The following is a 144,179-nucleotide window of genomic DNA, read 5'->3' as shown; positions in this document are numbered from 1 at the left end:
TCTGTCTCTATCTTCTGGGAGCAGCATTATTGAAATACACATGGCAACCATTGGCCACAGTGGTTGGACTGAGATGGAAACCCAGACTGGGTGCCAATGACTTGGGCAGACAGACCTCTAGGTGAGTGAATAAAGCTGCCCATATCTTCCGTTGCAGGGAACTCCAGAACCTGGAAGTTCTCCTAGGGTCTGAGAGAAGAGAAGGTGCAAGTGTTCCCAGTTTGACAAACTTTTTGAGCAAGCGCCCAGGTTGCATGAGGAAATCATTAGGAAATGTAGTATTCAGGAATCAGGGAGATAAATCGATGAGCGGTATTGTGCAGTGATACAGGCAGGGCAACTACCCTGTCTGAAGTCCTTGCAAGAGGAAGAAGTTAAGCTAGTTTCCAAACCTGAGGAGACAGACCGCAAAACCTGAAGACATAGGAGAATGGGTCCTAGTCTCTGCTTCAAGAAGGATGAGTCTCCCTCTTGCCCCCTAAGTGCCTTTAAAGTCCCTTTCAACCCAAGCTATTCTATTCTATGATTCTATGGTTCTATGATTCCATGATAACAATGCATTTTTTACCTTACTATAGTAACTTCGGGAACCTTTTGCCCAATTTGTGTAGTAAACTGGACTTCCATCTGTCCATAAGTATGTATGCTCATGATTTATGTCATTCAGTCCAATCCAGGCATCAGTTGCAGTATTTTTTAAAAGAGACATGAGGAAAGCTGAAGAAAAGATAAATATTGTACATGGAAGGAAAACGTTATAATCTGCTTCTCCATGATCATTTGATGTCTCATTTAGTATCAAAAGATTAGTACTTTATACCTTGATTTTCCTTTTTTGAGATAGTAGCCAGGTTTCCTCCAACAGTAATACAATTATTCCGTGCAGCGTGCCATGTCAGTGTATAATTTTCATCAAGGCCAAATGCTTTGAAACACTGAAAAGTAAGAAGTGTGCCAAAGCTGTAGTTGGATGGTGTTTTAGAGTTTCCAGTGAAAGCATCTCTGTGTGTAACAAGTGAGATAAGCTAAATATTTTAAACCAAAAGGAGATTTAATTGTCCTTTCTAGCTTGCTTTTAGGTTTTTCTGAAAGAGAAGATGCATACTGGAAAACCTCCATATTTTAGCACCCATTTAGAAGAAGAAATATATCAGTCTAAAAATTTCAGTGGAAATTAAGTTCAAGCAATGGTTCCACAGCATTTTGGAGGCTTGACTTTGAGTAAGGAATGCCTAAGACCTCAGAAAAGAATTCACACAGGTCAAAAAAGTATCCCAGAAGTGACAGCCAGATAAGCTTAGCAAAGTAAATAAGAATATACAGTTGTTCTGAAGTTGTTTCTCCCACAGTTGCCCACTATCATTGGAAATACTAAATAATAGCAAAAATACATAATGAAGTATTCTCCTTATATGGCACATGATTTCTTTCATAACAGTTGTGGCCCCACTACAGACTATAATTTCTATTTTAGGACTCTTATTTTTAGGGTCATTAAATACACGTGGTCAGAATACATTTTGTGATAAACAAATCACTGCTTCAACTTAAATACTGAACCAAGGAATTTTTCTATTCTTTTTAAAAAGCAGTATACTGACTTTTCATACTGCACCTTATTATCAAAGAGGAGCCAGTCTTCTGGACACCCACCATTGGGTGGTGGTACCGTGGGAGCAGTACTTGGACGAACAGTACTGTTAAGCCTTTCACAGATGAAAAGCTCAACACTGCCACAGTTGAGGTCATTCCATGTACCTTAAAGTAAATCAGAATAAAAGACAAAACTGAGACTGAAATATAGAATAACCTTTCCTTTAGTAAATCTATAATAGGAAGTAGAACTGATTACAGTATTTCCCTCCCCATGGAAATAATGATTAATTTTATGTACATTCTACTTAGAAATATTCAGGTTTACAGCAAAATTCATGACTGCCAAAGGGTCATTTTTAATTAACCTCTCTAAAATCTAATGCAGATCTCTAAGCCACAGACTTGCACATTCAGCCCTTTCAAGTCTGTACCACACCATGAAGGACTGGATATTGTTACAGCACTCACCTGTTTGGGTATACATGACCACACAATTTTCATCATTATTTGCAAAGTTGGGTTCATTTGGGGCCCAGGCAACATAGTTTACAGTAGTTCCATCCACCCACCTGAAATAAGTGATTTGGGAGAATAATAATTTGTAGGGTAGCATTTCTTTGCTAGGGACTTACTAGAGCTTGGTGGTAGTTTTGTTTGTTTTTTTTTTCTATATCCTAGTCTACAAACATGTGTTCCTCTCTGGTAAAAGGAAAACTTTTCACTTGAAATCATTAAAAAATATCTTCATGTCTAATACTGTTGACTTGAACCAGGTCTCAGATAGTATTTTCAAAGTCATGGCTTTCCTCTGTCTCTGAGCATTAATAACTCAAACAAAATACACCAGTGCAACACTTGGCCTGGCCTTACCTGGAGCACAGATGCAGAAACATGAGGCTAACTTAGTAATTTCCTGGGGCCAAAGCAGTGATATAATGTCTTAAAGGGTAGGAGAGATTCTCAAATTATATACTAAGAACCATTTTGTTAACAAATAAATCTATAATACATATTGCTACTGCTTTCAGTTATGCAAAAAAAAAAAAAAAAAAAAAAAAAAAAAACTTCCTAGTTCAGTGATTCACAAATTTATTCTCACAAATGCCCTATGAAAAAAAAAGTAAAAAGCCTCAGAGTGCTGGAGGGAGCACAGTCAAGTGGGGAATGTGCTTTCAGACAACATGAGCTCCAGGGCCACTCAGTGTTTTTCCAGTTTGTGAAGCTAATCAACAGTATGCGTGTTCCTGCCAGTGGACTACAAATAAGGAATGCAAAAGGATGCCTAACTGCTTTCACTTGCAAATCTTCCTCAGTCAAACAGGAAAAAAAAAAATAACAGAGTAAACTGGGAGGAATGTCTTAAAGACATGAGACAAAATGAGTCAGCAATGTGCATGTACAGCCCAAAAAGCCAAGTGTATCCTGGGCTGCATCAAAAGGAGCATGGCCAGCGGGTCAAGAGAGATGATTGTCTTCAACCACTCTTCTCTTGTGAGGCCCCATGTGGAGTACAGCATCCAGACCTAGCTCCCCAGAACAAGGACACAGACCTGTTGGAATGAGTCCAGAGAAGGGCCATGAGGATGCTCAGAGGGCTGGAGCAGATATCTTATGAAGACACACAGAGGGAGCTGGTGTCGTTCAGCCTGGAGGAGGCTCCTGCAAGACCTCATTGTGGCCTTTCAGTACTTAAAAGAGGCCTACAGGAAAGCTGGAGAGGGGCTATCAGAGACTATAGTGATAGGAAAAGGGTAGATGGCTTTAAAGTAGATTTAGATTAGACATTAAGAAGAAATTCCTTACTGTGAGAGTGGTGGAACAGGAACAGGTTGGTCAGAGAAACTGTTGATACTCCAAGCTTGGAAAAGTTCATGGTCAGGTTGGATAGGGCTTTGGGCAAACTGATGTAGTGGAAGTTGTCTCTTCCCATAGCAGGGGGTTGGAACTAGACAGTCTTTAAAGTCCCTTCCAATCCAAACTATGGGTTGGAAACTATATTTCTATTATTCTGAGGCATTTTATGATTCTATGATTTTATGATTCTGTGATTTCTGATAAAGTTGGACTATTATCCAGAAAAAAGAAGGATTAAATTAGAGGGGCAGTAAAGATAAACAATAAAGTTTTTTTTCTTTGGCAGGGGAGGAGGGGGCAGAAGCTCCAAGAAATCAGACTGTCTTAGCTCCACAGAGATGAGTGTCTGTGGTTTGTGAACAAGAAAGACATCCTGAGAATTCAGAAGAAAAGTTGGAATGAGGCAGAGATTCATCTGAGCAACTTTGAAATCCCCGAAGAAGGCACTAGAAAAGGGCAGAAGAGAAAGGCAGAGCAAGGTTTTGATCATTTGAATATTTAATACTTTCTTAAAGTACCACCTGGAATATCTCTAGAGACCTCAATCTTATCTATCTTATCTTCTCTTGCATTTAACGAGGAAAGTGAGTGCATGGTTAACTCAGAGTACACTGACTGTGAGCAAACATGACCTCACAAAACAAAAAACGGGGCCGAGAACGAGAAGAAGAGAAAATAGATAATGAAAATGTCATAGGAGAAATGCTACCCTGAAAATGAGAATCATATTTTAAGATTTTATGTCAAAATATGGCTGTAGGCAAACTCTGTTCACCTTTAAGCCTCAGTAGCCTCCTAGAAACAGCCTTGGCAAATATTCGCACATCACATATGAGTCTTAAATACTTAATGTTTTCACTTACCGGAATGTCTTGTCAAGGCTCACAGTTAAGCCAATAAAAAAATTATTTCCTTGATCTTTATAAAAAGTCTAAAACATACAAAAAAAGAAGTATCAATGAGATGTAATCAAATAGATTTCAAATAAAATGAGCAAGCACTTAGAAACACCTTATTTACATTTATGCAGTTCGATGACAAGCAGTGTACAGGGAGTTGCTAGGATTATGTGCCCAAACTTCAAAATGCAAAATTATCATTCAATTATTTAAAAAAAGAAAAAAAAAAGAAAAAAAAAAAAAAAAAGCATAATGGGATGAAAAAGAAATTGGGCAAAATGCTGTGTTAAGATTAAAAACAAAACAAAATTAAAAATGTCTTAAGAGGATATAATATAAAATAAAACCATATTTTTAGGAAAACCATAGTGGAAAATTGCCGAAAGGCTCCAAGTAAATAACGGAGTTTACTGTTTAATCACATGGAAGAAAGGGAGGAATCATACTTAGTATATATAATATATAATAATAGTATAGAAACTATTTATAGAAAACTAGAATCACCAAGTTATTCACTTCCTATTGGAAAGCAGCCTGGCTCAAACTATTTCTTGAAAATTTAATCTATTTTGACAAAGAGAAGGATTTCTTTTCCCCTTGTTTCTAAATTCTGTGAAGAGAACGAGGTGGAAAACAAAATACACACTCAGTAACTAACTTGTAACTGAACAGAAAAAAAAATGTTGAAAGTTGCACTCTGGCAATGGTCTTGTAAAGAAACGGAAGACTTTTCTACACATAGCAATTATTTATTAGAATAATGATTATGTCAAAGTTTCTGGGTGGTTAAATTCATGAAAGGTGACATTAATTTTTTATTATGCAGACTACTTTCTAATATGTCTGAAGCCAGCTGAAAAAGAGGCCTCAGTAGAGGATAAAACTTGATTTTTTGAAGTGATTTTCTTACATATTTCCAAAGAAACGTTCTTTCACTTTCACTCTCGATAACGGCAAGATCACCACCATTTTTCTTGCAGTAGTCTCTTGCTTTTTCCATAGGCATCGCTTCCTTGCTAAAGTAATATTCCTTATGATTATATATTATCCAGTCATCTTCACTAACAATATATTCATAATCTGCAATTTGAAACATTGAGTGTTCATAATAGACATTAACACCATTGCATGAAAATTTCTTCACATACTGAAAGTACAAGACTTACCAAATGTGGATGTAGGTTCTGGTTTCAGTGATGCTCCTGCAAGGTAAATCAGTATCTGAGTATATCAGAAATATCTCAATCAAATATGTTTATGCCATTGTTTTTTAATCATTTACCATTGCATTTTAATTTCCAGAGATAAAATGAAACCTAGAAGTTACTCGTAAGATTTTTTTTGTCACAAAATTGCTAAGAATATCTGAAAGAAGGTGTTACACTCAGCAAACTACTAGTTTATGTAAGCTCTAACATATGGACTATGGATTTATGCTACTTGATTTCATTTCCTCAGCATGCTGCATGTACATGCTAAACTCACACATGTATCTCATCGATGAATTCATAGTTTTCAACTACTTTTATTTAAATTGAAATTCATGTAGTCTTTCACGGAACAGCTGGCTCTAATACATGTGATGCGATCTACCTAGAGAGGAGAATTCTAAACTGTTTCTAAATACCATTTTTAGAAAAAAAAAAAGGTCTTCAACTTACCTTTTTTTATTTGACAAACATAGTCTTGCATATGTTCACAAAATATATCATTCCATTTCATATCATTATAGCCATAAAACACTCCACATTTTTCATTTCCATCATAATTGTTCGGTTCTCCATTTGCCCATTTTTGAAAATTTACCTATAGTGAAAACACAGCGTTTTCAGGGTTTTCTACTGAAGCAAAACATTCTTTTAACTTGTTAAAGAAGAAAAGATTTCATTTGAATTCATGGTCCACATTATCTGTTTGTTCCAAACTCCGGAAGTAGGACACGACCACAAGACCATTGTATAGCATAGTGATTCTTCTCTGTACCTATTGGCCAACACTAGGAAGCCAAAAAACTGTTCTCCATTATATGTGTAGAGATTAAACTGTCCTGTTAAGCTCTAGAAAGTAGAATCTAAGAACTTTCCTCAGATCCTCTCCTCCTGCCCTGATGTTGCAGAGACATCCGAAGCTGCCATCATATGGCCTTGGGCCTTGCAGACATTGAGCAACTTAAGAGGGTGAAGACGAAAAAGCTTATCTTGACCAAACAAACACAATTATTTCCACAGTAAATGACAAATGGAAATACAGAGATTGGTACAATCAGAATGGCTTAAACCAAGAGAGAAAATAGAGATTCCATTATCTTTGGTGTTATTTCATTGCTATAACTGTCATACTACTCTGTATGATTGTGAACTACTAAAAGATAAAAACTAATTCCTAAATCAGACTTGGGAAATCGACTTAAAGTCATTTGTGTTTTGTACATGCTTGACAAGCCATACGTGTAGTATAAGAAGAGGAGTAGGAACAAGAAATTTTTACTCACTGGTGAACCATCACACCACGTAAATCCTCCATCAGAGTCCAAGGCATTTAAGCCCATCCAGTAAGATAAGTGACGATAGTCTTTATTTCTAAATGATTATGTGCAAATATAGACAATAAGAGTGTGAAATAGAGATGGAGAATATATATCGTATGAAAGTTTTGTCACTTGAATTATCACTTGAGGAATTCACGTGAAGTTATCCCCCCATTTTCATGTGGAGAAAAACATTTGACAGGAATCAGGGAAACAGAACTGCACAGGAATGATCACAGATATCACATTATCAAAATTACTGAATTAAATGAAAATTTTAAGGTTTTGGTCCCACAAAGAAACTTATGCATTCAAACCCAGACTAGCCAATACTCATTTGCTTCAGTTAAACATTTATTTAAACACATCAGTAGGTCAGTCTTTCTTAGTCTCCAATTTTTCCCCTTAACTAAAGAAGGAAAATTACATTTCACAGCATAAAATATTCCTTCAATTTTTTTATTATTTCATCTGCTGGTCAACTACAACAGGCTTCTCTTTTTCAACTAAACTGAGCTGAAACCAATTTTTATGACGCTTCTTTCATTTTTACATGTATTCAAGCTATTCTCACACATAGATGAATCTACCCAAAGGCTTGCCAAAAAGCACATTTGCTCACTTCTTTCCACCTCTTTACCTCAGTTTCTACCTGTTTACATTTTGCAGAGATGCACATTGTCTTTCCAAAAAAGAAATTGACCACTGGAAATTCCTCATGTCGTGCAAAATGTTCATTTTTAAAATGCTTTCTTTCCTATATTTACACAATGTATTTTGCAGATACTTACAAACTAGATATTAGTTTTTGCTCTTCTTCACTGTGGACACATGCCAGATCTCCTCCAATAGCTCTGCAAAAATCTCTTGCACCAAACCATGTTTGCATTTTCTCCCTTCCTCTCTGAAAAATCTGTGAAAAGTGGACAGTTAAATACAGTCTCAGATATTAGAGTAATTTAGAGTCAGCATTCTGAGCCTCTGTTTTTTTGCCTCTAGTTTAATCATTGGGCATTTAGTTGTGTCACCTTGCTTGTGTGGTCACCTAGCAAACTTGATTATTTCAGCCTTGCTTTTGGCATCATCTCAGAATCCTGGTAGCTCCAACCTTCAAATCCAGCAGCACACAGCACTTTCCAACACCTCAGGATGCTCCACCCAGGATATGGTTAGAGATGTGTAAACACAAATGACCCATTATGTAAGCAGGATAAAATCCATCCTCCATGCATACATGAAGCATATTCTTACTTGAAATGACAAGTGTTTGTTTTCACTTGTTAAACACCTACTTTGAAACAGAAGCTGCTCTGAGGAATGGATTGCCATTCGTCTGGGCAGGACGGGAGCGGAGGAGTCGTCAGAGGGGGTGGTGGGGTCGCTCCCTCCACCAGCTGCTTGCACAGAAACAGGTTTTTTTCTTCACAATTGAGAATATCCCATAATCCAGCTGAAGTTCCCGTTCTCATGGCCACGCAGCCTGGCTCCCTTCCTTCATGAAAGACAAAATTTTAACACCTTATTGATATGTACCTACATCTTCTCAAAACATATATCCTCTACTAAAAGCTACCTGTCCCCACTGTGTTTGAATATTCAAGTAGTTAAAATAAGTTATAAAAAACCTCATTTTATATTATACTAATGATATATTATATCACCAAAATATAAAAGCCAGCAGAGAACCAAGAATGAATGACAGCAGCAGCCACATGCAGACCCAGGTGGCCACCTGGAAAGAGCTACTACAGCTTCAGTACAAACAGAAGTTGCATGGTTGTTCCTGCACATTTATGTCAGAACTGTTTTAAAACCACCCTGTAGTTTCTAAACAATGACTTCCTGGTTCCCCAGAGCAGAAACTCTGAACTCCTGGTTCCTACCTGGCATTCCCATGTTCCAGTGAGTAAAGATGACCGGGTCCCCACCAGTCCACTTGAACGTCCCCTGCTCCTCCACGTCTGAGAGTCCAATCCAGAAATATTCCACTGGCTTGAATCCAATTATAGAAGTTAAAAAAGCCTGTTCATATCTGTGAAGAATAAGTACTAAAGTAATATATCAAGCTTTATTGCAATCTGCCTATTTCTTTAAATAGTTCACTGTAAAACTTAACCAGTAAACCTGGTAAATTTAAGATGATTTGTTAATTACGTGGGGAAAAATAAGCATAGATTGAAACAAGGATCATGGTCTTAAGATCTCATCGTAATACAAGTTATTTACTTTACAATTAGGTAATGTAAATCATGCTTATAATTTAAAGTGATTCTATTCTCCCTTTGTGCTATACAATGAGCAATATAAGCCAATACTTGAATTAATGCATTTATTTAAATCAGTGATACAGTGATTTACTATGCTTTAAAATAAGGTTTAGATCTTTAAATACTTTTAGTCTAGGATAAAATAATTATTCTAAAAAGGAATACATTTCCAGATCTTCCTATTATGAGGAAAAGGCTAAAAACTCAAATCCAGAAGAAATAAATAGTTTTGTATTTATCTGTTTAGTTCATTTCAGTGAGTTTTAAAACAGTCTGATGATTTGGGACTGCTGGGGGGGCTGAATCAAATCTTACTACCAGGGACAACAAGAGTGCTGGTGAGTAGCAGCCATAGCTTGAATGTTAATACTGATGACATAGAACTGCCTGTTTTACTTTGTTATACTTAGTTTTAACATGTATCTTACACCAAAGAAGTAGTATCACATTACACACTATTAATAACTACAGAGTAGGAAGAGTTGAATTTTTTGCTTGGTTGCACATCTGAAAGGACAAGATTACACTGCCATACCTGTCTGTCACAGTAGCCAGGTAAGCTTTATTTTCTTCACAGATAAGTTTTGCTTCTGAAAATGTTGCTGGTAGCTGCCCTATGGAGTAGCAGTAAAAACCATGCTTCATCCAGCCCTGCAAATGCAAACAACAGATACACAAGGGGAACTGCCAGATTGCCCAGCATAGAGCTCTTCTAAAAGCCACATTAACACCACATCCCACACCAAAATCAACCTCAGAAGCCACGAAAAGGAATTTAGTATAATCAAACATAGCTTTGCAGCCACAACACTGCTTCTCGCCCCTTGACAGGTGCCTTTGTCAGTAATGAACCATGGCTCTGACTTGGAACTGGAAAGCAAGCTGACAGCCATAGCTCAACAAATCGGGTAATGCCAGCTCTGCTTTTGTGTTATTAATATATAACATTATGCTCATACACTCAGATGACATTAGCAAAGAAGTGCTGGAGAAATTAAAAATAAAATATGGAAAACATTTTTTTGTTTGTTTGTTTCTCCATAGTATTATGTTATGTCATTTTAAATAGAGCATAAAACAGCATATAATTTTTATGTGCAGCGGTTGCAAGAGGCTGTGCTGCAGTTGCACTGTAAAACGGCAGGCTCAGATATTTCTGCCTCCTGTGATGGGTGGATTGAACCTAGATGGGTCTGTGCAATCTGTGGGTTCCAGCTCAAAAGCAATGAGATTCTCTGCAGGGAGAGGCTGTTGGGGCAAAGGGAATAGCTCTGCACCAAGAGGCAGCACTGTGAAGTGCATATGTAAGTGAGGAAAAGAGAAGACATTTTGAGTTTATTAGTCTAAGAAGTATCTGCACAGACAAAGAAACAGTTTTCTAGGAGTCCACAAATTGCAATAATTGACTTCTATGCCACTTACCGTCATGGAAGTGAAAGTGGGATGCAGTGACCTTTCACTGCTTTTGTTTCACACTTACTTTCTGGCAACCCGGGTAAGTAACTTCAGCTTCCCCTGATTCCTCTGCCAAGGGTTTTCTTTTACAGATGTAACCAAGTTTTGTTTCACAAGCACTGTCAGTCCAGAACCCAGCCTGAGCAAGGCAAGAAGAAACCACAAAGAGAAGTGAAATCTAGAGAAAATCCAGGTTCTATAGGAATATTTACTATTCTCAGAGAGACCACTTCTCTCTTCATATGGTGTGAGTTGTTTCAGCATTTCCATGCCTGGATTCTTTCTCCAAACCTCCCAGACAGGGAACACAACAAACTGAGAGCCATATTTCCTCAGAAGTGTGAGAATTAGGGAGGCGTGTATTAAAGTTTCAGTGGCTGATGAGACAAGTAACAAAACATCTTCTCTTTCATCTTATTCTCAGCACTGCAGTATTTATTCATGCTCATATATACAATAGTATGCTCATACACCCAGATGACATCAGCAAGGAAGTGCTGGAGAAAAAAAATAACATATGGAAACCATACTGTTTCCCTAGTATAATAATTCATCATTTTAAACTGAGTGTAAAACAGAACAAAGTTGTTTTTTGTTTTTTTTTTTTGTATCTAATTCTTCGTGCTTCCAGTAATATGAGCTCCCAGAGCAACTGTAATAAAGGTATGTTTACATACTTTTCTGATGTTTTACAGGAAGGATAAAGAAAGTCCCTGTTCCAATAACTAGACTATGCAGCTATGATTGGCTAGGTCAAAGGCAGGTGAAGGGTCACTTCAGCCAATTTCAGATGGGAGATTTGTTGCAACTGTTATGAAGTAGATCAACTCTCAGCAGAGTGCGTTGCTTCTGATGCTCCATCTTACATCTCCCTAAACCTGGTCTCCAGCCTCTCACCATACTAAGATATTCTGAAGCAAACCAAGTTCCTAAAACTCTTTAAAAGCCTTTTTTTTCCTTTTTTTTTTTTCTTTTTTTTTTTTTTTTTTTTTTTGATCACAGAATTTTCACAGATTTTTTTCCCTGTATAGGGGAGGTATAAAGGGCAAAAGAAAGTCAGGGAGGGATTTTTACCTCTCCATTCATAACAATGCAGTCTGCCTTATTAGGTGTGTGGGTCGGCTGTCTTTGATGCCACTTGGTGTATGTCACAGGTGTCCCATCACTCCATTCAAAATACATCTGAAACCTGAAGTCACTTAAACCAATCCACAGCTCATCATCTGGCTCTGGAAAAACAAAGTTAATGATAAGCATTGTCTTAAAATTGAGATACAATGTCTAATATCCACAATTACTGAACAAGGAGTTTCAAAAAGTAAACAAATTAACAGGTAAGCTTATGGTTATAATGATTACATGAGTAACAGCAAGAGAGTATAGCTCCAGACAAAGAAATTTCTTGTGGGAATACTCACTATACCCAAGTTGAGACACTATAAAACTGTACTCCTCAACATTATGAATACTTGTCAGGTCTCCATCTTCTTTTCTACATGATGATTGGGCTTGTTTCCATATTTTGGGTGTTCTGTAAATTCTATAGCAATGCCCTGCATAGGCTACCCATTCCCTGGGGCATTTAACAGGCTTCATGTCTCCTAAAAAAAAATATTTCAAACAATTAGTGAGCAGTTCTGCTGAGTGTTCTCTGCTAATCACAAAGAAAATTACCTGTACTGCAAACTCTGAGATACTGGAGTACAGACTGGTAGAAAAGACAAAAAAGGGTGGGAGTATCATAAAGAATGCAAAACAGATATCTGCATCAGAACAATATTGTTCCGGAAGCTACCCAAGTAGCTCTTTTAGAGGATGAAATAAATACTCATCAATTTGGTATGAAAGCTTGAAGGGCAATACTTTATATCAAATCCCCATCCGTGAGGCTTTGGGTACAGCCACAGGGCCTCTTGTCCTACACAGGAACTCTGTCTTGGTGAATTTTGGAGATTTTCTGGGTTTTTTTTTAGGAAACACCAGGTGATTGCCAGTAACTTTGAGCTCCTGCACTGCTCATATGCACTGGAAGGCCCAGACACATTCATTTACAAGCTTGCATTCCCCTGGTCAACATCCAAGCATGGGTCTGGAGGTAAGCATGGGTCAGAAACCATCCCCAGTAGGCTACCTGGATGCAGCCTTAGTATTTAAGGCGTGCCATTAAACCCTCAATCCAGTGAACAATGTTATAGACTATCATATGTGTTGCTGGGGGAGTTACAGCAGAGCTAGAGGCATGCTGAGAACTCCCAAGCACTAAACATTTTCTTCCTATAGAAAAGACTACATTGCCTCCAGTGAAAAGAGAACTCCAGTGGGAAAAAGTGCCAACCCCAAGTTCTAGTATTTTCTTTTCAGAACAGGGTAGAAAATGTCAGAGAGAGTGGGGGGAACATGAGCTCTAGCTCATATCTTTTTTCAGGACTCATCATACCTGAGGGAACAATGAAGGAGTCATCCACAATGGAAGAGTTTCTCTTTTGGCAGATATATCCCAGCTTTTGATTACATGCCACATTTTCCCATTTGCCATTCCTGCCTTGGAAGATTCCACACATTTTTATAAGCTCCACAGAGGGATTTCCTTTAGGAAAGAAGCACAACATACAGAGAGTCACTCTGTTAACACTGAATATTTTCATCTCACCGCAGGAGGGAATGCGTAGCCACATGGCCTTAGTTCCTGATTCTTCAGAATGAGAATTTCCAGGAGCAGTGATGAAGAGACACCAGTGAGCCCACTGGGAGGGCCCGCATTTCAAATATGAGGATTTCCCCCCTCCCATGCACAATTCAAGGAGAAAATGATGGTGTTTGAAATACTGCAGCACACAGAAAACACTTCATAAAAATTCAGCTCCCTGTGGAGCTGAAAAGGCACAACTCCCTGTGGGTTGGTATTATTGCAGAACACTCAATATCTTTTGCTGTCAAAAAATGGATGTGAAATTTGTATTGAATTCCACATAAGCGCTCACCCCTTGGATTTTCTTGTCATCAGAACTGTTATTATGAAATTATATTGACTTCAGCAACATACACTATGGTGAATTAAATCTTGAAAAATATAGTGGAAACTTATTAAGAGTTTATCACATAGACATCATAAGCAATACATAAGGAGAGCAACAGAACAAAAAATTGTACAGTGTTTCTCTTTTGGTGTTTTTTTTCCTCTTTCATAGTTCTCTATATACCACTTTTCATGAGGTTTTCGTTTGGTTTGAATAATATGCCTGATGAGAAAACTGTAGATGGAAATCAAACACTGAGTGAGGTGCAAATGCATGTTTTTAATGGTTTTCTTAGATGAGCTATCTGCTTTTCCTGGGAAATTCAGAAATAACAATGAGCCATCTATAATGCAATCCCACTATCGCAATACCCTAACTTTATCATAAGCACTTGTAACCAGTGAAAATTCTGTGAAACAAAAGGAATCAGGTAACAGGACTTCGGGGAAGAGAACAGAATTTTAGTCCAAATATTGATCATCATTTCTGAAAAATGCTCTCACCTGGAGCCCAATTCAGATATCTGAGGGGACTACCCTCAGTCCATTCCCAGCTGCTATCAAGTCGTCTGACAAGACCAGTCCAGAGCTTGGCATTGAATCCCAGATCACTAGTGAGTCCTACATGTGCAAAATAATAATAATAAATAAATAAATAAAATAATTAAATGCATCTGGTAAGTTGTTAAAGGAAACTTGAAATAAATTTTTTAAAACTAGACAATGAATAAAAAAAGTCATAGATATCTTTTTATCTTTTCTATATGGGTTACATATTTTTTTCACAGTATTTTAAGAATTTTTTTTGTCAGAAAGTGATGGGCTTTTTTTTTAAAAATGGCACTGGGACTTATTTTCAAACTGTGAATGTAAGTATCCATTTTAAAGCTCATTTTATGTACATTCATTTACTTGTTTGTATGTAATTTTTTTGCTTTACCTAACAAAAACATTTCTTCATGAGGGTTTGTGACACTTAACAATTCTGCATTCTGCTGCTGGCAGCTTCTTCTTGCTTGATGCCATGTCAAAAGTGAGTTTGCGTTTATCTGATAATGGGTTTCAGTCAAAGGATTTGTTTTCCAAAAGTCTTTGTGGAGAGTGTCTATAAAATATGAAAAGCACAACTTGATAAGATAATCACAACTGTTAATGTCAAAAGTAAAGTATTCGGTGAAGACTAAAACCAGTGTAGTGTATGGTTTGGTAGTTTTGCCTTCAATATATGCTTTGTGTTTTCAATACAAATAACACATTTATAATGTAAAGAGTTACTTCTTACAAGTCTCATTTTTTTCTACATTCACTTTTCTTCTTTTCTTTTCCCTTTATATCTGATCTACTTCTCTCACAGTTCAGTCCACATTAACCTCCTTTTCCCCATGCAGAAAATCTTGGTCTCTCCATCCATTCTATTTACTTTGGAACCCTTGTTACTCTATTCATTACCTGTCTCAAAATGCCTCAAAAGTACTTCGTTCTGACTTTTTCCATCAGTTCCACACAACATCCTCACCATACATTTCATAGATACCAGTCTCCTTATCTCCAATGGAGAAACTGAATGAAGAGCAGAGGCCCCGTATCAAGTTGCATAGCTTACCAGTGAATTAGGTTACCCAGAATCCAGTTTGCTGTCCAGTACTACTTTCACATCCTGAGGAGACTTTAACTGTGAGAGGAGGTGACATTTAACTTAACGCCTTTCCTGAAATAATTATAAATAAATTACCTTTTGATGGACAATTTCCAAAACGTTGGTCTTTATCAAAATCTGAAGTAGTTGCACACCAGAGAGAGCTTGCATCAGTCTGACGGATGCAGTCAGCAAACCATTTACCATTGAACTTGAAAGGGAACACACAAGGTGCACCAAAATTATTTCCTCCTATTGTATACATATCTATGGAGAGAAACAGTTTAATAGCAGTCACTTGGTATCCAATACTAATCACAGGGTTTGTTTACAGGCATCTCTCTGTGGATGTTTCTAATTAACACTCGTAAACAGCCTTGATTTGGTCCTCAGAAAAAAAAAAGTCTGTCAGATTTATTACTTGTCATGTGTGGACTATTATTTCATGACTCAGCTTCTCCCATTGCACAAATTTGTCTCCTCAGATGATGTTTAGGATCTTTTTTTCTTTTCTCTGTATGGTTGGAGAAGCTTGGAAAGGAACTGTCAGAGTATTTTTATTAGTCCACATGAGAGAATGTTATATCTTAAATTCTTAACTGTTGGAAAGCAACTATCCAATGTCTACACAGTCTAGTTTGTCTGTATCTGAACAAAATAATGATAAAATTCCTTCCAGGTAGAACTGTTTCTTGCTATTTAACTTCTCACCTTACTAGTGTTACAGTAGAAAGGACATTGAACACTTGGGACTGAATGCTAGGTCTGTGTAACCCAAGCAGGATAATAAAGCAGGAAAAGGAGATCCAGCTCTCCAGTGTTGAAATCTCCAGCATTCCTATCTAAGTGCAAGATGTTACTGCATTCTAAAGCATTAAAGTCCTGTCTTTTATTTTTGCCTTCTTATGCTTTTTCTTCTTTCTGGACCTGAGAAACACTGGATAAACACTTTTAGCAGTGAATCAAAACAACGTTATATAGAAATTAACTTATAAATACAGCACCTGGTCAAATCAAGTAAGAACAACATTTTAATATAATGGAATTCACCACTTCTCCCAGAAATGGTTCAAGTTGATTTTGAAACAGTCACAGATTCCACCCACGCCATCTCCCTCCATTGTTGCTGTAGAAAGAGAATTCCCATTCTCTTTTTTTAGTTCATCATGAGCCTTTTATTCTTTCATTTGAGAGAATCACACTTTTTGAGATGGGCAGAAAAGTATGCAGTCATGTTAGAGTAGGTCCAGAGGAGGGCCACAAAGATGCTGAGAGGGCTGGAGCACCGCCCCTGTGAGGAAAGGTTGAGGAAGCTGGGCTTGTTCAGACTGGATAAGAGAAAGCTCTGAGGGGACTTTCCAATATTTAAATGGGGCTTATAAAAAAAGACAAAGACTTTCAACATGATCTAAGAGCGACATAGGAAAAGAACATTTAAACTAAAAGAGATCAGATTAGATATTAGGAGGAAATCCCTGGCTCGGAGGGTGGTGAGGCAATGGATCAGGTTGCCCAGAGAAGTTGTGGATCCCTGAATGTGCAAGAACAGGCTTTGAGAAATCTGGCCTAGTGGGTGGCAGGCAGTAGGAACAGAATGGTCCTTAATGTCACTTTCAACCTATGCTAGTCCGTGATTCTATGATACTATGCTATTTGTGTTGCATTGCTAAGCCACTTTCAGTGAACTGTATTACTGATGTCACTATTACAAGGACTGCTACTTGACAAGCAGGCAGTTGAATCCATTTAAATAGGGGCAGTTAATTTACCAATAAATATAGAAATTAATGTTCAGTACTTACCCTCATAGGGCCTGGAGCATATGCTGCCTGCAGTTCCATGGATTCTCCATCGGCTCCCTTTGCCTGATTCTTTGGACAATCTGATTTTCTTTCCCTTCCCTTTTCCATAGTTGAGAAACAAATCCTTGCCTTGGATTGAAAGTGCTTCACCTTTACATTCCCACCTCTGAAGCTCATTTGTCCTGTTGCAGGTTTCCAATGTGATGGCAGCCTCATCATCCTTGGTGAGCACTCCTAAGCACAGCTTCATTCCCATGCTCAGCAGCTGTGTGGCCGAGATCCATCTGAACCTCTGCAACTCATTTTTCACATTGCACATGGCAGTTATGACTGAGCTGCTGTTTTGAGCTTGGGCACAGAGCTTGCTATCTTCATTATAAATTAAAAATATTCCACTATCTATAAAGCAAAATCAGAATGCAAATTTTTGAGGAGAGCTGCCATAGGAGATAAATCAGTTTCTTGCTATACGACAGTTTGCTACAACAAAAAAATAGACATTCAGAGTTGATCAAGAAAGAAATCCAGAGAGTTTCATCAACAGTATGAAAAGCATTCATCACAATATTTTTAAGATACATACAGAATAGAACTTTCTTCTTAAAGCACGCTGTTCTCAAAGTGCCATTCAAGATTAGATTTAATGACTTAAATGATTAATATGATGACTTAATGATTTAATACGAGATTTAATGACTTACGCAAACTTTCACCACCACAGAGCATTTTAAACAGGTTTTAATTTTGTGAGTAAAAGGCCTGTTGCATTAGAGGCATGAAAAAAGGTTTCCATACTCAACATTCAACCATTTTTACATCTGGCCCAGAATAACATTGTGTTTTGCAACTCAGTAAACAAGTGCAGCACTTTACAATTTTAGCTAATAATATCTAGAATTTTTGGCAACCATACAAAAAGTCATTTCTTCACTGAGTCAGAGTTCAGGTTGTGCTTTTCTCAGGAGGAAAACCACAAATTGCAACATCATCACTTCAGCTGTGAGCACTGGATAACTGTCCTCAGTGCCATTAATAGCTACACTTGTAAATAGAAATGTGAAACATTGCACGACACTCCTAAGAGCTTTGTTTCTGACGACCAATTGCAAAAAATAAGTGGGCAGAATTTCAGCCTGCTCCAAATCTGGAATATTTTTGCTGCTGGCTTTGTATCCCTCAACTCTCCTCAACTGACAGCAATACGACTCAGCTTGCTCTGCTGTGCCATTGAGTTTTCCTGCCACCCCAGCTTTCTTACTAGGAGAGAAATAGATGTGGTTCATAACCCCACATCCCAGCACACTGGGAAGCAGTCAACTGCAGTGTTGACATTCCTGTAAAAAGCTAAAGATCTGAACAAGCAGATGGCATTCACCCTGGGACAGCTCTGTGGCTGCAGAGGTGCTTCATGCTAGCCAGCTAAGCCTTGCCCAAAAACTTGCAGAGAAGAAACTTACACGTGGTGGATTAGACCAAGGCCACAGGCAGCAGCTTTTAAGGCCCTTTCTAAAGCTGCCAGCCAGGAAATAGGATTCCAGTAAACAACAGTCTATGTGCAACAGCCACATGAGCTGAATAGGAAACTCAGCACAGACATCAGCCAGTGGTTCCAAGCATGCTGAGAGAATATTGCCCTGTGCACCTGAGCTGATTTGCCACCCAGTGGAGTACTTTCAGGTCAGCTACATCCACACTCAGCTGGCTGCTTTTCAGGAATCAGCACTGCCTCATTCACACCTGTTGTTTTTTGTTTGTTTGTTTGTTTTACTCATTCACATCCTTGAATACTGGGTTACGAAAACAATGTCTAACATCACCAGATTTAAGAGTTGGAAGAAACTATTCCAAATTACATGCTGGGCTGCAAATAGACTTAAACTTAATCTTGATGAGGAAGGATAACAGAAAAGCAGGAGAAAGGTCACTTTCAAAACTCAGCGGAGGACAAAGACTTACCAGACGCTTGAAGACGCGTACAAAAGGAAAAGAGAAAAATCACAAGAAAGTAAACAGCCATTGCCAGATGTTTTGCTCCTTTCTCCTCTGCAGCTCTAACTCCTGCTGAAGAACAAATTGTGTCTTGCAAGAAAACCCTTCTGCATTGATCCAGGTTAACAAGTCCTTCTAGGTTTTAAGACTCAACTGATACAGGGAAGTTCTGGTCTGCAAATGAGGAACCAAATCACGTCACATATGTAATTTTGAAATAATACCTCAATGAAAAAGCTTTACTTTTTAAGCTATTTTCAGTACTGAACGCAAGAGTTTTCTGTGGATATGTTAGTTCTAAGAGGCCACATTTTAGTGAAGATGTTTGGACACGTGCCTTACAACTCAGGATCATTATTTCTAGGGTGAAGTTGACACAAATATCTCTCTAATGGAAATAAAGAAAGTAAAAAAGAATAAGATTGGTCTGATCCAATAAACAGAATGTAATATGGTACCATGAAAAACGGCTGGGAAAACCAGGCAAATCAGGTAACCATGATCCTAGAATTAGAGGGAAAAAAAACTGCATTTCAGCTTTTCCATAAGAAGAGAAAAGCTGCAGAAGAAGAATCTGTTTTCTTCAGGAGGCACCTATCCCCTTCTTTTGTTCTCTATTAGAACATACAGAAGCAGTGCACCCAAACCAACAAAAAAACAACTGATGAAATTCTGAAAAGAAATGACACAAGTAAGGGAAAAATATAACCTGCCACCAGAAAATGATAGATTTTCAATTATCAGAAAAGAGGGAAACTAAACTGATAAGGAATACTGCCACATTTTTCATCCATCTGGTCTGTGAAAGTTTCCACATCCTAAAGTACACTCTGTTCAGACGTTCTGACAAAATTCTGCTGTCTACTTTGAGAAAAACCCTCTGCTTTATAGTAGGCAAAATCATTAGAAATACATAGAGGTTGAGGAAGCAGTAACACTCACACCTGTGGTAGGTTTAGAACACTTTTTGAATTCTCAAACTCTTGAATATGGCCTTTGAAAAATCTCCATCCCCGTATCTTCAGGAAAGGCTGGTTTGGGATGAGTTCCCTGATGCTCTATTTACAGAAAGTACCCCTTAAGGTCCACCAGTGCTACGGAAGCTAAAATAAGACTTATCCTGAAAAATTGCTGCTATCGTAGGCAAAGGAAACCCTGGATACCTACATGAAGAGCTGGGACCCTGTTTCTATTGCTCTGACTCAGATGCAAATGAATAACACTGGGAGATCAAGAATTACAATGCTGAGAAAACAATGGGACTAGTGGGCAAGAAAAAGGGACCAAAAAGCAAGAACCAACAGGAGAATGAAGGATTGTTATCAATTATCTGCTGAGAGAAGCTGAAAAAAGATACTAAGGTCAGTTACACCACCACGGTTGTCTGAAAAGAGCCTGTCACAACCAAAAAATTGAGAAAGAAGATCAGAAGACAGCAGAGAGGCACTACACTCAGAAAAGCAGCACTGAGTTTTGTGTGGAGTCAGCGTTGTTCCTTTGGCAATCTCTGCTCCCAAGCAGGAAGTTACACTGTGCAGATTCACCATCTTCTCTCTGAAGTCAGAACTCTTCTGCAAAAAAGAGGAAACAGAAACAAAGCGCAAGAAATGTAGCAGGATGCAAAGAGGCAAGGCAAACTTTTACACGCTATCAACAATTACCATCAAGTCATTCTTCAGTTACTACCACAGAAATGAATGGGTGAGTCCATGCAGGTTCTACAGGATGTGTCCCTAAAGTTAAACAATTCATTTTCGAAAAGCATCGTTATAAGTATCTAGAAAAATAATTTTTAAAAAGTAAAATAAAATAAAATGTGATCATTTATCCTGCTTGATGTAAAATTTCTACTCAGAATCCTCATATATAGAGCAAAATCACAAAGCTTCCAATTCGGACAAAGGGTTTTTTTAATGCCAAAACCAAAAATCTTTGTAGAAATGTTCTATGCTAACAAACAAACAGAGGGAACAAGCTTTACATTTCTGTAGATAGGTTCAGAGTGTACTGAAAGAGCAACAAAAAGCACCTGGCATTTTCATGCTATATTTTCAAGATACATCGTCTTTATTTTTCATTCATCTCCCTGAAGCACCAGGACAAAATGTAAGAAAGCTCAGCAGAATCAGAGGGTTATGGAAATGAGCTAGTAAGGATCACCTAAAAAGTCTCTTTTGCTTCTCTATCCATCCTTTCTCTTTAACCTTTTTAATCAAGATTTTTTTTTTTGGGGGGGGGGGGGGGGGTTGGGTTTGTTTTTTTTTTTTTTTTTAGCTTTTTTTAGTAGCTGGATCTACTCAGGACACAAAATAGGAGAACAAAAAAGCAACAAGGGTGCTTAGAAGAGAAGACTGCTTCCATAAGAAATAACAGCCTGGAGCAAAGAATGACTGAAAGAAATGGTGATATGACAATCAGTAAGATGCACTGATTTTATTCATGTATATAGAGCAACATGAACAGTTTACCAAGCCCAGTCTTGGAAACTTTTCTAAGCATTTAGTCACTTGTCAGGAATACGATAGCTTAGCAGCAGGAAAGGAGGACATGTTGCCAGATCACCAAATAATGTTCAATTAAATTACTGCAATCCAGCTCAGTCCTGGTTAGACTGAAATAACAAGGTATTTCTCTTTCCACAGTCTCTTAAGAACTACTCTCCCCAATGTTTCTTGAAGATTTATATGACCAAAGAAATTATGATTTTAAAAACTTTGTGCTCCTGTATTCAGTCTAACAGAAACTACGTGAAAGGTGGAAAAAAAAAAAAAAAAGGAAATTGAAATGATCACAAGTCCATTTCATCTTACATTAATTAGATATTGTTTAAAGTAATCAAGTTGTTTTCTCTGCTTTCCATTCAAAAATTGAAAAATTGTCAAATTGTCATTACTATATACATCATATATAGAGTACATATGCTCATCTTAAGCTAACTAAATGGAACTTAAATGATGTTCTGTGCTATAAATGCCACTGCTTTCATGTTTGCTCTTTCTCATAGGAGATTTGCTCCAATCCCATTGAAGTGTAATTGGAAAGACAGTAAAACATGCAGCTTAAATATCATATTTCTCCGAAAATCTTACATGTCTTAGAGTAGAACAGAAACAGCATTACACAGAAGTAGCTACACCTAATGCTGGCTATTTAGTGGCATTTAGCTGAGAATGAGTAAATGAATTCAGAATAAGCAAGGCTCCAGAAGCTGCGTTCTCTCCTTGTCAGTTTTTAGCTGTAGAGATGTACCTACAAAGTATGACAGAGAATGAGGAAATGAGACATCTCTTCAATCTTTGTTTTCTTTCCACTAATACATCGGCACACATACACATGACAAAATGTTGTCCAGAAGAATCATTGGCTGTGAGCTGAGGTCTTTAGGACTGTGAAGGGCCTCAGAACAGGACTAAACTTCTTTTGGATAGAGAATGCACCAATTTGCTTTTGTACAACAGCCAGTGCAATAAGGCTGGGATTCCAATCACAGCCTCTTGGCATTTCACTACCGCTTTCACATATGTTTCCTTCTGTTTCAATAATATTGTTGAAATATCATGATCTTTAGCATCATTAATCCAAGTTGAACAGGAAGTTTCTAGTTGGTAAACCACACCAGCTGGGATGAAGAACCATTAGAAGTAATAATCTTCAAACAGACAAGTTTGAACAAATGTGTGTTAAAAAAAGAGAATAGCAGAAGAAATATCTGCTATTATTATTTAAAAAGGACACGGGCAGAAAGAGAAAAGGGACTCCAGGAGAGATTTCCCCATCTTCACTACATGAATATAAAATCCAGATCATTGAGCTGGCATTTTGGACTCAGCTTTAAGTATATAATCCATGCATAGATACAGGAAAATACAGTTGTTATTTAATCACAGTTCAGATTAGAATGTCTCCAGGATTGTGTCTTCTATTTAAGTTTATCCTATCTTACATAGGATAAACTTACATAGTCTTACATAGGCAAGACTATACAATGCAAAACCATTTAAAAATCAAAGCTAGCTACTGTTTATTTCACAGAACAAACGTGAAACCACAAAATCAAATATCATACACCTTTATATGTGAATGAGGAATCGCATATGATTTGTGTTTTATAAGATTTGAAAAAATTAGAAATATAAACCCCGCATTTGGAAATTTAAGAATTATGTAAATGGTAACTGATCTAGGCATTTCTGAAAGGAAACAAAGTCAGTACTAATGGATACATTGGTTAAGGCAAAATTTTTCCTGACTTCCAGCAAACACCTCACAAATCTATGCCATTGATTGTGAGAGTATAAAGAAGTAACATGTGATTATCAAAACACAATGCTCCTACAAGCCTTCAGAATGCATACTGGTAATGTTCCCCCTCCCCCTCATTAACTGCCCTGATAAGAAGGAAATTTTACTGTTAACTTTGTTGCCTATCCCAGAAAAGTCCCCTTGCAGCCAGCAAGAACTCCAACCAACCAAGCTTTTTCCATTTCAAAGGCCTGTCTCCCATTTTTACCTGATCAAATCATAGAAGAGATAAGCAACGAGAACTAAATACTTGTTCTCCACATTGTGTGAAATCACAGGAATTGGAATTTTGCTATGAAAGGATTTTTTCAGACTCTTGGTTTCAAAGAGGATGTCTAAACACAGGTTTGTTACTTAGCAACTATCACTGTAGTTATGCCACTGGGAATACTCGAGTCCTGGCAGAATTAGAGATGTTTTTTGAATAGCTTGAAGATTCTGTGTATCACTACATGGTCTGAACTGATTTTGGTGCAGAAATTTCAAATCTTAACAGCTTTCTTAAGAGAATCTACCTAAATTCCACTTTCTTTACTGCATCCATTTCTATTGTTCCATTCAATAATTAGCATTATCTTTTTCCTAAGATCATGAGATCTGAAACCTTACACAAGTTATGAAATAAACATATTAGCTGTACGTAATATTATGCACACACTGAAACTGGCTAATACAGTATTTGCACTGAGAAAATATGCAACTGTAGTTGCATAATTTTATTAAAACAAGGCACATTACATTACGTATTACATTACATATTACATCAATTTTGTTATACTATAGTGTCGCATGTTCATTCCGTTCTATGTTGGTCACAAGATCCTTTGTGTCTCCAGTTCCATCACTATTAAAATACAAATTGTTCTCAAAGCTGTCATTTGTTGACAAGCGATTCTTTCTTCTTTTGTAGAAGAGATAGCCTGCAAGGCTGCTTCCAGCAAGGATGATGACGACAACAATAACTACAATTCCTGTTTTACCATGGCTTAGAGTAGGGGCCTCCTCATCCTTCGTCATTGCTGAAAACAAATATAAATAATAAGTTGATTTTAAAAAGCTAGCTGCATTTCATATCACAAATTTTTATTTTAAAGTGTTGTTCAGATACTCATTGGAGTATATCATTGTCTACTAGGAAATGATGTGCTCCTAGAAAACACCCAACTACTTGGAAAAGGTAGGAATATGTAGAAGATCCTACAGAAAATGTAGGATGCATGATATAAAATATGATTTTTTTTTTTTTAAATGATCTTCCACTTGATACTTTTTTGTCTACCTAAAAGAAAATAAGCAAGTATCCTTACCCTCTGTAGGCATTTCAGCTGGTGGCATTTCAGCTGATGGCAGTATTTCCGTTGCTGGCATTTTGAAACATTGAAGAAGAATTATGTTATTATTACTTTTTTATTTATTTATTTTATATTTAAATTATGCAATTTGAAGAATCATAGTGAAAATCATATTCAGAAAAATATACAGTAATACAAATCTCACACAAAGCTCTACACATATACCAAAAGTCAAAGCACAGTGGTCTATAGTACTATGGTCTCTCATGTATGAATTTACATAAACTAGCAGGATAAATATACCAAATTGAACATCAAAGAATATCAATGAACACTATGGGGGCAGATTCCCACACCAGTGTAAAACCACAAGAAAAACTATACTGCTTCTTTAGGACAGACATGCTCAAACACGATCCTCACTGCAATCATAAATCCTTGTAGTACTCATCATTCTACATATTAATAGCAAATATATTTATTTTGCTAAGAGATGACTTGCCTAAACAGACAGTTAAGTCTATTCCTGAACTCCAAAGTGTCTTAGCATGTACTGTGTTCAGTTCTGAGCTCTACAGTTCAAGAAAGATAGGAAACTTCTAGAGAGAGAGCACTGAAGAGCTTCTAAGATGATGAGGGTACTGGAGCATCTCCCTTATGAGGAAAGGCTGAGAGACTTCAGCCTGGAGAAGTCTATGAGGGTATCTAATCAATGCTCGTAAATTTGAAGGACAAGTATCAAGAGGATGGGGCCAGGCTCTTTCCAGTGATAGGGCAAGGGGCAATGGGTACAAACTGGAACACAGCAAGTTCCATGAGGAAAAAGTTCTTTACTTGAGAGTGACAGAGCACTGGAGCAGACTACCTGGAGAGTTTGTGGAGTTGCCTTCTCTGGAGATATTCAAGACCTGCCTGGACACTTTCCTGTGCAACCACCTGTAAGAACCTGCCTTAGGCAGGAAGTTGTACTAGACAATCTCCAGAGACCCTCCCAGTCCCTACAATTCTGTGATTCTCTGACATCTTATAGTGAAATGCCATGAACATAATATTTCTAACCAAGTCCAATCCACTAGCACCTGTAGAACTGATGAACTGTTGTTTAAACTACCTACTTATTTACAAAACTATAAGTTAGATTATTCATGCAATAGATCAGCTCCAAAATTTCAAGTTACTGAGATAATTTCTACCTTAGCAAGTGGAACAGGAAATAGCATCTATTTTACAGGAAAATTTCAGTCAGTTTTGCATTTGCAGCCTTTTCAGAAAGCAGCAAACATTGCAAGGCACTGTGAAAGAAACTAAGTAAAATGATGCTTCTAACACTCCATTTAGCACTACCAGAGTTTTGCAAAATTCTGCTGACCTAAGCTACATTACTACAGCAGCATAAGACTCAAACAAGACCTGTCCCTCAGTGAGCAACTATGTAATCCTTGCGTTGATACTGGCATTGCACTGACTCAATAACATTCCAGCTCAGGAAGCTAGATTGGTTGAAGCTAATCAAAACTATTTTTCACCTGTTTCACCTCTCAGAATTGGTTTAGTATCAGAACAGGTGAATAACAGTGTCAGTAAAAAGAAGAGACATGAATGGTTGAAAAGAAAGGGGAGGCCATTAATTGCAACATTTGTTATCTGCCTCTACGACTATTTTAGTAAAAGAATAAAAATAAATTGTCCTTTCATTTTCCAGTCACAATGTAAAAAGACAGATAGTAAACTCTGAATGGATGACTAAGCCCAACAGTTCTACAGTATTTCCTGTGAAAGATACAGTCACCATTACAAGTATCTGAGTAAGTCACGAAAATGCAGCATGAAAGCAAATTCTTAGGAAGGACAGCAGAATTTCTCTCATTTTTAGGGAACTGAACATCTCAGCCCCTAAATGTATTTTGTTCTCCTCAGTAAATATTAGTAAGAGATTGTAGATATCGCAATACAAACTGGAAGAAATGAGCGGTATGAGTTTTAGGAAAACATATGCCCTAAATGTGCCAGATTTGCACATTCTGTTATTTCAGGAACATTATAGTTCATTACATACAAACTATGCTATTTGCCTTAATTTTCATTTGCCTTCTCAAAACAGCAAAACATAGAGATAAAATATCAAAATTGATTGTTAATTCACAATTTAAAAATAATCAATTAACAGAAGAACTGCTTTACACTGGGAAATAACACACATATGAGCCTGCCAGATGGAAACGAGTAAAGGTTATCCCCCCGTACTAAAAAGAGGGGATTTCCTGAGGAATATATTTTCAAATAAACTAATCTGTGTGTGCAAAGAACATTAACAACATGATAACTGAACAACTGTCAACACAAAACAGGCAGACTCGTAAAGGGCATACACTAGGAACAGTTGAGATAGAAACAGAATATTTTCAAAACAATTCAAAGGGATCTAAATGCTAATCAGCCCTTCTACTTTCCTGCAAGAGTTATTCTTTCTTTCTGTTGGCATGCAAATGTCGTTCTCTTCTTATTTATAAAAACCCAAAATGCTCAGCTAAAATGCACTGTGTGTAAAAGTCATCTACTAATACTAGCACACGATAAGAATACTCCTTACATTAAAAAAATATAAACATAGCACTTACTTTTTAGCTTTTTACAAACATAGCCTTTGTAGGAAGTGCAATAGATATTATTCCAGTATCCAGAGTTTGCATACATTTCAACACAGTGCTCATTTTGTTGAGGGGAAGGCTCTCCCGTATTCCAGTTGACAAAATTCACCGCAGTGTTGTCTAGCCACAGCCATTCCCCTAAGTGGGAAAATATTGAACACACTCAAAAACAAGATAGCATTCATTTTCTGCTCTGCGTTTATTGCCTTCTTGAGAAATCTACTTGATTACTAGCTTTCTCTATTACCTTTTCTAATTTCTCTTGAAATGCAATAGAGAAGCGTAATATAAATTTTTCTAACACCTATATCAAACAGTTTATGGCAATTATTCATTAAAAAAAAAAAAAAGTCAAAATTAAAGATATTACCATCTACATTTCTGTACATTCCAGTCCAAAATGTTGATGTCTTCCCTTCCAGTGGTTCAATTATGTATGTCAGAAAGCTGGCTTCAGCTGAGTCTTCAACTGATACCAAAGAGGCACCTGCAATATCCAAAGAGAACAAAGATCTCAAAGTCTTACAGTGCAATGCACTCTTGTTGTCAATCTTATTTTTACCACTGATTATCTGTGCCAAGTTCCAGGTAGGTTTTGAAATTCAGAATAAAACCTAATTTTTGATAATATCAAATGAAGAACTCATGTATTTTTGCTGATGTATTTCTTACCATTTCTAAGGCATTGCACTAGCACTATTTTCTCATCACTGGGAAATAGCAACAAAACTGAACAACAGCTTAGGGAAAAATACAAGCCAATATGTTACACAGTAATAATTTCTACTGATGTTTTAATATTAAAAAGTCTCGACACAAAAATCACAAGATTAAAGTAAAAAGTAGCTGTCTCTTCAGTCTGTGCACAATTTAACTTCACATATAGATGATTAAGTATTTTCCAAGCCTTTGTATAGATCATGTATAGCACATTTGCTGGCTTTCTGAAGCACAATCATCTCTGAAACTCTTCAACTAGGTCTTGTTTATTTCCCTATATTCTGACTGCAGTCATTATAGAAAGAAAAATCATGCTGGTCATCTGTTGCCCAGTTAGCATGGTAGATATCCCATTAGTCATTCACATACAATACTAGGCATTCCGCCATAATGATTCATTCTGTTTGATGCTGTGGCAAAGTCAAGACATCACAGCATGAAGCTTGCAGTGTGCCAGCAGAGAGAATGAACTATGTAACCTTGTTTGGAATGTCATTAAACACTAAATGAAGACCATCGTCAGCTCTATTCTGTGTGAGTCTACAATCCAGTCAATACTACAACGGTTGCTTTGATTGGGCTACTGAATATTTGAAGGTATTTTTCTCAGGTAAGGAAGGTAGAGTTAAAAAGAATGAAAATATGAAAGAAATGGGGAGTACAGTTGAGCTAGAGATAAATTCTAAAAATTCTATTGTGGATGAGATATAATTGGAAAATGCCCAACTGCAAACAAAAAACAGAGTGCAAGTAGGGACAGCAAAATATAGGAGAACATGAACGTTCCTCTTTTTTCACTGTAGTCTTCATGTTTTTCTACTTGTTCCTCTTTTGCAGAATGATTCAGATATTTTGTTACTGTTACGTTTGTCATGAAAAAACTTCTCTACACATCCTGAACACAGAGAGACATTAGCAGAGGTGGTACCCAAGAAGTACCATTCGTTGGCTACTCCTGATTAATCAAAGAAGCCATCAGCCCACCAAAGACCACTTTTCCCAAGCCCAGAGAAGCAAGAGGGAGAACTCAAATTATGGACTAGAGAAAGGTACACCATCCTGTACAGTTCTGTTCTAGGGCCACTATACAACAGCCTCAGCACCAGTGTCCAAGCGTTAAAGACATCAAGGCAAATAAATGGCGAGTTGAATATGAGTCAACTGCATGCCCTGACAGCCAAAAGGGCCAACCACATCATAGAGCATATCATGCAGAGAATAGCGAGCTAATCAAGGAAGTGACTGCCCCACTCTGCTCTTCAGTGGTGCAGCCTTAACTTGGGCATTGGGCGCAGGCCTAGGCACCACAATATAAGAAGGAAATTAAACTATCAGGATTCAAAACAGGAATAATCAAAGTGCAAATCATATCAGGTATGCAAATGATAAACAATTCCACTAAACCAAGATTTAGCGATTGCTATTTTGTGATGAAATTGACTATCTCCTCGCAGGGCCAAAGGACAAAGTTTCCTCTTTTTGATCTCCATTCCAGGCCACATAGCTCTTCTAATGCCTGGTACACATAAAAGGCAGCATCTACCAGTGGTAGACAGCTATTTTTCATCTCTCCAAAGGTAATAATTAGATTTAACTGTCCAACACTTGGACCATTCTTGAAATTACAAAATGTATATTGCATGTTCAGCTTTCCACAGAGAGAAAAAAGTCCAAAAGATGAGCTCTTTAATTGATGATACTTACCCAGTCGAAGACATTCTAATGATGCCTGAGCCCAGTTCCTTGTTGATGAAGATTCTATATAGTAACAATGACCTCGGAAAGGAATCCAAGAACGGTGTCCTTCTGATTCAGGACACTTCCCTGGAAGCTGAGGGGGCTCAGTAGGAGCTTGAACTGTTAAAAAGAAAAAGAAGCAAAGGGAAAGGAAAAAGTTTACAAACACATTGTCCTATACATTCTTTTATCACAGACTATTCTAACAGAAAATTAGAAAACTTATTCAAGTGTTTAACAAAAGTTAACTTGACAGATTGTACTGCTTACTGCAACACAACAGTAAAATGTCCTTAATCTATGAAAAAAAGTATTTCAATTGCAGCCTTGAGAAATCCAATTTATCAAAGAACCCTAGCACACTTATGCTTTAACACATTTTTGTCTCTACTCTTTAGTCACTGTAATAGCTAATTTGGGGGGGGGGAGGGGGGAAGAAGAAAAGATTTGAAGGAGCATTTGTAAACGTTTCAGTAATTTCAATGTAATTTATTGTTCAGCTATAAAGGAAAAACCTGGAAAGCTGCTAAGAGAAAACACCTCGTGTAACTCTTCATGGCTTAGTCACTCAGCCATTCTCCTTTAACACCATACCAGTGTGGCCACTATTCATTACCTTTTGATTCAAGTTCCTTCATTTTTTTTACATGATGATATCAGAATAAAATTTATATATAACTATTAATGTAAAGCAATGGCTACTCAGTCACACTAGCTTTGTTTTTTTTGTGTTGGCCCTCACTTTAAGGCAGATTCTTTAATTTCAATTGAATTTAAATAATTTCATTTGTTTTGTTCTTGAAATAAAACACAGCATCTTAATACATATCAACATACCACCCAGCACGATTAACTAGACAATCAATACAATTGCAATAGTTAGATTCCAGTTCTTACCATCAGGCTTTTTGCAAACAGAGAAGTAACTTTCATTGCAGGATCCCGTCTTCCAGGATCCAGAAATGTCTAGATAAACACAGCCTATTTTTTGCTTTGGCTCTCCTTCAGCCCACTTAGTATACTTCATTCTCCAGTTATCAATCCACTCATAACGCCCATTCGTCTGAAAATGAAAGCCCAGGAATTCAGTATTAACCATTTCTTTGTCAGTCAAATATCTGTTATGAAGATGCCTGTGCAAGAAGTTTTCATTTAGGGCAAAAAATGATTTTTAGCAAAAAGAAGTGCAGATTAAGTGACACTGAATGAATTCTAAAATTAACAAAACTCTTAACTTGAATGTACTAATAATTTAATTTAAAATAGTTTTTAGGAGTAAAGTGGGAAGAGTAATTTTTTTCCCCTTGGGCTTCAAGAAATATAGAATATTTTATGTTAAAGTACATTTAAAAAACAATTTATCTCCTACCTATGCTTGTGAAAGCAACTGAATAATTCAGTTTGGTAAGTATGAAGAATATTTTATTATTTAAGAAATGGTATATTATGCCCACTAGTTTTTACTGCCTTTGTGTGTTAAGCCAAATGGAGGGAATGCGGGACGAGTGCCTTTGCTGAGCAGAAAAGAAGGCTTAATTTAATACAAGAATGTACCTGAATATCAAGGAAATGGGAGAAGGCAGACAAATAAAATAAGATAAATCAATTATTTAATAATTTGGCTAACTATCATCAAAACGTTGGAAGAGTGACTGTAACAGAACCAATGTTACCTTAGAATAAATGATTTTCACTGTACATCTTAAAATACATGGATTTTATCTCAAAATAAACACTATACACTCTCTACAAAGAGATAATTCAAAATGCTAGCCTGGAGTGTATTGTTTGGAAATGCATAGAGCTTAATGTCACAGAAAAAGTACTAGAAGTATGTATGCTGCATACAATTTAGGAAGAGTAATGGAAAAGTAGAGATCTCTACCTGTAGATCTGACAGTGAAAAAAGTATTTAGGACCAAGATATTAATTTATAAGTTAAAAATATAAAGATATGACTTTGCATTTTCTGATTTTTTCCCATAAGAAAAGCAACAGCACACTCAAATAATTTGATGCTCTTACCACATTACTGTTAAGGCCAATCCATATAGGTACCCCATACTTTAATATCTTTAGCCACAGGAATGAATGACTGTAGGGGTCTAAGATGCTGGAAAGGTCAAACTGATCACGTTTGCAGTTTTCTCGTGCATCTTCCCAATTCATTTTAGTACGGATGAACAGATAACTACTGTTCCCATAACGGATAATGCTTTTTGGGTCTGTAGTTGTAGAAGGGATAAACTCAGCATCTGTACAATAAAGTAAGAAAAAACAGCTCATATACTAGTCCAAGAGGTGATTATGATTTGCTTTTAATTGTAAATAAGATACAGCATCCTGTCTCTTTTCTACATTTCATATTCCCTGACCACCATGGGTTGAATGTGCTATTCTGTAGGCCAGACTCTGTAATAAAAATCAATTACAGAGCTATCAAAAGGAAAAAAGCTGTCTAGAGCAACTCACGACAAAAAGTGAAGGAGCATTCTGTGTAATCTTCCAGAACAGTATAATTTAAATTGGGAATAACAACTTAAATGAATTGGGAATAGAGTATGACACAACTTTTCATCAACAGAAGTGCTTTGCTTGTTGTTTTCAAGAGATCTTTTTGCCAGAGAAAATGTAAACTACAAAATAGACCAGCTCTTACAAATCAATCTGATATTTAAAGTCAGGTTTCATTGCTTTTTAGTTTCCTTTTGGAGGTAAATCACCTCAAGCTCACTGTGAATGAGTTACATTCACACTCTAGACAGTTCATGCAGCTTGTACAATTCAGCATTCCCCAGAATACATTCTAAAAGCCAATATGTTCAGAAAATGACTGACAAAAATCACAGAACAATTATCATTCGGATATATTTCTGATATATCGGTTTCTTAAAATGCATTGTTTTAAGCTATAATACTATGTACAGCAAAATTAGAACTGCTACTGCTGAAAAGCAGCCATTGATCTGCAGGTACCACCCTCACAGTGAAATTTCATACTAAACACGAATACTTAGATATAAATTCCAGCTCAGGAAGTTAGTAACACAGCATCTACTGGGAGGAATCAGCTGGGAGTAATCTCTAAGTTGACCTTCGGTCTGACAAACATGATACTGATGTTCCTGACTGAAAAGCAATTTGTTGAATGTGTCTTTATTAAGAATGAAATCATGTTGAAATCCAGCACTTAACACCTCAGCAAGATCCTACAAACTCATAAGCTTTGATTATACTTTAAAAGAAAACAGCAATACCTGCTTTAATTTGGCATATATATCCTCTGTTGTTATCACAACTCTCATCAGCCCACTTCCCTGCTTCCTTAACAGGATTATTTCTCATGACAACACAATCAGCCTTGGGGCAAGAAGATACAAAATCAGTTACAAATAACTAGAAAATATAAATAAGAAACTTCAGTCTCTCACTTTTGTCTTCACACAGAAATAACATTCTAATTTTATTTTCATATCTTCATAAGTTTTTAATGATGTGGAGTTTCTGTTCCTCTTGCCACTTCGTGAGTTTCTTAATGTTGCTCTATCTTGAGCAACCTTGCGGTGAATAGGCAGACAAGAACTTTCTGGACCCCCCCCATCTCCGGGCATACAGCATGAAGAAAAGGAAAGCCACAGACAATTTAAAGAGAAATTAAATCAACTACTGTAGAAAAGATTAACTTTGCTCAAGAAAAAAAAAAAAACAAAAACAAAAACCCAGGAACTTCAATGGACAATGTCACATTTCTGAAATATCAGTCTCTTTAAATTTCTTATTGCAAGCTATAATACTAGGCAGCAAACTCAGGACATCTGCTACTCAAAGGCAGCCTTTGAGTACCACCTTTACAGTGAAATTTCAAATTCTACTACAGGGACACAGTATCTAGAAATTTTGTTAGCACATATTAAACAAAGACTGTCTAATACACTATTTTCTTAGTAAATTTTGTTATCCAGCAAAAACTATACAAAGAAAAACTTATAGTAATACATAGTAAGTAAAATGCACTAACATTTAAATATCTCCAATTGAAAAGCTGCAAAGTACTTTTATAAACCATGATATGTTCTTTCTTTTTGCTGAGATGAAGTAAAAATAAATTTGAAATTTATAAAATAGAGACTAAAATTTTTCACAGGTGACTTCACAGAAATCCTAATACTTCTCATTAAAAGAGAAAAAAAATTTCCCTAATAAGGATACGAAGCTCAGAGGTGATACCTTCAAAAACAGGAAAAAAACATTATACATAAAACTAAGATTTCTGTGGTGAAAACTTCAATCAAGAGAAAATACAGCTAATACTGTAATTGAGAACTATGTAAATCGCATAAGATTAGCAAGAGGGACTCTATGACCTATCAAATTAGTTTGTATGACAGCAAAATAGGGGAAGTTTTGTTTTGGTTTTTTTTTTTTTTCATGAAACTTGAATGTCTAGCTTTTTACAAAGCTATGTGCTTCCTACAAATGTGACTGACACAATTTGCTTGTGTGTATGTAACTAAATATTGCAAGCTGCACACCAACTGAGAAACCCCTACGTTCAAGGCATTGCAATGGACAAGGAAGATGTGTTTATTCAGCACACTATTTGGACAATGTCACAAGGTGGGAATCTCACAGTCTTTTTAACAAAGCCTGAGAAAAGGCAGGGCAAATACAGGTGCTCTGGAGCCTTCAAGGACATATAGAAATGAAACCTGAAAGCAATCTTTGCATAAGCACTATAGCACATAGCACCTGTCAACAGCTAACACAGCAACTTATTGGATTTGTATGTGTAAGGTTTGTAAGTGATCATTTTATCAGTGCAATACGTAACACCATGAATAACACCTAAAGTAATGCTTAAAAATGCCAGGTTTCTGGGGAAAAAAAAGAAAACCAACTACGGTGAGGTCAGTGCTGCTAGTAAATTCTATAGATATGAAACTAGTAAACTGAGCAGTAAAGTTTCAAATCCCAGCAAATGCCTAAGCACATAATCTAAAAGCATTTATCAATGGATAGCTTGTGATTGCTATTTACCTGGCCATCGTATGAGTAGGATCCCATATGTCCTGATGGGAAGCCTTTGGCCCAATTTGTAAAGTAAACCCCTGTTCCATCTGTCCAGAGGAACTTCAGCTCATGATTTATATCATTTAATCCAATCCATGTGTCAGTAAGAAAATCTTTCATATGGAAGGTGAGGAAAGCTAGAGTTGAAGAAAATAATAATTAAAAAAAGAAAAAAGAGAGAAAGAAAACAAGAAATATTTTCCATATTGGTGAAGGGTGAACCTAGGTGTCAGACTTCATTGTCATTAATGGCATCTAGTGATATTAAGTATTTTACTAAAATAAAGAACAGTTTATTACTGGCAAGACAAATAGATATGATAAAAAGGAGGGGACTTTTGAATTTAACAGATAACCAACATATATACCTGTTGCAATGTACTCAAGCTAAACATCTAAACTTGTAGTGGGATGAATTCCAAAAGTATAACAGGAATAGTTTTATAGGGTCTCAAAACATTTTTGAATCCCAATTCTACAACTGATTTAGAAATATGAAGTGGTGTAGATTATATACATTTTTTATAATCCCACCAGAGTGGTTATGTTATTGTGGCATCATAGAGACAACACAACTGAGCATCAACCACTCATGCAGCTGCATTTATAATAGCAGAACTGTTTCCTCACTGGAGAAAGTGTAGTAAGTAGCCTGAACTGCCATAATAAGCAACAGAATGTATGAGAGAGATGCTTTAAAATGAGTCTCAGAAGAGCAATTACCACAGCTTTGCAAATTCCAAGAAGGTGCTTGTTCATCCTAGCTAGTATGGGTAGATGAAAAACAGAGCAGGCTAGGTCAGCTGGCATTCATCAGCCCACTAGACCACAGTAAACCAAACAGTTTGCTAAAATAAAATTGCTAAAATAAAAAAATTATGATGACTTTTGCCAATCGCTAGTCAACATTATGAGCTCATTCTTCTCTAAAAATAGATAAATTTGTCTACTCTACCCACACATCATCTTTCAGTCTTTTAAAATGAATGCAACTTACTTAACATTTCCAAGAGTAAGACCTATAAATTTCCATGCCTAACGTTAGCATTCTGCTCTGCAAGAAACTGTAACAAGAACTCAAGTCTTTATACTTACACTATCAGCACTAACAATAGTTTAGTTGGTCATTTGTAGTTTTATTGGTCATTTCATTCTTTCCCAGAATTCAAGCCCTGCATGAGTCATCTGAGAAACTGTAGTTTTATGTTAGAAAAGAATTTAATCATGCTCAATAAGTCTGTGAAAGTTTGACTCTTCATCTCTTCAAGTGTGGAAAAAATTAAGTAGTGCTAAATTCATGTTAGCAATCTAACATTTTAGCAATTAACTAGTTAAACTAGTTAACTGCTCAAAGTGCAACTTGTTTTACAAAATATAACTTTTCAGATCTTTTGAGTTCACAAATAGTATGCATTATGCAGTATCTATTTCTCAGTGTAGTTTAAAACAATATTTCTAAAAAGAGAAGTTATTAACATCTATCAAAATCTCTCCTAATTTAATGCATCATTTTTATTCAAGCATGGGATATCTGCCCATTTACCCAATCAACGATGTGATCCTTGTAATCATTAAAACAAGCTTCTCTAGTGAAAAGAATTATGCAACTATGAAGTGAGTAATGGCTAGGTGTATGATCAGTCAAACCCGTGCCCCAAACTGCCCAGAGACAGCAAGTTTTAATCCCAAAGGCATTCTGCTTGAGTTACAGTGGAAAACCTTGCAGTGAGTTAAAGCCAACTAGTGAAACTACATCACTTGGAATGAAACTTGCTGGGTCCAGCTGGCACCATGTGCAGGCAGAAAAAGCACTACTTAGGTCACCAAGATAATATGTATGCATCTCTAAGCCAGCAGTAGAATTTGGTAGATTCAGGTGCAGATTTCACTGTAAACTTCTAAGTATTGTATGTTGTGGAACCAAAATCAGATGCAAAGAAATCATTCAAACGTTGTCCATGTTTACACAAATACAACCATCTGTAAAAACTAAATGTCATCTCATCTGGTTGATATAGAACTATTTGCAGTACCTTGCACTTGTTCATTAGGGATAGCAGCCAGGTTTCCTCCTAAATTCATGCAAGCTGTTCGTGCGGCATGCCAAGTGACACGTTCATCTTCTGAAGATCCAAATATTTTGTAACACTAAAACGTGAACAAATCCGCCATTTATTACCTTTATTCCAACATCACTTACAGATTGAACATTGTTTCAAGCAAAGCAGGAAGGAGAAAATGTGGTGAAGTAACAGATTTAACTGGTACAAAACACATTCTGCTCAAAATGAACTTTTGAATTTGGTCCATTCTCTCGGTAAAATGTAAAGTTTCAAGAAAACATTCTCCTAAACAAGACGCATACTAGATTTCATTCGAAATTGGTAGAAAATAAGGAAAACCTGACTTTTAATGACAGACAACTAATATTGATAGCTCTACAAGACCAATATCAATCCATTAGTTTGTTTGTATTTTTATTTTTTTTATATAATTTGACTCGACAAAACTTTTCACAGTTCTACAGTCAAGAAAGGCAAAATATATTCATTACTGAAAGAGCATCATAGTTTGATTAAAATATATGACCAAAGTGTCAATACTTCAAGAATTACATCTAAATTCTTTAGGAAATGCACTAAAAAAGGCTTGAAGAGAAGACTAAATAATGACTTTCATAAACTGCAACTAAATATTTTTATACATCACTTCTAATGAAGTGTCAAAAAACAAAATAGTGAATGGACAAACAAAGAAAAACACGTAGACATCAACCAGCTCTCTGGAAAAAAATAATGTTACTGCAATAAGAAACAACATTATTAAATAATCTCTTTCCTGTTATTTAATGCTTTGCCAAACATCCAACATGCTCTGCATTTGTTATAGTACCTTATTCTGAAAGGAAAGCCAAGTTGGATTACATCCTCTTGGAGTTGAAAATGTTGTTGAAGGAAGTGTGGAATTAATGGAACTGTTGTGTCTTTCACATATGTAGGGATTTGGATAACCACAATTTATATCATTCCAAAATCCTAAATGTGAGATAAAAAGGGGGACTGTATGTTGCCATATCCAGAATTAGTTAGATCAAAATAATTTACACTCATTCTGAAACAAAGGTGACAGATCAAATCCAAAGTCCTTCAGTTTATTATAATTCTATATCAAAATCTAGGATAAATATGGCACTTTAGACATGCTGTCATTAACACTGAAAGCAACGTAGAAACAAGTAGAGTTCTATAGTGACACAGTAAGTCATTTTCATTTAAAAATATAAAACAGTTGCATAGCAATCATAACCACAAACTTCTATCTGAGCTTCCCCATGTTATATTTAAGATAAACATAGGAACTGAGAAATGTTAAGTCCAAACTATAATACTGTGGTCTTTTGCAACAACATACAACAGCAAACGAAGAACAAAAAAAAAAAAAAAAAAAAAAAAAGAGAGAGAATGGGTGCCTCTCAGAGGAAAAAATTTGGGACACAAGCACATAAATAAAGAAATTCAACAGCAAACATACAGAACTCACCTAAATTTTTATACATGACTACACAGTTTTCATCATTATTTGCGAAGTTAGGTTCATGTGGTGCCCATGCCAAATAATTCACCGGTGTGCCATCCATCCAGCTTAAGAAAAATAATCCAACAAATCACTTCTTTAATATTAGTAGGATTGATTTCATATCAAAAAAAATGTCATTTTGCAGTATCTTTAGTTCAGCCATTCACAGTCTAATGTGTACAAGGTTTTTTGACTGGTTTGTCTCGCTGCCAACTGCATTAGAACTATTCTCCTTGCATAAACATAGTATGTGTGCTTACTTTTGATTTATACAAGCAGACATTTCTACAGCTGATAGGACAATACCCAAAATATCCATCCAGGCCAACATGAAAGCTGGACATCATTTCAGAATGAGATAGTACATACACTCACCGTTTTCCCTAAGTCATGCATTCACTTTACCTGTTACACATAAGCGATTTTAGTGGTAACACAAGCAAAATGCTTGATTATTCTACTATGCAGATGAAAAATTGTAACAAATTTAGGACAGCATACACATTTGCAATTAAAAACATCAAGCATGAAATACTAATCCCTGGAAATACTGAGTGAAACTTAAAAACATTTTCATGCACTTTGATAGGATACAATTTCATTGTAGCACTTGAAGCACTTCACAATTTTTTCTCTGCTCAACAAATGCAACCATGATGGTTCACATTCACCTACCTTGTCCTTTGATCAACACTCAGTTGCAAACCAATGAAATATGCTTCCTCTTTGCCATTTTTCAAGATCTAGAATATAATAGTTAATATTGTATATGCTTACTCCTCTTATCACAAAATCATTAATAATGAGTAATATATTATTTATTCACAGGGAATACAGATTGCTATATTTTCTAGATACAACAGCAAACTTAAAGTAGACACTTCACCACTGATCAAAAAATTTGCTTACTATATTATAACTTTTTACAGTCTTACTTGAAAGTCAGTGAAATTCTCAATTCTTGAACAGCCTCTGTGGCAGACATCATCTACAAACACTGCAAGAAACAAACCCTCCTACAACTTGGTTGTCAGTATAGGCTCGTGTCAACTCACTGACATCCTTCAGCAAGATCAGGGAAGGTTTCAAGTAAATCGAATCTGATTTCTAGATTACTGACTTAAGGCGGTCTGAAGACAGAAATCAGGCAACTAACTTTCAGTCACCAAGGAAACATCATCTAAAAGCTCTTTGCTCATAGTCTGCCACTCAAGTACTTCACCCCTAATTATGCTCCATAGGACAATTTTGTCCTTCTGCCTCCCTGACCAAAAAGAGGTTGCTAGATAGACTACATCTCAGATACACTGACAAATTCAAAAGCCAATGTTCAGAGAGTTGTGTGTAAACAAATACCTATTTTGATTCACTACTTCAAATGTTTCATCCATCATCTTTCAGTTAACTCACTTGCCCTAGCAAATTGTAGCTCAAGATTACAATGGTTCTTGCTAAAACAAAGCCAAAAATTAATTAAAACTAAGCATTAAGACATTAGCAGTTGCAGATAGATACAATGGAATCAATGATCTTTGTGGGCCCCTTCCAACTTCAGATATCCTATGATTCTATAATTCTATGATAATGTGTTCTAACTGCCACATGGTATAATTTAAAAGCAAATAAGAATTTATTTAATGCTTACTGTACTTATTTCTATACACAAAAGGCCCTGTCTCTGATAAGAAGCAATCTAAAAAAAAAAAAAAAAAAAAAAAAAAAACACCTTGGATTTATCATACATTTTCATCTGGCTTAATGCTACTGCAGTTTCACTGACTCCACTGTTATAAAACTTGTAAGGAGAATAACAGATTGAACAGGACTTGTGAACGCACTCTTTTCCTCTGGATTATTGCATAGTATTAATTAATTTTCCTTACATATCGCCAGAGGAACTTTCTTTCAGTTTCACTCTCAATGACTGCCAGATCTCCAAAGTTCTGTTTGCAAAACTCTCGACCTTTTTCCATTGGAACACTCTCCGTGCTGAAATAATAATGTCTGTCTTCATTTATAATCCATCCATCCTCAGTAGTCACATACTCTGCAAGATAAATAGTAAGCTAACTATACTGTTAGTAAGGTACAAGATATTCTCATTAGTATAATTTTTAAAACATGCTTAAACACGCATACACTAATAGCAAAAGCAAGAACACTTACTGGGTACAGGAGATTCTGTTGGTTCGGGCTTTAAACTTGCACCTGTAAGAAAACGGAATTTAATATAACAGTAAGAGAAAATGTTTACCATGAGTGATAGGCATGCCTCTTAACATTGAATTTTATGTTAGCCATGGATTTACTACCAAAAACTAGAAGGAACTAAATGGTCTAAATCTCTTATTTTTGGCCAATTTTAAATAAAAACTCCTGTTCCCTGATGCTCTAAATATAAACTATTCCTAATGTGCAAGGCACTTTATAATAGCCTGATATTTGCCTAAATTAAGTGATCGTATTTGATATTCCCTAAATGCTGAAAATCTTATGTCTCAGGGCATTCTTGCTATTAAGACAGTCCTGTTTCTCCCACCTTTTTTAGCAGGAATCATAGAATGGCTTAGGTTGGAAGAAACTTTAAAGATCATCTAGCTTCAACCTCGTTGTGGGTAGGGTTACCATGAATCAGATCAGGCTGCCCAGAGCCCCAGCCTTCAGTGCCTCCATGGATGGAGCACATGGAGCACACACAGTTTCTCTGGGCAGCCTGTCGCAGTGCTTCATCACCTTCTGAGTAAAAAATTTCCTCCTAATATCTAATCTAAATATCCCCTCTTTCAGTTTAAAACCATTCATCCTTGTCCTATCACTATCAGACTGTAACAGGTCTGTCTCCCTCCTGTTTAAATACTGCTCCTTTTAAATACTGGAAGGCTGCAATGAGATCTCCCTGGAGCTTTCTCTTCTCCAGGCTGAACAAGCTCAGTTCCCTCAACCTTTCTTCACAGGAGAGGTGCTCCAGCGCTCTGATCATTTTCTTGACTCTCCTCTATTCCTGCTCCAACAGTTCTGTCCTCCTTGCGCTGGGGACCCCAGGCCTGGATGCAGCACTCGAAATGGGGCCTCACAAGAGCAGAGGAGGACAATCAATTCCCTCACTTTGCTGCCACCTCCCTTCTGAAGCAGCTCAGGATACAGTTGGCCTTCCAGACTGCAAAGCTGACTCATGTCCAGCTTTTCATCGACCAGGTTGTTCTCTCAGAACAGCAAGAGCTTACACTGAGATCTTAAAAATCTCCACAGAGAAAATCTGACTGGAAAATACATACTTCCAAGTAATTAACTGGTCTGTCCTAAAAATAATATTTCAGGTTACAGTATATCCCTGTTTGATTTGGTTATGGCACAACAGAGATAGATTCATGACATCATTACTATCACAGAAAAACAATTTCTAAAACAGGACATCTCTCTACAGGTTTATCAATTTTGTTTGTACTATAAATAATCTCATTTATATTGACATTTAATAAAAAATTCAATGCCCAAGTAATCCTTTTACCAACACACAGTAGATTTGGTAGCTTACTGTCAATAATCTGATAATTACAAATAAGACATCCTTGTTTTGCTCCTTGCCCTCCCAACTTATGACTGTGGCAAAAAGCTTAACTAAGCACTTTCCAGAATTCTCAAAGGTACTTACACGTGTTGTTTGTGGAGCAGATACTTTGCCAAAATAATTTTTTGTCTTGATGTTTTCAGATAACAAACTTAGAATTCAAGGGTACTTTGTGACAAACAACTAATGAATATAAATATATATATAAATATAAAACTTAGTCAATGCAAAACAAATTATCCCCAAATCAGGCTACATCTTGCAATTATACATTACATTCGTTTATCAAATAGTACCTATGCCAAATAAAGGAGAGAGTTTTCACACACAAAGCTTCAAGTACTGTAAACTATTTTCTTACAAGCTGAAGCTCAACTCAGAGAAAAAAAAAAAATAAAAGTAGCATTTACTGAAGAAAGCATGAAATAAGAAGTGAATATGAATAGTCAAAGTAACATCTACTAGTTTTGAGGAATCACATTTATCTTTCTGAAATCATAGAGAAAGAACAGCAAGAAGCCCCAACAGGGCACCATTGTTTCTGCATCTTTGGATGCATCAAAGACAGGTAAATCCTTATGCCACCTTCACATTTCAGCTTTCACAGAGAACCATTATGGTAAACAGGTTTTAATTTTTTTGTTTTTAAAGTTAAGGGAAAAAAAAAAAAAAAACAAACAGATTCTTTTCTTATTCTCACAAAACAGAGAAGGATGCAACAGTACCTTTTCTTATCTGGCAGATCCATCCATATAGATAATCACAGTGCCTGTCATTCCAAAGCATGCTTGAATCACCACTGATCTCTGCACAGAGTTCAATTCCTTGGTAATTATTGGGTTCCCCAAAGCCCCAGTTCTCATACCTCACCTATGATAGAAAAGGTTTTGTGAGGATCCTGTAATACAGTACAATAATAACGGAGAAAAGGAAGAGGCTGTATCAAAACACAGGCATAAGGTCTGTTGATACTGCCAGTAGAAAAACTGAGGTAAGAGATAAACAGCTTCCCCCTGCAAATACTGACATTCCAGATTTATTTTTGGACCACAATGTAAGTAACTGTTGTTACTTATCAAACTTAGAAGAATATTGATTTTTTTAAGGACATAAATTCTATTAAATTCATCTAATGACAATGATGGTGAATGCCATATGTTGCTAGATTAAGTAAATATCCTCTGAGTAAAATAATAGGACATTACAAAGAAACACAAAAGTGTTGCCATTTATCTAATAAAAACTTCTACTCTAATTTTCCTGTTTAAATTCTAATTTCAGTTTTCTGTATGTAGACTTTCACCAATATATATATTTATATATATTATATATATATATACATATATATATATTTACCAACTTCATATTAAATACACCCACACCTGCAGAACCAATTTTGCTTTCACAGTTTAACATCTTAGTCTAACGTACAGACAAGCCACAATTGCCTTCAGCTCCAGTGAATGTAGGCCACTTCAGATCAAGATGTAATTTGAAAAGAACAGAAATACTAATGATAGGTTATTTTTTTCAAAACAAACTTTCATTCATAAGAACATACTTTTTTTAATCTCCATGAATTCAACTTTCTCACTGATTTAAATATATATTTTTTTCTTCCAATTAAAAAATCAGTATGGTTTAGACATAAAATTCAGCCATGAAATTGCTAGTCATAAGATTCCTAAAGTGAACATGACAGAGCAGAGTGTTATGGTTAAACACAAAACTGTACACAGACATTTACACCACGCACTTGAGAAACACAGGGAATGGAAAATAAGAGCTGTGAAGAATTAAACCACTGACCGGAGATCCATCACTCCAGACAAAGCCATCATCAGGATTCAAGTAATACAAGCCCATCCAGAAATGCTGGTGGTAAAAACCATTGTTTCTAAACAAAACAAAAGAAAAAAATAATAAATATTCAATTTATAAAGAGCTTAAACATAAAAACAAAACTAATAAGGGCATTACAATATTTTTATAAGCTAGCATTCACAGCAGTTCATAAGCCTCTATACAAATAATTCTTAAACCTCTAAGAAATAAAAAGTGGAGAGGACAACTGGTAAAATTCAACATTTCTAGCTTTTAGCACTACACATTAACTCAAGTCAGTCTGAAACATTGTCTTATACAGAATGTGTCCAGATCCAATCCAACTCCTGGAAATCTAATAAGGAGTCTTAGTACTTTTCTACAACACTCCAGTACCTACTATTTCTCTGTTTTCTCTTTAAAGGCATGTAGTGTTTCCAAACACAAAATTACTTGCTGCAGCAGAATCGCATTAAAAAATAGTACCTTAGCTACTTGTTGTCTTCAAGCAGATACGCTTTACTGATTAATCAGAATTTATTGAACCAATACATAGTAATGCAGAGACTTCTTCCTTGACTGATCTGAGACCTCCTACTTGAAGGTCTGCTGCATTTTGCAAGTCTGCCAGGTTTCAGTCTTGCTTTCCAGTTAGACAGTTACATATGTGTTCACTGAGCTCCCTCCATTCATGTCATATTACAAGTGTTATCTTTTTAATAGTATTTGATCACATTCAGAGTATGATCAAATCTCTCACTTTCTTATTACAGTTCAAGGATCTACTAACTGTATTTACATACCCTGTGTAGGGGAAAAAAAAAAAGAATCTGAAGTTGGCTCTTTTCTGATTAGTTCTTAAAATGAACCAAAACAATGACTAGATTTATATCTTGACAGTTTTCCTATTTGTACATTTGCTTATGTTAAACAAATTGTCATGTGTAGTAATTTCAAAATGAAATATTTCAGAAAGATCAAAAGGATAATTGCAGTGAACAGATGATGACATTACAGATACTCACGCAATAGAACGCCATATCACATACTGCTCTTCTTTACCATTAATGGAGGCAAGATCTCCCCCTATAGTTCGACAAAACTCTTGAGATTCAAGCCATGTTTTCTTTTGCTCTCCTTTTGAAAAAGGCTAAAGACAGCATATTTTACCATCAGGTATAATAGACCATAAATAGATTACATGATCAAGATATTCAAAACCAATTCACTTAAAATTAACTTACTCTATGGGGATTACAGAAAATTACAATTACAAATTATAATAAGGCCAGTTAGTGTTCATCTGTTTGAAAAACAGGTTTCAAACGAGCATCTTTGAGGCAAGCTGGCAGACTGCATTGCTGACAGCAATAACTGCTGCAAACTGACAGGAGAAAGACACTTCAAATAGAACAAGGATGGAAAATTAAGCTCAGAAAATCAGACCTCAAGATCAGACTTTAAAAAAGTAAAGAAAATGACAAATACTTCAATAAAAGGGGACAGGACCTGAACATAATCTGTGAATAAGCTGAAGAAACAGCAAGACTATTGTACACCAATTTTTATTGCATGCAGGTGTACCAAATAGAAACATCTTAATTGAGAATGAAGCAACAACTTACTTTGAAACAAAAGCTAATACGATTGTTTGAGTCCCAACCTTCTGGACAACTGGGAACAGGAGTTGTTGTAGGAACAGGTGGAGGTGTTACTCCCTCTGCCCACATTTTACATAGGAATTTTGCCTTTTCCTCACATTTTATTACATCCCATAATCCACCTGCCGTTCCAGTTCTCATAGCAACACAGCCTGGCTTTCTTCCTGGTTGAAAACAGGAACACATAAAGGCAACATTTCAGGGGGTCACTGAGAATTTTGGAAAACTTCATATTCTATCCTGTTAGAAACCAAAGTATTTGCTTGTACAGAGTCAAAAATTTTTCTAACTCATGGAGAAAAAGGCAAAAATGTGCTTCACCCATATCTGAGATACTTGATACATATCTGAGATACTTGATGTGCCTTACATCAAATCACATCAAGTTCCAATGGCTGACTCTAGCACCATTATGCAATTCAACCAATTCTTCCCTAAAACAGAAGACATGATAAGAGCAGTTTTCCCAAATTTGTCTGATTTGACTATAATTTAATAAAATGAGCTCGCTATATATAGGCTTGCTGCTGTCTTAGTCTACTCAGCCTTACCACTCCATGAGACACATTTAAATCAGAATTTAAGACACTGCAATTGAAGAGCATCAGACAACCTCCCAAAAGCCTGATATAACACATCAGAATCTTGAAGGCAAGAGATCATCTTCCTTCTGATGTAACCATGTCAGACGTAAAAAGGTTTCCCATATATACACAAGTACAATTCATCAAGGAAAGATATTAAGTGAAAAAAATTAAACACAAACCTTCCTCTTGTCCTTTCCTACAACCTTGTTTTCTCTAAGACAGGTGCTTTACATGTGCTGTGATTTCCCACAACTCAAAACATGCACTTAGCAAACGCACTATGAGATACGGCTGAATAGGCAGGATTTTTGAGCAAGGCACAATATGTCTGAAGAGAATGATCTTCTAGAGTAGAACATGCAGAATGACAGGAAATCAGAAACTTGACAGAGCTTTGAAGTTTCTTTCACACTCAGATTAAAAGCCTGAGTGCATGCAGCAAGTTAGCACCAGCACAGCATGCTTGAGAGAGCAGACAGATATCTGAGAGCAATTGGTCATTGTGCCATTAGACAGGGACTAAGGACTGAAATAAAAAATGCAATCGGTGAGTGATATATTCTGGCCACTGCATTCATTAGAAAGCATAGAGTCATAGCTACCAGGCATTTCAGAATTCCAGTGTGTAAATAAGACATATTCGCCATTAGCCCACTTGAAAGTTCCCTTTTCTTCTACATCTGAAAGTCCAATCCAAAAGTATCTTTCTGTTTTCAGCCCAACCAGGCTAGTCAGATAGGCTTGTTCATATCTGTTCAAAAGAATACAACTGTTAAATTAATACCACTGGATTCATTTTTTAAAACTGTAAATAGTTTATTTTCTCAGAACTACCCTTGTACTTTCTTAAAAGAATGACATGGAGGGATTTACATGAACAAACCAAAACATAATATTTAGTTTGTAAGCTTGAATACCGAAGTATTCTGTCTTCTCTTCCAGTCCAGTATAGAAAGTGGTATAATGGTGAATTGATATGAAATTGGAGAGGATATGGAAATGAAGGAACAAGACAGGACTTAATTGTAATACCACTGTATTTCAAAGATACCCTTCTATTTCAAAGGTACCCTTCTATTTTAATAACTTCTTGTTACAGGCAAACCCAAAAACCACAAAAGGCCTCAGCACTATTACAGAAATACACTAAAGTCAAGGCTGAAGTATGACGATAACAAACTGTTAAACTAAGGAAAACTGCAAATCAGATCCAGTGATCATACATGAACTTTTATGTTTGGGAAACAAACCTACTCAGAGGTAAAGCTGTCATAGTTCATTACTGTGTTTAAATAAAAAGCCTTTGGAAAATCAGAGCTAATGTAAAAAAAAAAGTCTCTCTTGTAACAAGATATAGTCCAAAGACCACATTACTTCACTATTTTTTATCACAGCTGCAGTTCAACCTGCATTTTCAGGGTTACTATCCATGAAACAGTTTTCATGCTGAAACATACCTATTCAAATTATAATGAAAGAAATCAGAGAAAGTGTAAGACGTGGAGTCAACTGCAGGCACACCAGCCTTTATTTCATAACTCTTTCATTTTTGAAATATGCTGTATTCAATAATGTGTATCAGCTGCTCAGAAACTTAGCACACATTGAACCTTCATGGAATTGTGATGTTTTAAAGTACCAAGCACTTCTATCCTCATTTGGATTCTTATTTAAACTTTGAGTAAGTAGTTCAATTCTGAAAAGAACTGATATTTGACATCGAGCTCCTCTTCCCCATTTCAGTTACTTTTCAAGAGGAATTCACTTAAATTTCTTTACAAGGAGAGTGGTTAGGCCCTGGAACGGGCTGCCCAGGGAGGTTGTGGATGCCCCGTCCTTGGACGTGTTCAAGGCCAGGTTGGACGGGGTCCTGGGCAACCTGATCTAAATGTGTATGTTTGGCCCTGCTAGGCAGGGGGGTTGGAACTACATGATCCTTGAGGTCCCTTCCAACCCGGGTGATTCTGTGAATCTCTTCACTTGAGTATTTAAAATTGAATTCTGTGCTCTTACACCCACACTCAAGTAAACTTATCCTCAAACCACTACAATTAAAGAAAAACAAAACTCTATGTTTTCCTTGGCTTTCAATGGCAAAAAATTATTTCATATCCATTGACTATTTTTACTATGAACTGAATTCACAGATTTGAATATGTATGCAAAATCTTTTACAAGTTTTGTATGTTTATATAGCTGTCCTCTCAAGCAAGATTTTCATCCATATCAAAATCTTTATTTTGACATTCAGATGATATTAGATGCTAAATTCTCATGTGGCCCTTAATGCAAGCAGTTATCACTTACCTGTCTTGAACAGTTGCTAAATACGCTTTATGCCTTTCACAAGTTTGATTTGCTTGGGAAAATGTTACAAATGTATTCCCAATGAAGTAACAATAAAAACCATGCCTTTTCCAGCCCTGTCAAAATAAGCATTAAGTGATCAAATGCGCTACAGTGTTCATAAAGTTCCTATAAAAATATATAAAAACATAAATGTAAAAGACAAAGAAAGAAAAAGAAAATCTCATGACACTGTCAGCTAACCATCAGCCAAAGGAACAATTGAACTGCAAAAGGCAGAGTGGAAACAGGCAAGAAGAAAGATTTTATAAAGTACTGATTTATAATGATTTTTGATTTCCACTTATAAAAAGAGATGATAGGTTTTTCTTGTGCATTTTCAGTACTCTGCCTGGCACATAGGTGTGCAAGCATGAGAACTGCCATGGAAAGCAAATTTAAGCTTGTCCTTTTAGATTGCTAGTGACACATTAGAAAAGTTTATAGATTATTAAATAACACTAACACTCTTCTAATGCTTTGTCATCCAAATATCATTATCTCAGGAATATGCTTACAGAGGAATAGTGGCTGAGTTACAGCAAACAATTTATACAAATTTTCTCCTGGTATTCAGTTTCTCACCAAGAAGACTATCCAACATGGAATAAATTCAGTGGCAGTTCAGAGGGAGCACAGTGGATACATTTTGTTTAGGAACTTGTAACAAATTCTTCAAAGTAGGGAGCATGGCCAAACACCTAAAACCTACACAAAACCTTGAGTATATCATGAAGACAAACATATTCTTACTAATGTTACTTTGTTACCAACAGTAACAAAGAAAATTGCAAACAGAGCTGAAGAGCAACTGCTCCTCTGCTGCATAAGAAAAATTTCTTATGAAGGTCTAAACTCCAATCAAGGAATAATAGCCTACTCAAGAGCTACACATTTGAGTTTTGTACACTTTCAAGTTCTAGAAAAACAAAGGGAACATCAACAGTCAAAGAGTCAGGGTCTGGATTTATTCATCTGTACCACCTGTCCCATCTGCCATAAAAATGAGAAGGCCAGCTGTTCTAATCATGACAATACAGAAGCCATTTCTCCTTTTTTTTCCTCCCTCTCCTTCCAGATCCAGTCAGGAGCCATTTTCTCTTCTTAACCCTACCTAGCAGCCAATTCAGCTTCAACAACCTTTTCTTCACTTACTCTCTGGCAGCCCATGTCAATAGTTTCCTCTCCTGTAGGTGCTTCTGACAGGGGCTTCCTTTTACAGATGTAGCCAATTTTCTTTTCACAAGAATGGTCCGCCCAAAATCCATCCTGAACGTAAGAACAGAATATCATAGTCAAGTGGGATTTAGGTTTCAAAGACGTACTCTATGTTTAAGTATTTAAGGATATTTTTTCCTAGCTTTTAAGGAAAGAAAACCTACACTAACTTCAGTACAGAACTTCAACCTCAGTCTGACTTCTCCTGCTGAGAATGATTCAACATTGATGTACACCTTTTCTGATTACTAACCTTGCTGGAAACTGGACCCTTTGAGGTGACAGCAAAGCAACATCTTTACAAAAACTACTAATTCAATAATCATGCAGGAGGAAAGGGGATCATAGAATGGTTCGGGTTGGAAAGGACCTTCAAGACTATCTTCTTCTGATCCCCCTGCCCAGGGCTACATCCAACCAAGCCTTGTACACTTCCACAGATGGGGCATCCACAGCTTCTCTGGGCAGCCTGTTCCACTGCCTCACCACCCATGTTATAAAGATTTTCCTAAGAAATCTAATTTAAATCTAGTTCTCTTAGTTTAAAACCATTATACTTTGTCCTGTCACTACAATGCCAAGCTTCTGCAGCCTTGAACTGGTATTTTTGGTTCTTACTTATAATATTATGCATGCCAGCTTTCCATAAGAAACTTCTGAGCAATGATCAAGGGTTCTCTGGCTGCACTGAATGTTACCACTTTTAGCATGTCATTTTAGCATACATCATCATCATCATAACCAGTGAAGTCAAATATTAATGCTTTGTGATCCTAGCCATTGAATTTTATTTTAAGACCCATCCAGATGTTAGATCTCATTTGTCAGCTTACTCATCTTCTACCAACGTCTCTGCATATAAAAAAAAAAAAAAAAAAAAAAAAAAAAAAAGAAGAAAAATCACATTCCACAGTACTTATCTGTAGCTATATATGTAACTATTCTTGGAAACTCACAACTGAACTCTTTGTAGGTTCCAGTGCTGCACTCTGGCACCCTAATGTTTAAGCATTCAGCTACCTTCCCATGCCTGACCTTCTAAGTCCATAATACAGACAAAGCATCTACTGCATCCTCATCTAACACTGTCATAGGAGCTGCCCAAGAAGGACATTAATACACAAAAACTTTTTGCTTTTAAAAATCTGCTTGCTCAGTGATTATGTGCACTATAGCCTGGTTGCCATGGAAAAAATATGTATTTACACACTTCTCACCAGAACTTGACCAAAGAAAAGATTTAGATGTTCATGTGCTTTGCAGTGTAATTAAAAGTTTCTTCCAAAGTCCATATGTGCATACAGAAATCTCTGGACCTTGGGGGAGGATTTACCTAAAAGGAAAGCCACCACTTGCTTGTTTCTCAAGGAAGCAGCAAAATAAATAAATAAATAAATAAAATATAATTAAGTCAATAGTTAAACATGACTTTACCTTTCCCTTCATAACAACGCAGTCCTCCTGCCTATTGTTTGCATGAGTGGGTTCTCCACGAAGCCACTTGGCATAGGTGACAGGTGTCCCATCACTCCATTCAAAATACATCTGAATCTTGAGGTCATTCAACCCAATCCAAAGTTCATCATCTGGCTCTAAAACATGATTGACAACAGTCCTTATATGTTATGTTATTTATAGGATCTTACTCTCAGGAAGGCTAAAAGGAAGTCACAGAAAATTAAGGCTCCCTGTTTCATGTAGAAGGCACAGCATTCTCTACATACGCACTCCAGTCTTCAGGAAAAGCCACTCACTCTAGTGGCATTACAATAGCAGTGTTTAGCTTCATACAAAAGCACAAACCTGCTCTCTGTATTGAATTATGTTGTAGCATAGTCTGCCTTGTTCTCCTTTTCCAGCTTAAAACATTTGGATAAAATAAATAACAAGATACAACTAACCACCTAAATAAAATCCTAACTCCTCTTTCACTTCTTGCACAGGAAAGAAAGTACAAGTACCATCTCTTCTAATGCTCAGATACCCAGCATGTCTCTTAGAAATGACAGTCAGCAAGCACACTTGCAAGTTGTCCCATCATCTGTTCCTATACTTTGTTTCATTTTAGAGCAATGTGCAATTCCTGTTGCCATTTCACTTTTTGTCAGTCCGCTGTGGAGTAAATCTTCATTTGGAAGGAAAGTGTAGGAATTAATCAAGCATCTTACTTCACAGCTGCTGTTTCTTAGAGGTCTGTTCACCTGTGCTTAAAAGTCTCCACCATATTGCTACTATAATGTTCACTATCTGGTTTTCTTCTGCAAAAAAACTTCTGAATAAAATCCTATGGAAGATTAAAAATCGGGCATTGATAATGATTGAACTTTATCATCATCAAAGGACGTTCCTTTATAGTACTGGCTTTGTAGCTGTTAACTGCAATTGGGAATTTGTTATGAGAGTCATAAAATGTATTTAATTCCATCATTAATGGTGGCATGATAGAACTGTATTTTGAATTAACAATACTCAGACATCTTTCATGCTCATAGTTTGTTCTCACAGTTTTCCCTTCTTGAACAATTTTCCTCTTAACATTCTCTAGCCATACTGATCATGGTCAACTTGACAACAAAATTGCTCATGAAATGTAAAAATGGGATCTTGTGTCCACTTTATCAACTAGCTATTTCCCCCTCTCTCAGACATGCTCTGAGCCATGTTTGTTCAAGATCAGATTCTGCATTTCCATGTAAATATGCACAATACATTCCTTTTTAATTCTTCATGTTCTTCTCTAAAGTTCTCCTTTGTCAATTATGCCAAAACTGAAGTTTTGCTGCTGTGACCATACTTATCTCATACTTACACCTTATTGCTCAGTCTTACCACTAGACTGAATTATCTGGTGCAAAGATGGGCTTTTACTCTGTTTGCACAGCACTTATTGCAGAAGAGTTCTGATCCAGGCAAGATTATTGAGGCACTGCAGTACACAGTGCTCTCATCACAGGGGTGAGAAATGACAATCTGATACTGAGAGACAAATGCCTTAAAAGGCATTTTCAGCAGTTTCAATTTTCCTCCTCTGAAAAGATTACTTTCTAAATAGTCTGTTGCAGTATTTGTGCCATCTGTGAGAAGTCTGGTTTCCTTCAGAACTATATGCCTTTCAGAAATATTCACTTTAAAAAAAAACAGTGCAATGCAATCGGTCCAGAAAAGGCCTTTGGAAAAGGTATTTAACCTCTGAAACAACTTACTTCCAAGGAATGAGTCAAAAATGCATCTAACCTCCTTCAAATTCTTTCAAATGTCCTAATGCCTCATCAAGAGGTCTCACCTTTCCTAATCATCCCTTTTCAAAGAAAAAAAGTTTGCATAGTTCACAAGACAACACATCACTCTTACTGCGCCCTATGCCATGCTCTACTCTGGTTCCTACTGCCTCACCTTGAGGGCTGTGTGCAGATTGGGTGCCAAAATATAAGAAGGTCATAAAACTATGGGAGACCACCTGAAGGATTGGGAATACAGGGAAGGGACTATCAGATAAGGCATTAAAGGAGCAGCTGGGGTCCCTGGGTTTGGTCAGCCCAAAGCAGAGGAGGCTCAAGGAAGGCCCCACGGCAGCTGCAGCTCCTCACAGGGGAGCAGAGGGGCAGCGCTGAGCTCTGCTCTCTGGTAGAAGCTCCAGAACTATGGCACAGAGCTGCATCAGGGGACGGTCAAGATGGAAATGAGGAAAAGCATTTTCACCAGAGGCTGGTCAGGCCCTGGAACAGGATCCAGAGTTCAAGAACAATTTGTTCAACAACACTCTCAGATATATGTCTTAATTTTTAGGTATTTCTATGTGGAGTTGGACTCGATAACACTTGTGGGTTCCTTCCAACCTGGGATATCCTATGATTTTATGATTGTAAGAACAAACAAGTTCTTGTTTGTTGCAATGGAGTTGGACAGGATACAAAACTAAAGCAGATCAGCTATTTTCAGATTGCTATTCCTGCTGTTACTCAGCAGCTCAAGAGAGCTTGCTGCCCTTTCAGGGAGAATAAGCTACCTGACAGGGTACTAAAAACACATAGAGGATTAGTTACTGCAATGCAGCAAACATGGGTGTAAAGATGTCTCACCCATCAAATAGCAGTATCTGACACTAAATGTGAAATAATTTAGATGGAAAGCAACAGCAACTACAAAATGGCCTCAGCATCAGCATGGTTGCATCTCACAAAAGGAGCATCTCACCTAAGGTTATCTGCAGCCATATTTGACTTGCAAGAACTTGAGTATGTGAACACTGAAGCATTTCAGATGGGGTGCCTCTTAATACACATACTGAGACAGACAGCTTCTTATTTCATGACTTGAAAAACATGGACATGGCAGTAATAGGATCCATAATTTCCCCAAGTTTTCTGACCGACAAATATTGTTTTCTCTCAGCTATCTTTGCAGAAAGAAAGTAAAAAAATCTTCCAGCTTCTGAAAACATTACAAATGGCCTTAACCTGTACAAGAAGAGGTAGAAGCAGACCCCGAGAAGGGAGTTTGATGCAATTCACAACATTGATCACAGCTTTATCATGACAGCATAGCCTCTCTAGTTTTAATTCTCCTATCTTTTTTTTTTCCAACTTTCGAAGTTTAGAATTTAAATCCTTCTGCACCTTGTGATGAGGATATTGCTCATTTTTTTATTTGTATTTTTTAAACAGCCTCCTCCTTTTCTCTTAAACTTCTTATTTTCTTAGTATGAATGATACAGTACTGAAAAAGAAAAAAAAAAAAAAAATCAAATACTCACGGTACCCAAGCTGAGAAATAACAAAGCTGTACTCTTCAACGTTATGGATGCTAGCCAGATCCCCATCCTGCTTTCTGCAAGATGTTAAAGCATCTTTCCATATTTTGGGGTCCCTGTGAATTATGTAACAGTGACCAGCATATGATATCCATTGGTCAGGACATATAATAGGCACATCAGTCTCTGAAAAGAAAAACAAAGAACTTCAGAATTCTATTCTTAACAAAAGATTTAAAATTACATAAGCAAGGACTTAACAAACAAATTAATTGCGTTTTTTCACCCTCAAGAACAGCAGGGTTGAAAAATATCTAAAAAGATCACCATGGGCAAGTATGATTAAAAGTTAAAATCCCCAAATATTTTTAAGAGCAATACAGTTGCAAACAAGTGCTTGCAACTTGTGAAAAGATGGAAAGAATTTAACTGCAAAAACACACTTTTGACCCTCATAGACACACATGCATATTAAATTGTGAAATCTAAGAAGTTGTGCTCTGTTATTTTTCTGCATTTCATGCCAGCATTCCTTATCACTCTCTTTTCACTTCATTAGTGATGCTTTGGTACAGGATAAGAAACTGGGCTTACAGAACTTATATACTAAGGTAACTTTTTTCCACTAGACTTTAAGCACTTTATGGACAAGCTGCATTTTCTAGATTAAAAATAAATTAATTAATTAAATAAATCAAGTGATTCTGCAGGATCATGCAAGAACCCAAAATGCAAATACTGCTTTTAGGAATACTTTTTAAAAGCACAATTGAGAAAATTATTCTGTCAAAGTAAATTACTGCATTTAAGGATTGCTTTTAGGAATTCATTAGAACAGTAACAAAGTACTGCCAACAATCACATTGCTGATCAGCAAACAATTCAGCTTTTGAAGAAGTGCCATCCAACTGTATAACAAAGAGAATTTATAATCATTAGACAGTTTTGCAAACACCAATATAGAGAGCGGAACAGGGACAGCAAGCTTGCAGAAATTCTGTTGGGAAAATAAACTTCTGCATGTCAGAGAACAAGAAGCAATATGTTTCTGTATTACAGTGGTTTATATTTCATGAAAACATTTAACTAGGCATCCAAACCCATGATTAGTCAGGGCAAGTTTGGGAATATGCATCCTGTTTCAGCTAAAAGATCCTGACAATTAGTAGTTATTTAGTATCAGAACACCAGTGTCAGAGCACAGCTATAAACATACTTTTTTGTCTGCAGACCCACCTCAAAAAAGTGCCAGGATGTTATCAGAAAGTAAAACAGAACTCTGCCATCCCAGGGATGAGGAGCCCTGTGTATGGTCAGAGTCCTGTCAATCCAGCCACAGAAGGAAAGAATGGGGATAGATGGAGATGTTGGAAAAACAGACTGATGGTATGTGGGGTTGTCCAGAGAAAGGAAACAGAGATGACAAATACTGTTGTAGAAGTATCATGCTTTAGGCAGCTACCTGATTCCTACTGCGCCTGGGGTTAGCTCTGAGCATGTGTATCTTACAGTGCTTTGCTACAGCAAGCAGACAGAGAGCAGCTCTGAGGAAAAAAAAACCTAGACTTACATGCATCTTTAACAAATTCACACAATGCACCCTTTTGCAAACAGTAAATGGAACAGACACTATCAGTTCAGACTTCACTACAAGGACAATCACACAGGTCTTTATTCCCCTGTGGCTATGTAAGAATCTCTCTTTCAGACCGAAGGAGGCTGTATGAACATGACTGTCAACGCTAAATCAGCTACGGCAGGCAGGGAGACTCTTTTGGTTGTAAATTCAGTAACGTTAGGGAATTTGTTGCAGGCAGAAAAACTGGAGAAGTTGACAGTTAATTTCTTCGGAGCAAATTTTATTGAATGACATAGCTGGTGATTTCTCAGTAGGACAAAGCCTCAAATTGTTCATTTCTAGCTGTCAGCAAAAGTTAACTCTGTGCTTCCCTCTTCTTCTAAAGAAAACACACAATACAAAGCCCTGTGATCTACTTTTCATCCTTAAGAAAACAAGTACTAAATCCTGAGCTTCATCTAACTTAAATAAAATAAAGCAAGTAATATCTAACAGTGGGAATCACATTAACGTATAAAAACCTTATCTCAAAAAGCCAAGTTGATGAATACTGTGGAATAGTTCAACACACAAAAATGAAGCAGACTTAGAAAGACCAAATAGTTCTGCAAACTATAAGCTTGGCTTCCTGAAGTCTGAAGGTCTCCCAGTTATTGACTTGGGTGTCTACAAAGGTAAAAGTACTAGCTGAATGATTCTCATGATTAGGGAATTAACATTTCTGTCTCACATATTCATTCTTCATTGTTGATAAGATAGAGCTTACACAGCCTTCATAACAGTTAAATTAAGTGTATTTGATTCTCCAATCAGATCTGGGGGTTTATGAAATACTCAGAAACTCAATACTTTATGTTGTCGAATTGGGATGAAAACTATTTCGGCAGTTACCTGGTGGAGGTAAGCAGCCAGCAGCTTTTCCTTAGAAAATGAAGTTTAAAAATAAGCATATTTTGCAAGTGAAATTAATGGATTCTTATCGATTCATTTTGCTGTGTTGCAGATCAACTGCTTCAATGCCCTAAAATCTGAACGACTTAAAGATACATAATAATGTGGCCCCCTGCTGGAAAAAAAAAAAAAAAAAAATCTTGTGAAGGAAGTCCACACAGCTGCTGAGTTCCTGAAAATCTTCAAATGCTACAAAAATAAAACATCTGTAAAGATTTTTCTCTATTTTGTTATAGGTACACGATTACATTCTGTTATAAAGCGTTCTCTCTCGCAGTCCTATAGTGCTCTTCTGAACTTAAATGTAACTTCTAGAGTTAAAATATTGCCTCTGCATTTGGTAGCCAGTGCACAACTTAATTGCATGCATGAATTTGCAATGAATTTGTATTTTGACACTGGAGCCCTGGTCAGGAAAACATCATCTGCCATGAGTTTTCCTTTACATCATTAGAAATTGAGGGCACTTAACACCTTTCACAACTGCATGCTTATTCCTTTTATGACTTCCTCCCTTAGGACACTTTGGAAAATATTTTATGATGTGAATTACTGCCAATCTCTGTTTAATCTGACATCATGTTTACTCAGCAATTTCTGTACAATTGAAAACTTGCATCTCATTTCTGTTCTTCCTGCAAATTATTCACTTCAAATATGGGAGGGGTGAGGCAGGAAATCAAAACCCTGATGTATAAGAAAGAAATATAGCCATTAGCTCCAAATTAAGATTGAATGTAAAACTAAATAAGATAATAGGCAGCACTGAACCAGTGGTTCATTTACAAGCATCAGTGTTTAAAGACATGTTTATGAAAAGCTGAGTAACAGCCCATGAACAATCTACTTAACCTAAATAAAGATAGATTTTGGCTGTCAGAAGTATAGAAATATTAACAGTTATTTGCATTTTAATTCAGAAAATAAATAAAAATAAAATAAGCACTATTGGCATTTCCAACTCCAACAATAAATACACTTAATTTCAAAATGGAAGTATATCTAATTAACATTGATTTCAATATTTGGTTAATAATACACTAGCTCATTTGTTTTTCTTAACGAGAAACAAGTTAGACAGAAGACACTGTTTCACGTTTTTTGATATTACTGAGCTGGCTATATGTTGGCAGAACAGCAGAAATAACATTAAAAAACATATTTTTCAAGTCAAACTTTTTGGAAACTCATCATTTGACATCTGATCTTCCAATAATGTATATTAAAAAAAGGACTGGAAATATGGCAGTGATTTGGATTTCTGCTTCTAAACCCTGTGCAGAATAATGTCAGTGAATTTGGGAGATACCTGTACAAGCTAGAAAGAGGAATAAACTTGGATACAAGGTATAACAGAAGGAAAGAGTGTTGAAACAAAGGAAAAAGTCACAGTGTAAATTATAGCACAAAGAGATAAAATAAGGAAATAAATCTAAATAAAGCTATGAAAACTTATCCCTGATGTGTCTTTCCTGTGTACATTAAGTGTCCAAATTATATTTCTTCTAAAAATGTCTGCGTGTATTTAATCTAAAGAATTTTGTAATTAAACTAAATAGTTTAGATATATAGAAAATATAAATCCATACTTAACTACATACACACATAGTTTTTAAACAAATCTTTAAATCTATAATAATTTTTAAAAATTCTTTAAGTTTACTATTAATTTGCACTCTTAAACTTACTCCATTTCATAAGTAACAAAAAATGACAGAAATAGAGATAGTTTCAATGAGAACATGGGTTTTTAGATAACTACACAATATTTTAAGCATTAAATTATTTAGCTTTTTATTCTACATACAAAATGTGAAAGTTCTGTTTGCTTACGGAAAGAGAACTCAGCTATACTACGCAGGAAGGAGACCAGAATAAAGAGGAAGTACACAACGTTCACTTTTACAAGGAATCTTGGTTAAGACATTATCTTTTCTCAATTTTAGGCCATTAATAAGTCATTAGGAGATTATTGCCAAGCCTACCTGTAGGAACAATGAAAGATGCTAAAGTAGCATTTCCTCGCTTACAAATATAGCCGAGCTTCTGGTTACATTCCCAATTCTCCCACTTGGCAACTTTGGCAGGATTTAATGCTGCACAGATTTTTCCAGGTTCTGGAGAAGGATGGCCTTTGATAAATAACACAAAAAAAAAAAAGAACAAAAATTAAAATGATTTTAATGGACAAAGAAGTTCCACCATAAGCAGCTAGCTCTCTCAAATGCCTAACCCCCATATTTTAGCGACAGATAACTTAGCTCCCTTATGGAACATAAAACATTCAAATGTTCCTGTTATTTGTTTAGAACTAGTGAGATGGAAGTATGTAAAGCTTCCACAAATTCTTTTAAAATTTACTGGTGGAAAGAACAGTTAGGTCTTCAACACCCATGGAAATGGGGATGAGATAGAGACACGCTGACAAAAAATGTAACTGTGAAGTAGAAAGCACACATGTAAAATTGGTTATATAGATACCAGCAGAGTGAAAAACAAATGTAGTCCCATTTTGGTTACTCCAAAACTCAGATAATTCTTTACAAGATAAATGAGAGCTGCCTGCAGTTTTAGCAGTCATGAACAGCTTCCCTTGCTGCTTTGGCTCTAACTCAGCCAGGCTTTCTCCATCCTTTCCTACATGCAGCTCCTCACCTGTGCTTTTGGCAGACAGACTTGTAAACATCCTCTCAGGAACTTGTATTTCAGCCCATCTGTTTGCCTTGTGTGCTCTCGCCATTGGAGAGCAAGTTAGACAGTGGTTCAACTCATTCTTCAAAGCTTACAAAGAAGTTTTGTCCACCTAAAATTTGGTTTCGGGCTTACCTCCAAAGAGGAACTACAGAGTGACATGATGGAGTAACTTACAGAGTTACTGCAAATTAAATACATGGGACATGCTCAATGAAAATGAAGAGTATTCAAACTGTATAACTTCAGACATCCACTTAAATCAGTCTCCAAAGACTTCCTGAATAGTTACTGCAAGGAAACAAGGGTCCTGATAAAAGTCACCTTAACACAGACACTGAATAATAAAAGCACCTCTTCAGTGCTGTCTACAGATGTCATGGAGAATATGTTTTTAATACTGGCACTGGAGTCCAGCATTGCAGCCACAGGTGTGAAACAGCTGGTTTTGCTTCAGGGTAGACTAGTCTAATATATTTAGTTCTGTATGTATTACCACCAAGGTTGGTTAATCCAAAATAAAAATAAAAATCCAATCATTAAGCAAATAACCAAAACAAACGGAAAAGAAAGGAATTTAACCCCTTATAAAAAACATAATCTTACCTGGAACCCAATTTAAGTATCTAAAAGGAGCACCACCAACCCATTGCCATCCGCTGTCGAAATTCAGGCTGTTAAGGCCAAACCAGAGAGCAGAACTCAGCTTGCCAGTCAAACCTAGGTAACAGAGACAAAGAAAGATACTGGCAGTGCACAGCAAGAGCAAACATTCTCTTGAAACTTGAAAGTTTAATTTCTTTTGGTTCTCTTTTTTCCCAGTACAAGATTTAAAAATTTTAAATTGAGGTAACTGCGCTAAACTGCTCATATGGTTTCACATCGCTCACATTACTTTTATTGTCAGAGTTTTCACAATTTTAGGTGTGAGGAATTGTGTTAGAATGGAGAAACAACAATACATATACATTCTTTGTAAGGAGATTATCATAAATACGAAGCAAATCATTTTTTTTCCCCAGAATTACAAAATATAAAACTGATAGCTGACAGAAGGGAAGTAAATAAACAATCAATTTTCTAAAACCAAATATGAATCCTTTCCTGTCATGTAAATATTTTCTTTTCCAATAAAATTAACAAATGTAAGCTTCAAATTTACTAAATATTTTAAAGTAGTATTGTAAGCTGTTTATATTTTATCATGCCACATTTAAATATGATCATTCCAACAGTCATCTTTTTAACAGCACATCTGGTACATTTTGAAACTCATCTGAATTCACTTCTTCATCCAAAGTAAGTCAGGATTCCAAAACATGTTCCAACTTACTGTTCCAAGTCTGAAAAGCACTTAGAAATAATATCATGCCCATGCATGGTCCTGTCGAATTCTGTGGGCTTTTTTATAGTAACTATGACTCAATTGCTTCTCTTTGCTTTATGTCTAAGAATTGTAAGCTTAGCTGGATGAGTGCTGATTGCTTTTGAATTGATATATTTCTGCATAGCTTACAGGAAATCATCGCACAACTTACATTAAGCACTCCTGCTTTTACTGATAGCATCATACCAGTATTCAAATTTACTCCATGTATTTAGTTGTTTTTGACACTATGGTTATGGGTAACACTTAAAGTACAGTCAAGTTACAGGCAGGGGTTGTTAAGTACTGAAAAGGATTGGGATGTAATGCAAGAGTCTGATTTGGCATCAACAGGTTAATGTGTTTCAGTACTGCTTCACAAACAAGTGATGGTTTATGAGAATCAAGATCTGAGCATGATAGGAAAACCTAATTCTGCAAATTCTTGCTGTAGAAGCTGTAGAATGAAAAACTGACTTTGGCAACAATATATTATAGTTGGTAATTAAAACATGTCTACTAACAACTTGCTCCTAAATGTCAATACTCTCTTGAGCATTAATTTGAAGATTAATTTAATCACACTCAGTAAAGAAGACTTGTGCTTTGGCCATTAACATTTGGAAACAAATGTTTTCACAGAACAGATTACATACAATATCAAAAATAGATTTATCAACTAATCAATCATCCTCTGAGTTTACGAAGTACAAAAATTCAGCTTACAGCATAGAAAAAAAATATCAAAATGTTTTCTAATCTATCTAGTAGCTGTAACATTGGACTACCTCACATGTGTACACAGGCTCAGAAGACAGTGAAAACAAGACTGCCTGCCTCTGTAGAACATGAATGTCTTCAAGCATGAATTCAGGATTGAATTTTCACAGAAAGGAAGTTTGGAAATGATTCTGGGGGAAAAATAGGAGTCTGAATTTAAGCTATTTGTAAGTCCTCTAGTTCATTAATTCCTTTTTTTTTTCCTTTTCATATTTTGGCATATAAAGATGATATAGCAGCTTTAAAAATATTTGGCAAAAATGCTGATTGGTACACACAGCAAATGCAGCATAAAAAGAATGCAATCTTTGCATTTGCATTTTTTCTTTGAGCACTACTTTGGATTTGCATACATTCCAAAATTCTTTCCTTATTGCTTGAATTACTTAATTGCTGTGGTTTTTATGTCACTGTAATTTTCCAGCAATATTAATTCATGAGAAAAATCATCATTATCTTTTCAAGTTTCCATCTGAATTATTCAAGATAACAATCTAAATCCAGAATTAAAAGAACTGAAGAAGATACCAGCTTTCAAGACAGAACATGCTATGTAAGTGTCACAGTTAAAACAATTCACTTTAAAAAAAAAAACCCTGATGGATGATATTACTCTACCTGCTAGGTATGTTTGTTCATGCAACTCTGTGATACTTAATAACTCAGCCTTCTGTTGTTGACAGCTTTTCCTTGCCTGATGCCACGTCAGTGCTGACTCAGAGTTTATCTGATATTGGACATTTGTTAGAGGATCAGTATTCCACAACGAATCAATACTATTAACTGCCAAGAGAAAAAGAAATGTTGCAACTGATCACAAAGACTGAGACAGATACAACATAGAATAAATCACTGAGAAAAAAAAACACAAAGCTACGTGCTGCAAAAAAGAACAGGTATAAAAGGAGTCCTTTAATGCATTAGTAAATCCAGGCCTAGGCCAAACCATGACAGCCATGTTGGGCAACACACACATCACAAAACAATATCACATTTTCTCCAAGACAATAAAGCTGCTGTTTAAGATTGAAGATGAACAGCTATAGTTGCTCTAAAGTAACTGGTTTGTCACCATGGAGAAAAACACTAAGGTCTTACTGTCTCACGCTAACTGAAGCCCATAAAACAGATGGTTTCTCTGAGCTAAGAAATCCTCATTTATTTTACAATTTTGGGTATTACGTAAAGTGGCTTTAGATCATCTTACTAAAATAAAGATAATCAGACCCATTGGACTGAAAAATGGAAGCCCCGAACAGTGAGCCAAATATCACTCCATACAGAGAGTATAATTACATGACAAAAGCAAAATAAAGAAGAGGTCACTATATGTCGGCTGACAAGGGGAAATGTCCTGAAATTCCTGAAATCAGTCTGTATCAGCTCTTTAAGTTGCAAGCTGCAAAAAATTTGAAAGAAAGAGATCTTTTCTGAATTCAGAGAGCTCAGAAAATCTGTGCATGTAAATAAGAGGAAAGCAGTACAATAAACAAAACTCAAGACAAAGAGTGGTACATATTAGATGTCAGCAGGTCAGTAACCAGTTCCACTTTTTTCCTGTATTAAATCTGATAGCTTATGGACAATATGAAGTGCTTCTTTTCAAATTAGCCTTAGGCAACAAAATAAATTCATAGTATACTCTAATATGGACCTTTGAATAAATACGGAAACTTCAATTCCATTATCATTATTCAGAAAGTAACTTCTACCCAAAGCATTTTATGAACATCAGAAGCCAAAATTTCTTCACTATGCTATGTTCTACAATACCATGCGCACAAGCACACGTCTGGGATAAAAGAGAGACTGCAATATTAAAATCTATAATTCAGTAAAGATTGTCTCTGGCCTTGTAGAAAGGATTTTGCAGATACTGTGCAATCAGTAGAAAGGAAGAGAAAAAGCATTCAACCTTCCTCTCCCTGTCACTAATTTACAGTTGCATATGGAGCTGTTCTGTAGAACTTTGGTTTTTCATAAAAATAAAGTTCATTTCTTACTCTTCCAATTTTTAGTTTTTCAAATATTTGAGTTCCAGGCAATTAAACACCTTAAGAGAGCAGGATTTGGTAAAATCTATATGGTATTGTTTAAATCTTAATATCCCCAGACAAACCCAAAGAGGATTCACTTTTCTGGAATGATATATTTTAGCATCTAAACTTCATTCATGTGAAACAAAACCTGACCTGAGTGCATAACTGGAAAAAACTCAACTTTACACAGACTAATTTAGTATGTAATTTCGTATTACACTGAAATTGGTGAAAATTATTGTTAAGAATTATTATCAAGAAAAAGTGTCCTACCAGTGGAAATACATATTAGAATTGCAATTTTAACAAGTGTTAACAGGACTACCATATGTACTACTTCCACTAAAACTGGTACTACTTCTACTAAATCTGAAAAGACTGGTAATGGACTTCAGAAATTTTAATTTCAAAACTGCAAGCTGAAATTTGGCCTTGACTAGCAGTAACCATAGAGGTGCTCTTGTTTGCTGTATTATCCATCCAGAACAAGTTGGAATCTCAGTCCAATATTCTTTGAAACTAAAAGAATAGAATCTTAGTAAATGAGAACTGAATATAATTCGTTAGATACCCTGTAATACAACTGCTATCTCTTCCTCCCTGACCATACAGTCAGGAAGGAATATACTTAATAATTTATATTATTTTACAGTATTATATAAAAGGCATAAAACTAGGTGTTGTCAACAGTAAAAAAGAAAATCTAAAAAATACTAAATTTCTTTCACATGCTTATCTTCACGTAGGTATATTTTTCTTCAATGCTTCTCTCTTTCTTTTTCTTAAATGAATTTGTGAGGTCTGAAATCAAGTTATGAGTTCCAGCCAAATCAGAAAAAAACAAGACCAATGACTCTTTGTAACTCAGCTGAGCAATTCACAAGGCATTCTGAACTAGACGTAAAACCACGATGGAAAATCCTTCAAAACATCTCAAAACACCAGTGTGAGGAAAAGGCCTGTCATAAAATAAAGTCAATATTTTTGAATGAATGCACAAATGCAGACTTGCCCAGTTAGATTAATATTCAAGGTTAAAATTATTTAAATGCTTCCTTATTCCCTGCACTCTTTATTTATTTCCTTCTTAGGCAGCTGCAAGTTTTTTGCACTACTTACAAGTCTTTCAAAATTTTTCAGAAAAATTCCATCCTTTTCAACTGTCATGAAAGGGACCTCAGTGGACTTTTGCCTACTGAATACAGCTGCATGTACATCTCATGACTCGTGTTCCTGGTAAAATTATCTTGTGCAACCTTCCTCAACACAAGCTTTAACACAGCAATGGAACACATAGCTCAAAAAGACATAGCGTACCCAGTAAAGAATCAGTATTTCCTAGGATATTAAAAATTGTCTGAAGTAGCAGGAACAATTCTCGGTTTCTTCTGTTGAGACTTAAGTTTCATTGTCAATGTATCAGCATCTTTTTTGAAGCGCCATCTGAAAGGCTCAAACTCACTATATCAATCAGATTTCCACATTTATTTTGGGTACAATTGCTTTTAGTACGATCTTAGACCCTCTCATTCTGGACACTAGAGTTAGTTTTGTTTACGGTAGAAAAGTGATGGACTTAATCTGAATTCCAGTGTTTGTCTGAGCTCTAGAAGAAAGAGTTGCAATAGTCTGCATTGCTTACTTTTTATCAGCACCTCTGACCCCCAGATAGTTTAAAAAAAAAAAAAAAAAAAAAAAAAAAAAAGCACACTTCTGACATCCTATTTAATAATCTTTAACATACAAAAACTTCAATGTTATATGTTTAAAAAGTGCTTCTGAAGTTTAATAACTTCTCATTCTGTAGTACAGCGCAGTTCCTATTGCAGGGCTAAAACTTTCCTACACTCCTGCCTGTCTCTCTTTAAAGCGTACGACCTAAATGTGAATATTTTATAGCCAGTACTGAAGAATCAGGAAGGAAGCAGCTTTTTCCAAAAACAATCTGAATGGATTTCCTTGAATTATGTCAAAGAACTAAACAATTTTTTAATGACACCTCCTATTTGCTTTCCTCTAAGAATGCTAGACAGGTAACAAACATACGCTGGACTTGCATGCGTTGTATTCATGGAATTAATACTGCCAATATGTTTTCAACATCTTGAAAATAATACTGGCAGAGGAAAATACTTGCAATTTTTATTTCTCTGAAATAATGAATGCAACACTCATGGAAATAGTACTTCATACAATAAAACTTCATCAAATCAGCTAAGATCAATGGACTCTGTTTTCTTCACATCAAAGGAAAGAGGAAAGACATTTTTTTCTTTTGTTCTTAACTGAAGTCAGTTGGAGCTTTACAACAAAACACAATAATAAAGAAGGGAAGGAAAAATTCCCCCTCTCCCATCATGACAGAAAAAGCAGCAGTTTGTAGACAAAGTGCTTAGTACATATTTTACAGAAGAGAAAATTTATTCAAATTAAACAATTTCAACATGTCTTCAAATTAACTCAAAGGAATATCAACGTTTCTACATGAAGTTCTGTATTACATAATACTACAGCTCAAACTCTAGTGGCACTTAAACCAGGGAATTAATAATATAAATGCTTCTCACTGTTTTTAATTATTCTACTGCAGAACAGTCAGCTACGTAGTATATACATTAAGGAAATACCACATAAGCTCTTTTATATTCAAATGCAATTCATTTCTGAAGTAGTCTTAATTTTCATTTCAGTTATATTCTAGTTCCCACTTCTGCAGCACAAATTTCTATGCAGCCTACAGGATATACTAATGTAACATCCTTACATCAAATTAACTTTCTGTTTGAGTAAATGCTGTAATTACACACTCCAGTGTACAATTCACACACTTTCACCTGGATTTAGTCAAGTTTTTTTGTTTGTTTGTTTGTTTGTTTGTTTTTTTAAATGCTGAGCCCTATTTTCACATATGTAACTAGTTCCTAAAAGGATAGCTAGCAGTGTAGAGACAGAAAAATACAGTTCTGAATTACATTTTGTAGAGCACATGAAAAGGACAGCAGCATACCCAGGCAGCTGAATAAAAGAGCAAAATAGAATCTTCAATACATGAAACTTACTTTTCAGTGGGCAAAATCCATATCTCCTGTCAACATCATAGTCTGCAGTGGTTCCACACCAGAACCAGCCATCTGCTCTACCAGCATCTGTGCAGTCAGCATACCACTTATTACCAAATTTAAAAGGGAATACACAAGGTGCTCCCTCAGCATTTCCTCTCACTGTGTAGGTATCTAAGGAGATATGACAGTTTAAAAAAAAATGTGTAAGTGGTAATTTGCATGGGATATACATCAATCCAGTTTTATGATCATAATGGAGTAAGGACAGTTTGCTTGCTTAGTATACAATATGCATTATAAATGGAATGCTGATAATTTTCAGTCTGTAGGTGTTATCTGTTACCCATTGCCACAACTAGACCAATTTTCATCACTTAAAGCAGACCACTGGCCAGAAAAGGAGACTACTGACCAGAACTGACTGAGCCAAGACAAATGTATCCCCATGCTAAATTTTACATGCATAGCAATCAAAAGTACAAAATCCATTAAATGAAGCAATTTGCTTTTTAGGCCCACACAATCACTGATTCTTCTGTTGATAACTCAATTCTGATCATTTTAAACACTATGTCATGTAGGTATAAACCTGAAAGCTACACCAGAGAGTATCTTCTTTATGCTATATTCAAATAAAAGCCTTTGATCCAGAGCCATAATACTGTAGTTATTCTTTGTATAAACCCTAGAAAATGGATCATTCCCTTTCTCTGCCAAAATGCCATCATATCTGTGTGTATATACGTGCATTTTCAAATTTAACTATTTAAAATATCTAATTTACTTATTTAACACTTCAGCACCAGCTCTCAGAGGAATGTCAAACATCTAGAAATGCACCATCAATATACTGCAGCTGAAGATATCAAGAGTTAACTGAATCTTTAATGAAAAAAATCATATTTTCTCCCTAGGGATGGAGTGGCAGAGAAGAGGTGAACATAATCAGCAGAACACTCTTTGTCTTTCTGTACATATGTAAAAAATCAAAAATATCATTAACTGTTGCATAATAATTGTATACATGTTCTGAACAACCAAAGACTGTCCTCTCCTTCCAAATGAATCACTGTCCTCTGCCTTGCATGGTTAATTATCTAATTTTTAATGATCATACCTCTGACAAAAAAGCAAAATGAACCCCACAGAAACATAAAACACACTCAAGTACTATAGGTTTTATCAAAGCCCACACTCACTGATCACCAAGAAGACTAAGGTAATACTCCTACATATCTCCTGAATCGCAATTAGATACACACAGCAGCCAGTTCAAAATACAGAAATTAATTTATAGAACTTTACCTTCATAGCCTCGAGAACACAGATCGTCTTTAGTTCCGTAGACTTTCCACCTACTCCATAAACCAGATCCCTTGTAAAGCATAATATTCCTTTCCTGTCTGTTTCCATAGTTGAAAAACAAATCTTCCCCTTGGATTGCAAAGAGAGTCTCATTTCTGCATTCCCATCGCTGAAGTTCGCTAGCCTTGTCACAAGGATACAGAGTGATCGGAACCCAGTCTTTCTTCGAAGGTACTCCCAAGCACAATTTGAATGCTATGCTCATAAGCTGGTGATCTGAAACCCACCTGAATTTTTGAGACTCATTTTCTTGAACACAAGGAGCAGTAGTCACTGAATTAGAACTCTGAGCCAATACACAGCGCTTGTGTTCTTCATTATATATTAAAAAGATGCTAGTATCTGCAAGACAAAAAACAATGGAATCACTTGGCTTGAAATAATCTTACTTACTATCTAAATGAAATACGAGACTAGATGCTACTCTTGGGGTTGAAATCTCATCATCTGTTCAGCAAAAGAGGACGGGATCCTCCCGTGGTCTACAGCTGTTAAAGTGACTGTAGAATACAACTAGTTCAGATTTCAGGACATTTAAACTGTTTTGCATCAAAGGAAGAATCTACACTAAAAACAGCAAGGCAGTAGAAACAGATCTAGTGCCTCATGCAGCTTTAAAACATAGAATAAACTGAGGAAAAAAGGCCCAATCGTAGTTCTGTTCCAAACTGCACCCATGGGAGTCAGGGAGAACGGGGAGCATGCACACCATGTGCTGCAGGGCTGGAGGCTGAGCGCTCCAGCAGCTCTGCTTCCTTGTTCCTGACTCCCGTTGTGAGGACTACAGAGTAAGTTCTTCAGGCTCTGTTTCTCTGTAACGGACAGATCTGCTTTCATCAGTTCTGCTGAAATCCCTGAAGTCTTACAGAATGGGAAAGATTTTTTGTTGTTTTTTTTTCTCCTAATTTACCTTTACACACAAACTACTTGCAGGGTTACAATAGCATCATCATTTTTCTCTCAGCTGCATTCACTGGTGATTTCCTCCTTTCTTACATTTTTCCACTAAGAACGAAATACTGACAACAGTGGGATTTGCCGTCAACTCTTAGTGCCTCTTAGTGACCAAGGAAAATTTATGAGACTGTTTATAGCTCCCAAAGTTATTTCTCCTTCTTAGTACAATGTACTTAACAACATGCATTTATCGATTTTGTTTCAAACTTGCAATCACTAAAGAAGTTCCTAGCACTTCTTATATGACCTGGATCTACTGCATGGTAAACATGAACTGGTCTCATCCAGAGACTGAGAATTTTTCCTTCTCCTTTGGTCCTCTTGAGATATGTCTTAGGATGATAAATTAATAGTTCTCTAACGTTGCATCTCATAATTTAACAGGTTGATCAAGGCCTTAAAAATGTATTTTAAGTGAGCTACAAGCAAGGGAAGATAAGTACTTATTTATGTTAGTCTGGGATTAAAGCTAATTAAAATACTATTTATTTTAGCGTTAGATTACCAAAGTAAGCAAGTTATACAATGCAAAAATACGTAAGGGGAAAACAGATTAACCACAAAACGTTTTCCCTTTTCTGCTGATATGGAAATGATCATAAATTACTTCAGAAGAAGCTGGGAACAAATAGCCTCTATCTCAGAGAAAGAGCTGACCTAAACTTATCTCACCCATGGGTCAGTTTCCTTCTCCTGTCCTCTGGCTTCCAGTTCACAGGGAAGCATATAAAACTGATGAGCACTGGAGGCACAAATTGTTCCCTTTTGCCAATCAGTTTTACTCATAGACAATACAAGGAAATATATAATTGTCGCTGCTGGTGATAACTTTTTATTCTGCTTTTCTACCAGCATTTAGCACAACGATACATGCAATGCTTGCAACTCCCCTTTTCCTGAAATCTTACTTAAAGTTTCCGGTTAAAAGAAAACATCAGACTTTTTCACAAGTGTGAAAAACACCGCCTGATCTTTTAAACTGCTAAAATTGTACTTCTGGCCTAACGCAACATTACATATTTTATGCAACTTACGGTCTTAAAGAGAGGGTGCTAGACACGTGAAAAACATAGTCCCAAGTCAAAAGTCTAGGCCGCTCAGCCAAGCCAAAAGCAGAGTGGAGGATTTGTTTGCAGAAACAATGCCAGAAAGTTGAATAAAGAGATGAGGCTAGGGGAAGGAAAGTAAATCTTTGTCCTCTATATTTTGACTGTACCTTTACAAGGCATTAGCAGCGTGGAAACACAATGCAGCAGCTTATACAAGTAGGTATTGAAAATAAGTTGGCACCCAAACAGGAGGGAAGAACGAGGCAAAAGGACACAGGAGCAACTGTGACTGAGACTGCAGAATTCCCTTTCACTCATAGTCACTCCTGTCATATCCATCACCATGCAGATGACTTGTACCATGGGCCTAGGCTGCTCCAGTTTACAGCTGTACTTCTGTGTCTATCTGAACACCAATATAGATTCCCATATAACACTTCCTTTGTGAGATGTAAGGGAGATATTAGAGAGACTAGAAGAATATTTAAAAAGTCAGGTATCTGTGCAACACTCATTATACCCTGCCAACACTTCTCTAACCACTTGAAATCACTTCTTGCTAACAGATTGAGCTGCATCTGTCAAATGAGCTGAGCAAAATTATTCAGTTACGTAATTGATAACCAGCAACTAATTCAGAGTCTTAAGCAAACTAACATCTTACCTAGGGAAGGTTGCTTTTCCTAGATAAGCAGGACACTTGGAATCTAGAAGCAGAGTCTCAACATTCACAAGTGAAGCAGTACACTGTACTCCACAAGGGTTGATAGCGTTAGCTACCATAAGGTCAAAACAATAATTACAAACTTAGTCAGCAGCCAATTTCTATAAATAATACCTTGACCAAATAAGGGATCAAGCCTACTAAGCATATGAACTTTTGGCCAGATAGCACCTCCCAGTGGAACCCAACCACCACCAAAGATCCATTAAAAGAACTCCATAATAACATAGTGCATGCATAGCATTGGGTTTTAACATGTATAGCAATTCTCAGAATAAGCAGGCACTTTGCAGAAAACGTATGAATATTCACATGCTAAGCGTGAGTGTGTGTGCGTGCGCACTTTAGCTCCTACATGTACATGCTAGGAGGAGAGATTTCCCCCATGCAATGAGTACTGCAATAAAGTAATGTCAGCTTTCTAACATGTCATTTATGTTGGTAAGCCTTATTCCCAGATTTCAGTGACATAACCATGTGTTATTTAGTAGAAATATTTGCTTTAGAACTCCCATTCTTCACTACAGATCAGCTACAGGAGGTACATAGGAAGGACCTCCACAGCATCACCCCAAGTAACACAATCCCAGTACAGTTTATAAGGGAGTAACCCGTAATGAAAGTTTCAAAATTTACTTCTGGAAGGAGGTCCTTTAGAACTCATAGGAAGCTGGCAGGCGTAGGAACCAACCACTAGAACTGTACTGGGTCTGACTGGTCTGGAATTAACTTTCTCCACAGCAGCCCATATGGTGTTGTGCTTTGCACTTGTAGCTAGAATGGTGCTGATATTGCACTAATGTTTAAGCAGCTGCTGAGCAGTGGTTGTGCAGCATCAAGGCTGTGTTAACAGCCTGAGCCCCCAAAGATCAGGTGGCTGGGGATAGGCACTTGGATGGGAAGGGGGCACAGCCAGGACAGTGAACCTGAACTGACCAGAGGAATATTCCATAGCAGATGAGATCATGCTTAGCAGTAAAAGCTTCAGGAGGAGGTTGCTCTAGAAGTTGGCCAGATATCCCCACACCCAGTTCCCCTGAGGACTGGGACAAGAGAGCAGCAATGCAGGACTTAGGTATCTGTCAACGTTAAACCAAAACAATAACCAATCCAGAGACGTGTAGCATCTTTTCCTTTAGCTGTCCCAAGCAAATCCTGATAGATTTTTTCTCACTAGTTTTTATTTTTCCTTACCCATCATGCTAGTGATTTGCCTATTGCCAGCCGCAGAAAGACTGTGACAAGTATCTTTTGTAGAGATTACGTTTTAGGAGTTCCAGTATGCAAAAACAATTTAGGACTTTGTAGTACACGCAAGCTATCATAGATTACATGAGTGGAGATCAGAAAGTGGCTCATGAAGTCAGAGAAACACTAACAGCATCAAAGGCCAAGGCAGAATACCCCAGCAGCACACCAAAAGCCAAAGGAAGGGAGAGGGGAAGCAAGGAGGCAGCCAGCAGGATGACTTCTCTTAGCAGACAGCCTGCAATGACTGTAGCTAACTACACAGAACAAGAAGGGTTACAAGCTGATGTTACGAAACTGTGCTCCAGTAAACCTCAACCTTGACTACGGAGGATGCTGAGGAATGGCAGATGCAAAACTTTCCCTGTATGAAAACAGTGCGCTAGAAATGAGAGCAATTGTCATGTGCAAGCTCCAGCTTTCAACCATAGACCCTATGACAATGCTAACATTCCCAGGATAGAATGGTTTGGAGCACCCTAGGATGACAAAACCCAAAGGGCCCCCGCATGGGGCAACTTCAGCCATGGATCAGCTCAGCTGGGGCAGGGCGCTGCGGGAGGGCGGGCTGCTCCCCGACCCTGGGGCTCCTCTCCACCTGCGTGCCGGCTTGCCCCCTCCACGCGTGCACACACACACACACACACAAACGCACACACCGCCTCAGGTCAGCCGGGGCTCGGAGACCCCGCTGTCTTCCCGGCGTGCCGTGCACAGTCCCTGCGGGCACTTACCCAGCAGCGGAAAAGCGCCGGGGAGAAAGGCGAGGAGCAGCAGGAGCGGGGCGGGAGCCATCGCCGCTGTGAGGACAGGAGCCCGCCGGGCAGCTCCGCCGCACTTGTGAAGGGCCGGTGGATCGGGGGAAAGCTCTGGGCTCGAAACGATAAGGAAATATCCTGTCACATGGGGTGCTTAGAAATAACAGGAATTCGCTGTTCAAACTTTGCTTTCCTAAGCTGATTTTCCTCAGCGGAGGGAAGAGCCTCCTTCCAGGCACACGCAGGTGATAACGTGGTGATAGCTGAGAGGCGCGCCGGGCTGTTTTCCGCTGTTCTTTTTTTATCCCCTTTGCGACCCTGTCAACGTCGCACGTGGATCGGCGCTCGCTTTTCCAAAAAAACGAGCCCTGCAGAGGGCGGGGAAGGCCGGCAGGCTCCGACCTGCCCGCGCGGGACAGCGCTCCGCCCGCACCGCCACGGCCCCGCTCCTCCGCGCTGCGGGACGAGGGGAGACCTACTAATAGGAAACCAGGCTTTGGGCCGTGCCCCGTCGCTCCTCCCCCCAGGAGCAGGTGGAAAGTCCCGGCGGGGAAGGAAGGGAGCAGAGAAAGCATCGCTTCCCCAGACGAGTGTACCGGCTTTCCGCTAAGATGTGCCAATTTAAGTATCGTTCTGAAGCGGTGCCTTTAAAGCACAGCCGGCGTGGAGGTCTCGCAGCCCGGGGGGACCTCAGCAAATGCCTCGCGTTTTGGGGGGAGCAACACAGCATTGCTTAGAGCCTGAAATCGGAACACGGGCTGACAGGTCACAGGTGGATGGAGAGCATCAATCTTACTGCTGGTGTATATACAAAGGCTTTTGTAAAGTTTACTGAGTACAGTAACACCGCAGATGCAGCCTGATGGATTTCAGAAGCACTGAGCTTACCCATGTACGTGATGTGTCCTCTGCTGTCATTCTCGTACCGCCAGGCATTTGGAAACTTCTGGTACATACAAGAAAATTTCAAAAGCCTCCTTGGAGCTTCTGAGTGGAAAAATAGAGCAAGCACCCATGTGAGCTAATTATGCAAGGAGACAGGTCAGAGTGAGTAAAATACTTTTACAGTGTAATTACAGAAGAAGAAACAACGGAGAAGAAATCCAAGCTCATTTGAACTCCACAGCAAGGCTCTCAGTAACATAAGTAGGGAGGCCAGCCAGCCAACTCAGCCATGCTGAACTCTTCTGTGGACAACTCACAGGGAGTAAAAGAGGATGCTTTTCACAATTTCTTGTGACATCTGTGGATACACATAAAGGTCATGCAGAGCGTGGCCCAAAAACAGGAGGTGGAAAGCAGAGTTCTGTGTCATTATGTCAGTGGATTCTCACCTGGGAAACTTCAACCTGCAACTGATACAAATTCTCTTGCAGCGGTAGATGGCATCTATTTATTATTCTCTAACTGCCTAGAACGACCTTATGCTGAACTAATGAAAGACCCAAGTACTTCCACTGAGGAGATATAGCTAACTCAAATAATCATAGTACAACTTGAAAATGAAGAATTGCCCCGTGTTCTAACATTGCCACCTTAGCAACATCCAGGCATTCAAAGTACATTTGAAAAATGCTTTTAGAGGGAAAAAAAATATTTTAAGTCACCTTAAGATCTGTTTACAAGCTTGTTTTAATAACAGCAATAACTGGAACCCAAGAAAAGCGTATAGTGCCAGAAGGAACAAGTCACAAGACGGAGAGCGAATATTGCATTCCTGATAGAATAATGGTATTTGTTAGACCACAACCCACACTTTGGGGAATCCTTGGTATTCTCTTGGCCAAAAAAATCATAGAGTTGCTCAGTTTGGAGAAAACCTCAAAATCATCAAGCCCAACCACAACCTGTCCGTACTACCCTAACTAACAACCCTCCACTAAATCATGTCCTCAGCACCACATCCAAAAGGTTTTTAAAACACATCCAGGGATGGTGACTCAACCACCTCCCAGGGGAGATTATTCCAGTGTTTAACACCCTTTCTGTAGAGAGGTTTTTCCTGATATCCAACCTAAACTTACCCTGGTTCAATTTAAGGCCATTTCCCCTCATCCTGTCACCAGTGAGAAGAGACCAACCCTGCTCTTGCTGTAAGCGCCTTTCAAATATTGGAAGAGAGCAGTAAGGTCTCCCCTCAGCCTCCTTTTCCCCAGACTAAACAGCCTCAGTAAAGAGCAGTAAACAGCAAAGGGACACAATATGCAAAGTTTAGTCTCAATATAATTAAAGTCTTTAGATTAAAAAAAAAAAAAAGGGGGGGGGGGGGGGGGGGGGCCTGCGCATAAGTATCAACACGTGTCTCACAAATAGGCAGGAAAATGGTAGTAAGTAGCATTCCATATCTGACAGCAAGTGGCCATGCCAGGAATGAAGTATGCATGGAAAACAACAGACCACATTCGGCCACTCTTGAAGGTTCCCAGGGCTCAACTGGACAAGTGCTTAACAACACAATGCAGTTTTCAAATTAGTCATGCTTCAAGAAGGGAGTCATACTAGATGGCTTCCTGAGATCCAACCATGAGACATTAGAAGAGCTCCTACTAAGTCTGGAATTCCAGTTATTCTTGGGATCTTCACCTCAGCAAATTACTTCTTTTCCTGATTCTCCAAAAAAGCCTTTTTCTCATTGCCTCTTGCACGCACTGGAGGTCCTGCCACTTCAAAGTCATTCCAAAAGTGGTACATGTATATATAAACACAGACATATGCACACAATTGTATATATGCCTTGGTAATCTGGATGAGTTTATTCACTCAAATCTCTATGTATCATCTGCAGCATATTGCTCAACAATAAAGTCTGAGTCTGGCTTGCTCCTTGGGAATCATTGCACAACTACATATACACGTTGTATACTCTCCAAGGGAAAGAATATATCTCCTAGAGGACAACAGGATTCAGCAAAGTCTCAGGCTATGGAGAATTGTAGGCAAATAATCACCAAATTGGATAATTCAATCTGCTAAATAACTAATGACAGGATACTACTTAAACATGCCCTAGCTAGACATATGTTTTCATCTTTCTCTGTGGGTAGCAAGCCAGCTGTCGTTTACATTTGGAACAGAAAGGCCTAGATTTCTCTGAAACAGGTCTGACCCTCTCCAGTTCTGGCACAGCCAGTACTTGCAACTGGTGACTGTTCCTGGCAAAATACCCTGAAAATGTGAAGTCACAGTAGCTCTTGATTTTTGATAGTCAATAGGAAGATGGAAAGTTCTATCTAAATGAAATCATATCCAGACATGAAATATAATAACCCTTCTTCTGTTTGTTGTTTCACATATGCATCCAAGATTTTTTTTGACGTTTCATGTGTGTTTCTGTGTCTCTTAGATGGCATTCAGTAGTTCTTTGTGCATTTCTAACATTTGCGTTGTCATTTATGCTTTTTGCTCTTAAGTATATCTTTAGTATATCTGTTTACATGTTAACATTTGTGATAACATCATTTATCACAGTGCCTATCCTATATTAATAAGCTATATAAATAAGATATGGGGCAGTGAAAAAAAAAAAACAGGAATTGGCAAAAATCAATATTTAATTTTTGTACAAATCTTATTCCTCTGAAATGTTATTCGGAAATTGATTTTGACACTTATAATTTCTGAAACCAAAACAGAATGTTTTAGGAGGTGTAAAGTCAAGGCTTTAATACCTGTTGTCAGACAGCCTTCACCTAGTAAAAGCCCCTTGAGAATACCAGTATTATTATGTATGATATTCACTTTAAATACAACTAATTCAGACATGTATCTGTGTCTTATATATATTATATACATACATATCAAAATTCTGAATTCCAGCATTCTGCTTTTAACACAAAGTAAGAACACAAGAATATCACTTTCCCCTGCATATGTTATAATAGCTTCATAAACATGCATGGCTATTGGGAACATGCACTCTCGTGACTCCTAACATGTCAAGTTTGGTTTATGCCTCACCCATATTATGAAAATAAAGAGGAATTTCCACACCCTCACATATCTGGTTCCTTACAGCTACAAAAAAGTGTTGCCTGCATAGTTAAAAGCCACGATAAATGCAGCCAGAAGTTAACAGATGTTTAGGGAAAATAAAGGAGTTCCAGATGGTTTTTTGCTTTCTATCATCATAGATTCTCAAGAGGCAAAGTACATAAGACCCACGGCTGTAAAACTTCTAGTACATCTAAACAGATTACTTTCTTTGATTCTAATTTCATTTTCCAGGGTATTCTGTTATGTTAGAGATACAGCTAGACATTGGATTGCAGGGACGGGACAGTTTTGTCCAAAGTACAGGTAGGAGGCCCTTAGTTATAAGGTGATCACATCTTCAAATCAGCCTATTAGGAGTCTCTTGAACACAGCCAAGACAGATCTACTTGGAAAAGAATTCTCTCTCTTAAACAAGACATCACTTCAGTGTATACTTTTTTTTGTTTTTAAATCTCAAAAACAGAAACTTCATAAGACATACATATTTAATAAAAAGACTGCAAAGAAAGACAGCCTGTTTAGAACCAAGAAGGAACATAGCCTTAAATTGGACCATGTTCTATTCCCTCATCTCATTTAAACAGAATCCAAACATACCAAAGATTTTTCTGTTGAATTTTTGCACATGCACTCAGAGGCCTTTCAGCATTAAGACACTGATATCTGGAAGTTCTGCAGTGCAACCTGCTGATGACTTCTCTCCTACTTATTTCTTTCTGTTTTTTTTTCTCTCAAATGCTTGATAAAGCCATAGGCTGCCATTTCTAATTTATTTAAGTGCCAAAAGTCTTTTAGTAAAACTACTTTTTAATTAACAAATTGAATACACATTTTTAATCCCTTCTTAACTTTACAAGTACACCAGTGATCTCCACAAGTTTTCTTTGTGCATAATACTACATGCGGTTGAAGAGTCAAAGTTCAGTATAATTTGGAACTCAGTAGGAGCTGAGCAGAGCACAGCTTGAAGTTAATACAATGCCATAACACTTTGATAGTAGTTTCTGCCTTTGTATTGTACGCTCCATTCTAGTTATTTACCATGGATGAAAAGAAACGCAGCAGAAATGTGGTAGATCACACATAAAACTAAGACCTTCAAAAAGGATGAGGAAATTTTCCTTACCAGGAAATTCTCTTTACAGAAATGAAACACAGAAGTGGAAATATAATACGGAAAACTTAAAGAATAAATACAGCTGCTTTGTAAGTCCTGTTTATCACATCACAGTACAAACACAAGAAAATCCAGTCTAATTCAAAGAAAATAGTCTTCATATCCATCATCATTAGTAAGTCAAAACATTAACCAAGCCTATTAACCATGGACTTGAGTTATCAGAAGTCTTTCAGGAGCTATCATTCTCTAAGACAGGAATAAAACTGTATGAGGCTGCATTTAAAAAGAAACATCTCTGAATAGGTTACAGGATCAGTCAGTAACTGTCAGATGAAGCTTCTAGGTTGATTTTTTTTTTTCCTTTTTCTTTCTTTTTGTTGTTGTTGTTGTTGTTGTTGCTGCTGCTGCTGCACAGAAGAAGATTATCTGTTATTTTGGTTTTTGTTTTTTTTTTCCCCCCCTTGCTTGCTTTATCTTTGCTTCGGATCTTCTAACCTGGAACAAAACCATGCATCCTCACTGATTTGATCTTGTAAGTATTGAGAGGATACCTGACAAGTCTAAGTTCTGCAAATTGTTAGGTAGTACTTGAGCAACATGGGAATTTTCTTTTTTAGAAATAAAAATGTCAATATTCAATATACCAGTAAGTATCGACTTCACAAATATTCATTCGTAATTGTTACAGCAACAAAGTACTGCCATGTGGCAGAAGGGTTTTATTTCAAAAAAGGAATCAGATTTCAGTTCAGTTTACCAAAGAAAACTTGAAATTAAGCAGTAAGAGGGAACGATCAAATTTGAGAATGCTTTTAATTGGCATTTTTCCATCAATAAATAGGGCAGTTTTAATCAGTCCAGAAATGTTTCCAAATTCAGACTCACTTGAGCAATTTTGAAAACTGCTTGTCACGGTGGGTTCATAGGATGAGATGACTCACACACCACAGCAGGGTGCATCAGATCTGGGCAAGTGTACAGCGATGGATGCCTCCTACCATGGATTTCACATCATCTGCACAGCACGTGTCCTGTCACAGCAGCAGCATTGGTCCTGACAAACATACAGACCTCCCTAAAGTCAGTCCGAAGTGCCTAACTCAGTGACCATGTTTCACTTCATTTCCACCCTTGCTTCCTTACCCTTAAAATAATAAGGCTGCTACACTTCTTGACTGGCTAGAAGAGCAAACACAGTGATGCATGTATTGAGAAGTAAATACACCAAAATTTATGAGCCAAGAAGTGGCTGAGACACTCTCAAAGCTATCCTACCTTCCAGCATATTACATGAAAGAATTTTATAGATTTCGGCCCGAGAAGATGCATGATGACCTGTGAGATGGGTAGAGGGAAGGAGGCTGCACTGCCTGACAAAAGGGAGCTCTGATGTGAGGAGCAGACCTGCTGGGTTAGGAGAGCTGGAATGATACTAAGTACCCCTGTGAGGAAACACAAACTGGAACAAGAGGATGGGAGTTATCCAGAAGATACTTTGGGGATACAACCTCACCCAGATCTCGGGAGGCTGCTGAGGTTGCCATGATGGTCCTTCTCCCTTTTTCCCCCCACTTGCCCATCTACAGCTAAAATTCAGGGCAGTGCCACCCCAAGAGATAAAGATCTTTCCACATTCTCTTGAGGAAGCACTTCCCATGCTAGGTCTTAGTGGAAGAAAGATAGAGAGAAGACAAGAGTTAGAGCTATTCTCCTCTTACAAGGTTTAAGATAGGAGGGGTGAGTCCAAGTCACTGTAAGTCACCCATTCCGGGAAATTCAGCAACCTTGACTTGAGTTTTGAGAAGTTTAGCAAGAAGTCCAAAGTTAGTCAGAAATGTAGCAACACATTAAATAAATAAATAAATAAATAAAACCAGAATTGTGGAGCTCCAAAGATCTTGCCCTATTCAGTGAACCTGGAATGAAGTTTTTCAGTTGTTGACTCAGAAGCATCTGAACATTTATCATCACTTCACCTCATCACTGAGAAGAATTTCCAACAAAAACGCCCTTCCAAAAAAGCAGAGGGTGAATCACCGTTTTCTTTTCTATCAGGAGGTATTATGAGAAGACAGAAAATCTCATGCCACACAGCCAAGTTGTACAGGTTGCATGCTTAAGGCAAACAGCCAATTTCATTGTTACTTGTCCAAATGGTTTCTCATTAAAAGAGCTATTAAAATAAGCATTAAATATTGAGATTTAAATGAAATGTCTCATACCACCATGTAACAGACTCAACAGACATTCCATGGGAATATTTATGAATATTGACTTTGCAAAATTTAAAGGGAAGCAGTTCAGATTCCTGGGAGCTATGCCAAGAGATTTCAAATCCAGGAAAACAGCACTCTGTGATGTGAAAACAGGACTAGAATCCACACGTCCTGGAATTTAACCTAAGCTCCCAGTTTTCTTCAGGTTCTTTGCATGCAACACGGGCACCATATGCATTTCATCAATTTAAGGTATTCTGACATTATGCACTGAGTAGAATCACAGAATGGCTTGGGCTATAAGGGACATTAAATCTCATACAGCTCCAACCCCTTGCCATGGGCTGGGTTGCCACCTACCAGATCAGGCTGCCCAGGTCCCCATCTAACCAGGTCTTGAATGCTTCAATAGAGAGGGCACCCACAGCTTCTCCAGGCAGTCTATAAATCTGTGCTAGATTGATCAAGATTCAGAAAAACGTGGCCATATCCAACAGAGCTCAGCTCTCACCCATATGGACAGTGACAGCACTGAAGGGCTAAAGAGCCTTCTATACTCTCCTTTTCTTTCCTGCATAATAGTCCTGTGCCCAAAAGTAATGGTCCTGTTTCCAGGAGTCTTTCCCTCCTGTGTTCATACAGATTCAGGTTGTTTGTGGGCAACTTGTATTCCAACTTCTGTAGATATTCTCATAGACAGAAAAGGCATTTCTTTTATAAGTCAAATAAATAAATAATAAAAAAAAAAGACACACACAAGGGAAAGAACTTCCAGTCAAAGATAAAAGGTGCCTAGGGGAAAGGGATAATAATCCAAACAGGAAGAGGTTGGGAGGTTGGGATTATTTGTTTGCCTTTCCTGGTTCCTTGGCTGGAAGCAAGAGATTGCCCACAGTCACGGATGGGTTATTTTCATCTCTCATTTCAATGGGAGGCATCAGAACAACTCAGAAGTTGTGGAACCTGGCAGCTAGTTCAATCCTAAATGTGAACTCTCAAAACTGATTGTGTCAATTAAATCAGAAAAAAAAAAAAAAAAAAATGAAAACAATTACTACAATGAGTTAAAACTAATTTTGTGTTAGTGAAGAGTTTCTCTCTTCTTGGGTACTTCTTTTTTTGTCAAGACCAGTGCATCTTCTATGTTTTGCTATCTCTTCCATTTCATAGATGGTGCTCAAGCCCAGAGGTTTAAAAAAAAAAAAAAAAAAAAAACTTAGTATTTCAATATTTCTCTGTCATTTCAAGTGGTGCCAGAGCCTGCAAGATAAAACACTCCGGTTTGTCATCAGCCAATCCTTGACTGTGCTACTGGCCCATAAACCTAACTCAGATTACCTCCAGTAACACTCCTGGAATCAGATGGCTGCAATTCCCACCTCACTATAAGAAAATCCTCACAGCCTCTTCCTGGCTGTACAATGGGCACAGAGCTGCTTGTTCCTTTAGCCAGCCCAGCATGGGATGGCTCAGGCAGTGGCCGCATGTCAGAGGATGAGGAGCTCTGACACCATAGCTTTGTATTCACACTGTATTTCACACTAACGTGGTCATCTTATCTGGTACTTCTGTAGAGCAATGGTCTGAAGTCACGAACACGTCTGTATTTTCAGAGAACAGCTTCCTTCTGCAGTATCAAAACTTGTCATTTGCTTTTTCTTCCTACAATAAAAACACTCATTTCAGTTCAGTGTTACAGAAAGGATTTATATGGGCCATTCTTTTTTGGAGTCCTGGCAGCTCTTCCTGCCTGTTATCTATGACCAGAAATGAGCTGATGTATCTGAGTTTTTACAGGAAACCAAATCAGCAAATGTCACAGCAGCAGTGAAGCAGGATATAGTAAACTGTGCTTCACGTACACATTCCATGCTTCCTTTACTCAGCTCGTACAGCTGAGAGCAAAGCAGAAAACAGCAAATGCAAATATAGGGAAAAGAACGCTGAAGTGTTTCGTAAATCATAAAAGCTGATTTTTTTCCCTGACAAAGCAGTGAAAACGTAAGCAAGTGGAGTCCAACACTGAAGTGCTCAGGATATAGCGTGCCATAGGAGTCAGAACACCAGCCAAGAAGATTTGCCTATAGCTCCTCTGTTTGTGCTTGTTTCAAACCGCTCCCAGGGGAGATGCCTCACTGCTGCACACGAGGCAGGAGGCTTCTGTAAGGCCCAGGATGTGCCAGAACACATCACAGCTCTGGCTTCACTCAAAGCCCTACCTGACTTCATATCTCTTTTAACAACTTTGGAAAAAGAGCTGAATTTTTACACAGCCTTAAAACACTGTTTGCTTTATAGACAGTTTCAAGTTGGTGTGGATGAATCCCCTACACACAAAGCACGCACATCCTTCCAGAAACAAGGCCTTGTTACTAAAGGTCGATTTGTTTGAACAAAGCCTTCTCTCCCTTCTTTGTCCCACCTGACTGAACACCACCTCAAACGGAGATTTGTTTCTTCCTCTCCTTCTCTCCCCCATTCTTCAGACCCTACCCCACATCAGACCCCATTCCAGCAAAGCCAGCACCTTGCAGATCTGGCACTGAACCACTGAAAAGAGAGAAGATTAAATCCTTTCATCGAGCCCTGCTGCACATCACTCCAATACCAATATATGACATTACCATGATAGCAGATTACCCTATTCCTTGTTTTTTACACCTACATTTATCCAAGGGACAACTTAAAGACATGCTTCTGATAGAAACAGATAGACTAACAAAACTGATATTTTGGTAAACTCAGTGAACAAAGTGTGCTTAGAAATTCTACAAAAGCATAAACATTTCCTCAGCTGTCCTGTTGAATCCTATCCTGTGGCTTAAAGGGGAACCATGAAAGAGGTTTTTTTTTTTTGGTTTTGTTTCGCTTTTTATTAAAGAAAGACACTTAAGCCCACAAGATGTATGGCAGTGGAACATGCAGCAGGGCTGCTGCTAAGAACCAGTCTGATGGAGAGTGAGGAGTTCTCATTTCTTCATATGGCAGTGAAACAGTCAAAGAACATAACATGTCAGGGGTCAGCAGTGTGTTTCTGACTGTTTGTGGGACTTCACTGTACCAGGAGCAGCCCTGCTATTAGTTAGGATACAGCAAATTACCCCATGGCCTTCCCAGCATCTCCTCAGCCCAGAGCTGTCTGCCACTCATGCTTGATGCAATCTCACCACAACATCAGAAATGATGTTGATGGTATGGCAGTAGAGGCTGAACCTTCCCACCAGTATTCCATTACATTTTGTTGCCATATGATAGCAGATAGCAGAGGAGCAGTCTGACAGAACGCCACCTAACACAGAAGCGTGGATGAAGCAAAAGTATGGGATTTAATTCCTCCATGCAGAAAAAAAATGGCACCACTGACATTCATCAAACTTGCCAAATATTTATAGAGACCCAGCAGTTGATGCGAGCTCAGTGAGGTGGTGGGTGGTGAATTTTAGCAGTGGTAACAGCAACATGAAAGACTGTGAAAGACAAAACTGTTTTCACTTTTTGTCTCAAAGCTTGCTTTGTGAGGCCTTTCTGGTGATAAGACTCTAACTGACAACTGCAAATTATCCAGGGGAGTGAGTGGTGAATGTCACCGTGCCACAGTACCTCTGCTCATGATTGTAAAGATAAGCAGAAGCAGGACAAGCAGTCTTTTTCGGGGGTGAGGCTTGAAGGAGCTGACCACTACAAAAGGCGATAATGATTGCGCATGGCAATGAAAGTATCGCTCCCTGCTGGCTGATCTGTTGGGTCAAGTATGTCACACTAAGAGAAAAAAAGAATAAAACCCGGAGAAATGGGGGATAAAAAGGCACTCACAAAACTAAGGACTATGGAGAACTCCCAACGAAACCTTTGACAGAGAATTCCTTGAGGGAAAAAGAAACCCTCCCCCCAGGAGTTGGTATTCCAACCACAATAGCAGGCACTATATCAAGTTGCCCAGGGCTCCAGAACCTTGAAACATAGGAAGCCCAGTTACTGGAGCTGTATGACTGAACCAGTGAGGATATACTTCACAGATTTCCCAAATGAAAGAGCAGGACTATCCCTATTTCAAAACACAAGTTAAAGGCCTCACAGAACACCCACAGTATTATGAAAAGACAGTCAACAGAATGGAAGTGTCCAGGTATATCAATACATATTGATATTGATAAAATGAAATTAATTTATGCTTTAAATTATGACCAGTGTTTGTGGGCATGCTTACCGTAAGAATCAAGTATGAGAAAATATGTGAAAGAAGGGAATAATCATTAGGAGACACGCATATATGTGGAACTGCATTTCCACATAGATATAAACATACATATGCAGTTCACACATTGAGTATTTACACAAGTCTCCTGTATATGTAGACATACAGACAAGCTGGGACTGGACTCTTCCCAGTGCTGAACCACTGACTCCCACTGAATGCTGTTCAGTTTTGTTTACAGATTCACAACTGCTTGCTACCTACTATCTATACTTAATAAAGAAATAAAACACTATAATGCAATGGAAAGCACAGCAATAATGGCATGGTAGCAAAGTCTGAGGCTGCAGCAAGTGAGGATAAGCCCATGTGAGGATAAGCCCAAATACAGTGGCTGCGTACACAGAAACAAAGGGAAAAAAGCTGCTAACCCTCAGAAGAAGGCCTCAGGTAGGCAGGGATCTCCAGCAAGACACCCTTGCCTCCGCTGCCAATCCTTAAATGACATCTGGGAAGGAGTAGATCCTGGCTGCACACACCTGAGCTCTCCTGAGCAGGTTCTGCCTTCCCACCAGGTGCTCAGTTACTGGTTCAAGCCACGACTTAGCATTTCACTTCAATAAATACACAAGCAACAAAATTGCTGTCAAATTCAGCTCTACTGACAGACAAATTCAAGGCAGTCTGGTTCTTGGAAAAGGCGAATTCAGGAACTGGTTTGAGCAACCAGGGCAAAGATCTGCTCTCTGAAGTGATCAGGACTCACAGACAGAGAGCATTTACAGAAAGCCTTGATTATCTGGAAGTAGTTCTCAGGGGTAGAAAGTGTGGCCATTTAATAGAGAATAAACTTACTAAGATAAATTACTAAAGGGAAATAATCTACTTTACAGTTAAGCGAGCAGAAGTGCTAAGGCAAAAGTAATGGCAAACTACCTAAATGCCACTATCCACACAACTAAGCAGCACATCACAATGCCACAGAAAGTACAACAAATTCTACAAACTGAGCTTCCCAGACCTTGTTAAAGTAAAAGAATCGTTACTCTTCCCCCCTCATAGCACCATAGGGAATAGGAGCCCTCTGAACAAATGCACATAGCAAGAGAGCCCATGGGACAACACGTACGCCATTCTTTCCATGTCGTTTCAGATGGCAGCAGACACAGACTGCATTCTTACAGCTGCACAGAGCCATGACTGCACCCTCTGCTTTTGTGTTCATGTAAAATATCACAACATATATTACTTCTCCTTCTGAGGCCACGTGCCTTCTGCTGCTGAGTTGGCCTAAATGAACTCTGCCACAACGCTGCATTATCAACTACAAGAATATGTCACCAGGGAACAGAGAAAAGACTCACTTGGGGAAATTTTCACAGCTGTAAGAGACATCAGAACCAAGTGATGTAGACGTTCACACCTTGTTGCAGAGCTGAGTAAATTGGGACAGTTTGACACTTTGTTTGCAAAAGCCACATAATCCTCAAATAGCATAAATACAAGGGTGAGCCATGGCAAGTGGCTAGAAATAGACATGATTTCAGTCACTGTCAGGGCAGATACTTTGCTTATTATTAATCAAGATGGGAAAACAGCTTAAATAAAAATTAAAGCAGTAAATAAAAATATGAAGCAGTAAATAGACACACTGGCTGGGCAGATAACTGACAAGTTCATGATAGTGAACGCCATTTTACTGGTAGCAGGCTTTAGCTACCATAAAAAGTATTCCTGCTGGATTCAACAGCTCCATTCAGAGGGTCCTAAGCACAACTACTGGCACAGCAGCTGTTAGCAATGCAGGGCATATAGGGCATAAACAACCAACTCAACCGGAGGAATAAAAGGTGCACATATAAGCACTCAAATCTTATGCTGAAGAGGGCAAAGCAAAGTCGGAGCAAAATAAAAGGTTCTACAATCACTAGTTGTTATCTTCTTACGTTTTACGTCAGCTCAATAGATCTTATTCTAAAAAATAGTTTTTTAGTTGTAGACTGAGAACTGTCAGTCTACAACTAAAAATACATATATGTGCCTCTATTTCCTCCTCCTCCCCCAAAGGAGTTTCTATGTTATTGCATGCTGCCCGTATATACTCCAACATCAATGAGAATGTTTTAGAAAAATAAACAAGCAAAAAAAAAAATAACACTCAACACAAACCAGCCCTACTGCATGGGTTTCTCCACATTCTTAACAAGGCTTATGATTTGTTTCTCAGATAAAACACAGATCACAAGCACCATAAGTGAAAACAGCTTTGTTTTAGAATAGGCACAGATCAAACACAGACCAAGCAACCCACCACTAGGCTACTCTGTGTTACTACTTGACAATTAATTCAATTCCTGATGATAACTGCTGTAACACTACAACACGATGGAAAGCACAGCAGGGTAGCAAAGCCTTAGGCTGCAGCAAGTGAGGATAAGCCCAAATGCAGCAGCTGTGGACACCAAAAGGAAAATAAAGCTTCTCACCTTTGGAAAGCTTTGGTAGGGGATCTCCAGGGCAAGCAGGGACCACCAGCAAGATAGCCTTGCCTCCACTACCAATCCTTAAGCAAGGTCTGGGAAGGGGTGGATCCTGGCTGCAGCCTTCTGGTCACTCAGTTACATTGCTTGCACCTGAGCTTCCCCTGCCTTCCCACAGGTGCTCAATCACCGGTTCAAGCTGTGACTTGCATTTCCACCATAACTGTAAACTAGCTGTCAGGCTGAGGTAGTATTTGTTTATCGATCAGTACACAAATATATACATTACACTACACAGATACAACTGATTCCATCTGTTTGCTACCAACACTAAAATATTCATGCTGTATTTCCCACAATAAAAGAGGGCATGCAGCACAACTGAAGTAAGAAGCACAGTGTATTACTTGGAGTGTAACAAGTTAATCACAGGTGAAGAACTTGAAAAGCAAAAATGCCATAATCTACACGCAGGTGCCGTACAACAGCAGCAGCAAAACACAGCAGAAAACCAACACCTGATTCCCAAGAAATCAGAACATTTGTCTTCAGAGTACTTAGAACACACTTTGCCCATTGCATCCCTGTCCTTTCTCTTACCGCTCTTCCCTGCAATTTATGAATTGAGTTTGCAACATAATGAACTAAATACTCCAACTTTAATATTTGCATTCATACCAAAAACAATTAACAGTTTTTACAAATAGTGTTATTTACTAAAACAATTCTTGTACAACAGTGCAGTATATCTAAATATATACATATGCCAACATCAAAGGGAGCATCAAAACAAAACAAACCAAAAATGTACTTTGCTACTGTGTACACTTTATTACAACCAGAACAGACTTCAGCAGGCTCCTTTTGTTTTTCATGACAAAGACAGAAATTATTTGGATTTCCAGAAGCACATGCAGGTGAGAGGAACAAAAACTCCTACCCTTTTGCTAAGGTAGCAGCATGAAAATTGATCTGCAATTATACATAGTAGCAAATGGAATGTTTTTAAATACAAATATCCTAACTCCAGAAACAAGGCTTCTAATGGCTTACATAGTGTTTTTACATATTGAAGCAAAAAGGTCAAATTTCAGGGCCTTCCAAGGTTTTACTATGGTGTTGGATAGCATACAAATCAAAGTCAATATTCTTCATTGCAGCTGAAAAGGAAAAAGGAGTACCTGTAGTGTGAAGTTGGTTGGCTTTATTAACATGGAATAGAAGAGTACAAAATGATTCTGCCTGCCTGCTAACAATGGCCATTTTTGTAGATTTTATTTTGCTTTTTTTTTAAAAAAAAAACAAAAACAAAAACCTGCTCTTGATTTCTAAATGGAAAAACTATGCTCCCTTATTATTCGAAAGCGATGCATGCATCTTCTCCAAAGGAAACTGCAGATACATCATTCAAAGTGCCATTGTAGCCACGGTAATTAGAGACATTCTTTTCCATTCAGTTTGTGAAACCCACCAGACAAGGAATAAAGTAAGACCCTCACAAGTGAAGACTGCACAGAAACCTTTGAAATGAGAGTGAAAAAATAAAGGTAAGTGATATTAGAGAAAATACTAGAAAAATTAATTGGAGAATGGCAGTTCTCCACCATAAATCTGATGTTCCTGTCATCTAGATGAAATCAGAGAACTGTAACAGCAGCCTAGATTTGATCAGCAAAATACGTCCATGCTATTAAAAGCAGATTTATCTCCTCTTATCTAAGCATTTGCAATCTGACAAAATCATATGAAGTTCTGGTTACTCAAACTCGTTTTAGGCCCCCCTTCAAAACTTCTGAAGAGTCACTGTATGAGGGCAATATGCTTCCCCACACCTGCTATACTTCTATCTTGTTTTTCACGGTTGTTATACTGCTGTATAGGTATTCTGTCGTCTTTGACATCAAACACATACCTACACGGGTAACAGTTACTAAACAGAGGTGGGTAAATATGTGGCAGCTGATGTTTCAACTGCAAACTCCTGAATACACTGCCATAACATCAGTGTACCAAATCAAATTTCAACACGCTGACCTCAGAATTCTTCCTGGGATGCTTTACAGTAAATCTTTACATCTCTGTTACACCCACATAAATTGAGATGATGGGTAAACAAATTTTAGCTGAGAAATGCACAGAAGGCACTTTCCAGATTTTGCTCCAGTTCATGAAAACCAAGCCACTACAATATTCCTTCTGACATTAATTAACATTTCCGTATTCCTTCATAAAAGAGTTAAACAACAAAGGGTTACACAAAATGTGGTGAAAAGACTTCAGCCTTTCATTGTCAATTTACAAGTAAAGAAGTGAGACGTTCAAAAATTAGGTGTTCTGTTGGAACAGGAATGATGTGTCATTTCCAGGGATTCTGAACTTTCAGACGGATTAACTTTGTGACACTTAGGTTCTTTGCTAAGAAGCTTTTCCACACAGGAGCTGTACACGTTCTTTCCCTCTCTCACCCATATTCAGTGTTCAATACCATAGTAAGACAGAATATACATGAACTTCATCAAAACAATGCATAGATAAGGAAACTGAATAGATCACACAGCAGGGAAAACCAGCAATGACATTTTCAGATGATGCTAAACCGGCCGAAAGGTGAATTGAAATATAATTCCTGAATACCAGTTAGAGGATAAGTGAAGGAATTAGTGCAGGGACAGCATGTAGCAAAGCAGGAGGAAGTGTAACTGAAAAGCACTGGATCAAGGGATGCAACCATGTGAGAAGGCAAAATAATCATTCCTGGTTAATGAAACAAAACAACATGAAGCAATACAGCTCCAAAATAAACTTGGTCTGAAAACTGCATCTGAAATTAAAAAAATAAATAAATAAAAATGGGATGCTAAGACTAAAACCCTAAAATCAGCACCAATTGTGGTCAATGAAAACATTTTTTTTTATTTTTTTTTTAAAGTCAAGTAATGCATGAAAGACTAGGAATGTGAATTGTTAAAGTCAGCTGGGCTTTAAGCTTCTCCTTGAATTGGGGCACAAGAAGTATGGAGTAGAGGTTATTTACACTTCTGGCAGAAATTACACACTTCTAAATACTGCTTCTCTGCTTCTCAGTAAGATAGCTAAAGCATGCAGAGAACACTATCTAAATGACACTGCACGTCCTTTCTACAAAAAAAAAAAAAAAACAAACACGTCTTCAATCTATTAAAAATGATCTATTATACAAATCCTTGGACTTTCATCCCTCCCCCCCCCCCCTTTTTTTTTTTGTAGCTATTAGTGTTACCTTCCAAATTCCACAGACTTTTGTGCTAACACCAAATACAAACAGTCTGTGAGCGTGCTTAAGAATTCTGGAGAACGAAAAAACCAAAACAAAACACGAACATTCCAGTATTGAAACAAGCTGTTCTGGCTAGAAAATCACTGACTGGAACACATCAGCTAGGGCCATGTTTTGTAACCACCTGGCTACAAAGTTAGGCAAAATCAGCCTTCCAAAAGGATTAAGAGGCAGAACACCAGCTCTACTAAACAGGTGAAACAAAGATTTGTTAGGTAACACATAGAGCAGGAGTATAAGGATTACTGAGGTTAATTTACATTATAATGTTCAATTGCAACATTTAATTCCAGAAGTATCACACTAAAATACAGTACACAAAAGCAAACAATTTCTGGCACATACATTAACGAGACTGAAAACACAGCTTTGATGCTGAAGCCACCTAGTATTGCTGTAACTGGAATGAGAGTCATCAGAAAAGGTAAGAGGAAACCAGAATGCATTAGTAGATCAAATACAAACAAGTAACTCTGATCAGGCGTAACAAAATTCCATTTCCATTACCAAAATCCTTTTGCAGCACCATTGCTGCAGAAAGAAAATATTATGCCTCAAAAAGACACCTGGTTACGTTTCTGAGAAATGCAAGGGTTTCAAATAACGCACATTGCTGCAGAAGAAAATTCAAATTTGAAAGTCAACAAAATTAAGAGGCCTTATCTATTCACACTGCAGAAGGACTAATAAACTTAACCGGCAGAACAGCTGGAAATTGAAAAATTAACAGATGTTTAAGGCAGAAGTGTTTGTGTAAAAACAGCAAATAGAACAAATTGCTAAGCAAGGCCACTAGAGATCAAATGAAGCCCTGAAGGTTGTTCAGCAAAGTGATTTAAATGTCCATAATTCTCCATTAATTCTCTAATTAAGAAGACTTGAATGAAGTTGTGTTATTCATGTTGCACGTTCCAGTTTATAACTCCACCATTTCTCCTCCAACTCAATTTCTCTGTCTTTGGTGTACTCTCTACCAACACACATAGAATACAGTTCTCGTTGTCATTATAAAAAATCAACTTGGAAAAAAATAAATTATGTGCTTTTCATGACAAAATGCAAAATTCTGATCTGTTGCATGGTCCCATGATATGTTTAGCAGCCTCTGAATAGTAGTTTTAGGTTATTAATTGCATGTTAAGCAGAATCACAACTTGTTGTTATCATCCCCCAGATCATTTACTAGCTATCTAGTTAGCTTTGGTAGATAAAGCCATCTAATAGTCATGACACCCTTGTATTCTATTCAGGAAGTAATAAAACCTAGACTTGGGTAAGTTTGGAATTCATGTATAGACCTTAGTCTGTAAGGGTAACCATGATTTGCAGAATTACCACTTGTCCTGTATTGGAAAAAGACATCACATCTGTCATAAAACTAGATAAAACTATGAAACATGGTTGTCAGTTCATGATTAAAATAAAATAGTTATGTAAATTATTTTTTAACATTGTGTTAAATATATTCACATGATCACCATAGCTATACGTAATGGCCACTACTGTAATCACACACTATATGTACATAACATATATTCCACAACAGTTTGCAAGTGTTGAGGTTTTCACAGACTAGCCAATTTTACCAGACATAAATAATCTTGTACCAATTTTTAGCCGTTTTAAAAGGAATTAAGTGTCCTAAATATATCCATTCCTCTGCAAAATTAAAAAAAAAAATCCTAAAAAGTCAGTGCAAATTGAACTTGTTCACCAAGATAGATTCTTATTAAGCTGAAGATAAACAAAGTTTAAGAGATTAAAGGAAGAAACTCAAAGCATTGTCAACTGCCTTTAGCAGAGGTTAAAGAAGATTAGGAATCAGAAGTCCCGGATCCTATAGCAGAGCCTTCTGTGAATAGCTATGCTGTGGCTGTTGAGTAGGTGGAGGCTGTGTTTGCTGTGGAGGTGCTTGTTGGCTGCCAGCTGTCTGTGGCAGAGGTGTAGATGCTAAGTTATAGTTTGGCACCTGGGACATATTAGTTCCAGCATTCTGATAAGCAGCAACATCAACAGCAGCAGGTGGTGGACTATACACTGAAGCCTGGTTAGAGTAAGTATTTCCAGCAACCATTGCACTGAAAAATAAAAGGAAATGAAAACCTTAAAAGTCAGTTCAAAAACATTTTACAAACAGAAAGTTATGTTAGTAACTTTTATTGCTTTAACTGTGCTATATAAAAACACATAGGAAAAGCTACCTTCCAGCTCTGGACAGTTACATATTTAAATTTGTAGACAATGAATATCCCAATTAAAACACACTCCTCAGACTTAAACAGACCAAATACACTAAATTTTGAATTAGACTGAATCTATAGTATATTTTAAATGTGCAATCCAGAACTCCATCCATTTTCTGTTCCTTATCATAACAACCACTCAATAGTTTTATTGAGTATTCTGAGCCCATGCACTTCATTCTCAAAAGGAGCAGAATTCTGAAGCTAGTATGATGTGATCTACACCTTCTCAGAAATAACACAAGACAAAGCAGCAGACAATTTTCATCATTAAACATCCACATAATCTTTATACAAATATGTGTGTGTATATATATGTATATAAAAATTCACTGACATATACCCACACATAGAAATGTTTGAAATTTGTCAGAAATTTTGACAAAGCACACACCACCAGTAAAAAGCACCACTGCAACTAATTGCTACTAATTGAAGCAGACTTCAGTAGTGATTAAAATTACACTTCTACAAGACAGTTTTTCTCCTTAAAATATCATCTGTGGTCTTTTATATTTGCACTGATTTAAGCCTAAGTAGGAAAATACTTAAAATTACTTTGTGTACGACGTCTGTGCAGGCTGACCAGGTAGTACTGAGCTGGCAGATGGAGTAACTGTGCCTTGGCTGAGAGAAGAGAGCTGTTCTGGAGGAAGATTATAACCTTGAATGTGGCCCATCTGTGCACTCCCTGCCACCAAATATGCGTTACCTTGAGGTTGCCCTGGATAAACCTAGAAAGTTAAATAAAGGAATAGTAAGAATAAAATAAAGCAAAATTTTGGTAGTTAAAGACTGACTGAAGAACATAAGAACATTTTCTTGAACCCTTTAACCTACAGATACTTTAATAAAAGCCAGTTGATTGTCTTCTGTTCGGTGATGCAGTATGGAAAAAAAAACTAGATTTCCAAAGGATTATTTACATTGCTATCCTCACACTCCAGTACCAAAAAAGTCAGACAGTTTACTGGACAGCCTGTACTCCACATTTTATTTAAATGACTGTCACTCATGTGTATAATCAATAGATATCAAGATGTTATAATCACAATATAATTGTATAATCAATAGATATCAAGATGTTATAATCACAATATAATCAAGAGAGTTAGGCAAAATAGACAACGATCACAAAAGAGAATAGGTGGAAGAGCTTACCCTTCGGCTGAGCTCACCACAAAACACCAAGAGAGGCAATCTCCAGAAGAGATCCTTCCCCTCTGGTAGCCAGCTCTTAAATAGGTCTAGGAGGGCTGGAGCCAGGCTCCACCCCTTCCAGCAGCACAGGTGAATTGCCTTCACCTGTGCTCCTCTGGCTGACTCACGCTTGCCTCAGGTGATCAATCAGAGGTTCAGGCCATGACTCAGCAGTTCCCATACACTCATGCTAACTAGAACTACTACCATTGAATGACAATACTGAGGATGTTGTGTAACAAACAGCAGTCCAAGGAAGAGTAGTTTTGATGCCCAGAGAACTTCCAATAAGTTAGAGCCATTAAAACAGTCAAGAGTGTATTATTTTTCTATCCTTAGCCAACCTACAATTTCATGCAAGTAAATGCTGAAAGTGCTATTGTGAAACCGTTTGAGGGCAAATGAGGTCTTGTGGTCTTATTTTCAATTGAGAATATGGTACAGCTTTGTAACTAGTTAGAGTAGACAGAAGATATTTCAGTTATATTCTAAATCATGAGCACATTTTTAAAACCTACACTACTGTTCAGTCCTGAATTATCCAGCTGAACAAAAAATACTAGAAGAAACTGTGAGGTCTCATTCATAACTGAGTTCACATAAGTCAGTGACAGACAGCCCTTAAGATCCATAGACCTCAGACGACATTGATCTTTGACCAACAATGCAAAGGCCTGATAAGCTTTAATTTTTCAGCTGCTTATTTTTATGCATGACTTTTTCATTGACCTAAACTAGTTGAGCAGAAAAGAACTGGAATTGTTAGAACTGGTAAAAGGAGTATCTCTAAAGCTCGCAGCTGAAAACACAGAATATTTTAGTCTTCCAGTGTGCTGAGAGAAAGAACTTCTTGTTCACTGAGAATACTTCTAAGGGAGCAAGATGATTTTATTAATGCAGTGTTGATCATGCACAGGTTTCCAGCTCCTAGGATGGAAGAGGCAGCAGCAGCAGGGCAAAAAGAGAAAATACACACCTCTTTGCAAGCAGCATATCTCACCATATTTTATATAGAACTTGTAGTTTCAAAATCAATCAATTTTCAGTATACATTTATTCCAGGAATGTACATAAGAATATTGCAAATAAAACACTTGAGTAACATTTGAGCAAGTCAAATGCAGCTTAGTATATGCTTGAAAATGTCAGCAGCTATTAAAGTTTATGTACATACCTGAGAGCCAGAAACACCGGATGACTGCATATAATACTGTTGGTTTTGTAGCTTTGCATACATGGAATACATTGGGTCTTCATTCATCAATTTGTTATACAAAGAAAGAGCCTCCATTGCTTTAACATTGAGCTCTGAAAGTTCTGAATGTTTCCTAGAAAATAGGTAATATGGTTTATTCTACAGTTCAGATATCTTCAATACAGAACAGACAACATAGGGCAACTTTCACAAGGGGAGATCAGCAACATACTCCTGCTACCTGTGAAGTGATGTCTGCTGAGTGCCATGATGTCAAATGACAGAATACTATAACATATGATGAGACCAGGGAAAAGAAATCCCTCATACCTCCTCACGGCTACTAGTAAATACACCTATTTACTTTGCAAGTATCCACAGAAACAATTAGGATTATCACTGAGTAGCAACACTCATACTTCTAAGAATGAGTCTTGAGTCAAAACACATATGTACTTTTTTACCTGTCTATATCTTTTAATTTTTCATCTATGAGGGGTCCCATCTGGTGGCACATTGCTAGAAAAGAAGAACATTAAAAGATTTAATGTTATAAATAAAGTTTTCTATGCATCCAGTAAGAAAACAGCTTAAAGAAAATTATCAGATAAAAATGTGTAAGTGAAAATCAAAAAGAAGAAACAAAAAAAAAAGCAAAAAGGAAAGAAAAATTAATATTAGTGCAATAATTAATTAACAGTACCACACAGAAATCACCTACAAAAACAATTAAGGGAAAAACAGATTGCAGTGGTTCAAATCCTTCACATCAAAGACACAGCACATTGCTCTTTCACTGTAATCCTAACTGGATGAGGGAGATCCTGTTGAGTAAGGTTTTTACAAACCACTAAGACATTAAGAGTAAAAACCAACACAAAGAAGCAATGAACTATTTAAAAACTGGGAGATGTGCTTAATAAGCAATATCTCAGTCTTATTTGGTGAATAAATAAGACTGCAGAAAAACAAACAAACAAACAATTACAAAGTATCAGAATTCTGAATATCCAGAAACAAAAACTTTATCTGGGTTCAAGAGGCAAGTGAGTTTGGTAAGAGGATGTTGAATTTCCCTTATGAAGTTGATGAAATCAGCAATGGCACTTTTGGCTTCAAGATGGAGGCATCACTTCTGCAATTTTATACTTCATAGTGAAAACGCATGTAAAAGATCTCCTGATCAGGACAAAGATGTCACATAAATCAGGATCAGCTGGTAAACTTAAGCAGCTAATACGAACTTAGAGAGTATCCTATTTTATTCATAGTTGAAAAATCTACATGCAAAGTGCACAGTCTCTAGACATCTAGATTCATTCGGAATACGCCATTTTCTTAACAAAGTCTGTTTCCATCTGGGCTGTAAATTTAAACCAATGTTTTGTTCCGTAGTGAGTAAGTTTCTTTACTTCCTTCTCCAAACTTCCCTTCTAAAGCCTTTGTTGCATTTATCAGCCCAGGCAGAATAGTCTGTAATGCCTCTTTGAGAGGTATTCTGAATAAATCTGTGTGTAAAGGACTAGTTTAAGATATTTGTAGTACTCTATAAGGTACTTCTTAACAATACAATCCAACAGAAACATGAATGCAGGTGAAAAGCAAATAGGACAACCAGAGGTCTATTCTAAGTCCCAGTAGTATTTTTCTTCCTCTCATGGAGTCTTCCTTACACGCCTTTTGTAACTCAAGCTGTGCTACTCCACGAGGGAAAATAAATCTGAGAATACTAAATTAAGTATTCCTGGGTCTTGAAAAGTGAAAAAAGCTCTAATGCAGTTTCACTGAGAGAAAGAGTGGGCTTTCTTCAAATAAAAATTTTGCACTTCGGTCTCTCAGATGTGGGAAATAGGAAGGAAGATGACAGTTAAGGCTCAAAGAGTTTCTTCAGGCAGGATCATGGTGTACATATGAAGTAGTTTCAGCTAAGTTTCAATTTGTTTTGATTTGGGTATTTACTAAAGATGAAAATAACAAAACTAAGATTCTCTTACCCTCAAGATGAAGTAATTCTGGGAGGTCTGGCTGGTCATCAGTTGGATCTGCACTCTGCAACATCTGCAGGAGCTGGTCCATTTTATCCTGGAACATAAATTGCATAATTAGTGTAGAGGGAACAGGGAAGAGTTAGCACTTTCAGCTTTAAGAAAACACAAATCACATATGCTACTTCACAGGAAAGAAGATGTTTGAATAAGGAAGAGCAAAATGATTAAAAACAAATGTTAGCAACAAGTGTAATGTGCAGTATACCCCTTTAATTCTAAAATCCTTCTAAACAGTATTTTCAGGAGAGTTTCTGGGTCTCCTCTACTTATTACATATGCAACACTACCACCTAGTGGGATTAGTGCAATTGTTTTGACAGAAAACACAGTACTTAGAACAAAGACATAGGTACTCCAACTACATTCACTGGAAAAAACCACACATTTTGTTTGTGCATGCTGTCTATCAGCACATAAACAGTGCTGTTATTAATATATATGGAAGGGGTTTTTTTATGATGATATTCAGAGGGGTTGTATGGTTTAATTCAGTATATTACGTTGCTGATTAACCCATTTAAATATTTTTACGTATACCAAGGGGAGAAAATTAAAGTGTATGAACTCTTTGAAAAGTATGTCTTGCTAAAAACTATACTTCTTAACCAACCATTACTTACAAATAATTAGTAATTACTTCTTAGCTGAGTGTATCAAATAAATAGCCTATAATGGGGCAGTTACGCAGGCAGCATCATAGAGGAAACTAAAAACATGTCTTTTTCCTCTGAACTCTGGGAAACAAGCTAAATTAACTACTTCCTTAAAAGATTATACTATGGGAAGTTTAAATATAAAACAAAATAGAATCAAAGAACGCAAAGCTGGAAGGCACCTCAACACCCCAAGGCCCAAGATAAGCCATTTCTGTACCTTACAAACTTACAGATATCTCTTAGAAGGAAAAGTATTTGAGAAAGGGATAGATGAGGCAGGATAAATAGGATGTTAGGGAGGCAGTAACTAAATTTTCATTTCACAAAACAATGACAAAAAAGTTGAGAAAGATGTAGAAAGCCATGGGAGAAAAAGGGAAAAATTCTGAACAGATCTCTCTCTCTTGGAGAAAGAAAAAGGTGGGGAAAAACAGCCTGGTCTGAGGGGCTCCTGGGTGCTCTGCAGAATCACTGAGCTGAAATCACATGAATCTTATTAAGCATTACTTAGAATAACAACAAGTTCACAGTTTTCAGAGAAGGAAAAAGATTTTTCAGAGTGGGGGAAAACAATGGTGGTTATATTGGAAATAAATCTAAGACAGCACTTAAAATGGGTGTATCTGAGGTATCTAGAAGTACTTAAAGCACAACTTTAGAGCAAATGCATCACTCCATGCCAAGTACCTAGTTTGCATGGAAACAGCCATACAGTCCTGAACCATGGCCCTGAATTGAACAAAGTCTCCAAAGTCAGTTTCATAAATTCCTAAGAACTTCAAGATACATTAGCACATTAGGGCACTGCAGATAATCAACTTTTCTGCCTCATTCTTTTTGGCTACATTCTTTTGATAGTCCAAATTGCTTTTGAGATACAGGATGAAAGGGTTAAACATCACATGTTTAAGTGTAAGAGGTTGAAAAATCAATATTTGTTTCATGCTTACTTCATCAATATAAACTGGTTCAGGCTCTGGTTCTATTGTTTCTACTTGAACTTCATCACTGAACTGCACTGTTTTCTTCTCAGCTTTCACTGTAAGATAAATAGGCAGCTCTTATTTTTTAAAATAAACAAAACAAAGACAATGTTACAGAGCTAGCATGTTACATCTGCAGATCTTTGTATCTGAAACTGTGAAAAACAAAAATTAATTTGACATTTGAAGGACAAAAGTATTTTCATACACAAACTCATTTACAATCAATCAATCAACAATTCATATTAGGTCAATGGAAGCACATTTTAGAAAGTAAATGCCTTTGTTGTAGTCTCCCTCTATATTACACTTATTAATAAGCCATCAAGAAAACACACTAAGAGAGATATTGGAAGAAATAGAGCTTGTGAGTTAAAAGTAAGAGAAAACTGGGAAAATCATCTACAACAAAACCGTTCTCTTTTTCCCAGAGTCAAGTATAGAACTGGAAGTTGTGTCAAATTTCTTTCTCAGTCAAATATCACTAACTAACCAGAGGCCTTCAGTTTCTTCTTAATTACTTATCATTGCAACCAGGTAAAAAGATCATTAGGGAATAAACTGCTGGTTTTGGGGGGTTTTTTTGTTTTTAATTTTTACAAATTTTCTCTAGCTGTCAGTAAATTGCTAAACGAGTCTCAAGGAAGCTAATGACTTGTAAGCTGTAGGTAGCATCCTGTTTTTCAACAGACACCAGCATTGGTAGCCACAGACTGGCATACAAAAATGGGACAGTGAGAGCATAGTAAGGACTCCCCAGTTTTATTTGAATATGACATGAACTGTGACCTAACTCTATCATAAGGGAAAGCAAACACGGATCGTGTACAACTACAGATACATCCCATGAGCCAAGGCAAGGCTTAACACACATACATAAATATAACGTCACTTACTCATTTCTGGCTCAGCAGAAAGATCAGCTGTAACAAAATTAGATGGAAACAGTCCTATACCCTGATGAGTTTCACCTTTCCACCAATTCGGATCACTGCAAGATTTTAAAAAGTAAAAATTAAAAACCCATACTCACAAGGAATTTTCCCAAGACCTGCACTGTACAAGGGATTTATACTACTTGTACATAAACACAATTTGCATATATGCAGACATCTTCATATAATAATAATTACGTAATTACATTTGTAGATCAAAAATCTAGGAGATCATTAAATAAAATATCTAATGTACAAACATATTTTATTGCAACTGTATTCCAATGTATGTTTCCAACATAGCATACACCATTACTCCTGACTGATTTTAAGTCTAATACACTTCTAATAGGCATTCTATTCAAGTTACCTGTCATCAAGGATAGTTATAAGTTCTCCAGCCTTAAAGGTTAATTCATTGTCTTCAGCAGCCTCAAAATCATAGATCGCACGAACCTTTCGGCCCTCATGTTTGTGATTTGTTAAAAGGCTTGAGGTGCTTGGATACAAACTGGAAAGTGTTGTTTGCTGTTGTCTTTGTTCTTTTAGCGACAGTTCAATTGCTACAAAAGAAGAGTTATCTAGATGAAAATCCCCTATATAAATGTGTAGAATGACTTGAAAACTTAACACTATGAAAATATTTAGTATAATTCCACTCCTGTTGCACTGTAACCAACTTCTACCTCTCCTGTAAAAATATGATAACAAATTAAATGACGTTTTACAACTGTAGAGCAAAAATTCTGCTCCTAAGTGTTTCCGTTTTATTAGATATTTACCTTCGAATTCTTTAGGTCAGCAAGTAAAGGACTCACCTTTAGCTAAATCTTCTTCTTCTTTCTTGTTAGCTGCTGCACCAGGATCTTTGGCAACTAGGGCTGGACTTGCTTTTGCCTGCTCAGCAGCCTAGACAAAAATAAAAGATGCAGAAGTAAAATCATTGAAAAATTGTCACGATGCATTAACATTCACTATCTAGATTTGTATTCATCTATATTTCAGGAGGAAATTCATTACTCAGAGGACAGTGAGAAACCAGCACTGCTGCTCAGAGAGCTGTGGGTGCCCCATCCCTGGAGATGTTCAAATTCAGGTTGGATGGGGCCCTGAGCAGCCTGAGCTGGAGGGGGGCAGCCCTGCCCATGGCACAGGGTTGGAACTGGATGGAACTTTCTAACTCAGGACGTTCTTTGATTCTATGATTCTGTCATTGGTGATACAAAAATCAAAAAAAGCCAGAGCATTTCAGCCCTCAAGTGAATGCTTTACTTAGACAAGAAAAATTTCATTTTGTTTGCCAAACGCATTATAGTATTCAAGACTAGAAATACTGACATCCAAAACTGAGGATAAAAAGAATTTGTGATAATTTTGTATTACTACTTTTGTAGTACTATACCTGTGAACCAATAGCTGGGAAAGTAACTCCTTGCTCCTTCAGATTTTTTATCATGGCAGATATCAAACTAAGCTGTGGATCGTTCTTGAATTCATCAGTCCATTCCACCATAAGGGCTTTCAGCTTTTCACAAACTTTTGGATGACCCTATAGAAAAATAAAAACTAAATAATGTAGGAATATGTTCTTAATTCTTTAATTTCACATACGTTCATGCTACTTCCAACATAAGCTATATGTACACTTGAAAACATGTACATCAATAAGTGATACCTTTTATTAGAAAGGGAGAAGAATATACCAGCGTTCAGTGTCACGTTTAATGGCCTTTGGGTACTTCAGCAATATGGACTAGCCACAAAACACAGTATACAAAGTTACAGAAAAGCCTGTTATCATCTCCATTTCACTGCACGTCTGTACTTAGTATTTTACTGTTTTAATGGAATGTGAAAATGAATGTAGGTATTTACCAATGAATCTTACTCCACAAAGCTATTTCTCAGTCAGTCTTCCCACTAATCTTTTATGTTTCTCTCAAAATCTCCTCTTTTCCTTGTATTCTCCTCCCAAAATTTTCAGTCCTCCATTCCAATCTCAGGTTACCCCAGCTATCAATCTGATTCAGCATTTAGATGAATCATATAAATCAATGCAGTACATTACCTTATTCAACACATTGCTTACTTCACTGGCAAAGTCTCTTGAACAGACTTCTAAATGAAAGATTTTACCACAGTTTGACACACATGCTCCTAGAAGCTAAAGAAAGAAAGATTAAAACTCAGAGTTCATGTAATACAGCTTTTTAGGAAAGAAGAGGACTACATTGAAATTAACCTACTGTTAAAGCCTGCATAGCAACATGGGGATCCTTATGGTTCACTCTCTTCATAATGGAACGAAGACAATCCTTAGGCCTAAAGCAAGACAAGACAGCTTTCAAGTTAGTTTTGCACATTCCTCACTGCACACATGAGAATGCATGACAATGCCAGCAGGCAGCTCTCCTGAACACAGCCAGTACATTCTTCAATGGCTTATAAGGGTAACATCAAATAAAAAATATTATAATAAATAATGAAAACAAATAAAAAAGCAACCATTGGCTGTTCTAGTCACTTCTGTCTGTAGGACTGCTAGCTTCCTTAGTTATCAGAACATCAAAAAGAATATATATTTTTTTAATTTGAGACTACCATTTGCCCCATGCTCATCAATTACTGGCAAAAGTCACCCCTCAATAAGCCTAGCTTCACATTCAACACACCCTTCTCTATACTTAACAAGTAATAGGAACCTTATTTCTTTTATTAGATATAGAATCAGCATGAGTAATTAATGGTTAGTTAATGAATTAGGGTGATAATTACCTACACATAGATTTCCTTAAAATCTACAACTCCTCTATATTCCACATACACATCTAAAGAACACCACTACACTCCTCAGAATCAGTTTTAATCTATATAACACTCATAGAGAAAATACACAGCAAATCAGTAAGTGCTTACGAAAAACAAAAAAACAGCATTAGATATTGCACATAAGTGTTTCAAATGAGTTAAATATGAAATTCGAGTTCTACCTATGTTGCCCTACATAGACATAATGGGAAAAGGGAATTCAAGAAACAACTTGAGCAGATTTTCAGACACTGCTCAGTGTACTTCAAATTTCGTGCCTTCCAGTTATTTAGTTGCATTTTTGGAGCTGGTTGAACGCTGAGCAAGGCTGAAGCAGAATTATCAAGAACATACAAGCACTATCTATTGAACAGCCACAAAGGAGGTAAAAGCAGTGGAAGAGGGAAAAAGAATGGTACATTTAAACTAAGGGATTTCACAAATTTATGGAGTATTTACAGTGACTTTTGGAAGCAAAACCAGTTTTCTATGGAACTGATATCCACAAACTAATATGAAACTTCGGTATAAGTTACACTACTGCTTGGCTATACTATATTTGGCAGTGTCTACATTTTACAGAAATGTCTCTCTCATGTTTAGTAGTACTAATTATAGAAAATGCTATCACGTAGCAAGGCTACATGTTGTTCAGTGCATACCTTCATATAACCAATTATTATTACAAATGAAAGCCATAAGACAAGCACCGTTCATTACCTACTAATTAACCAAGACTTCTCCTGTTCACTACACCTGAGAAAGAATACATGATAAAACTTACAAAAATATCTTTGGTGTTTTTTTTTCTTTTCTAAATGAATGCCATTATATATAAATAACTGCATTAACTTATGAACAGTGTGCACAACCATGGACATTAATTACCAAGCCAGCATTTACAAAAGCAGGCTACAGAATCAAGAATTTAGCAGTCCAGGAATAGGACCACAACACCATTAGTCTAAGACGATTTTATTATGGAAGCTATTTCTATAAAGTAATAAAGTGACAATAAAGTTTCAAAATCAAATGATCTTCCATATTTGTCAAATACAATTTTGAAAAATGTTAAAAGAACAGAAAACCCACAACAACAACAACAAAAAAAAACACTAAACCACAGTAATTCATAAGAACTTCCAAAAATGTGAGCAAATAGATGTTTTTAACAGAAACAATCAATATTTGAATGTCACTGCTTTTTCATAATGCTTTTAAAAAGATCTTCAGATTAATTCTACACCAAGAAAAAAATCATGCTTACTAATGCTCAGTTCACCGATTAAACTTCAAGTATCCCTACTGTAGACAGAACAAATATCCTTACTTTCATTTCAAATTAATTTGTCATGCAATTTAGATAAGAAATGATGAAAAGCACTAAGCAGAAATTAGAGGAGAGGCGTGCGTTCCACAAGAATAAAATTCTGTCTATTAAGCACTTTCTCCAGGCCATGCTTCACAAACATTTGCCTGCAATTCTGCTCTAATAACTTCATAATCAAAGCTTCAAAGGCAGCACAGTGAGGGAGGGTAACAAATCAGTAGGTGGAAGGTTGGGAAGGATAAGGTAGAAACTTTGATACATTGATTACGTACTACATAATATATTCAGAAAACATTGCAATAAAATTCAGTTTTAGAGAGTAAAATAACGCATTTGAATGGTAGGTACATCCACTACTTTCTTAACAAATACATTAACTGCAATTGGAAGCTAAAATACTACTTTGTCAGCAATTTATTCTGTGTTTATTATCCAAAGTAACTGCCTATCAGACTCAAGACTACCCAGGTGACTCAGATGTTCTGCTTGCTCCATTAGAAACCAGTAAGGCAGAGTATCTTGATCACTCTGTGAGACACACTGTGATGACTACGCAACATGTTGCTTACAGTGAGTAACTTTAGGGGCAAAAAAAGATGGGAAGTAGTTTGGAAGACTGCTTTTGTACAAGAGGCGTGGAAACAACCAAGGAGAATCAGCTGACCAGAATCCCTGCTCCGTAATCAACCCACAAGGAACCACAAAGTTACACAACCAGCAAAACAGACAAACCATTCCTGAGTGACAGCTTTTCTACATCCAAATTTCCCTCCAACAGAGTGCTGCAGCAAATGTTTCTATTTCCTCAGCCATTGCTGTCTTCTCTCATTCGCTGACTTCATTTTTTTTTCCAGTCCATCATTTTTATTAACTAATATTCCTACAGAAAAATTGAGGTAGTGATTGTTTCAAACAAACTAGGTTAAAACGAAAGTTACCACCCTGTCAAAACCAAATGCACACAATTACAGTATTAGCCTTGAAGTACAACAAATAAGAATGCAAGATGGGTGCACCTCATACTTGAACATATCCTAACTGTTAGGTTTCCCTTTTATCCATTACAAGCATAATTCCACTATCATAATGTTGTCTTACTAAGAGTTGATAAAGTACTGATTAAGTTGTGACAGCATTTCTATTCCAAGCCAACAAGATGCAAAATCCGTACATTCCCTGTACTAAGATGATCTAAAACACAAGTAAAACACAATCAAAGGTTTTAATATAAACAGGCTTTCAATAATGTTGTCTAAAAAAGCAGAAAAACACATTGCATCTAATGGTAACAATCTTAGTTTCGCACATCTTTTCATGTTGAAAAGGCAACTTGCTCGGCAGTTTCAGATACTGCCAATGTCCCCAAAACACATGATGCAAAAAAATGCACGATGCAACTGCAAAACTGCATTACTTACCAAAAAGCATTCAGAGATCATAAAGCTATTGACTCAGCCACATCTTAGATCACTCTCAGAAGCTGATATACGCAATACAATATCCAATTCCACAATGCACGCGGCAATACTTTACACATGCTAATGTAAAAAGGTGCATTATTCAAAATATTACTGAGTTTACTGTCTTTAGGCTGTTTTTTTATGAAAATTGTATCAACTCTACTCAGTGAGTTTTTGAACTTCACTAAAAATTAAGAAAGCAGTCATTTAAAATGGGAGATTTGGTGGAATTCCAACTTGATAAAACTGTGTTCGTTGGTTGGATCAAAGAAGAGTCAATTAGAAGATGATTTTCTGCCACCAAGCTACAGCAATATACAGCAATATACAGTAGCACAAGTGTATGTATCCAGCTAGCAATTCCGCTACTAAACTATCATTAATTTATCTCAGGAGAAAATAAATATTTGCAGCACAACAGTTTTACAATAACTACTCTGAAAGCAAACAAACAGATAAATGAGACAATGTACAATGTAACAGTACACAACAAAATGTTACACTTCATAAAGGAAAATAATCCCTTTCGGTGTATGGTGGTTTATGTTCAAAATGTTGAAAGGCATGCTATTCAAAGACTGTACAAAAGAAAATCAATAAAGTGGAGACAATACAGTATAAGGTTCTGCCAAACAGAACAGTTCGCATTAGACAAAAACTGGTGAAAAAACTAAAGCAGAAGCTAGTTCCAATGATTAGTATCCTTGCCACAATAACTTAAATTGCAGAAGAGTTATTAAGTGTAGCTTATCTGATTTAAACTTAATGGGAAACATTGTCTTGCTTTACCTTGCTATACCATGACAAAATCCATACAAACAAAGAAAACTCACTATCAGCAAGTTTTTAACAGAACGTGCTTGCTATTCAGCAGTGAGTCAGCTGGCAGCATATTACAAGCAGGGTAAGTATTAGAAAGGTTAAAGTCACAGCAGGACAAAACCACTGTTGTTTTTTTGTTTTGTTTTGTTCCGTTTTCAAAATCGTAACAGAAACTCCAGCTGTCATGGATGTTGCCAGAAGATCACTGGCTTTATCTGCATTTCCAAGCAGCTGTCTCTTGCAGCTAAATACATTTAAGCACTGTTTAGGGTAAGCCACTGTAGGCTGAATTTTGCCTGGGCAAAAGTGGTGAAATAGAATACTGAGGTCTTCAATAACACTGTTGTTGCAGACTCAGCGTCAACATACATGGAATAGAAACACATTTCACATACAGAAAATAACACAAAACATTATTAACAACTAACCAGTTTTTATTTTTACTGGAGTTGCACACAACAGCACAGAAGTCTCAGTATACCTTGCTATTCATAAATATTTCTCCAGACACCACTCTTAATCCCAAGGAACAAGTTAATTTGTGAACCTGTCCCCTGGAACAGAATCAGTGGCATAGCTCTCTTTTTGAACCTTTTCCTTACCTGAAATGTTACAGGGAATGCTTGAGGAAAATATAATTTAAAACTGTCCGAAGTCTAACACAACACTGAATAAAAACAGATATACCAAAATATCATCTTTATGACATATTTTTCACTTGCTATTCAAATTATACTTTACCTTTTAATGTATTAAAAAAAAAAAGAAGGCTTGCATAATGTCTCTGAGATAGCTCATTAAAGGATCAGTAATGAAAGCATGAATAGTCTGCATTAAAGGTGCATTTCATTTAATCACTTTTTTTTTCAAATGAGCATTTCTTAAAGCCCTGATGTAAGACAATAGTTTCTCAAAACAAGGGGGAGAAATACACATCCTCACTGCTTACTGTACAAAGACACTGGTGGTGAGGAAAAGGAAAGGCAGAGAATGCTTTAAACCTGAGTTTCAATAAAGTGTTAGACACAGCATATCTCGTATAGTTCTCCTTATCCCCAACAGGTGAAATACTGGCTGGATAAAAGGATGATAAGGTGGGTGGAAAACTGGCTGGACTGCTGAGCTCATAGATTTGTCAGCAGTGTGCAAATCCCAGCTGGTGGGCAGTAACTCGTGGTGTCCCTCAGGGAATTCCTGGGACTGGTGCTGCTAAATGTCTTCAGTAATGATCTAGATGACAGGACGCATCTTTCCTGACAACAGCATGCTGGAGGAAGCAGCTGATATACCAGAGAGCAGGGCTACTAGAGGGGTATGGACAGTAAGGAGAATGGGCAAACCAGATCATTAAATTAAAGAAGTGAAAGGCAAGGTATTGCATCTGGAGTGGACTGCACCAGTGGAGGCCAAAGAGCAGCTCCACAGGGAAGGGTTGGCAGGAACCAGTGGGTGATAGGAGAGCAGCTTGGCAGCAAAGATGACCAAACACATCAGGCCATAGTAATAACAGCCAGCCAGCAGGGCCAAGGAAGTGTTCCATTCTTCTATACAGCACTTGTAAGACTACGTTGGGACACTGCCCACTTTTGAGTTCTCCCATACAAGAAAGATGCTAACACGCCGCAGCAAGTCCAGTGGAGGGCTACCAAGACAGCCAGAGGGGAGACACAAACAAAAAGACACCAACATATGGGCTCAGTTTTTAGAAGGACAGGGTAAAAGCAAACCTTACTGCTTTATACAACTACTTAAGCAGAGGCCATCAATGAAACCAGATTCTTGTTAGAACCGCAGTCATAGGGTAAGACACAACAAACAAGTTGGAACAAGGGAAATTACAAACATATAGTAGAATCATTCATTTATTTACTTGCTTACCGTGAGGGTAGTTAAATACTGAAATGGATTGCCCACAGAGGTTGTGGAAACTCTGTCCCTGGAGGCATTCAAGACTCGGCACAGTCCTGAGCAACCTGATCTAATCAGACCTGTTTCAAATAGGGGCGGTTGGACCACATGACCTCCGGAGGTCACTTTGATCCTTGATTATGATTGTACAAGAAAAAAATACTGATGATGTCTGCTGGATTTACAGTGACACTGATAAAACGTATCAGCTTGTTCATTCTATTACACTGGTGAAAAAACTGCTGTATGCAATTCCTGATTTTAAGAGATAAGAACTGTAAAATATTTGGGCAGAAAATCCATACTTTTCTTTCATTGTAATAAATCTACTCCAGTAAAAACATTAAGTAAATTAAACTGAGCTGCTTCAATAGTCTACACAAAACAAAATTTTCATTCCTCTCATCTGAGTATAAGATTGAAATAACAAAATTAATGTTTGTGAGGGACAGTTTCTAAAAATCACTTACCCTGTGCGTGACTGCCCAACTTTATCACAAATGTCTAAGATGAGGCCCCAGTCCTCTGCAGTGTTCATCTCACTGGTTGCTTTCTCTAATGAACAAAATACAAACATAATAAATCAGAATATAAATATAATAATTTAACAAAATTGACAATAAAGATGTTGCAATGCTATTTCTGTATACAACTAAACATATGACATTGTGTACTTAATAAATTCACATAACTGTTGTAACTAAATATTTTACCTTTCAAATGTTCACTTGCAGCTGCAAAGTTAAACTGGTAAGCAAATACATACTTGCTTTTTTTTTTTTTCCACATAATAAATATACATCTAGAAGTATATCAAGTATCAACAGATATATTTTTTTCTTCATTTGGAAATGTTAATTTTAAGATCATACTGGAATACTGGAAGCATTAGTTCCCTATTTGCAGTCAGACACAACCAGAATTTACCCCATCCTCAGACACTAAGTTGCCGCATCATACATTTCCTTTCTATGTCTTTCCTCCTTTCTCAGCAAGGGGGTTTCAAGAACTCATTGAAAGGTCAGTGATTATCATCTCCTCATTATTATCTCTGCATTGGATGACATATTCCACTTTTTAGTTACAAAGCTAATCAGATACAATCCACTGAGACACTTTCTTCTGAATAGGACAAGAACAGTCCCTCGTTAAGAGTGAAGAATTGAAGATGGGTGGAAAACAAATCAGCAGGAAAAACAGATTCCCTCCCTATTTTTCCCCCAGAAAAGCCTAGGTATACAGAGGGTAATAATAAATAAAAGTGATGAAGAAAACTGAGGTTTAAACTGCAGCTGTATGGAACAGTATCTAAAAATTAATAGTTCAAGGCTGGAGACCACAAGGTAGTTTCCAAACAGAATACCAAGGTTGGAAAAGATGCCCAAGATCATCCAGTCCAACTATCCACCCACCACCAGTATTTCCACTAAACCATGACCCTAAATATAATATTTAAATGCTTCTTGAACACCTCCAGAGACAGTGACTTCACCACCTCCCTGGGCAGCCCATTCCAGTTCCTGATCACTCTTTCAGAGAAGAGACGGAAGGAAAAATGGGCACAGAACTATAACGTATACCTGCTTCACCTAATATTCACCTTAGTCTACCAAATATGCCTCAGCAATGAGTACGATCCCTCCCAGTCTGCTTAGTTTTAAAAAGGAAGTAAAGATTTCCTGTAGAAACTTCACTGACAGGAAAGATTAATTAATCCAAACTAGCATTTGCAAGACTATGGAGAAGAGAACAACACTGGATAGATGTTATGATAACATCTGGCACCAAGAAGACAAGCATTTTATTTTATTTTCAGTCCACTATTGTTCCAAATCATGCTTAGGGCCAGCAGTCAGAGACATGGCTCAATTTTTAAAGCTTGCCCAAAAAGAAAACACAATCCAGTCAGGATATAAACTAAAAATGCTAAAAACATGAGAATAGAGCAATGAGACTGTAGCCTGCCTACATCCACAAACATCGTTCTGTAACTCCAGAACTTCAATTCTGTCTTTGAAGATACTGTATATAAAACACCGAACCCAAGCAGAGTTGCACCTGAGCTGCTGTGCCTGCACTGCATTCTCTGCAACTGCTGTTCAGCACGACCCATACCACGGATCGGCTGCGTAGAGGCAGCTCATTTCCAGGGCTCCTGTTGCAGCTCGCTGACAGTCCTGCTGGAGTTGGACCAGCTCCACTCCGTGCCTACAGAGCACCCTGCAGAGCCCCTGGCTCCAGCCTGGCTCAGGGCTTTGTAGCCTCGCGCCGTGCTATGCTTCAGCAGCCACAGAGCTGAGGAATCCAACGGGATGGAAACTTCAGGCTCCTATGCTGTGTGTAATAGTGCCAGTACTTCTGGCAAGAAGTAATTCTTCTCTTTACACAGCGCCACTGAAGAGAAATGGCATGGCAAACCATCAAGTAAAATAACGCATGCTTAGAGTTTAAACCAAGCTGTTGTTTATGCTGATTTCAGCAGTTTGGATAAAACTACAGATATGATGGTGATTGATGAAATCCCTAGTTCATACCAACCTCACCAATTACAAGCTTCATTCTAATTCTCAATGAGAATATTTTGCAGGTGTATCCACCAATACAGTTACAAGTTCACTATCACAGCTACATCATTTCTTGAAAGTGAGCAGTTGGTCAGGTGGTTGGGCTCCCAGGGCAGTGGTCACGGCACCCAGCTGCAGGAGTTCAAGAAGCATTTATACAACACCCTCAGACATGACATACGGTCTGATTTCTGGGTGGTCCTGTGTGAAGTCAGGAGTTGGATTCGATGATCCTTACGGGTCCCTTCCAAATCAGGATATTCTGACCCTATGATTGTGTAAAAACCACCCATTGCCACAATGTCTCCATCGCCAGACACTAAAAGGTCCTTACTACATGCCAGCCTGGAACCCAGCATCACCGAGTACCTTCTATCTTTAGTAATAAACATGTATTACTTTCCATGGATAAAAATTAATAATAAGACACTCGCAGTGCCCAAGCTGAGCTGGACTGACACAAAAACGCCACTCTCTGAGCATTAGTGTGTGGCAGTCTCCTTTCACCACTCCAGAAAAGGAACAGCAGGAATGCTCGGAGGGAATTCCTGTGTTGCATCAGTGTTTCGGAGACAAAATTACAACTCAGAGCTGCTTGAGTTCAATTACTTACACAGTTACCGCTTAATGTATTTCTCTGACACAAAGCACACACCTGCAGCCCAAACCCTCTGCACTCACTCAGCATTTGCACACCCCAGCTAACAGGTGGCACCCTGTCCTCCTGCCATTGGCACGTCACTATCTCAGTGACAGGGAAGGCAGCACAGAGACTTGTACCTCAACTCTTGCAGCAGCTTCACACAGGAGATGGAACCTGAACTCGGAATGTTCTTCATCCTCCCTTCTCTGATCAAAAATAATTCTGTCATTGAAATACCAATGCTTACCTCAGACTCCCCCCATACACCTCATTGCTTAAAACCTTACCCGATGACTGCCTGCCAGGGCAAGATCAGGTAACACTTCAGACTGCACTGAAACAACTCTTAAAGACAGCGCTGGCTCCTTGATGAAATCAGAGTTCTTTAAGACTCACTGACTGCATTTCAAACACAAAGAAAAACAGAACTCCATGACCCAGAGGCATATGTTACCATACCCTGTCCCAAGTTTCCCAGAGCAGATCTCCCACAAAGCTGTATCACTAATACACCCGAGCGTAGGTGGCTTTTTATCTAGCATAGGCAAGGCCTGTGAATTAACACTGCAACTTTAACCACTGCAACACAAATACTACATGTCACATTTTTCAGTCACCAGCCTTCTCTCTTCGTGTTTCTCCTGTACCCATAAGAGCTGGTATGCCAAGTGAGTGCAATTCCATCTTGCCCAGATTCAGTCTCTAACGTATCATATCTGAAGAAACAGATGCATAGGAAAACACAGAAAAGACCAAGGTAAGGTAAGTAGTAGTTGTATTTATTTTCCAAATAAATCAAACCTCTGAACAGATCTGCCTTCTAAAGAAAACACCACTCCTGAGTATAAATGCTGCCCAGCCCTTCCGAAACACTGTACCAGAATTCAGACGAGTGTCACACCTGTAGATCAGAAGCTGGGACAGCAAGATACACATCTGTGAGTTACCCTACTTACAACACCAGTTGTGGTGAGAGCATACTGGCTCTTGCACTGAACTTCAATGGCTGTTTTTCTGATTGAGAAACTGAAAACGTGGAAGCTAAAAAAATAAAGGGTGTGTTTTTGTTTGTTTGCTTAAACCATGCCTCCTTAAAGCTGTCTTGAAGTTGATCTTCCTTGCCCCTTATTAAGATATCCTATTTGTGTCTTTCAAAAAGCATGCACATATAGTATTTTACACACATATATATATACATGTAAAGGAGAAACTTGTTCAATGTTGCTTTTCAATAGAAAACCTAGCAGGCCATGCTGGGTAGGGATCTAAACAGCCAAAAAACACTTGTCATTTTCAGGTATCCAAAACAACCAGAAGCTTAGTTGCCTATTCAGCATCTACACAATTTGTCTCAGTCTTCTTAGTGGTCTACTTCCTATGCAAGCAAAGGTGGGAAGAAATATCAGCCACCAAACTGCAATTCAGAAGAATGTTCCAGTCCTACAGCCTAATTTGCAAAGGTTTACTTACAAAATGATTGTGCTTTGCAGAGCACATTACAACAGCAAAGCTGGTTTGGCTTGGGGTTTTGTTTTTTTCTGGTTTGTTTGTTGTGCTACCTTTTTTTTTGTTTGCTTGTTTTTAAAGGCACTGTGTTCTTGTTTCATTTTTAAAAAGAAGCTCAGTTTTTGAGCAGTGGACTGAGGGTTGTAAGCCACTGATAAAAAAAAATACATGAAAGCAATTTTCTTTAACCGTCGTCATCACATCTGGTATAGCTACTGATGGAGCCCTGAAGATGGCTGGTAAAACAGAGGTACTTATAAAATGAATGGAAGATGATGCATTTACCATCAGCAGTTCAGGTCTGATGAAATATCACTTCATCAGACATCAAGAAAACTTACGTGCAAAAGCTTTAAAAATGGATAATATCACATAAATCGCCATCCAAGCTGTCAATTTTGTAAAGTCCAAGGGACAGAGTCATCACTAGTTCTAGCAGTTCCTTAAAAGTATGGATGCTGACTACAGGGTCATCATTCACTTTTCTGAAGGCAGGAGCCTTAGCCGGGGCAAAATGCTGCAGAGACTTTATGACTTGCAAAGTGAAATCCACTCCTTTACAGAATCAGAAGGAAAATTTGTGCCAGGACATAAAGATTAAAAATGGCTCACACGTTTAGCATTTTTGGTGGATTTTACCATTCATTTAAATGAGCTAAACAAGCATTTTCAAGGTGAAAATCAGCTTATCTGTGCTATGTTTCAAACCATAGGAGTGTTTGAAATGCAACTTAAATTATGGCAAGCTCAAATCACAGCAAATAATTTCATGCATTTTGATACATTGGCTAAACACAGTCCAATGAACAAAGGAAAATATGCAGCCACGCTCTCTGTTTTGATAAAGGAATTTGAGAACAGGTTTCAAGATTAAAAAAAAAAATAAAATCTTCTTCTCTGTATATTTGTGACCACATTTTCAGGTTGACATAAATAAAATTACCTGCAAATTTTCAAGTGGAACGCATAGAGCTGCAAACAGACATTCAACTCTAAGAAAAATTTGGCCATGTCTCTTCACCAAACTTCTATGAATCATCTCTTACCAGAGAAAAATATCCCTCACTTTACAGTCATGTCTTATTCACCTCACTGCTTTTTGGCAGTACATACATCTGGGAATAACTATTGCCAAGGATGAAGCACAGGAAGAGTAATATTTCATCAAAAATTTCTGACGAACGCCCTGAGAATGCACTTGGAATGGCAACCACTGCCATCGAACCATCCTGATAGTTGCATTAGTTTCATAGAGTCAAACACGCCGCTAGTATTACGTTTTTGTTCTGCTTTTTTGGGGTTTTGTTGTTGTTGTTGTTGTTTTGTTTGTTTGTTTGTTTCAGTAAAAAATACATTTTAAAGAAGTTGTTGCTTATATACTCCATACTCCAACTTTATTATTTTCTTTCTGTCCAATACTGGACAGAGGTCATTTTTTACAATAGCTGTCTTCCACAAAGCACAAAAATAAATGCAAAGCTGAAAAGCTTCTTTAACTTTGCATCAGCCTTAGTTCTGCAATTATGTTGCCTTATATGCACTCAAAATATAAAGAGTCGGGAAAATTTCTGAGCTTCTAGGACACCTAAGCACATCAGCTTCACACCTTGCTCTGTGAAGCTCAGCCACTTTCCCTCTGATTTACACAAATGCAAAGACTTGTACCACCTACATTTTTAGCTGTTTTCTCCTCTGATTTTGTGCACTGCTTAAAAATTATAACGCAAAAATATTTATGCTGTGATTCTACCTCAAATTCCCCTTATGCTCAGGCGTCAGTAAGAGAAACACAGGTGCTGCCACATCTCACCAGACCTGCCATACAAGTATCAGCAAGTCGCTTGCATTCTCTGACAGTTCTGCACCTGAACAGCACCACGCTGCCCAGCAAGACTACCCATTGCCAACACCAGGTTACACTGCAGGTTTAAGTTATCTAAAGTTCAGATTTCAGTGATATTAAAGCATTCCAGTATCAGAATTGACCTACTTGTTTTCTGCTACATACTCTCAAAGATGTTAAAACAAACTAGAATTTTAAGAAACAGCAATAACAGCTCAAAACTTCCCATAAACCCAACATTTAAAATCTACATAATTTGAAGCACTTAGAACAAATGCGAGTAAAAATTCAAAGCTTATTCTACTAAACCAGGATGTCGAGCCATTCCAGTTGGTATTTACTTATTCCATCCATGGACATAACTGCCCTCCCCGTCACATACCTCTGAAATGAGATACTGAAGTTCTTAGTGAAGTTACAAAGAAAAGAGTGGCTGAAGGCAGTCTTCACTTATACAGGAAAATTACTATCAGTTTCCAGCAGAACTAAAAGTCCTCAATGATCTGTTATGCCAATGTAAACGCCATGGGAGCGACACAAAATTCAGCACTCCCATCAGCCTTCTCTCCTATTGTCCCACTCAAAGTCTTGTTTCCTTCCCAAGGCTAAATAAATAATTTCCCCCCTCTCAATATAAATATAAATAGACATATGTTTACAATGTTTGGGAATTTTAGTAACTACCAAATCTCTTCCATAATTTAAATGGTCCCCGAAAAATGAAACTGACTGCATTTTTTTTTTTCTCGGCAGTCACTCGCCATGTAATTCTGTCCCCATATCATTCCATGTCATGTGATTAATTTCATTCTTTTTGTCTGTCAAAATGACCAACACATTTGTTCGACCGTTCTATACAAACCACCTCTTTATATTAACCACACACACAGAACCACAGAGAAAAATAAGGCCAACTCATTTTGATCTAAGCAAAACTGAAAATAAACCTCCAGCAGAGAGTGCATTCGTAGACACTAGAATTCCCTATCACACTCTTAACTTCAGTAGAGCCATCTGGGTCAGGGTAATTCCAAATGTGATGACAGACTGGGAGAAGAACTCACAGAGAACAGCCCTGCAGAGAAGGACTTGGAGGTTCTGGTGGATGAAAACTTGCACATGCTCTTGCAGCCAAGAAGGCCAACTATATCTTGGGCTGCAAAAACAGAGGCGGCAGCAGACCTTCCAGCACTTGAAGGGCACCTAAAAGCAGGAGAGGGATGAACTTTTGCACAATCTGATGGTGACAAGAGGGAATGGCCCTACGGCTTTAAACTAAAAGTAAGGAGATTCAGGGTGGATGTTAGGAGGAATTTTTTTTACTCAGAGAGCAGTGAGGCAATGGACTGGGCTGCCCAGAGAAGCTGTGGACACCCCATCTCTGGAGTGTTCAAGGCTGGACTGGATGAGGCTCTGGGCAACCTGATCTGGTGGGTGGCAGCACTGTCCATGGCATGGGGGTTGCAGTCAGATGATCTTTAAGCTCTCCTCCAAACTAAGCTATTCTACGATTAGCCAATTTCTCCTACTTAACTGCATTCCACTTACAGTACTCCCAAAAAGTCCCCCTGGGAAGCATCCAATGAAGGCAGCACCAGCTGACTCAAAGTAAACAAGCAGCAATGGCAGAGCAGCTGGGAGGCCATCTTGGCTCATTCCTTCAGAGGATTGTGTATGATTTCTCTGTCAAAGAGGCAGCCAAGCCAGAGACATCGCTCAGCAAAATGAGCTGGACAGAACAAAGATAAAGGGATTAAAGACCTGCTAAGAATGCCTACCCAGCTGGGCAAAAGTGATTTAGTGATTTTGTTGCAAACTGTAACAAATCCACAGAACTTAAACAACCTTTCACCCAGAGCTATTACAGCGGAGCAGGAAGGTGAGCACATTGGAGACAGATGAGGCAGATGATGACAGCTCCGCACACAAGGTGGATCACAGGCCAGTAACACAAACAAGAGCTGCCAGGATCTATTGCAGCGCCCCACAGATTAAGCCACAGCAGAAGCAGCATTTCAGAAAGATCAGCAAGGGACATCACCATCCACGACAAAGATATAGTGTTATTTTTATCACAGTGGAACAGATTTTACATTCTGGAGAATTGCTTTGATTTCTCCAAATGTTGATATTATAACACACATTGAAATAAGAGGAAGCACTTAAAAATGACATCTCATCTCTGACAATCCTTTGCCGAAGGAATGTATGATGTGAGCTTCAAATTTGCCCAGCTGAACTCAAGTCTGGTGATTCTTCTTCAGAATGTGATAATGAAAAAGAATTTGGGAGAACTATTATATAGAAGAGGTATTTACCAGGATCCTGTCTGCATTGCCGTTCTTCGTTGAGATCACACAACGAAGCGAGAAATTCTTGTTTATGGAAACATTTATGAAGGACTGAAAGGGGACTGGCTACAGCTCCTTTCTACAAGCTTTCTGCTCAGCTCACAGTTAATATTCTTTCCCCTCAAACAATGCTGAGAAAAGCAGTTGGCCAACTTGGGCAAAAAAAAGTGCCGGTCTCACAATAAACTGAACCAATCCTTGGAAGCTGTCCTTCCTTGCAGCCAGAGGTAGTTAACTCACAGCATGCACTCTTCACAGTTCTCCAGGGTCAAGAGCCTCCTCTGTAATAAGCTTCCCCCCTTTTGGCAAACCCAAAGCTGTTCTAAACAGTGAGAAGCCCAGCGCACAGAAACACAGAACTGTGTGGTTTTGAAGATGTTGTCTAGCAAAGGGGATAGAGTAATGATGTTGACTAACAAAGGGGATAAACCTATAGAGTAACCAGTTCAAAGAGCAAGAGTATGTTATTACAAGAAATTGCACAATGGGATTCGAAGTCAAAGCATTTCTTACATCCTACTGCATCAAACTATATGTACACCTTAGCACACTACTCAGCAACATTCATATGTAATAATGTAATAATAATGCATATTATTAAATTTCTAAAAGAGTTATATATTTCTGTAAGAGTTACAAGCATAAAATGGTCACTAAATACTGCAGTTGAAAATGTGGGAGAAATCATTGCTATCAAATTGTTTTATTACATTACCAAACTACCTGCTTAATTTCCTGTTACTGTAAATAGAAAGCCTCATTCTTTCCTTTATTCCCACTCTTGTGATGCCTCAAACCATTACAGCTACAACGAGAACAAGACTGCAAAGCAGATGCAAGAAGTGTCTCCATCTATTGCTGCATATAAGGGAGAAACATTATCGAAGAGTTACTTCCACTGGCATTCTGGACATTTGCTGAATGATGGATCAACTTCTAAAAAACAAATAATCAAAGTGATCTTTCAAAAGTGAATTAATTAATTAATTCACTGTCTAACAACTCAGACCAGACTGTGTGTTTATTACAGCCCATAAAACTGCAGAAATGTGTTAAAACAATAAGCTTGGAGAACAGAGCAAGAAGGTCTTCCAACTATCAGTAAGATAGGTTACTTTCACAATGCTTGATATCAAGTTACAATTAAGTAGGCATAGATCCAAAGTTACAGATTTTACTCTTGAGACAGCATCTCAGTAACACTTCAGAACTGCTCCAACAGTTACTTCTTCATCAAACACAGCCTACCCACTGCTACTTCATTAGTTAGCCTGTCAGGACAGATGAGCAGACAGTCTCTTGGTTCCTAAACCATCACTACCTTGTCTGTGTCAAACTTACAGATAAACTTGCAACCCTATGCAAACGATTTTAAGACTAAGATTACAAAATATGACTTCCCATCAAACCAATAACAACGTCATTAATTCTAAACCCTTATGCAGAGGAATAGAGTCTTTAAACTATATCCTCAGCAGTTCAGTATCTTGCAGGGTTTGTTTTGTTTTGTTCATATTCTAGTGTTATATTCCTTACATGGACACACTGTGAAGTGTTCCCACAGCTGATTGTAAAAATCCACACCAACTTACACCACCATTCATTAGCATCCCTTTGTGTACGAGTATTCCTAAATATGGTAAAAAGAATGTTAACAAAACAGAAGTATTTGGATTTCATGCAGAAATTAGGTCTCCTCAAGAACAACAGTGGCTTATCTCCTCAAATCTACGGGCAGATTAAAATAATGTTTTAACAGTAGTCTTAACATTCTTCTGCTGATCACATTTAAAGAACAGATACACCCTCAAAATCTCAGCACTAAGCTGACTCCAAGTGGCATGCTATTCTGGATGACCAGGATCCACAGCATGAGCATACTAACAGGATTAGACAAATACTGATGGCTGGAGAGAAAAACAGAAATCCCTCCTTCTGAGCGTAAAGACACGCTCCTCAAAACAACAGGAGACAATTTAGTCCCAGATGTGTTCACTACAATTCATCATCCAAAGTATTTCCAAAATCATTTCCAACTATTGCACAGCATTGAATAGTAGACAAGAATTCACAGTTATCCCAGACCAACGTCCAACTTCACAAGAAACTAAAAATAGCTTCAGTCTACCTTCCTGTTCAGGAATCCAATTCTCAAAAAAAATCCTTCTTGCTGAGAAAGAGCAAAAGCAGAGTACTCAACTTTCCTTCTGAGAAGAGAAATGAAAAACAACACTACTGCTTGACAACTTTTGGAAGTTTCCCGAGAACATGAGAGCTTGCTCCACAGCTGACGTACCTGATAAAGCCTGCCAAGAAGTTCATCCAGATAATAACGCATTCCCCAGAGGCCTTGGGGAAGAAGACCCTGGGGACGCTTTCCTGGAGACTTCACCGTTCCTGTCCCCTTGGCACAGACCCAGCTACACGATGGATCAAGGCAGCAGGCCTCTCAAAGCATGCTGCCACCCACCTGACAGCCTGCTGCTCCTTCAGGGCACCATGAAAGGGGTCCGTAAGAAAGAGGCTGCATTTACTGCCTGCTGGCAAATCAGCCTGTTGCCCGCTACCTGTTCTTCCAACAACAATCTGGAAGTGATTATTTGTGTTCACACCATGCACAGAACACAGCTTCTGAAAACTATCTACTGGAGAGTATGTGAGTCAGTGACACACGTGAGGCAAGGCACAAGCATTCTCCACTCCCAGAAAAGAGCAAATAACCCACTGACCTAACGTGTGTGCTACTGCTCCACGCCATGGAACGCGCAGTGCTGACACACAACTGTCAGACTCAGTTCTCTATAAACCTACTCAGGCAGCTTGATCTTCACCACTGCTAGACAGCAGCCCTAAGAGATAAGAAAATGGGCATTTTGCCAAACCCCAGCTATCACCTTTTAATCTTATTAGATTCAACCATTCTCACAGATATTACCGATGTTTCAATCCCCTAATGGTCCACAGAAAACTGGCAAGCAGTGCAAACTCTTCCATATGTTCAGGTGCCAACTTACATTAGAAGACAGAAAAATTATGAGGAAAAGACATTTACAGTTTCTCCAAATAAATAACTGCTGACTTCGCCATCAAAAAAATTAGAAATTAAAGGTAAGCCTTCACCGGAAAAGATTGTGGCACACTTCATTAGTCCAAGTGGCAAGAAATGTGAACCATGCTACACTAAGACATAACACATCCAAAGTTCTTGATAACATATGTGAAGAACTTGTGTCACACTCCCTTGTTTATGCACTAATCTTTCCCCCAGGAAAGTTTCCTACTTTCCAAATGGTTCTGAGTCGCTTCTTGAAGAACTGTAATAATTGAATTGGAGCCCTGAGTTCCAAAGTTGGGTAAGCATCAAGAAACAAATGGTATATTTACTGTTGAAAGGTACAGCAAATACAAAGCCACTAGAGAAATTTGTTCCAAGAAACACAAACAGCATTATGCTGCAGTTACAATGTAAGAAAATGATGGGGGTGCTCAATCAAAGATGAGAAGTCACTTTACAAGATGCTGTTTCTCAGCCAAGGATTTCAGCGTAAGGCAGATGTCAGCAGGTAGGCAACAAGCTGTGTTACACAACCAGAAATCACATATGCAAAATGATTTTTTGACTGCCTACGTGTTATTTTACCTCTGTTTTGGCCTCACTAAGCACAGTTTTTCTCAAGCAGAAGCCTGATATTCTCTATCCAAATAGTCTGGCCTTGGAACGAACAAGGTGGGGATGAAACCCGACCACAGGACGTCAAGTTGCATATGAAAGGGAGGAAAAAAAGCTCTTTCAGAAATTCATTTCAGAGCCCTGAACGCCCCGCTCCCGTCCGCGAAGCAGCTGCGGATGGGCCTTTTACTCCTCATCCCTTCGCCAGGACTCCGGCCCGAGCGCAGCCGTGCCCAGCAGGCCGGCCCCGAGCGGAGCATCCCCGCCGCCAGGCCGGGCCCGCAGCAGGGCTGCCAGGCCGGAGCCCCGCCGCCAGGAGCCGCCCGGCGCGCCGCCGCCCGCCGCCAGCCGTCCCCGCCGGAGGCGAGGCCGTGCGGCGGAGGAAGGGCCGGGCGGAGCGGCCGGCGGGGCCCGAGCACGGGGTTACCCCGGGAAGGCCGGGGCGCGGCGGAGCCACTCACCCACATCCTGATCGAAGGGGTTGGTGGCGAAGAGCGGCATGGCGGGACGCGGGAGCGCGGCGCGGCCACCCCTCCGCTCCCGGCAGCGCGGCGACCGAACGACGGGCCCGCGGCGGCTCCCGCTGCTCCTCCCGCTCCTCCCGCCCGGGGTCGCCTCCGCCGCCGCCGCCTCCCAGGGCTCCGGAGCCAGCCCGCCGCGCGCAGCATGCCGGGAAGCCGGGGCCGGCCCCGCCGCCGCCGCCTGGCGGCCCCACCGCCCCCGGGAGCGGCCCGACCCGCCCCGCCGCGCTCCGACGCGGCGCCCGGGGAGAGCCCCGCGCGGGGAGCGCCCCTCGGGCCGTGCCCACAGACCGGACTGCGGCAGGCGGCCCCCAGGGTCCCTGTGCTGCTGCCTTACGGAGGCCAGCACTTTCCTTCCTCACGCACGTCCGGCTCAGTGGAAAAGCGGACTCGGGAGTTTTATTTGGTTTTATTTTCATAAGTCGGGTTCGTGCCCTGACACGCCTGCTCTCAGTGGAAAATGTTCCGAGCTTCGTCGGGCTGTATTAGTGTTTTCATTGTTAATGCCGTCGTGCTTTTGAAGTGAGTGGCACTATTGCGCAGGTGTGGGGCAACTGTGACAGTATTTCACAGCGTGGCGCAGGTTTGTGTGCGCAGTGCCTTTGCGATTCTCCAGTTATAGAATCATGGCATGTCCCGAGTCGGACGGGACCCACGAGCCCAACCTCCAGCTCCATACAGGGCCACTCAAAATCCGAACCTCATATCTGAGAGCAGTGTCCAAACGCCCCTTGAACTCCTGCCCTCGAGGCTGTGCCCACTGTCCTGGGCAGCCCGTTCCATGCCCACCGCCCTCTGATGCAGAACCATTCCCCGACCCATAGCTGCCCGTCCCCTGACGCAGCTCCATGCCGTTCCCTCGGCCCCGTCACTGCCACACAGAGCACAGCTCGGCGCTGCTCCTCCGCTCCCTGTGAGGAGCTGCAGCCGCCATGAGGGCTTCCCTCATCTTCTCTGCTCTGGGCTGACCAAACCCAGGGACCTCAGCTGCTCCTCACACATCTTCCCCTCCAGACCCTTTACAATCTTTGTAGCCCTCTCTTGAACGCTCTCAAATAGCTTTCTGTCCTTATATTGCAGTGCCCAAAACTGCACACAATGTTTGAGGAGAGGCTGCTGCAACGCAAAGCAAAGCAGGTTATGTTCTGCTGAAATTAATAGCTTTTTCCAGGACTTCTTATGACCACCACCTCTGCTCCCCAGCCACGTTCTGTTTCTTCACTTCACGTGCTCATTGGCATCAATAACATTTATCCCATGATAAGAATTTGACTCATAGGATGTGACACATTGTGCCTATTCCTGCTGTCACATGAAACTCATTATCCTGAAGGACTTGTTTAATTACCATAGGCTAGTTGGGTAGCAAATTAAGCAAAAAAACTGGCAAATATTTGCGTGTGAAGAAGGAAGAGTCATAGACATCAGAAAGTAATATTGGCACACCACAGGTCTGCAAATGAAAGCTAAAAAAGGTACTGCTAATATTTGCAATGCAGAAATATTCAGTGAAATCAATAGCCCTAACCATGCTTAGGTAATTGCATGCATCAGGCAGACTTTTGACAATTAAAACACACAGCAAGCCTCTTTCCATAGGGGTTTGTATTCATTAGGCACTTCTTTCTTTCCTTAAATTTTTTCCAGGATCCTAAGCTCTGTTTCTTTCCCTGTGCTGCAGGTCAGCATTGATCTGCTCCTTAGGACAGACTCCTTCTAAGGAATTTAGTATTCTCTTTTTAGATCCTGCCTCAGTTTAATGACATCTGCTAGGTATTCTCAGAGGAGGCTTTACCTCCTCACTGTTCATCAATCCCCATTATGTGCACAGGAGACATATGGTAGATGTTTCAGAGATTGTTTTTTTGCGCCTTCCCCCAACAGACTTCAAAATGAATTGTAAGATTCCTTTTAAAACAGGCACTGTAGTCCCATAGTAAGAACAAACATGAGAGACCTGGGGAGCTTATGCCTGACAGAATTCCCACCCATCTTTATTTCCAGGCAACACACCATTCAACATTTTGAAAGAAATTACTCCATACTAAGGGAGCATTTTAAGGCTGTTTAGTCACAACTGGTGTTTTGTTTCTGTTACTGTTTTGGCTGCTTTGTTTTTCTTTTGAACATGATCTTAAATGCGAAAATCTTTCAAATACTTGATACTATACTGCATCTTCCTCTTTCCCATGGCTCTGACATTATTCCTTGCAGTAATGGACAATGTTTAGAACTCTCCTCCATGAAGAATGGGCTTTGCCTTCTCAAACAGAGATGGCCACAGAAACCAGCTTTTCCACTTAATGTGTGAGCAGTATAAAGAGCACGCTAGTAAGAAGGGTGTGTTAAGCTTCCTTTATTTCATGTAGTTCAAAATGTTTCTATTATTTTCTGCTGCATTTGAAACGGGACTCATACTGCCTAAGTCAACTATCCGAAAGCACAGAACCTAGTCCAAGGGTGCAGTGTCAAATTGCATCTAATTTCAGGGTAACTACAGCTGATACAGACTGTAGCAGTACTGCACTCTCTGTGCCCACAACTATGTGCTGCCACCATGTTTCCCGTATCAGATTTGGAATTTGATCCATTCATTTGTGGCTGCTAAATCAGCTGATCCAACCGAAAAATACCCTGTTGGATCATGTCACTCATCTTCCTCACCTTGCAATTGGATCCCATGCAAAGGAAGAGCTGGGAAGGAACTGCTAAGGACTGTATACCAGCTTCACCAAACTGGATCAAGAAAAACAGGTATGTCCAGGGGATTACTCATCCATTTCTATTTCAAACCTCCTTCCAAAGTTGCCCTCTGCAAAGGGTTATTAGTAAGTACTTGCCTTTAGATAGCCTCATGGGAGTTTATTATTTCTTCTTTTTAAATACATGCTACTTTTGTCTAAATAGAGCAGTGTCCAAACATTAGTGCAGACATCTTTGGCTTTGGCAGTCTTTCATATATCACACTACTGTTCAGATACTGCTGTGTGAGAAGGAGTGCATTCAGTTAACTGACAACGCAATTCCCTTCCTGAGTTTTAAAGATGTAAAATACTTCTAAAATTAATTCTGCCATGAGTCACTATCAAGTAATTTGCCCTTGATACATATATGTACTGACATGACTTGAATATGTAAGATTTTAACAGTACTACCAATATTAGAAACCGCTGCTTAAGAACTTACATACGCAAGTATGTTTTTATAGGAAAAGTGATACAATATGTAGGACAGTCACAAAGATTACATTTTTTATTTAAAATACAAAAAGGAAACGCAAAGTATTGCCACCACAGTATTTTCTAAGTTTAAGATGGAAAGTATTTAGGAACACAGCAGTTTATCCATTAGCTAACACAGAATTAGAGTGGTTTTGTAATAGATTACTGTGAACACATTTTCTACTTTAACAACAGTGAAGTTTAAAATCTTCTAGTCATCGTCACTGACAACATTTTAAAATCAGAAGCAGACCATGTAGTTCAGTGTCTTCATATCCTGCAACAAAACTGACAACATGCACTGACAGACCACTTGTTGAAGATGGACTGCTACACACTAAGATATCCACCAAAACCAACAATATATTACTTCTAGGCCACTCCACATTCATCTCATACTGATGAAGCAATTGTGACATGCAGATGTTAGTGCAGTGACCATGTTTTCTGTTACTTGTTGAACTATGTAGAACATTGGTGTCCAGGTAACTGTTCATTTTTGTAGCTGTTGTTTGTTTATCTAATGTATTATTTGTTATTACACTTTTGGCAAGAGTTTATCCTTTTGAAGCACACTGCCAGATTCTGATGGTTCACTGTGAAACATTTCCCTGTTGTCTTTTGATAGGAAAAAATACGTAGAAACAGTAGGTTATAAATGAGTCTGCTGGGGAAGTTGTAATATTTTTTTTTAAAATCTCTCAGTTAACACACATATACATTAGGAAAGCATATTTTTTAGAGGAAAACTAAACCATTGTGTCCATTGGAGAGAAGGTTCACTGCAGCTCCTGTTCCCTGGAGTAGTATTGTTCTTGGCATCCCCATTTATTTTAGCACATACTAGTTTGCTAGCTGCTGCACTGTGAAGATAAGGTGTATAAATCCAGGAAAATGTCAATTAGGTATATTGTTAACAGGGAGACTGATATGAAGACCAATGGTAGTCTCTGGGATCAGCCTCACTGACCTTGATTTTAACAGCATGTGCACTGCAGTGCATTGCACATATTGCTTTAGAACTGGAAGCTGAGCAGAAAAAAAAAATCAAAAGAAAGGAGGATGGTTCAGAATGGAGGAAGTGCCAGCAAACCATTTAATCACAGGTTTTGCCTTGGACAAGGCAAGTACAAGATGTTTTGGATGGCATAAAAGATGCTGTAGTGCATAAGAACACAGTGATATGACTAAGACAAAATTTATCCCAGTCACAGGCCACGTGTAGATATTCCAAGCTCTAGACTAAAGTAATTTACTTCCCATCTATAAGCGTATTTTGTGTCTTAGTATTTTATAAGTGCCCAAATTGCATGGCTTACTTATGGTATTCTTGCATATTTCTTTATTTGAAGAGCATATGTGAAACATACCAAGATAGTAAGTCCAGCCTGACTTCTTGTATAACACAAGAAAACACTAAGATTATTTAGTTGTCCTTTTTGGCCTCAATATATATGATGTATGCAAGTAAAATTACATGAAGCATGCAGCAGGAGTTCCCTCAAATACACAACTTTAGAACAAGGCAAGTAATCAAGTTATAAACTTCATATTATTATTTGTCCTGATTGTGATGTGTAAATTTTTAGTTAATATTTGTATGTGTTGATAATAGAAAATAGAGTTTATGCCTTCCTATTTTTTCCCATATTCAAAGCACTACTTGCAGCTCATGCTACACAACATTTTATATGTTTACATTGCAGTTTTCTTAAAAGACAAACACAAAGTATATATATATATACACACACTATACTATTTGCTTTAGTAAGCTTATAATGATACTTTGTGATACTCCTGTAGGAAGCAGATAATGAGTGAGCTGCTGGGTGCCTGAGCTTCCCTGGGATGCTGGCAGCAGCATCACTGTGCCAGTTTCCTGATGCTGCCATGGGGAACCACTCGTCCTAATGCTTTTTTTGGCACCAACAGCTGTTCTTAGTGTGGCCAAACCAACTACACCCAATATGGTCACTCTTCTTTGCTGAGCACTTGGACCAGATTTCAACCAATAAGAAGGTTAAAAATTATCTCTACCACTCTACTAACAAAGAAAATTTAAATGCTTCCACTGACCATAATGAGAGTTACATTGGAACTCTATGCCCTTGATAGAGAGTCCTCATGAACACAAGTACTGGAAACAAAGCTAAATGGCAAGCAAAGACTGTGTGTGCTCTGTAATTAGCAACAGTCACAATATTCTCCATAGAGATTGCAGTGGTCATGCAAGCAAGTTACTGTAGAAACATACTGGAAATCAAAAGGTGTTTTTAATATGACTGAATTGTGTGTTCTGTGTGCCCTGTGATAAAGCTACACAATATGTGTTGACCACAAAACAAAGCTTCTTTGTTTAAGAGCAATATTGCATACTATTCAGAATGGAATTTGCTTGTAGTAACAGTTCATTTTAAAAATATATTCTGCTTTACCCACATGAACAGTACTGTTGAAGTTAATGATACTCATCTTGATATTTAAGCATTTTGTATGTCTCTCCATATAAATAGAACATTAGCAGAGTTAGGTTTTTTGATAGAGCCTGCTGACATGGTGCTCAAAAAAGCTGATTGCACAGACTGTGGGACTGGTCTATACATCAATCCCTATCCAAGCCTAACAGTGCAACAAAATGTCAGGATTGTTGAACAATGGTAGAGTCCAAAATATCCCATAAAGAAAATATTTATTGTACAGAATCCAATTTGTCTATTATATCTAAAAGCACACTGACTTTGGATAAAGCCATCTCATATAAGGGAGTATTCATCTCCCTTTCACATGTGCATCCTTCAACACTGCAGTTTGAATTATACTTTTGTTTCTGGAGAGGACAAAATAGGACAATACACAATGGCAGCTCAAACCAGTGTGTTTTGAATACATAGACTCAACAGTTTTCATACAATGAGTTCTAAATGTTCACACCAGAATTTTTACATTTTTGTATTTTCATATTAGGGACATAAACTTTTATTTCAGCCAGTGTTTGTGACACTTGTTTTTCTTCCCTCTCCACTGGCTGATAAACTAGTCAGAGGTGTAATGTGAATCATTTATCTTGTGATAACAATGCAGAACTCCTACTGCTTCAGATGCATCAAACAGGAAGACATCTAGTATTTTCCACAAGACATGCAATCCATCCTACACTACATCTTTCGAAAGCATCTCCTATCCTATTCTAATAGCAGTAGAGGATACCATAGGTAGATGCACCTGGCTGAAATGAACAGAAAGTGCATAAATGCTGTATTGTTCAATCTAGACATACCTAAATTCTGATTACTTGTATTCACCCTTGAATAACTCACTGATTACTACCATAAACCTGAAGTAGTGAGCAAGTACTATATATAAGGCTGTCCTCTCGATACTTTGTCCTATTAAGGTTTGTTAGCAGCATTCAGTAAAGACAGGGCAGGAGAAACGTGGAAGCTACCAACAATGTGAAATAGTTGTGGTCCAAGAACATAATATCTCCATGGATCAAAATATGGGAGAATGAAATGAAGAGCAGGTAAATGAAAAATAAAATGCTAGAACAAAAGTAATACTTACTCTCACTATTTAAGTTTTTAATTTACTAAATCAGTTCAAGACATATCATTTTTCAAATAGTTTGTGTATCCAGAATCAGTCATCTTGAGAAAATAAGTAATGAGAGTGATAGTAATACAGAATTTTAATGAAAATATATCAACCATTGCTCATCAAATTTCATGAGATCCTGTACAAGAGAATGAAAAACATCCAAGGAGAGATTTTAAAACTGAAAAATCCTACTTCAGAAAACAAATAGGATTTTTTTCATTGAATATGCCGTGGAAAAAACTTCAGAGGTAAATAGCTAACTAAGGTATTTCAAAAATCACAATTAACATTAAGAATCTCAATTAAGTAATGTATTCCTCTTTGTGTTGTAATTTAAGATCAGAAAGCCATTAGTGAAGTCCCAAGCTGGCTAATTCAGTTCAGACAAAAACACTTTCTATGTAACACATTTAATTTGTTACATCCATTTCAAAACTGCATTGTGAAAACAAAGAAGCCATGAAGGTCTGAAAAAAAGAATTTAAAGCTGTGGGGAAAAAAATGCATTAGCTACAGTGACACCCAGAATTAGTAAATGTGAAAAATGTTTTGGAAAGCCAGAATTCCACGGAGTTGGAACTAACTTGTAAGTGTCACATTAAGATGAAAGCTAGGCTTCCTATTAACAACGTATTTGCCTTCTACGCTGTTTTTTCACTTTCACCTTGTACAATCAATGAATATACAAATGTTATAGTTACGAGGTATACCAGAGAACTTGGCTATGTAGCTATTACACCAAAGCAGAAAAGAGAGGACACTTACCCATATTGTGGGCACACTTACAAAACTCCAGCACAGCAGATCTTCCAGAAGAGGTCTTTCCTTACTGGCGATCAGCTCTTAAATGGGTCTGGGAGAGGTGCAGCCAGGCTCCCCCCCTTCCGGCAGCACAGGAGAATTGCCTTCACCTGTGCTCCCGTGGCTGACTCAGTGCTTGCCTCAGGTGATCAATCAGGCCGTGACTCAGCAGTTCCCATACACACCTCAAGCACAAAGTTGGCAAAAGGTTTTGAATTAGGTCCTTTAGTCCTGTGTGTAAATTCCTCTGTCTAGGTTTTCTAACTACAGGATTCCCAATTGATGACTACTTGAATATGAAAAGTGCCTGTGTATAATATGCACATAACTCCGGTACTTCCTGTGATCTTAGCAGCACATATATGGTGCCGTTTGTTGCAGTACTTGTTGCTTGCACAGTATGAAGTTGAAAGCTGAACATCTACTTGTGCACTTTGGTGAGGATGAGGAGAGACTGAAATTCTGTATGGCACATCTGCTAGCCTTATCTATGGATTGAGATCTGAGCGTTTAAACAATGAGATCTTTTTTCCCTTGTTAAAGGAGGTAGACTCGAATTCTTGAACTCCTTTGTGATTGATAAAGTAGCATTTCAGAATTGGCTCTGAAATGGCTCACTTTCGTATCTGTGTGCCTGTGTTTGAAAGATCTGCCTCACATGGCAGTGGTTGAAGTGCTGTGCCATGCTGTGGACATAAGGAGTCCCAGGCTGTGTGTCCACCGTCCAGAGCTGCTGGCTGCTAGCACAGAGACAAGCTTCAGGGGACTGAATATGGCCTGCGCCTCAGTGGGGCAATGTCTCAGTACCACAGCTCACAGCAATACTTCTCCAGGTCCAGAACTAGCACCGCTCCCTGTCCAGTTGCTGTTTCCATGCACAAAGGTTGCAGATTCACAGTTTAAGACAACATACATATGCAAATCTTACCCTTCAGTCCATCAGCTGGGTTCTCTTCAGGTTCTACAAAGGATTTTGTGCCCTAGTCAGGTGTCTGCCTCAGCCTCTCATGTACCCTCAGGATGATACTGGGACATGCCAGGCTGCAGAGCTCCTCCAGCTCCTCCCAGCAGCTGTGCCGGCAGGCGACCTCTGGGCTGACACCCTCAGGGCAAGGCCCATCCACTCATCCTCTCACCAAATAATCTCATTGCTTAGAATGTTTTTTAAGACCCCCGGTATTTTCTGTCGCTGCCATGTGGGTGGGCTTGGCACTGATGAAGTTGCACCTCGAGTACTGTATTCATTTTGGAGTCCTTCACTTCAAGGAAGACATCAAGGCCCTGAAGCGTGTCCAGAGTAGGACAGCAAAGCTGGTTTGGGGTCTGGAGCATAAATCTTATGAGGAATGGCTGAGGGAACTGGGATTGCTCAGTCTGGAGAAAAGAAGGCTCAGGGGAAACCTCATCACTCTCTACATTCACCTGAAAGGAGGTAACAGTGATATGATAAGGGGTAAGGACCTTAAGTTGCCCCGGGGAGGTTCAGGTTGGATATTAGGAAAAATGTCCAAAAGAGTGTTGAGGTATTGGAACCAGATCCCCAGGGAAGTGGTGGACTCATCGTCCCTAGAAGCATAGAAGAACTTGCAGATGTGATGGGTTGACAGCTGGCCTAGGTGATCTTAGCTGTCTTTCCCAGCCTTAGTGATGGCTCTATGACAGCTCCCAGCTGGGGGCCCACACGGTGCTGCCCGGCGGCCGCCCCCTCTGAGGCCGTTCCGCCCTCCGCCCGCGGGCGTGCCCGGGAGCCCACAGGGGCGGAGGGAGGAGCGCGCGGCGCCATGTGAGCGGCGGGCGGCGAGCGGCGGCCCTCGAGGAAGACAGATGGGGTGAGAGACAGCGCGAGGTCCAGCTGTCAGCGCGGCCTCAGCCCCGCCGCGGAGGGAGCCCCTCCTCCCCGCGGCTGTGCGCTCCTTGCCCGCGGGGAACCATGGCGTCCAGCGAGGAGGACGGAAGCGGCAACGGCTCTGTGGAGGAGAAGGAGAACGGCAAGAAGAGGAGCCTGGGAGCCCTGGCTACGGCCTGGCTCATCTTCTACAACATCGCCATGACCGCGGGGTGAGCGGGCGGCGGGCGGGCGGCGGCGGCGCGGCGCCGCGGGCGGGCGCGGAGCGGCGGGGCCGGAGCAGCTCGGCCTGGGGATCGGGCGGCAGCGATCGCGGGGCGGCGGGACGCGGTCCCGGGGCGGCGGGGAGCCGCGGTGAGCCGGGCGAGCCCTCGCCTCCCCGGCATTGCCTAATACGGTGCAGCGTTACCAGCAGCGAGCGCGTCATCCCGGAGCCCGCGGCGGAGGTTAAGTATAGCCGGGCCAGGAATGCCGGCGGGGGTGCCGCGCGGGCTGCGCCCACGGAGCCTGCTCCTTCCACCGCCAACCGCCCTCGGGCCGCCCCGCGCCCTCCGGGGGGGTTCCAAGCTCCCAGCACTGCTGCCGTGGCTGTCTCGGTGCCGGAGGGGCTCCGGCGCTCGGCCGGGCTGGCGGTGTGCGGGCCGGAGCCGTGCGGGGCAGAAACCCACACGGCGGTGCCGCTCCTATGGCGCTCGGCTCCTGCTGTCGTTGCGGCGGCTTGAGGTGATTCGGGTTGGGCTGCAGGCGCCCGTGGGCTCGTGTGGAGCGCTCGGTACTGCAGTGCTGAGGGGAATGGCTGTTTGTTTGGGGTGAAGGATGATGCGAGCGTTCGGGTTTATATCTTCAGTGCCTGAAGCAGGTATTTCCACTTCTGAAACTTTGTGCCACTAACTAATGCGTGCCACGTGTGTGCCGAAAAACCCTCCGTTGATTTCCACTTCGTGGCAAGAGTCAGAGCTCACGTGGCTTTTACATGTACGTGTGGAAGATGGTTGAACACTTAGCTTTGGGGTGAGGTGCTGATTCTGTCTCTCCTCCTTCATCCCCCCCCCCCCCCCCCCCCCGAGGGATTTAGATTTGCTCACCTGCGCAGTTTGTGTGAAAGCAGAGTATTAAGAGAGAACACATTCTTACAATTCTTTCAAACAGGTTACAGTTTAAGTGAAAAATAAAATTTTCAAGGAGAGAAACATTTCAGTGGGGCACCATCTGTAAACAAGAACAGTGCAGTTCTCCAAAGAGTTTAGTATAGTAAAGTATTTCTAGAACTGTAACTGCCCATCTGGTATAGAAGTGTGTGTTAACAACCAACCTAATGCAGAATTGCACTTTATCTTTCTTTCTAATGAAGATTAGAGGGACGCATTCAGAGATAAAAATGATACGTCAGTACCTGGCTCTACTGAAAGTCCCAACTGAAAATTTTACCTTTGTTAAACTAATTCTTTTACACCACCTGCTGATTTACAATATGCACTACTACAGCTTTCCTGAAATCCAAAATCAAAGCTACTGAAAGCTAAATGAAATAATTGTCAGAGATTCCAAATCTCTCAATAATTATTTAAGATAAACGTATTTTCAGTCTCTGCATCTGGGTGTAGCCCAAGACTGCTCCCTGCAGACCTTTTGTAACAGAAGAAAGTGAGGAAAGTGTCTGCTTAGATGAGATGTAATGTGACTTTTCAAGCTGCTGCTATCACCACCCATCCTGCCAGCTGGATAGAAACTCAGTCACCTTCCCCTTGTCACACACTTCATTGTAAAATGGCAGCCTGGCTGTGAAGGACTGGCAGTGAGATTCCAGTGATTCCTCCTCTGGTCGTGGTGGGAGACAACCTAAAATGAGTACATTCAGATTTAAAATCTGCTGTAAAATCTGAGTAATTTTTTTAGGGCGTAAATGTTGTAGCTCTGGCAGACTGGATTCATAAGATTAAAGCAGAAGGGGTGAAGGAAGGGAATCATTCCTACAGTATGGGGAAGCCTGGCTGTATATAGATTTGACATGCTATCATGCACTGTTGGACTGGACGAAGCAAAGGACAATGCAGTAGTAGGCCCTGTGTGTGGCAGTTGTCACAGGACTGATGCTGAAGTGTGTACCATCCAAAGGGAATACAGAGCTGTTACGATCCATGCAGGACTCATGCTGTTACAGCATAATGTGTCCAATCAGATAACCATCTTTCCTGCTATCTGCTTATCAACTTTAGCCAGTCTCTTATCTATAGGGAAGAGTATAAGAGCAGGGAAAGAGTTAAAGTTTTATCCAAATGTTTATGTATATGTTTCCCTGAATATCTATATGTTCACCAAATCTGCCTCGGAATATTTCTCAGACTCCACTGCTGTTTCTCTTTGGCCTTCCTTAGCACAGTTCATGTTGCTGTACAGCTTTACTTGCAATGGTTCTATGGAGGGTAAGAGAACTGAATCATTGTTCCCAACTATCCTCAGACAAGAAGTTAAATTGATGTTATTGCAATTTATGTATTTTCATTTTTAACCCTGAAAATATCACTTGTAGTTCTGGCTATGCTTTTAAGTCAATTAAAGACATTTTATCCTTAGCCTTTGTGGATTTAAACCTGAAGTTTCAGGGATTCCTAGTGCGATGTCTGTGAGAATGTTTGTGTAACTGTGGATTAGTAACAGAACATATGGTACATTGTTTGGAAAAAGTTCATTATATAAACATGGATTAATTATGTGGAAGCAACTGCGCATACCTTGGGTTGTTGCTCTAGATCTGAGATGAGGGGTGGGAGTCATAACAAATGTAGCTGTGAAATGGGGTTTTTTAATCCATTTTCATTTGAGATCTCAGTTTGAATTTTATATCACATTTCACTTTGATTAAAAGATACTTTACTGCATTTACACTGGAAGGATGATCAGTTGATCCATCAGTTGGTAGCGTATTGATTCCTTAAAAAAAAAAATTTGGAAAAATTAGCCAACACCTTCAAATGTGTTAGTTTAATATTCTCATCTCTGGAAGCCAGGAGCACAGAGCGTGGGTCTTTCAACACATCAGAATCTGCTTTTCTGAGGTGACTTCTCATTACCTCTGAGTTGTAGAATAGAAGCATGGTGGTCACTTGTCAGTTCTGAAACTGAAGCGTTAAGGGGTAATGAAGAATGTGAAAACAGCGTGCACAGGTGACAGTCTTTTGTGTGTGCAAACCTGAGACCCAAAATCTGAGTTCAAATAACAGTAATCCACAGTAAAGGTGTGTGAGGATTTAGTAGTAGAAAATATATAGTCACTGCTAGTGAAAAGTCTGTCGGGCCCCTGGGCTAAGTAATTCAAATTAATCCTCTGAAGGTAAACAAATCCTTCTCTATCCTTTTCCAGGTTAAGAGTTTAAGAAGTTTAATGTTGATATAGCATTTCATAATATTTAGGTCTAAGGGTATTTTTAATAATCTCCTAAGAACACCAACAAGTGAAGACGCAAAGGTATTCAGTAAGAAAATGTTGTACTAGATTATTTATATTAGATGGAAAGCTTTAGAATTTTTATTTGAAAGGTATCCATTCTCTTTCTTTTGTAGGTGGTTGGTATTGGGTATTGCCATGGCACGATTTTATATCCAGAGAGGAACACACAGAGGTTTATTCAGAAGCGTGCAAAAGATACTTAAATTTTTCCAGACATTCGCTTTGCTTGAGGTAAATTTCAAACATCAGTTTATTTTTCTGGATTCTGCATATCATAGGCAAATACATATTAACCTGAATTCAATATGAAAATATTATATGAGTACTAAAAGATGTTTTGTCTTTATTTGATGATATTTTTTTTGTTTGCTTGTTTGTGAGAGCAAGGAGATTTGTTGAAATAAAGGAGCACCTTTTTTGAAAATTAACTGTAATATTGGTTTTAAATCAGATGTTCCCTGGGAACTGCTTTGCTTCTGCTTATTCTCAGACTGGATTGGCATGTCCTGTGTACCTCATTACAACAGGGTCTGTACAAGTTGTTCACAGCACTTTTGAAACAGCGTGACTTGGGCCAATTGTACACTTGTGGTCTAAATTTATGGTACATCTACAGAATGAAGCTGTTGGGTTTATTGAGCAGTTATGATTCTTTTCCAGGCACAGCAAAGAGCTCTTATCTACATTTTGGCTCTTTTTCTCAATCTGCCCATAACATCTGTCGTTCAAACAGCAATTTAAAATCACAAGGCCAGCTGTCATAGGCTTTTATGCTATTAAACTTCCACAATAACAATTCCACTTGAATCCATGACAGTAATGAAAAGCACTCTGTTTGCTAAGCATCACTGACCAGAAAATAAATCTGAAGATTTGTAGCTATAATTAGCGGAATGATAATAATTAATTAATCCATAACAAATACAGAAAATTGTGAAATTGCTATGTATTTTGCATGCCTTGTATGACTCCTCCCACATTGTTCTGTAAAATTATTATTTGGGTAAGATAATGGGAGTTTATCAGTTGAAAAAATAAACACTTTGTAAATACCTCAATATTCAACATACGAAACTAGGAAAATAAGTCATTCACAGTGTTTACACTGAACTCATCTCAGCACTGGTTACTGGTGCTTTTATGTGTATTTATGTGTAATGTGAAATATTAGTTGGAGGAAAAAAAAACCAAAAAACGTAAGAATTAAGCTTGAGTTTATATAAATACATAAAAGGCCGTGTTTGTAGTACAGACAGTCACGCACTATAAGCCAGTAACCTTTAACTTATTTCTGTTTACAGGTAGTCCACTGTGCAGTTGGTGAGTTCTTCCTTTAGTTTCTCCTGAGCCAAATGAAACATCAGTTGTGGAGCAGAGATAACATGTTTCTCTTTTCAAGGAATAGTTCACACATCTGTGCTTGTGACTGGGGTCCAAGTGAGTTCAAGAATCTTCATGGTGTGGTTCATTGCGCATAGTATAAAGCAGGTATGTGCATGAGCAAATTGTTTTGAGTTTTTACTAAGGAGTTATTAATACAGTTCTCTTTTCACCAGGGAGACGAATTACAGAGAATGCTTGTAGACTTGAGTACAGTTTAGAAGCTGGAGTTACAGGATGGAATCCATGTACTTCTCCCCAGGAGGGGGGTCTGGGTGCTAGCTGTTAAACAGCCCTGTCTGTAGTATCGTGCCAGCTTTGGTCTGCATAAGTGCTATCAATGACCAGGGCTTCTGTTCACCTACAAACATACCATCGTGTCATGTGTTGTCTTTCAAGAACGTAATTTATCACTCTCTGAATGTATCTAAATGAAAATATGACTTACATTGAATTAACGTGAATATACGTGGTTGTAATTTCGCAGTTTGTTTTAGGAACCTTCCCAAGACTTTAATGTAATGTAATGTAATATCAATATTTGATAGCCTGCATACTGAATTATTTTCATTAAAAATCTATCAAGTTTTTCAGCGTGCCAGAGGCACACTTAAAGTCCTGAATAAATGTCAGTGATTTATTTGCCTGGCTGTAGGTGGTTATTGTAAATCTAGTGATTTGTTAGCAGAATGAAATGAGCAGATTGCATACAGCTAGAAGTAGGATATGCATTCTGCTTTCTGTAAAGGGCACGTAAGAATTTAAGGGTAGATTTTGAGTTTGCTCCTGTATTCCTTTAAATTTAAAAAGCTGAGCCATTAAACTGTCTCACCAGCAGATGGCACATGCCTGTCTGCCAGTGAGATACCGTAATTACTGCCTTGGTTGTCAAATCCCTTAATTTCAGTTCTCTACACTTCATCTTTTCCTTTACTATTGCGCTTTTTTTTTTTTATTTTTTTTTTTATTTTTTTTTAAACTACAAAATATACGTTTCTGATTTTTTTTTGTTCTGTTTAAGTTAAGCATTTTCAGTACTTTCATTTTTTTCTTGAGGAAAAAAATCAATTATTAACTACTTTTTTTTATGTTGATTGTTTTCACGAATGCTGGAATATAGTGCAGCTTTTTGCCACTTTTTGTCATTTGCAGTGCAGTAGTAATCTTTAGCATATCCTGTCATTTCTCAGTCTTCAGTACAGTAGGTCAAGCTGTGTCCAAGAAAACTACATCTAAATGTATGTCTGATTGCATTTCATGCTGTTACTGCCTAGCAGGCATGAATGTTCAGGGTCATGCTAGGTGGTGAGAGGCATGGTAGTGATAATAGCCAGACCCACACCTCTGTACTTGACTGGAGATTTGCAAGGCAACGAATAGGAATTCTCTGCATACTTATTTAAAGCACTTCTGGTCAGATTCAATGCTGTGGCATGAATCCAAGTTTGGGTTATCAATGTTTGTTTGTAATCACATGAGGTTAAGAACAACCTAATTCTGTCTTCTCCTTTGCTTATCTGTTTGTGGTTGCTGTTTGTTCGTGAGTTTGGAGATATTCTTCTATCTCCTTTCTATTTTGTGGATGTTTGTGAGATCCTTTTACTGAAGGTGCATCTTTGACTGACACATTGAGGTGCAATTTTATGAGATGATGATCACTTACATCTTTATGATGTATTAAACTTTGTCACCATGTAGTATTTTATTTTTTAAAAAAGGCAATTTCCTCTTTTTTTGTCATTTTAACAAAATTGTGTTATTTTATTTCAAGACATCTCTGCAGCTTTTCAAACTTCAGGCATGGAATTGTATTACAAAATTCCCCCTTTTAAAGAAAATTACTTTTAAACCACATTAACTTGCATGTAATTCTTCTCAGAATCCAGTGCTTCTTCTCCATGTGCCTTCTTTCACTTTGAGGACTTCTGTTTATTTTTTCACTTAGAGTGAAAAATAATTGCTATTTTGAAGCAGCAGATAAATGTGTTACCTACTGATGAGGCAGTTTAATGACTCAGAGTATAAACCTTAAACAGAAGAGTTGAACAGTTTTACCCCAAACTCCTGATGTATGAATCACTCTTCAGTGAGCGATCTTTTCCAACTCCTTGACTGTCTTGCAGCCTGATTTGATCTGCTGCTAAGCTCAGTTAGTAGACTAAACAATTCCTTTCATCCAAAATTTCATGGCGGTTTAGATTACAGGAAAGTAAGAGAAAATCCAGATAAAGGCAGATAGTGAAATGTGGAATGGGTAAAAGCTGATCATAAAAAGAATATGCATTAGGTAGTATTTTCATTTTACTATTTTGAGGAGCAATAAATAAGCAAGTCAAGACAAAGCAGGGAAACAGCATAGTGGAAGTGCAGCTAAAGAGGAGGAATAAGCTCAAATATTAGTTCTGTTTTTCTAAATTTGCACAGTGGATAAAGGCTGCTCAGTTTGCTAAGTGTCTGTCTGTTAGCAAATACAGATGATATAGAACACCTCGTAGTAATTGTTTCAGCATGTCACTTTTATGCCAAAATTGTCTTTCTTTACAAGGTGTTAGTTCTGTTCCATATATCTTAAACAGAAGTCTGTTGCAGTTTACTCAGAAAAGAAGCTTAAGGATGAAGAACGTGTTGGTTCTTTATACTTCTGCAGATCCAGAATGAGGAAAGCGTTATTCTTTTTCTGGTCGTGTGGACTGTGACAGAGATTACTCGATATTCCTTCTACACATTCAACCTGCTCAACCATTTGCCATACTTCATTAAATGGGCCAGGTGGAGATGTCTTGCACTTCAGTTTGTCGTGGTTCTGTGCACGTTAGTTTCACGCATGCTGAGCTAACACACAGGAGAGCAGATGTTTGAGCTTTGGTTATGTGTCAGCAGAGTGCAAGCTGGTGGCTTTCTGTATTTGAGATTATTGTAAGTCCGTTTAAAATGTTAAAAACAATTAGTTGATATTTTTGGACGTGATTTGTTCCTCCCTTTCTGTGTCTTGTGGTCTAAACTCTGTTTCCATTTACTTTCATATTTCTTCCTTATCTTTGGAGTCACCTTTTAACTTACAGTACGACTCCTTCAGATCCTTCCGAATGCGATGCCTAAGATTAAGCACGTATCAGTCTTTGTAGACTTAACATCTTTGAAATAATGGGAGCTGCTGTCACTAATTTCAAATAAATTATATTACTATATAAGAAGTTGTGCTCTATCAGAGCTTTTGTAATGTTACATTAATGTAGTGAAGCTAAATATTGACAAAGTTTAGCCCACGTAAAATGTGTGTTCTGTATCAAAACTGCTTTGATTTTGAAACACAATTCAGGTCCCTCACTGTGCCACATAAATTACAGACGCTACGTGCTTGTCAGGAGATTAACTGGAAGAGTAACAATCTATGTAGATAGAGTTCAAGACAGACTCCCACTCTTAGAAAGAAAATACCTTTTCTACATTTGGCATGGGTGATATGTTCATTTAATGAGTTCGTTTGCATCTCCTACTTGCCTGTGTTTTGTAGATAATGCGGTTCTGGTGCTTCTAATGCTCTTTTTTGATGTGTCCAATGATTATGTCCATTCTTAAAATATGATCGTTTTTGTTAATACTGAAAGTGGTAGGTTTGGTAATGTCTAAGCAACAAATGTCAAAGTTGCAAAGAATCAGGTCTGGCTTCATTAATGATGGTTTTTTTTAGGCTTCAGTAGGAGAAATGCATTCAGAAATTACTATATTGACAATGTTGACAATGATGCTTTTTGTCACCAAGTCAGTGGATCTTGAATGGTCGAATTTTTTTTTCCTTAATTCTGGGAGCTGCCGTTCTCACAGCAGAGCTGTTTTGTGAAGTATAGAAACAAAATATTTGAACATGTATATCTTTTCATGGAGTTCAAAATATCCTATCAAGGTTTACAGAGAATCAGACTGTACAACGGAGCATAAATTCAGTATTCCCAAGGAGCTGAACTTTTTTAATCTTTAACTTATTTAATAATTTTAAAACATTTACCTGTCCACAGGCAAAGGCAATGGTATGAGTATGATCTAAATGTTAACTTAGGATATTTACTTTGTTGGTTATTTTTCACTGTACAGAGACAGTCTGTGTGCAAGTCATTGCAGTAGTGCCTGCCTATACCTCACATACCTTCTCTCTGACCTGTGAGTCCTCTAAGCCCATTGGCTTCTAAGAGGATTTCATGTTCAGCTGCTACCATGCTGGATCTCCTCTCTTTTGGCCATGTAATGCACACTGGACATTTCTCACACACTCTATGTGATGGCTCTCACTGCTGTTCCCCTGTGTGAACTTCAGAGCTGTTGCTTAGAATCTACGTGATGCACTGTGCATAAGGACAAAGAAACCCTGTTGATGACATTTTTTATTATGTCTACACTAATGTGACCTATGACATTCAAGCCACATTTTCTTTAAAATCGGCGTGTTCTGCCTATTTTGAAATGGAGTTGCTAAATTTTTGGCACTCTCATTTTCTTTATTTTTAATTTCCATTAATAGTTAATGTTGCTACTACCACTATTACTGTTACTACTACTACTTCAATTTGCCATGTGGCAATTGGTAAAACAGGCTTCTGATATTTCACCATTTCCAGTTTCTTCAAATAAGTTATGATACGTAGCACTGACACAGTGTGCATGCGCTGTGGCAAGGATGCATAGCATTGCCTGAATTTGGGATCCAGTTCTGCTCTTAGTCCTATCTCTGACGGTGGGAGCAAGGTTAGTAAATAAAAAAATACATATTTAAAAAAAAAAAAAGGAACAACAGTATTGGAGAGTTCAAATTTGGAGAATGATTTTTTTAAGTGCAGGACAGAGATGCACAAATTCTGATATTCTCTATTTTTAAATAAAAAGACATCGGAATGCATTCTTGTAAGCAAAAGTAACTCTATCAAAAGTAACTGAAGTTGTTCTGTGCCTTCCCAGGATATGGTTCTTGATTTTAGTGGAGGAATACTCCAACCTATTGCAATTTTTAAATCCATGAGTTGTTTCTCACGTGGTGTTTTTCTTTTTCTTTTTTTTTTAATGCAGATACAACTTTTTTATCATTTTGTATCCTGCTGGAGTTGCGGGTGAACTGCTGACTATATATGCTGCTTTACCTTATGTCAAGAAAACAGGGATGTATTCACTGAGGCTTCCCAACAAATACAATGTCTCCTTTGACTACTATTACTTCCTTATTATTGTCATGTTCTCCTATATACCATGTAAGTATTAGCTTTAGTATTAGCTGAAGTAATTAGCTTTAATAACACTAACAATGTAATAATCGATTATCAGCAATGCAGACAATGCAGCCTGCAGTTAAATTTCCTAGATGCTTTCTACTCTAAAAGCCTGCTTTCTGTTGTTCCAAGTGTCGCTGTGCTTTAATTGTTTAAACCAAAATTTTACTTTCTGTTATCTACCTCAGAACATCTTAAAAGTTCTAGTGAAAAAAAAATTCTAAGGTCATGGACAAGTAAAAATACTTTTTCTTAAATACAGAAGTGTCTCTAGTTGTCTCCAAGAATTTCTAGTTACTTTGCTGCTTTGAAGCAATGACTTAAAGATTTTTTTGCAAGATTCATACATTCGCGTTCTTCTTCTTGCTATTAGTATCCATTTATGTGTGAACTTGGAAAATCACCATTTGAGCCTACTTTGGAAAAACATGAAACAAAATTCTCCAGAATTTCTCCATCACAGAAATCCACACTTGGCCTCAAAAACTTCTCTGAATGTACTTCAGTCCCATGTTTAACCAGATCTTCCTCAAACCCTGATATCAGGAGCCACCACAGATCAGTTGCCTAACAAGAGCTAGCCTAGAGAGACCATCTGCTTTGAATTTCTGCTGTTATTTTCTCTGTCAGCCAAACAGTGCAGACAAGGAGAAAACAACTTGACATAGATACAGCACAATGACTGCTAGAATGAAACTAGAGCAAACTGGGCAAGTAGAATATTTTAGTCTTTCTGGACTATGAGGGTAGGAATAAAGGAAGAGATAAGGGAAAGGCACTGAGGAGCAGGAAAACTGAAGTTAAAAGGAGCTGCATTGTGCATCTATAAAATGTATTCCTTCGAGAAACTGACTAAAAATTCTGGACTTTGGCTGTATGGATACACAGTATGAGGTGTTTTATTTTTTGTTTTGTTTTTGTTTTTTGCAAGAAATCATGGAGGCCAGTGAGAGAGATTTATATGGGTAAGCAAAAGTTAGGATAACTTACTAGTAGTTTTACAGATGTCTGCATAACTTCATGCTTCAGGAATAAGTCCAGTTTTCTGTGCATTAAAAATAATGATCAAATGAATCAGAAGAAAGGTAATACAGTAAGGCCAGGAGAAGGACAGAGCTTTTCATACTTGGACAAGTAGGGTAAATTTGGGTCCTCCTCAAATTTTATGTTCAAACATTCTTTCCTTAGAACAGGTTTGAAGACTTCAGGCACTGCTAAAAAATGGTTCAAACAAAGAAAATTTTGAGGGAAGATCCATGAAAACAGTATTCCTTCGGAGGGCTTTGTCTGACTTCTGAGTAATTACTGTTTCAAACTCACTGAGAAATTCATGACTCATTATTTGCCTTGGCCAGCTGTGGCACATTGTGCCATAATTTTTACTTGGTTCTTCATTCTGAAAAAGTGTATTTTTCCATAATGTGATCTGCTGATTTATTTTTTTTCATCTAATTTGCTTTCTTTTATGCTTTGATCAAGTATTTCCACAACTCTACTTACACATGCTGCGGCAGAGAAGAAAGGTGCTTCATGGAGAAGTGATTGTAGAAAAGGACGATTGAATCGAGCCATGTAATTATGGTGCTTTTAATGGAAAAACAAGGGTAAAAAAAAACACAAAACTTCCTGTGATTTTTCTGAGTCCAAGTTTTGAAACATGGAACAAGAATAAACAACTGTGTATAAAATAACATGGACTGTATTATTTATACCATTAATATATCATCAGATTACCTTTTCATTTCTGGTTTAACTTTGATTTTTAATTGTTTATTTCTTCAAACATATTGTTTTCTTATTTTCAGTAGGCTGACAAATAGCTTTAACAAATTGAATGGTTGGCTAATGTGCTTTCTATTGTGAAAGGCTTGTAATGACCTGTAGTCCTCGTCAAGAACAGGAGAGTTGATGAGCTGTATTGAAAGTGTGTCTTCTGGAAAACAGAGCATAAATTAGGCAGTGATGTGTTTCATAGTCTAGGGGGTTTAAATGTTACTTAAGTTGTACTTTAAATTATACCTTTGCAGTTACAAGTACTTTTAGCGTGTTGTTCAACATTCTTTGAATTACAAGATCACGCTATAGAATTCCAGAAGGATTTTTGAAAGGAGGTGAATCCTTGACTTTCAGTGCAAGTTTGGGTCTCTCTGTATTTTCATTTCTAATTGAAAAGAAATATCAAACAGTAGATACAGCATTATCTGATTGAAAGCTTATGCTGAGGAATGACCATGAGCAGTCTTCCCATGGTCAGTGGCTGGAACAGGAATCATATGCAGAGGAAGACTGATTGTCAACATGCTTCCTCTTCTACTTTTAATTATGTATGCAGAAAAATGATGGTACGGCATTTAGAAACTGTAGTTATAGTGAGATATTTTTACTTCCCATAATTAGCTAAGAGGCATAAAATTTATTTGAAGTAGTACCTTAAAATGTAAACTGTGCTTTGAATCATCCCATCTTGTAATTTTAATTGCTCCCTCCCCATTAATTGTTTATAATGGAATTATGTAATGCTAATTAGCATCCTCAGTAATATGCAAAAGGGATCTACAGCATATTAATAAGCGTTACAGATGACACTGTATGATACCTGAGTGGGAGAAGTCCAATGTATGGATTAAATATAGACAGGAGTTGGACACTACATGGGAGAACCAAAGCAAACATGATGCATTTGGGGAAATGTGGCTATTTAGTGAGAGACAGAGAGAAGATTGAAAAGTAATAATGTAACAAGAAGACTTAATAGAACAGGCAACAATACTGCTTCCAGATTCAGCCATGTCAAAGGAAGAGTGTGTTACATGCAGAAGAGGTGCATCAGGCAGCTGGAAATCAGAGTGCTCCTGAGACTGCTGAGGTCATTTCCTGAGTACTGTCTTATATTTTGAGCAGCTCGGGTGTGAGAAATAGAGTCAATCTTCGAAAAAACAGCCAGAGAACAGAAAAAAAATTAGTTGAAGTATGAAGGAGGTCAGAAAGGTTGAGACATTAAGTATGTATAACTTCTTGTTGTGTGACAAGTACAAGTAAAAGGAAGAGGCTTTGTTAGTGTGAAAGTGTAACTAGAACTGATGATATATTCAGTGAATATCAGGAGAAAGATCCTACCAGAGAAATCAGTTAGGTTACAGAATGATGCAGTAAAGCTTATCCATGCGTACAGTTTCGTGGAAGATTTTATGTTACATGTAATCCAGTACTGGAAAATAATGTTTCTTTGGAAGAAGTTTGTATTACATACTTGAATAGGCAGTTTCCATTTTTAGCATCAGTGATTCTACAATAGTACAACTTATTTTGAAAACTGGAGATACATGTTTCTTCTGATGCATCAGGTAATTTGATGAAAAAGGAAGGATTTACTATATCCTGAAGCCTCAAATTCCATTTCGTGCCTTCAGTGTTTCACACTTCCATGTCTTCTTTACATGGAAATTAGATTTCTTTTAAATGATAGTGTGGACTTGAGATACAATAATTGTATTCCTTAGAATTTTAAAAGACATAATCTTTATATTTTTAGAAGAAAGGTGCTATAAGTTAACTTACCACTTCTCAGTTTTATATGTAACTAAGTATTTAAAGTTTAAAATATAAACCACATTTACAGTACTGATTAGCAAAATGCTTGTGTTACATGTTCAGACTAGCAGTTGTATTTGTCCCAAGTTCTTACAATACAGTTTTATAAACTTTACTTGTGTTTT

The 144,179-nt window shown here is 38.1% G+C and overlaps 4 protein-coding genes across 4 annotated transcripts in view; 1 reads left to right on the top strand and 3 right to left on the bottom strand.

Annotated features, from left to right (window-relative positions):
* Nucleotides 1-19,069, bottom strand: part of LOC306948438 (macrophage mannose receptor 1-like) — a gene marked incomplete at both ends in the record, with an annotated part of 26,157 nt that extends 7,088 nt beyond the window's left edge. The window contains 22 exons of the mRNA XM_079538070.1: nt 569-717; nt 821-935; nt 1,616-1,758; nt 2,065-2,165; nt 4,314-4,381; nt 5,260-5,429; nt 5,516-5,551; nt 6,011-6,155; nt 6,841-6,928; nt 7,668-7,789; nt 8,169-8,368; nt 8,760-8,908; nt 9,679-9,794; nt 10,624-10,737; nt 11,673-11,827; nt 12,017-12,199; nt 13,036-13,185; nt 14,119-14,235; nt 14,555-14,719; nt 15,347-15,517; nt 17,053-17,451; nt 19,009-19,069. Of these exons, the coding sequence (XP_079394196.1) occupies nt 569-717; nt 821-935; nt 1,616-1,758; nt 2,065-2,165; nt 4,314-4,381; nt 5,260-5,429; nt 5,516-5,551; nt 6,011-6,155; nt 6,841-6,928; nt 7,668-7,789; nt 8,169-8,368; nt 8,760-8,908; nt 9,679-9,794; nt 10,624-10,737; nt 11,673-11,827; nt 12,017-12,199; nt 13,036-13,185; nt 14,119-14,235; nt 14,555-14,719; nt 15,347-15,517; nt 17,053-17,451; nt 19,009-19,069 (3,117 nt within the window). The remainder of the gene's footprint in view (nt 1-568; nt 718-820; nt 936-1,615; nt 1,759-2,064; nt 2,166-4,313; nt 4,382-5,259; nt 5,430-5,515; nt 5,552-6,010; nt 6,156-6,840; nt 6,929-7,667; nt 7,790-8,168; nt 8,369-8,759; nt 8,909-9,678; nt 9,795-10,623; nt 10,738-11,672; nt 11,828-12,016; nt 12,200-13,035; nt 13,186-14,118; nt 14,236-14,554; nt 14,720-15,346; nt 15,518-17,052; nt 17,452-19,008) is intronic.
* A 5,051-nt stretch (nt 19,070-24,120) lies between these two features.
* Nucleotides 24,121-72,946, bottom strand: LOC306948437 (macrophage mannose receptor 1-like; the record flags this gene model as incomplete). The annotated part of the gene is made up of 30 exons (XM_079538069.1): nt 24,121-24,362; nt 24,651-24,704; nt 27,254-27,421; nt 27,654-27,770; nt 29,708-29,860; nt 30,638-30,803; nt 31,766-31,995; nt 32,998-33,100; nt 34,778-34,947; nt 36,844-36,958; nt 37,703-37,845; nt 38,351-38,451; nt 39,062-39,129; nt 40,270-40,433; nt 40,553-40,594; nt 42,680-42,824; nt 43,764-43,851; nt 44,804-44,928; nt 45,404-45,603; nt 46,629-46,777; nt 48,334-48,449; nt 49,528-49,641; nt 51,025-51,182; nt 54,344-54,526; nt 58,856-59,002; nt 60,168-60,281; nt 62,326-62,490; nt 66,806-66,979; nt 68,114-68,515; nt 72,886-72,946. 30 exons carry the CDS (start codon nt 72,944-72,946, stop codon nt 24,121-24,123), a joined length of 4,377 nt encoding a protein of 1,458 aa, XP_079394195.1.
* Nucleotides 72,947-92,066: 19,120 nt separating this feature from the next.
* Nucleotides 92,067-120,895, bottom strand: STAM (signal transducing adaptor molecule; the record flags this gene model as incomplete). The annotated part of the gene is made up of 14 exons (XM_079538255.1): nt 92,067-92,307; nt 93,031-93,206; nt 94,847-95,000; nt 95,332-95,386; nt 96,862-96,949; nt 98,522-98,610; nt 99,451-99,545; nt 99,860-100,052; nt 100,308-100,398; nt 100,892-101,038; nt 101,558-101,653; nt 101,736-101,811; nt 108,288-108,372; nt 120,856-120,895. The coding sequence occupies 14 exons, from the start codon at nt 120,893-120,895 to the stop codon at nt 92,067-92,069; spliced, it is 1,626 nt and encodes a 541-aa protein (XP_079394381.1).
* Nucleotides 120,896-130,464: 9,569 nt separating this feature from the next.
* Nucleotides 130,465-142,025, top strand: HACD1 (3-hydroxyacyl-CoA dehydratase 1; the record flags this gene model as incomplete). The annotated part of the gene is made up of 7 exons (XM_079538727.1): nt 130,465-130,592; nt 133,942-134,059; nt 135,130-135,148; nt 135,228-135,316; nt 137,856-137,977; nt 140,267-140,445; nt 141,943-142,025. 7 exons carry the CDS (start codon nt 130,465-130,467, stop codon nt 142,023-142,025), a joined length of 738 nt encoding a protein of 245 aa, XP_079394853.1.
* Nucleotides 142,026-144,179: the final 2,154 nt, after the last annotated feature.

Source organism: Tetrao urogallus (genome assembly GCF_951394365.1).
Source record: "Tetrao urogallus genome assembly, chromosome: 7".
NCBI lineage: Eukaryota > Metazoa > Chordata > Aves > Galliformes > Phasianidae > Tetrao > Tetrao urogallus.
Note: the sequence above shows the minus strand (reverse complement) of the source record. Positions and strands in the feature narration are given on the sequence as shown.